This window comes from Notolabrus celidotus, chromosome 12 (assembly GCF_009762535.1).
Source record: "Notolabrus celidotus isolate fNotCel1 chromosome 12, fNotCel1.pri, whole genome shotgun sequence".
NCBI classification, from domain to species: Eukaryota; Metazoa; Chordata; class Actinopteri; order Labriformes; family Labridae; genus Notolabrus; species Notolabrus celidotus.
Genome location: NC_048283.1, coordinates 35,430,579 through 35,541,061, shown reverse-complemented (window position 1 = coordinate 35,541,061; position 110,483 = coordinate 35,430,579). Strand labels below are relative to the sequence as shown.

The 110,483-nt window shown below is 40.9% G+C and overlaps 10 protein-coding genes and 1 non-coding gene across 14 annotated transcripts in view; 6 read left to right on the top strand and 5 right to left on the bottom strand.

The window, feature by feature from the left end:
- Positions 1 to 3,401: 3,401 nt before the first annotated feature.
- sdha (succinate dehydrogenase complex, subunit A, flavoprotein (Fp)) lies at positions 3,402 to 13,942 on the bottom strand. Its single transcript, XM_034698780.1, has 16 exons — positions 13,873 to 13,942; positions 12,843 to 12,962; positions 12,080 to 12,163; positions 11,735 to 11,896; positions 11,366 to 11,509; positions 9,278 to 9,442; positions 9,017 to 9,165; positions 8,729 to 8,853; positions 6,053 to 6,221; positions 5,754 to 5,949; positions 5,501 to 5,672; positions 5,131 to 5,249; positions 4,796 to 4,907; positions 4,574 to 4,704; positions 4,178 to 4,291; positions 3,402 to 4,086 (listed from the first exon to the last, which is right to left on the bottom strand). The coding sequence occupies exons 2-16, from the start codon at positions 12,903 to 12,905 to the stop codon at positions 4,000 to 4,002; spliced, it is 1,992 nt and encodes a 663-aa protein (XP_034554671.1). The 5' UTR covers positions 12,906 to 12,962; positions 13,873 to 13,942; the 3' UTR covers positions 3,402 to 3,999.
- On the top strand, positions 13,134 to 17,875 carry ccdc127a (coiled-coil domain containing 127a). Of its 2 annotated transcripts, none has more exons than XM_034698781.1 (4): positions 13,134 to 13,252; positions 13,922 to 14,059; positions 15,611 to 15,855; positions 15,946 to 17,875. In XM_034698781.1, the coding sequence occupies exons 2-4, from the start codon at positions 13,930 to 13,932 to the stop codon at positions 16,390 to 16,392; spliced, it is 822 nt and encodes a 273-aa protein (XP_034554672.1). In that variant the 5' UTR covers positions 13,134 to 13,252; positions 13,922 to 13,929; the 3' UTR covers positions 16,393 to 17,875. The 2 variants fall into 2 exon arrangements, with proteins under 2 accessions (XP_034554672.1, XP_034554673.1); XM_034698782.1 differs by having other exon boundaries at positions 13,167 to 13,252; positions 13,925 to 14,059.
- Positions 17,876 to 19,551: 1,676 nt separating this feature from the next.
- Positions 19,552 to 21,725, bottom strand: zmp:0000000930 (telethonin). Its single transcript, XM_034698596.1, has 2 exons — positions 21,583 to 21,725; positions 19,552 to 20,044 (listed from the first exon to the last, which is right to left on the bottom strand). The coding sequence occupies exons 1-2, from the start codon at positions 21,714 to 21,716 to the stop codon at positions 19,717 to 19,719; spliced, it is 462 nt and encodes a 153-aa protein (XP_034554487.1). The 5' UTR covers positions 21,717 to 21,725; the 3' UTR covers positions 19,552 to 19,716.
- Positions 21,726 to 25,621: 3,896 nt separating this feature from the next.
- mrpl32 (mitochondrial ribosomal protein L32) lies at positions 25,622 to 27,501 on the bottom strand. The gene is made up of 3 exons (XM_034697411.1): positions 27,290 to 27,501; positions 26,911 to 27,107; positions 25,622 to 26,120 (listed from the first exon to the last, which is right to left on the bottom strand). The coding sequence occupies exons 1-3, from the start codon at positions 27,384 to 27,386 to the stop codon at positions 25,869 to 25,871; spliced, it is 546 nt and encodes a 181-aa protein (XP_034553302.1). The 5' UTR covers positions 27,387 to 27,501; the 3' UTR covers positions 25,622 to 25,868.
- Positions 27,502 to 28,853: 1,352 nt separating this feature from the next.
- On the top strand, positions 28,854 to 35,876 carry psma2 (proteasome 20S subunit alpha 2). The gene is made up of 8 exons (XM_034697410.1): positions 28,854 to 28,954; positions 29,457 to 29,533; positions 32,444 to 32,576; positions 32,746 to 32,868; positions 32,946 to 33,027; positions 33,353 to 33,426; positions 34,765 to 34,822; positions 34,904 to 35,876. The coding sequence occupies exons 1-8, from the start codon at positions 28,914 to 28,916 to the stop codon at positions 35,018 to 35,020; spliced, it is 705 nt and encodes a 234-aa protein (XP_034553301.1). The 5' UTR covers positions 28,854 to 28,913; the 3' UTR covers positions 35,021 to 35,876.
- A 594-nt stretch (positions 35,877 to 36,470) lies between these two features.
- LOC117822287 (ATPase family AAA domain-containing protein 2-like) lies at positions 36,471 to 64,337 on the top strand. 2 transcript variants are annotated; one of them, XM_034696938.1, is made up of 30 exons: positions 36,680 to 37,174; positions 38,038 to 38,192; positions 38,315 to 38,370; positions 39,459 to 39,642; positions 39,787 to 39,868; positions 40,025 to 40,106; positions 42,875 to 43,060; positions 43,995 to 44,115; positions 44,324 to 44,338; positions 48,588 to 48,689; positions 51,343 to 51,451; positions 51,650 to 51,765; positions 52,341 to 52,515; positions 52,753 to 52,841; positions 55,868 to 56,027; positions 56,178 to 56,268; positions 56,450 to 56,627; positions 56,743 to 56,879; positions 57,071 to 57,203; positions 57,396 to 57,582; positions 57,907 to 58,092; positions 58,217 to 58,352; positions 59,006 to 59,202; positions 59,374 to 59,533; positions 59,658 to 59,780; positions 60,866 to 61,039; positions 61,121 to 61,909; positions 62,056 to 62,189; positions 62,407 to 62,535; positions 64,137 to 64,337. In XM_034696938.1, the coding sequence occupies exons 1-30, from the start codon at positions 36,971 to 36,973 to the stop codon at positions 64,188 to 64,190; spliced, it is 4,644 nt and encodes a 1,547-aa protein (XP_034552829.1). In that variant the 5' UTR covers positions 36,680 to 36,970; the 3' UTR covers positions 64,191 to 64,337. The 2 variants fall into 2 exon arrangements, with proteins under 2 accessions (XP_034552830.1, XP_034552829.1); XM_034696939.1 differs by lacking the exon at positions 44,324 to 44,338 and having other exon boundaries at positions 36,471 to 37,174.
- LOC117823581 lies at positions 57,682 to 57,817 on the top strand. Its single transcript, XR_004633432.1, has one exon. It is a non-coding gene; the product is annotated as a small nucleolar RNA SNORA5 (small nucleolar RNA).
- A 997-nt stretch (positions 64,338 to 65,334) lies between the features above and the next one.
- On the top strand, positions 65,335 to 84,775 carry LOC117822288 (zinc fingers and homeoboxes protein 1-like). Its single transcript, XM_034696940.1, has 8 exons — positions 65,335 to 66,107; positions 68,662 to 68,988; positions 69,095 to 69,558; positions 69,774 to 69,980; positions 72,153 to 72,368; positions 73,569 to 73,733; positions 73,937 to 75,160; positions 79,022 to 84,775. The coding sequence occupies exons 2-8, from the start codon at positions 68,781 to 68,783 to the stop codon at positions 79,289 to 79,291; spliced, it is 2,754 nt and encodes a 917-aa protein (XP_034552831.1). The 5' UTR covers positions 65,335 to 66,107; positions 68,662 to 68,780; the 3' UTR covers positions 79,292 to 84,775.
- A 3,144-nt stretch (positions 84,776 to 87,919) lies between these two features.
- On the top strand, positions 87,920 to 96,471 carry zgc:101716 (uncharacterized protein LOC492784 homolog). 2 transcript variants are annotated; one of them, XM_034698687.1, is made up of 9 exons: positions 87,920 to 88,190; positions 92,501 to 92,602; positions 93,084 to 93,227; positions 94,184 to 94,234; positions 94,353 to 94,497; positions 94,661 to 94,796; positions 95,591 to 95,723; positions 95,833 to 96,001; positions 96,032 to 96,471. In XM_034698687.1, exons 1-9 carry the CDS (start codon positions 88,080 to 88,082, stop codon positions 96,040 to 96,042), a joined length of 1,002 nt encoding a protein of 333 aa, XP_034554578.1. In that variant the 5' UTR covers positions 87,920 to 88,079; the 3' UTR covers positions 96,043 to 96,471. The 2 variants fall into 2 exon arrangements, with proteins under 2 accessions (XP_034554578.1, XP_034554579.1); XM_034698688.1 differs by having other exon boundaries at positions 87,921 to 88,190; positions 95,833 to 96,471.
- Positions 96,472 to 97,689: 1,218 nt separating this feature from the next.
- LOC117822905 (protein FAM83A-like) lies at positions 97,690 to 103,797 on the bottom strand. The gene is made up of 6 exons (XM_034697857.1): positions 102,909 to 103,797; positions 102,678 to 102,797; positions 102,378 to 102,490; positions 101,949 to 102,116; positions 99,518 to 99,642; positions 97,690 to 99,258 (listed from the first exon to the last, which is right to left on the bottom strand). Exons 1-6 carry the CDS (start codon positions 103,219 to 103,221, stop codon positions 98,268 to 98,270), a joined length of 1,830 nt encoding a protein of 609 aa, XP_034553748.1. The 5' UTR covers positions 103,222 to 103,797; the 3' UTR covers positions 97,690 to 98,267.
- A 322-nt stretch (positions 103,798 to 104,119) lies between these two features.
- Positions 104,120 to 110,483, bottom strand: part of tbc1d31 (TBC1 domain family, member 31) — an 11,844-nt gene continuing 5,480 nt past the window's right edge. Inside the window, exons 12-23 of the mRNA XM_034697856.1 lie at positions 109,905 to 110,038; positions 109,627 to 109,806; positions 109,310 to 109,542; positions 109,146 to 109,218; positions 108,933 to 109,012; positions 108,698 to 108,833; positions 106,831 to 106,923; positions 106,493 to 106,621; positions 106,105 to 106,299; positions 105,828 to 105,897; positions 105,581 to 105,751; positions 104,120 to 105,051 (exon numbers count right to left, since the gene is read on the bottom strand). Coding sequence (XP_034553747.1) covers positions 104,894 to 105,051; positions 105,581 to 105,751; positions 105,828 to 105,897; positions 106,105 to 106,299; positions 106,493 to 106,621; positions 106,831 to 106,923; positions 108,698 to 108,833; positions 108,933 to 109,012; positions 109,146 to 109,218; positions 109,310 to 109,542; positions 109,627 to 109,806; positions 109,905 to 110,038 — 1,652 coding nt within the window. The 3' untranslated portion in view covers positions 104,120 to 104,893. The remainder of the gene's footprint in view (positions 105,052 to 105,580; positions 105,752 to 105,827; positions 105,898 to 106,104; positions 106,300 to 106,492; positions 106,622 to 106,830; positions 106,924 to 108,697; positions 108,834 to 108,932; positions 109,013 to 109,145; positions 109,219 to 109,309; positions 109,543 to 109,626; positions 109,807 to 109,904; positions 110,039 to 110,483) is intronic.

The following is a 110,483-nucleotide window of genomic DNA, read 5'->3' as shown; positions in this document are numbered from 1 at the left end:
TCCTTCCCACAACTTTCCCAGCCCCACCCTCCCTTCCTCCTTTGACATGCAATCTTTCGTCACACTTTTCTCCTCTTTCTTTCTTTCCTCATTTCTCCTCCACATATCTTTATTCTCTCTGTTGTTTCTTCAGATTTCAACATTCTTGGTTCAGACGTTACAGCCTTTCTTCCCCACCCATCCTGTCTCTGCCTTCTCATCCTGCTTCTCTCACATTTTTCTCTCTGCCTTTATTACATCAAACTTATTCCTGCTGTTATTTTTTGTTGCTTGAAATTTTGAATTACAGACCTGCCTTTACAAAGTCTGGCAATCATCCCACTTTCATTGTTTTCTTGGGAAGAAAAGATGTTTAGTTTTTATTTCCTTGTCTTCACCATCTGCCCAGTCTGCCACAGGACTTCCTCTTTATCCTCTCTGTGTTTCTCTGCAGTCATACGATCCATCACCATTGTAGCTGCTGTTAAACTGACACTTCGAGCTCCAAACTGATGCCGCTTTTCTGTCACTGTCCCACTTTAGTTTGAATGTTTTCCTATGGTTCCTTTACTACATCACCATCCACTGCTGTATATTTCATAATCAGTGTTTTTTCATGTAGGATGCTGATTGTGTTTGATGAAATGCAGCCTGTTATGCACAAGCTCTGCTGACTTTGGCTATCAGTGCTATAATATGTGGTGAAGTACTCCAGGGAAAATGCATTTTGTGATCAATAAAAGCTCTTCAGGCGTGGCTCATCTGTCTTGGAAGAACATCAGTATTATCCAGTATTTGCTATTGGAGCTTTAACAACAACAACAGCAACACACAGGCTACCTGAACATACAGGAGGCTTCAGATGATGCAAACCGCTTTGCCAAGAGAAGCTGAGTGCACTGGTTGCACTGGTGTCACACATTCACAGCTGGTAAAGGAAGCCTGGACCTTCTTATAAGAACTTCCTTCCTTTTATCCTTTACATTTTCTGTGACACAAGGGAAGACCTGTTTAGTTTTACTCTTATAAAATCATTCTAGCTTCACACACTTTGAAAGCCTTGAACAAGTGTGTGCAGTCTTTTCTAACCCGCGTGCAGGATGCCAAAAAGCTGCTGAAAGGATGTATCTCAGAGCTCTGTTTGTGGTGTTGTGGTGAACCTCAAAGTCACTTTGCATTTGCTTTTGTTCATGATGCAAACTCGTACTATAAAGCCCTATATTTGATGTTCTGATCAGGCTTCAGACAGCAGCAAACAGCTGATTAAACACAAAGTAAAGGTAATCCCAGTTTCTTTGTCTGTAACAATCATTTCATTTGTGTTAGTATGAAAGATGGTGAAAACCTCCATCCCTCTCAGCTCCATCCTCTCTGGGTGCGGCTTTCAGCTGGTCAGGATGTAAAACTAGCTCAGGTTACTCTTGTTTGTACAGCGATTGTTGATTTTCCAGGTTAAATTTCCAGGAAGGTTAAGATTCATTTTGATTCCAGGATGTAGAAAAGAAGGGCATAGCCTTCTTACATACAATGTTATCACTGTGGGGTGATGACTTGTAACTGAAAAAAAATTATGGAGTACTGCTGCCCCTAGGAGTCATACATAGGTACTGCACACAATACACATAAACTCTATAAGTCTCATTATTTTACTGAAATGATTCTACCGAATTATGGTAATAAAACAAACAGAAGAAGATCCATGAGGCCTGTCTTAGATACCCAAACAGAAAGAGAACAGCTTTATTTTCATGGACATTTAGCCTTTAAATCCAAGCAATGAGAAAAGGTGATCATTTATTTAAACCATTTTAAATGTGGATCAGACATTTGTTCACTTAATTGTGAGTTCAAAAAAATGCAAGCATCCCTTTGAGTATTTTGATGTCCTTAGTTTTTCTTTTTTTTGTGTACTAGAAATAAAACATAAAAAAGTCAAATTAAACATGATCCAGAATGTGGTTAATTTCTGAGACGCATACTGCCAGGTAGCACGGTCTATGCAAGAAAGAAAACTTTTTTTTTAATTTTACAGTCCCAGAAAGTAATGTATAATGTGCTCACAAGAAAATAACTTGTGCACACCATATCATTATTTTGGAAGAATAACTTAAAATATTAATATCTCGTTTCAGAAATGAATGTTTTTTTATGTTGATGATTTTTTCCCTCTTTGTAACCTTGGAGGTTCAGTAGGATATTGCTTTTGATGAACTGGGGGTCGTGAGATAGTAGTCACAACGTCATTTGCTGTGCTGTCAGCTAGTAGCTAACAGTGTGTGCTACTTTGAAGGAGGGTACATGCACAGTCTGCATAGTCACAGTTCACCATGGTTCTATTTGAAAATGAGCAGTCAAATTTGAGCTGCACTTAAAAATAAGCAGAAAAACAAAAAATTGTAGTTAGCAGGTGTCCTGGAATTATCCTTACTTCAATATAAAGCCACTTATTCTGTTGCCATCCTACACGTCAGAAGAAAGGCAATTCTGAACGTATCCTGAAGAATCACATCCCTATTCCTCTGATGGAGGAAACGCCAGTCAAGACTAAATCAGAAAGCTCTTCTCAGGACCTGAGGACAGGCAATGGAACCTAAGACTTAATCTGATAATACTTTTGGAAATGTGTTTAACTTTAAGGAATAATGTATATGTATTGTATCCAACCTAAGCCACCAGGTGAAACGCTTTCATTGTTTAGGAAACTTGTAAATGGTTTGACGGATCAATCCAGCAACCTTTCCCTTTGCCTGTCAGACAAAAACCAAGACAGAGTTTTTGTTTCTATGCACAGTCTGCACTTTATTGAACATAAGAAAATAATTACAAATGGCAAACCCTGAAGAAAATCTAACTTATTTTAAAACAGGCAAATAAATTAAGTCACCCAACAATTCATTACAAGAAGCATGGCATGTGTTCAGAACTTCAAGTGACAACAATGCGTACATCCCTCTCTTGTGGAGTTGGCCAGTTCAAGTTTGTGGGACTTTCCCAATCATTCTACCGTCACACAAAGGTTTGATTCACTGGAACTCCATGCAAAAAGCACTCAGCGCTGGCACTGATAGCAGCTCTCATAACAGTTTGATATTTACGTCCTTTTTTCCACCAAATATTCTGAGTTCTCTGCTGAGCATTGTGGGAACTTTTCGTCTGTGATCAGTATTTGGAAGAAAGATAGATACAACAGATAATAGATACACGCATCAAGCTGCTTCATTTCATTAACTATTATATTGAAGACTTAAAAGGAATCTTAAGCTCATTACATCTATCAGCTGGTTGTCTACAGAGTATCCAGTGAATGATGGTGCATGGAATATTTAGGACTGCACGCATGAAGCATCACAAAGAGTCTATACCATCAAAGACTGAAGGCCATAGTGAGTGGGAAAACACTTGCTCACACTTCAAGCGGTACATACAGTATAACTGGATTTTTTATTTAACATTTCTTTAATATTTACAAACTTATACCCTCTCCATACCTCACTGACAACATGTGCATTTTATGTTTCAGTCCCTACCTCCCACAAACTCTGTACTTCATAGATCCAAAGCAGAGAAGCTGTAATCAGTCACGTTTAATGCCATGCAAGACAAGGACAAGAGACTACATCGTCATCATGTGATATCCAGTGTGGTTGTACAAGTGAACTGCACTACATTTTGATCTTCAGCTGGAATCTCTCACTTGTCTTGAATGCATTGTGATATATACAAAACCGTCTCACAGAGTGAGGGGTTGAAAACCGTGTTGAAATACATCTGCTGCAAACAGATTGAAAGAAGGCAAAACACACATGAAAGAGAGGAGCAAAGCAGTGAGGACAGGACTCTTATGTATTCATCTACTCTAAATGGATACAAATGTGCAACCATGAGCAGAATATGTCTCAAGATGTCATCTCTAATTAAGGAAGAGTAGCTCCATAAATAGTAAATAAATGAGACAATTGGACATGGGAGGACAGCGGAGGACAAGGAGACAAAAGGAGGACGAGTGGACAAGAGGAGATCTTAGTAGGAGCGGATGGCAGGTGGAACGTGGGCACAGTCCTGCTCGTCAAGAGAGACGTCTATGACTGGGCGGTACTCCAGGGTCACCTGTGGTTATACAAAAACAAAGATAGTCATGAGTTATCCCTCTGGTGCCAGAGATGCCCAAGATCACAACAAACCCAGAAGGGGATTGTACCTTTCCAGTCTTTGGGTCGACGTAGGACATGGTGTGCTTCCTCCAGTGCTGTTCGAAGGGCTTCTTCTCCTGACCCTGCAAGGACTTTGAGTAGTCGTACTCATCAATACGGTCCTAGAAAATATTGAAGAAACACAGTCAGGAGAAAATAGCTGCAGTACAGAGTGAGGTGTTTGCAACTTTTTCTTTATTATGTGTATTTCTTTAAGTGTTTGAAAAGCAAAGAGAGAGGAGGGAAAAAAGTCAGAAGCAAACTGCAGGAATTGGACCTTAGGTAAACAAAGTATGACAGGAAGAAAGTGAGAACACTGCTGAAAGGACCTCGAGAAGCAGAGTATAAACACACTTCAAGAACCATCACAAGACATTCCTGTCCACAGAGAAAGTAACACTGACCTTGAAGTCCTCTCTGGCATGGGCTCCCCTGCTCTCCTTCCTCTGCTCGGCTGAGTGGATGGTCTGGACCGCGTTCAGCATCAGATTCTGAAGCTCCAGTGTTTCCACCAGGTCTGTGTTCCACACAATGCCTAATGAGGAGAAAAAGGGGAGTATGGTAATGAGTTGTATGGTTCTCACTATATCACACACATAAATAAAGATAAGAAAGAGGTGCAGTACCTCTGTCAAAGGTCTTCAGATCCTCCATGGTTTCGTAAATGGCGTCCATCTTGTCGCATCCCTCTTTCAGAACAGAGCCGGTTCTGAACACTGCAGCATGAGCCTGCATGGTCTGTGAGGAAGTGATTCATGATTCATGTTAGTCTATGGAGGTTTCTGTACATGAATCAAGGGCTGGATCCCATCAGGACAGAGGGGCCTCATAAATACAACTACTTCTTCTACAAAACATCTAATGTCATGTAGCTAAATGTGTGTTTCTGGAGTCAAAGACATGTCCAGATATGATTTCAGATGTACAACATGAAGAATCTAAGAGATTTTTGTGTGCATACCTTCTGCATGTTGAGCCTGATCTCTGAGGTTCTCAGGCTTCCGTTAGCAAACCTCAGCTTGTCCAGGTTGGCCACTGACTCCTCTCCTGCACTGGGCTTCAGAGGGGAAAGAGTCTCGCCTGAGGAGAAAACAGAACACCAGAATCAGCTGTGAAGCAAGCAGGCAGTGAGTAGCAGCACTGATGTTGGATATTACACTGCATGTAGGGGCTAGAACAGTTTTGTGGACACCCTGACAAGTGTTGTGTTCTCACTTGATACCTAAACAGAAGAACTGTTTTTTCTCAGATGATGCCACCAAACTTCTCCTCATTAGAGGAGATAACTTGATAAAAAGCCATGTGCATGATTCTGCTCTGTTAAATCTCACCTGGTTTGTGTTCCTCTGCAATGGTGAGGGCGCAGGCTCTGCCAAACACCACCAGATCCAGCAGAGAGTTAGCACCCAGCCTGTTAGCACCATGCACGCTGGCACAGGCTGCCTCACCACAGGCGTACAGTCCAGGAACAACCTTGTCTGCTCCATCAGTATGTGTGATCACCTGATGGAGAAAGTATGCAACTTTAAGGAGGATTTCTTACAGAGAGTCTCACAGTGGACTCAGAGGTGACCGTGTACACACCTGGCCCTTGTAGTTGGTGGGTACTCCGCCCATGTTGTAATGAACAGTGGGCAGGACGGGGATGGGCTCTTTAGTGACATCAACACCAGCAAAGATCATAGCTGTCTCTGAGATACCTGGCAGCCTCGTGGCGAGCTGTTGGGGGGGCAGGTGGTGGAGCTGCAGGTGCACGTGATCCTTATCTGGGCCTACACCTCTGTGGGAACAAAGACAGACAGGGAGGAAGGTTAGAAACGTAACCTAAGCATCAGTTTACATTTGAACCACACAGGTTCATTACACATATTCTCTTTTCATACCTGCCCTCTCTGATCTCAATGGTCATGGAGCGGGACACCACGTCTCTGGAGGCCAGGTCTTTAGCGTTGGGTGCGTAGCGCTCCATGAAACGCTCTCCCTCACTGTTGATCAGGATGCCTCCCTCACCACGGCAACCCTCTGTGATCAGGCAGCCGGCTCCGTAGATACCTGTGAAAAAGATCGATGTAATGATGGGTATGGTGAACTTGCACAGCTATCTGATTAATGAGTAAGTCATCTGTTATTATTCTGGTGATGAAACAGACAATCATTAGGGGTGGGCGATATGGACAAATAAATATATCTCCATTATTTTTATTTTTTTCCGATAACGATAATCTGACGATTACTACAACAAATACTGTAAAACTCTATTTGCTTACAGGACACCTATGGATAGACACGGCATTTCAGAACAACAGCTCTTGTTTATTTTTAAAGTGCTTCATACATCTTCTGCAAAACATTGCCCAACAACATTCTATTGCAATATTTAACAATGACCAATTCCAAGTTATGTCCAAGCTAGGGATGTACATTTTAAGTATTTTTGGTGATCGATTTTTGGAAATGTTAACGATCAATTATCGATTTATCAATGAAAAATAACATTATTATTCTTATGTCAAAAACAATGCCAAACACCTTTTCTCCCCCTAAATTATATTTTCTACAGTCACACAATGCATATAACTGACGGTATTGAATACGGGTACATTTAACACGCTGAATATGAACAATCAGGCTCATACAAATATTATAAAGTGAAGGCTCCTAATACTAACAGAAAAGTACTTCAGACTCACAGAGTCCAGTTTTCTGTCTACTTGTTCTTATTGAGAAAAGGTTAACATTCGGTCGGATGTCAGCCGGGAATGCAACCGGGTCAGAATCAACCAGCTGCAGAAAAGCCCAGACGGCTCTGATGTTCTGCAAACATAGTGTATTAGAAATCCCCATCAGTCTGTTGGCTTTGTATTTAAAAGGTGGAAATGTCCTGTTTAAAGTTGTCAACCTTCATGTCGTTGTTGGCAGCAGTTGCGTATTGATCTTCTTTAAAAAGCGCTCATGGAGACCTGACGCACAGCCGCCAGCTGAGCGTTTCCGCTGTGCACAACACCGTAACAGCTGATTCACATCGAAACATGCTTTAAACTTAAACCAAATAGAATGACAATACCAAGTATTGTCACTTTTTCAGCATTTGTTACACAACGTGTTTTTGACCGACGTCAGTCTGTAAAAACCGAACCATTTCCATGCTAAGGACATGAACCCACATCTTGCTATTAAATCATCCGCTGAGACCAGAGACTCCTGCATATTTCCTCCATGTGAGACAATGCTGTGTTTTGGTTGCCACTGAGTCACGTGACTGAATCTTGTCTGCTGATTGGCTTCTGAGGCACGCATTCGGCGAATGAGGACTTTCAGAGAGGGGGAGAGGGGTGTCTCGGTGACTTTCATGCAGCTCTAATTTGCCGACTATGCACCGTCTGTTTGTTTTCTTTCAAGACAGTAATACTCGATAATGTAAAATTACACATCGTTAAAGCAACATGTACGATAGTACCACCACTAACGATCATGGCAGCCTAACATGTTGAATGTATGTATCCAAAACCATAGACTGTAAATAAAAATGGACAGCGTTGCTCCGCCTCTGCCCGTTGTACGGTTCTGAAGCCAAAAAAAACCCTCTCCTGGGCGCAGCCATTGTGCAGCCAGAGCCTGTGAAGCCACTGTAACGAGCTGCACCCTACAGCGTAACGTCACAAGACGCTGTGTGTCCTTTGAAGTTTCCCTCTACGGCGGCTGTGAATTAAAGGAAACCCGGAAGTAAAACCCCGTTTTTAAACTCTAATAACTAACGAAAAAGACACTTTTCAGGAAAAAGAGGCCTTGGACACAAAACAGTCAAATACTAACTACATATCACCACAGCATACGGATGGGAGAAACATTCGTACCACGTGTATTTATTTTTTAAATTTGCTCCCCCTTTCAAATGAATGGGAGAGATGGATTTTTTTTACCTATACTGCAGCCAGCCACCAGGGGGCAGACACACTGCTGAAAGCTTCACCACCAGGGCCGTGCCCGGCTCGCTTGATCCAAACACTCAAACAACAAGCCGTGTTGCTCTATTATGCAAAAGGGAGCTAGAAAATGTTTAACTCTGACGCTGTGAGCTCAGCTTCTGGTGACCTCCCGTCGGCCACATGACTCGACTACCTCAAACATAACTACAGAGTCCGGTGTCGAATGTCAAGCAGGAACAAAAATAGAGATGACCACTTGGTCTTTATGCAAGTGAGGTCTATTATTGGAGCTTACGGTAAAAAACAAAGCCTTAAAAATTCTCTCAACAGCCCAGTTTTAATGACATGGACCAATGGACGTGAAGACAAATAGACTGAGTGTGAAACTAAGAAAAAACACTTTCTGCTGCATCCTATCTTATCTTCAGGCTAATAAAATAAAAGACTTTGAACTGGCATTGATGGTTCACCAGTTCTAATTAAAGTCAGTGGACACAATCTAACCATGTTTTCAAATTTGGATGTTGCTGCTTTGGAGCTTTTTGAGAGACTGACTCTCAAAATTAGAGTATGCATTAACTCTGCTGTCCTACTTGGATTTAATGAGTTAACCAGTATGTTTCTTTTCCTTACCAGTGGGATGGAACTGCACAAACTCCAAATCCTGGCAGGGCAGGCCAGCTCTGGTCACCATAGCATTCCCATCTCCTGTGCTGGTGTGGGCAGATGTGCAGCTGAAGTATGTTCTTCCATAACCCCTGGAAGGAAATATTTAACTCTTATTATTTATACAGTTTCATTAAATATGCAGAGCAGAAAAAAGTAACCTCCTCCTCCTGTCAGATTTCACACTTCGTATGTTAGCGAATATGTTAAAGTGTTATATGCTCTGACTTCGCAGGCAGTGGAGATGCAGCCTACCCGGTAGCGATGACAGTGTTCTGGGATCTGAATCGGTGAATAGATCCGTCCTCCATGCAGAGAGCAATCACTCCTTTACACTCTCCGTTCTCCATTAGCAGGTCCAGAGCAAAGTACTCCACAAAGTAGCTGGTGTCGTAACGTAGTGACTGGACAGAGAACAGAAGGGCAGAGGGATATATTTTAATATTGTGTTACGCTGAAGTGTTCTTTTTGGATTCTTTATTTATGGACTTATCTATTGACAGCATGTCAACTTACCCTTCCATAAAGTGTGTGCAGCAGCGAGTGTCCAGTTCTGTCTGCAACACAGCAGCAGCGGTGAGCCTGGCCTCCTTTCCCATACTTCAGACTCTGACCTCCAAAGGCTCTCTGGTAGATCTTCCCTTCTTCAGTGCGGCTGAAAGGCATGCCAAAGTTCTCCAGCTGGAAACAAAAAAAAGGTACAGAGAGGTGAGGTTGAGAATTCCAGAAGTGTCAAACATGCGTGTGGAAAGAGTCCTTTTCAGACCTTGTTAGACTAGCAACCACACTGTGGAAGCTAATGGGGATCCCAATATAGAATACAGAATAAAGAGCGCCACTCAGGAGGGAAAACTTGTCTGTGTATAAATTAAAAGAATTCCCATAAAACCAAAATAATATTACTACTAATTTTTATTTTATTACCAACATGTAATCCGCATCAAAATGTTGAGCACTCTTTTGGTCTTTGGGATATTTCAATTTAATTGACATTTAAACCAAAAACCTTTCTATATCTCCGTTAGAACGACCAGTTAGACTACCAATCAATTCATTAATTAGTTAGTTAAGCATAAAACTAATTATTGGGTGATGATTTGAGCAAATGTTCCTTTAAGCTACATTGTTTTGAAAAAACCTCTCTATAAAAGCTGTGTTGTGTATTAGAGATGTTTTTTTAGATACAGATGTACTAAGTCAATTCTTGCCTATGAAGCCAGCTGTTTGATTTTGTTGTGCCGGTGCTTGTGTGGAAAGTAAACAATCTTATATCAGAAGCTTCACTTCAGTACTTCAGTACTGTTACCAATCCAACAGTAAATACAGTTTTGAAACTAGAAAAATAAAAGAATAACTCAGAAATATGATCGTGTACTTCAAAATTCTATTAATTTAAATTTTAGAATAAAAGTAGTCTGATAATCACATAAATATTCAAAGTGCAAAGTTCAAGGTCTTCGTCAATGTCAAATAAACCGCAGTATGCACCAGACATACTGAGGATTTGACATTACGTTTCTCTCTCAGACCCTAGCAAAGACAACAACAGATCAACAGGACAGCTAGAAAAAGATAAGAAGTAAGCTAAAAAAGATAATAAATACAGTTTAAAACAGTGCAAAAACTTTGCTACAGTGCAATTTAAAATCAAAGTGAGTGTGTGCGTTTCAGTCCTGAGGATGACAGACCGCAGCGTTGATTTGGGGGGTCAGTAACCGGGTTAAGGCTGTGAAGGGGGCACTATGGAAAGAGGGGGCAAAACAGGGAGAGAGTCCAGCATCCTTACTGCCTGGTCGATAAAACTGTCCCTCAGTCTGCAGGTTCTGGCCTGGAGACTGCGTATTCTCCTTCCTGATGGCAACAGGCTGAGGAGGCTGTGAGACGGGTGGGAGGGGTCGCCTGCTATGCGCAGGGCTTTTCGGGGGAGGCGGGAAGGGTAAATGTCATGGAGGAAGGGGAGAGAGGCCCAATAATCTTCTCAGCTGTTCTCCTCTGTAGAAGGTGCGCATGATGAGGGCAGGGGCCTCATCTTGCAGAGAAAGTAGAGGCGCTGACGTGCCTTCTTGGTCAGTGATGCGGTGACTCAGTCTCTAATAGTGTGACTTTGTGACATTCAATAATCAGGTGCACTTTTAAAACAGGACTCAGATAACTTGTAGGTTCATGTCTGCAAAACTGTTTTGTAGTCTTTTTGAACAATGCTGTATGATTTGACTTCAAAAAACTCAAACAATAATATTCTCATTCTCATAATAAATGCTGAACTTCTGAATAAAAGTATTCAGGTCTGATAACAACACACAGAATATTGTTCTTGTACTGCTCCTATGACACAAACTATTGATGTCAGAGAAGAGGCACTGCTTCAGTCCTGTCATGCTCTGACTTTCACAAGCCACTAGGTGACACTGTGTTGGTTGATTTAAAGTCTATCCAGGCACTTAAAAGAAATCCTCAAAGCTTTATGAGGCTTCATCACTCAGTATTATTGTTATTTATAAATGAAAACATAGCAGCTGCCAATATACAGTGATTGTCTGCTAACATATCCCCTGATGTGCACATGTTATTGTCTGCCTGTCTTTTTGAGTGAGGAGACCTTACCTCTACAACGGCTGCAGGTGCCTGCTCTGTCATGTAGTGGATGGCGTCTTGGTCTCCCAGCCAATCAGATCCCTTCACTGTGTCATAGAAATGCCACCTCCAGTCATCCTCCTCCATGTTCCCCAAAGCTGCATTGATCCCACCCTGTGAACCAAGTCAACATTCAAAAACTCTATTTAATTCACAAGACAGCGCTACTGCACAGTTAATGCATGCAAATTAAAGTTTGGATTCCTTTTACAAACTGGTAACATGAGCTTGTTGGGTTTGTTGAATTGTATTCTTACGAAGGCAGACAGATTTTAGGGAGAAGGAAAAAGGACATTACCATGAAAATACCTTAAGAACATATAACATGTGTTGTTATACCTGAGCAGCAACTGTGTGAGACCTGGTTGGGAAGAGCTTGGTAATGCAGGCAGTGTTGAATCCAGCCTCCGACAAGCCGAACGCTGCCCTTAGTCCTGCACCTCCTGCTCCGACCACCACAGCATCAAACTCATGATCTACAACCGGGTACTGGGTTGAAATCTGAACCAAACAAATGTGAAAAGTTAAGACGGTTACAAACAAATGTTTTAAATTCTACTTTATAATTGATCATGCACAGAACTCACATGTCACCTGTATAAATGTTTCTGTATCCTATCATACATGTGCTTGAGTAATAAACAAACTGAATGGTGATCTCCACATTAAAGAAATGTAACTCACATCATTTGATACACTTGCACTTTTCTTCTTGCCATAGATGGAGAAGTGAAAGTTCCTGGAGCCCTGGACTGCTGCTGCAGGGACCTGATGAGAGAATGAATCATAAAAGCAGAGAAATAAATGCATGCATTGATCCAGTAGAAAACAGCAAATCCAAAGGTGTTTTTCGCCTGCTGTAAACAGACAGCTGATAAGAGTACAGTGCTATTGTCATAAATACATTCAGTTCAGCTCTGTTGTTTCCCATAACACCCATTATTATCTATAAGTATGTAACACTGTTCCTGTATTATAGCTTGCTTTAAGCTTAAAGGTCGTTATAAATGACTTGTTGTACAGTAACAGCATTTATTCTAACAGCTCCCTCTAAACATGTCAGCTTTGTCCTGGAACGTTGAGCCAGCTAACACATGTTCACTGTTTCCACAAGGACGACGGAGGAAACTGTCTGAAACACTCAGAATATCTCAGCTTTGTTCACTTTCTTCTAAAAACATACATCTCTTCGTGTAATATGCAACAGACAGTGATTGTACATCTGTTCAAAACATATAGTTAGAGTGTGAAAATGTCTTTTCTTCACGGAGTCACATTGAAACACCCTGAGCTACATAACACAGGTTACGCAAGTCAGAATCAGCCAGTTACGAAAGCTGAAAAAGCTTCAAGTGTTCCCCTTCGAGCTGGTACAGGAGCTTCTAATGAGCCAAACAGCTCACAGTGAAGCAGATTGATAAGTAATATATATCATGTTGTAACTCACAGCTGTGGTTTTGGAGAGGACCCTCTTGGAGAGGAGACGGGACGCTGCTCGGACGCTCGCCATGTTGTCGGATGATCGTTTCTGAGGGACGGCGGATGGACGGTCCCGTATTCTGATGCACTGGACCAAACCAATATCCAAACATAGGGGTGTCATTTAACTTACCTGTAATGATTGTCCTCTATATATCTCTATCACTGTCTATTTTTACAGTTGATGATGCTTTAGTACAATATTTACCCACATGAATATTCAGAGTTCTACTTATATCATATATTTTGGGACTTTTATGCAATAATAATTCCAAGAATTACCCTTGGTCTGAATGGATGAACTCTCAGAACGTAATAAATTGTGTAAGCTGGGTGTCCAGGAACAAATGTATAAGTGACCTAGACTTTCCATTCAAGGTGAGAGACAGCACCATATATTTACAGACAGACCCCGACCTGTAGTCGGACCTGAAGAGATGTTTATCCCGCTGATTGTCTGTGTGAAAAGACTCTGGCTGTATACGCCATCAAGCTAAAACCTAAGCTAGCATGTTAGCTCTTTGCTAGCTTTGTTTGTGGTTAGCTTTGCTGTCAGACTCCAAAGACATGACCATAGACTGTATAAAATGAAACTGCTGTTTCTGTTCACATGATGACACTCTGTCTGTGTCACTGTTCACATGAGGACACTCTGTCTGTGTCTCTGTTCCTGCTTGACATGACCATAGACTGTATAAAATGACTGTCTGTGTCTCTGTTCACATGATGACACTCTCTGTTTCTGTTCCTGCTGGTTGCAGTGTTTGGTAAATGCTAACAAGCTGATTGCTGAAACACTTTCACCTCTGGTATGCATAGTATCAAATCATAGTTTTAATGTAACTTGACTTCTAAGTTAACCTACATTATGCAAAACCCTTCTTGGACATTACAAAATGAACTCGGCTGTGTTTTAAGACAGGCCGTGCTAAACACTTTCTGTAGCTGTGTCTGAGGACAGTTTAACTGCTGCCAGTATTCAGTTAGTGTTTACCGACTTTGTCTTTACAGACACTGATGTTTTGATGTGCTCCGTGTGTTTGACAGCAGCCCCCATGAACAACCTGAATGACCCCCCTAGATGGAACATACAACCAGACCCCAGAGGAAGGGGGGCGGGGGCAGGTGATGGGAACCAATGGAATTACGCCCTGCTCGTCCCCATGCTGGGACTGGCTGCTTTTCGTGAGTTACACAAGGAGATGTGTTTGTGTTGGGAGTAACGTGCTGCCTGTGTAGCTAAGAACATCTCATGTTTGTAACATGCATGTTTGAAGGATTTATTGTTGTGTTTTGTCGTATATTTTGTGTATTGGAAAAACCAACAACAATATAGTTAAGAATATGTATCATTTCAAGTTCCTAAGACTGTTTGCAGGAATGTCAAATGTGATTGACAGAAAAGTATTTGATATTCTGCCCTGTACCTGAAATAACATCAGACCAAGAGCTAGAGGCCCTTTACTGTGCTCTAAATGCTTCAACTTGAAGATTTTTATTATGCCAAAAAAGAAAATAGGTTCAGCTTTTAAAGGTGACATATCATGCAAAATTGTCTTTTTAATGGTTCTTTACCTGTAATATGTTTCCCTGGCATGTCTACAAACCCCCCGAGAATGAAAAAAATCCATTCTGCCCCTGTTCTGATTTCTACACCTTTCTGTAAATGTGTGTGAAACGAGCCGTTTCAGACTTCCGTGTTTTTGTTACGTAACAACAATATCCGGTCTGTCACGGAGTCAGAGCTCAGAGCTTGTTCAGCCCATAGACTGTATAAAATAATACTGAATCCCTCCTCCGTTTTTCATTACCTGCACAAATGTGTGCTAACAAGGAGCTTAGGAGGGAGGCATGCTAGTTGTAGGCTGTCTTAATAAACACAAAGGTCGGTTTTACTCCCCACGTCTGCAGATTTGAAGATATAGTGGATGATTTTTATATGTCATGGTTAAGTGCTAGCGCTAATTAGCATAGCCACATAGCTATATGTTCGTAGCTGTAGCTGTAGCTGTAGCTGTAGCTGTAGCTGTAGCTGTAGCTGTAGCTGTAGCTGTAGCTGTAGCTGTAGCTGTAGCTGTAGCTGTAGCTGTGTACCAAGACACACGTCGACATACTGACAAATAAAACAACAAGAAACACTAAATCTGTGACCAATCCTTCATAAAAGGTCCTGCTCCCTTTCTGGTAGAGGTCGGTTTTACTCCCCACGTCTGCAGATTTGAAGATCTAGTGGATGATTTTTATTTATCATGGATAAGTGCTAGCGCTAGTTAGCATAGCCACATAGCTACATGTTCGTAGCTGTGTACCAAGACACACGTCTACATATTGATAAATAAAACAACAAGAAACACTAAATCTATGACCAATCGTTCAGAAAGGTCCTGCTACAGGCGCCTCTCCATCAGCATCAGATTCAGAGGGTTGAAGTAACGCGATCTCTGAGCGGCCGTGTATATTCAGCCAACATGTAAACATTAGATCAACGTGCTGGAGAGCCGAGGCACATACACTTCCTGAGGGGGCGTGGTCGGGGGGAAAACAGAGTGTTCTGATGAGGAATGCAGAAGTGGACTTTTCAGGCAGACCAAAATCTGATTTCAAAGTGTTTTTTTGAGCATAAACTTTAAAGACATGTTTTGGGGACCTCTTAGACCAATATATATTGATGAAAAAAGCGTGATATGTCACCTTTAACATCTTTATCCTGTGATATATCTCTCACCCGGACACCAGGTTGGATCTGGAGCAAGGAGTCTCAGAGGGAGATCCAGAAGTTCAAAGCCCAGTATGACGAAGATGTGTCTACAATAAAAAATGAGATGGAGACACGGTACCGGGACACGCTGACAGAGAGGCGTAAGGCAGCAGCTTTACTTGAGCTAGAGTTGGAGAAGGAGAGGCAAAGAGTCAAAGGCTACAAGTTGGCCCTGGTCTCACAGAGCCAGAGCCTGATGGAAGAACGCAAACAGTTGCACCAGGTAAAATCTTCATTTGCTCACACCGTTATTGTGCGTTTATTAATCTGTCTTTCCTGCTTCACTGAAATACACCGTTTTGTCTCTTCCAAGGAGCGTGAGGCGTTAGAGGAAGAGAAGCAAAAGCTGGTAAAGTCTGGGGCTGCAGGCGCCGTGCTCCACCAAGCTCTGGAGCGAGAGACCAACTGGTACTATCGAGCCACCGCTACTCTGAAGGAGCTGGAGGGTCTGCTTGTGGAGCGGCAGAATGTCTACTGCTCCCTGATCCAACCTAGAGATCAGCGTCTGGAGATGGAGAAGAACATTCTGCTAAAGGCTGTTAAAGAACCCATCTGTGCAGAAGTGGACTTAGAGTCAGACCTGAAGGATATTTTTAAGCGAGATAAGCACTGTGCGGACCTGATGAACATGGACAAGAGGAAGAATGGAAGCCTCATGTGGGTTTACCTCAAGTACTGGCAGCTGCAGGTCACTGTCCAGAAACATAAGCGTGCTGAAGAAGCCATACTAGGAGGGAAAATACAGCCTCACACAAAGTGACAAAAGACAAACACAACCTGTAGGATTTTTTTTATTTGACTTTATAGAATGTTTCAAGAAAGTGGGTCAGGAACATATATGCATGTGTTTTTCACCTTAAGTATCTTTATTTGACAGGGAAGCTTTGGAAACACAAAAGGTAACCTATAATGCTCAACATCTGAAATCTCCTCAGTTGATCCCAGAATTTTCAAGAAAGCTGTAATTCACTATAGTCCTAACTTCAGAGCTCCTGTTTCTGTCAAACACACAAGCTTCAACTTAAAGCTGCTGTTGGTAGTCACAGAGTTAACATCTGTTCAGAGAGAGAAGCTTCAAATGTCAACACTATCCCTCCCAACCAGGTTTCCTCTTGGCCCCCAACACAGATCGGCGGTGCGGTCATGGTAGTGCCGGACTCATAACCAATCGGAGGACATAGTAGGGGCCGCCCCTTAACCAATCAGGACAAAGGATTGGAGATTAGCTACGATTGGTCCGTCATATCGGGAACAAGGGGAATAATAACATTGGTTTATACATAGGCATTGGAAAACGCAGAGATTTCGCAACAGTCTCAAGTTACTTCACTTACTGAGTACCGATGGGCATTATGACCTTTACTCCAAACCCAGCAGAGAAAAAGTAACGTCTTTTACACCATTCCCTCCAACAGCAGCGTTAAGTTTGTGAACACTTATAATGAAAAGAATGCATCAGGATCATTCAGGGGATATCCGAACAGCTGCTGTCACATACGTAAAGTTTTTATTTTTCCATGAAGCCCCTTGGGAAGTTTGTGATGATTTAACTCACCCTCCAAGTGCACTGAATGAATGACTAGCTGCATTTATTGTATGCCTACACCTTAGGTATGAATCGAGGGCTCCACTAACCGTTCCCTTTGCGATATGGTGAAGCACACACCTTCAGGAAGAAACCCTTATCATAGTAACAGCTACAGCCAGGAATTGTAAAAGCAAATTCAATAATCAATTTTCCAACAACATGTTGATGGGAAACTTGTTGATTTTCTGTCTGTGACTTTTTTTGAATCATGACATCTGTGGAGCATAACTTTTATTTTTTTACCAGCACTTCTGTCCTTCGCTCCCTCTCTACACCATCTCTCTGTACTCTCTCGTGTGTTTCCATTAATGAATTTCAGGATGCTGATTCTGTTTATGATCACTGGTTTAACATGTCATGTCTCTATTGGGAGTTTTTTACACTTGCAGGGAAACAGGACTCTGCAGATGCATGTGAATATAAATACAGCAAAGTACTACAACACTGCAACAAACAACAGTCAGACATCTCTGTATTCACTCCTGTAGTTAGAGAACCAGCTAAAGCTGTAGCATCTTCACAAAGGTGCCAAGCTGTCATGCTTTTGTTTGGACCTACAAGTTAAATGCTGGACACCATTTTCCTAAAGTGAAATGTACTGACGCTTATCACTCTGGAAAATTCCTCTGAATAAATTCTTCCTGGAAAGATTGAATTCTCAGACTGTTAGTTTGCCTATGTGGAATCAATGAAGCTCCTGTGAAGCTCCTGTGAGGATGGCTTGATGATTGATGTTGTTTTGGTGTACTCTGTGAACAAAGTGGTAACTCCTATCTCATTGCTGATTTCCTTTTAGTGTTTCAGGCAAAAAAAACTCACCCTGCTGTCTTTCAGCATTCAAATCTATCATTCACTTTCGATATCGGCTGTGGAAGAAACCAAAGAGGCTTCCATGCTAGCATGTGGTCAATCATCTGGTTGGACACCTAACCTGACAATCTAAACATTTTCAATCTTGTTTTGATGGTTTCATTATTTTTTGTAGGTCATAACCAAGTGGTAATGGTAAATGGACTTGTACTTATATAGCGCTTTTCTGTCTGTCTGACTACTCAAAGCGCTTTTACACACTACTCGTCGCATTCACCCATTCATACCCATTCACTCACTGATGGTAGAGGCTGCTAATGTAAGGGACCATCAGTATTAGCTAATCTCATTCGTACACATTCACACACCTTTGAACAACAGAGGGAGCAATTTGGGGTTCAGTGCCTTGCTCAAGGACACTTCGGCATGTGACTGCTAGAGCTGGGATCGAACCGCCAACCTTCCGATTGATAGACGACCGACTCTACCCACTGAGCCACAGTCGCCCAAATACAAGTGGCAACCTCCGGCCGTGAGAATTGTAGTCAATGCTGAAGTGTTAAAAACTGCAGTTCATCGAGTGTCCGCTTGAGGCTGGCTCTGGTTTACAGCCTGGTACAAAAGACAAGTGTAGTCTGGACAGCTCATTTCTCGATCGGCACACACAGTGCGGGGGGTGAATTTTTTTTCTAATGTGGCAATTTCAAAGATATTCAGATTACGAGTTTTCCAATGAGAGGCACAGCTGACTTGATTGACAGGCGGGAACACTGTAGCTGTTGGCTAGGAGGCTCAAAGCCCGCCTCTTTACCTCACAATCGCTCGACAGCAATTATGTTGAGTTTAACATTTCCAATATGGCTGCCGCCGATGATTGGCTTCAAAACAGCTCTTCAGAAACAGATGGCTGACATCACGGATACTACGTCCATTATTTATACCGTCTATGGTCATAACGAGGTATCACTTTAGATTTTAGTCTTTTTCACAGCCAGATAAAAACTCCTTACAGGAGCTTTAACTAACTGAGAGCTCCTTTATGATGTTTACTGCAAGGGGAAGCAGCCATTTGGTTTCTGTGCATCAGTTGTGAAGTCATTCAAAATGCACACACAAAGTACAGAAACACAATGAAACAGGTGATGCTTTTCATGGTAACATTTATGACAGAATATGCATGTCTAGTTTGTAAATTCTCCATCGTGTAGAAAATGTCACAACATGCGTTTCTGAGCACAGTTTAATGGAGCATTGTTAGGAAAAATGTACAAGTATTAAAACTAGAAGTATGATTTCCTCTTGAATAAGGACTTTGTTTCAGAATGTGTTCATTTACAGCTCATGTTGTTATTTCTTATCATTCTGAACATTTAACATGATTCCACACTTTAAAGGTAACAGTTTGGTAAACTGAATAAGAGGACATCAATCCAGTGAAGTTCTCCCAAAATAAGTGGAAATGTCTCACAAGATGATACAATTTTTTTCACTTGAGTCTTTACTTTATTTGATGCTGACAATCTGAAGTTACTGAGCAGAGTTTTGTGATACTTTAAAATATTACCCTTAATGCATATCAGCCGGAGGCCTTGTAGTATGCTTAAATGTAATAATACCAGCTTGTAATCAAACAAACAAAGCACCAGTTCTGTCTTAAACAGCATTACATACTCTCCACCTCCTCACTCACTCCCTCCTCTGCACCCGCTCAGAGATTTCCTTCGGTGAAGACATCAGGCCGGAGGCTCTGAAGTTCACCCTTGATGGTTTGCTGAGATCCTGAGCTGTGGCAGAGACTCCCTGTTCGTCCCTCGTCTCTTGTGTGACTGCCTGTTGTTCCTTGGTGGTTGAGCCTCTGCTGGTGTCGAAGAGCGGGAGCTGGTGCTCCGTCATGGCTCTGCCGTCACTGCCCAGCTTCAGAGTCTGGCTTGGATACCTCTGGACCATGAAGTGGACCACCTGCTGCTGCTTGTAACTCTCTCTGTGAATGTTGTCCTTCTCTGACAGTGTTAGCCTGGAACACATCAACAGCACCAGATAAATCATGACTGATCCACTCTGTAGTAGAGTGGAGCTCTGATGATCATATCCTCTTTCACTATGATTTTAAAAGGACTGGGGGTAAGGGAACTGCTGCCTTACTGCCCTTGGTGTACAGGTATCATATGCTTATGTTTATTTATTTGCACAATTAAGATAAAATACACATAAAAAAAGAGCAAAGATAAATAATATAGAGTGCAGGAAGAGGCAGAACACTCAGAGAGCTTATTTGAAAGCCTCCAACCAAATAGTGTTCTAATATCACAAATTATAATTAAAAAAGACTAAATTGACACATAAAGACAAAAGTTGATACTAAAAATAAAATAACATAAGATTATACAAAATTATCAATTCATATAAATAAATGTATTAAATCAACAGAATTCAAAAAAAGTACAAAATATGCATATGATGTGTATGGACACCTGTCTGTGAGTATGTGGTTGAGCATAATGAGTATAATTAAATAACAGTGGTTAAAGTTTTTTCAAGCATCCTTTATAACATTTTAAAGATAAACAATTTTTTGCCACATTGGAATAAATATTCCAGAGTTTGCTGCTCCTGAAACGTATTGAGAATTGACTTCTACAAGTAAAACATTCAGCAGGATGTAAGACTTGAAGTGAGCAGGGATATTCCCTTCATGTTGTATTTTATACAGACACATATTTGAGAGATATTGATGTTATAGATATTAAGGAACTGGAGTTTCTGAAACAAAGGAGTAGATGAGACGTGTGGCTTCCATCGAGTTTCCATCCTAACCAAACATTTCTGAAGCAGCAGAATGTTCTGGAGAGCCGTAGGAAAAGCCCAAACTATATTACAATATGAAAGATACGGATAAATGAGGCTGTAATAAAGAATAGGAAGACAGTTTGTGGTAAAGAGATGACTAATCCTTCTTATAATACCAAGAGACTTGGTATTACTTGGTTTTTCTGCTAACCCAATCCATTTGTTCTTTCCAACTCAGATTCTCATCAACAAAAACTCCAAGGAATCTAGTCGCTGATACCTGAGGCATCTCAACAGAGTCATTTTAGACAAATCCTTAGAGTATTATTTTTTACCACTAAAAATGATCAAATTAGATTTTTTAAAATTCAAAGATATTCTATTTAACCTGAACCAGTTTACATAGGCAGATAAACCAATATTAGCATCCCTCAACAACAAATTAAAATGTGCAGTGACATCACAGATCAAGATGAAGTCATGATATGCATTCAGTCAGAAAATGGTCCTGCAGCAGCAGTTTTCAGCCCTAAAGTATGCCACTGCCTGGATTTACCCTCCTGAATACATCGTGTTATTGTCACATGTTTACTGTAAATATGGAACAAGCCCATGTTGTACTTTTTCAATAATCCTGCTGCTTGTCACTGCACCATCCTGACACCATGGAAGTATTTACAAATGTAACACTGATACACAAATTTAACACGATACATTATTCGACTAATGTTTGAGGATAGATAGAAGAAGTTGAGAGAGTCCTACTTGTACTGCGGTCTTGTCTCAAGGACAAGGCTGATCCAGTATGCTTCATAGCTCTCCTTCTTCCACTGGTTGTCCTCCTGAAGATCACAGGAAGAGTTCACCAGGTAGCAGCCTCCTCTGCTCACGCAGTTCATGGTGTGACTGTGCAGGGAAGAATCTTAACGTGTAAAACTTTAAAAACGGTTAAATCTCACAGCCAACGGAGACAAATAAAGTTCAAATCATGTGGAGCAAAAAGTCTGAGATGCGAGTCCTAAATTGTGAGCCTTAAATAGCCGGTCTTGTTTCTATTTATACGCCCTGGATCACTTTGTTGTGAATGTTGTGAATGTCCTCACTTCAGGCATCCTGAAGGTTGGTTTTCATTTGAAAATGAGAGTTGGCTTTTTTTCCCCATGACATGAATCAAACACATGATCACAGATTAAAGTTAAATATGGCCCCATACTTACTGAATGTATCTTATTCATTTGATGCTTATCATGTATACCTCTAGATAAAACTATATCATATCAAGATTCACTCCTGTAAGCTGGCATGTGTCCCATATATGTACGAGTAAAGTTTTTGAAATATGGTTACAGTCTGATTAGATGGAACATAGTTCAAGTTTTGGATATCTGTTTCCATCCATATGATAGTTGCGTGTTTGTGTATTTGTGTGTGTTGACAGAGATATAAAATGACTAATCTGTCTGAATGACGTTGATCCAGAGTTCATCAAAAAAAACAACCCTCCTCACTCCTCAGATATCTCTCACACAGGCCACATGTCACAAGAAGGAACAGCTGAAAGAAATCAGATCACTGACTTGACTTCACAATCCAACTCATTTATCCTAAACTGCATCAGTATCACTTCAGAGACTGCAAATGTTGTGGATTATTAATGAGAGAAAAAAAAAAAAAGATAATCCAGGATGGATCAAACTTAGAGGCTGAAACTGGGTCAGAGGCCTCTCTTTTCGGGGAGTTGCAGGAGTTAGTTTTCCATCATGAGAAGGAGATTCTATGGCCAACAGTGTGTTTAAATGTAATATGAGGGAATGATGTGAGCACATTTTATATCTAGTAGACTACTTTTTTAACTTGGTACTTTTACTTGAGTATTCATTATGCAAAATATTGTACTTGACAACATTCTATGATAGCTGCGTGTTTGTGTATATTATATTGTACTTGACAGCATTTTACATTGCATCAGTTACTGTGTAACAAAAGTAAAAAGCAAAAAAGATACAAGCTTTCCTCAACAGCAGGACTGCCAGCTGACGCATACTGTGTAATGATCAGGGAAACAAAGAAGGAGACGAACATGCATGATAAAATCACAAGAGATACTTTTGTGAAGTTGTTCATACACAGATTCGTCCTTCCAGATCAATAACTCCTCAGCAAAACATTGATTTGACAAAACCGACACCTTTGTCTGAGCTTAGTGAGGTCAGCTAAGAGATTCAATGTGAGAGTCATCAGTATAAGCCGCCCTGCAAGCTAGATGGTGCTTTGTGAAGTCTTTGCACATAGGCTCTGACTTGATGCATTTGTCTATGTGTCTGACAATAAAAATTGAAATGGTACTGAATAACTTAAACCTGAACAGGTGTAATGTCAACTAAATCCCTTCTCACTCCTGTGTTATACTCCAACAGTTAGCTAAGATATGCTTTGACGTCATTTGGGAGTTACAGTGGATATCAGAAGTCTACACACCCCTGTTAAAATGCAGGTTTTGTGATTTAAAAAAATTAGACAAAGATAAATCATGTCAGAGCTGTTTCCACCTTTAATGTGACCTGTAACATGAACAATTCAACTGAAAAAATAATTGAACTCTTTTAGGGGGAAGAATACAAAATAAGAAACTAAAATAATGTGGTTGCATAAGTGTACACACCCTCGTATAACTGGGGATGTGGTTGTGTTCAGAATTAACCAGTCACATTCAAACTCATGACAAATAGTAGTCAGTATACACCTGTCATAATTTAAAGTGACTTTGATTAATCCCAATAAAGATCAGCTGTTCTAGGAGGATTTTCATGACATGTCCTCAGTTCATCTTACAGCAAAAGCCATGGTCCACAGAGAGCTTCCAAAGCAGCAGAGGGATCTCATTGTTGAAAGGTATCAGTCAGGAGGTACAAACATGTTCCAAGGCATTAGATATACCATGGACCACAGTGAAGACCGTCATCATCAAGTGGAGAAAATATGGAACAACACTGACATTACCAAGAACTGGACATCCCTCCAAAACTGATGAAAAGACCAGAAGAAAACTGTTCAGGGAGGCTTCCAAGAGGTCTACAGCAACATTAAAGGAGCTGTAGGGATTTCTGACTAGTACTGTCTATGTACTACATGTGACAACATCTCTCCTATTCTTCATATGTTTACTACATGTGACAGCATCTCTCCTATTCTTCATATGTTTACTACATGTGACAACATCTCTCCTATTCTTCATATGTTTACTACATGTGACAACATCTCTCCTATTCTTCATATGTGTACTACATGTGACAACATCTCTCCTATTCTTCATATGTGTACTACATGTGACAACATCTCTCCTATTCTTCATATGTGTACTACATGTGACAACATCTCTCCTATTCTTCATATGTGTACTACATGTGACAACATCTCTCCTATTCTTCATATGTGTACTACATGTGACAACATCTCTCCTATTCTTCATATGTGTACTACATGTGATAACATCTCTCCTATTCTTCAAATGTTTCTGCTATGGGTAGGGTGGCAAGACGGAAGCCTTTTCTTATGAAGAAAAACATCCAAGCCCGGCAACATGTTTCAAAAACATACATGAAGTCTCCCAAAAGCATCAAATGTTTTGTGGTCTGATGAAACCAAGGTTGAACTTTTGGGCCATAACTCCAAAAGGTATGTTTGTCATAAAAACAACACTGCACATCACATAAAGAACACCAGACCCACAGAGAAGCATGGTGGGGGCAGCATCATGCTTTGGGCCTGTTTTTCTTCAGCTGGAACCAGGGCCTTAGTCAAGGTGGAGGGAAGTATGAACAGTTACAAACACCAGTCAGTTTAACACAAAACCTCCAGGCCTCCGTTAGAAAGATGAAGATGAAGAGGAACTTCACCTTTCAACACGACAACAAACCAAAGCATACTTCCAAATCAACAACAGCATGGCTTCACCAGAAGAAGATTCAAGTTTTGGAATGGTCCAGCCAGAGTCCAGACCTGAATCCAGTTGAATATCTGTGGGGTGGTCTGAAGAGGGCTGTGCACAGGAGATGCCCTCACTATCTGATGGATTTGGAGCTTTTTTGTAAAGAAGAATGGGCAAATATCACCATGTCAAGATGTGCCATGCTAACAGACTCCTACATACAAATGGGGTGCTGTAATAAAAACAAAAGGTGCTTCAAACAATTATTAGTTAAAGGGTGTGTACACTTATGCAACCACATTACTTTATGTGTTTTGTTCATGTTATAGGTCACATTAAAGGTAGAAAAAGTTCTGACATGAATTATCTTGGTCTCATTTTTTACATCACAAAACCTGGCATTTTAACAGGGGGGTGTAGACTTTTGCTATCCACTGTACATCTTACGCTTCCCCTCCCACCCCTGTCCCCTGGTTAAAAGTAAGTACTCAGTACTTTAAGTACATTTTAAATAAAGTACTTTTAACTGGTAGTTTTATTTCTATTCCAGTAAAATGTCATTAAAGTAACTGTACTTATTCTTGAGGAGAATATTCCAGTACTTTTTCCTCCCCTGCCTGTATCAACTGTCTAATAGTTTGTAAGTTTTCAACTCAGGTTTCAAACATTTTCAGGAATTAAGACACCAAAAGTCAGGTTCAACTGGATGGTAACACAAGTTGTAATATTTTCTATGTAATAAAAGCAAAAGTCATTAAACTATGCTGCTGTTTTGAACTGTATTCCAGAAGTAGTTTACTAGTCTCATAATTTATCCTCAACCAATGGAATGGCTTTAAGAGCTGTGCAGAAGTTTTAACAAACAGAGCTCCAAGATTTTATGTCAATTAAGGATTTTATTTCACATTTAAATACAAGGTACATTTCTCTCAGTCATTAATGTGACAGACTTAACTTCTTCACTGACAAACAGTTAAAAAAAAGGGCAAAAAAAGGTCTGATTTCTACAACTTCAATGACTTTTGGTTGTATGAACTACATATCTTAATGATGATATAGAAAACTATATTCACAAAGAAAGGTGACAAAATGAAGTTCCACACGCAGCCCCGACGTGTCAGCATCAGTTGCTGAACCATGCAGGTCTCTTCCTGGCCCTCTCCACGATCCTTTTGTCTTTGTCCGGCTGGCCCGGCATCTCACCCTCATACAGGACAACGGTCTCCACAGTCGGGGCTCTCAGCGGGCCGCCTTCCATCGCATTTATCTGCTGGCGAATCACAGCGGTCTCCCTGCACACCTTAGCGTAGCAGAAGCCGCACATGATATGTTTCTGCTTCAGGTGGCCACACTCTGGACACGGCTCAATGTTGTTCTGAGAGAGGAGACGGTGGAGTTAGAAAAGCAACATTGTGTCTTTTGTAAGGATGCATGATGTTCGATTTCTGACATATCTTACATGAACATCAAGTCTCTCCTATCCTGGAATAACCTGTTCCTCTTTTAGTGACAGGCTGTTTGTTTTAGAAATACACATAAAAACAGACAAACTACTTTTCTACCATGAATTCTTTTTCAAATATAGACATTCATTAACGTGTTTGCTGTCTGTCACCGAGACTTCACTAAACTTCTGTACAGCTGACATGTTCATGGTTTGTTTTCATCACATGCATCACCTGGTCAGCCTTACATATGGGCAGAAATGTTCATTTCTGAAGAGACGGATAATTCACTTTGAAGCTTTTTGTGCATCCTCACTCTATAGCACTTGAGGCACATCCTCTGAGGTATCACTAACACAAAATTTGAAATGAGCATTCCCATCAGTCTTTCAACCCATTTGCTCCCCTTGTTAGCAACTTCAGAAGAGTGTGTTCACCAATATTGTAACTGATACTGGCAAACTATCACACTTTATCTGCTCATTAAATCAAGCATTTGATACTCTGCACACATGAGCAACAATAAACAAAATGGCATTTCAAAAAACAGCAGTTATCAAATTCCCAATCTGTGATCTCATCTTTGCAGGCAGAGAGGAGTCTGAACACGAGTCTATAAACCTTGGCTGATTACTCCCAACCAAGCAGCACAGACAGCTCGTAATAAAAAGCAGTTGTTATGGTTAGGTTTAGGTGAAGGTAGAGTTTTGATCAGCATACCTTGACCTGTATGAGTTTTCTCTCATCTCTCCTTCTGGTGCGGTTGATCTCTATCGTGCGTCTCTTCTTGGGTGCTGCCATCCACAGGATGCCGTCAAAGAGACCAGGAGGCTGCTCTGGGCTCTGCCGTTCCTCCAGCTCATCTTCCCTTTCTGGCTGAGGAAGGAGGCTGGAGCCATTCACTGCTAACGCTGGGGCTGCACACAGGAGGAAATCAATGTTAAGTATCTATATGACCTTAATAAACAGGTCAAACATTCATGTTGAGAGGGGAAGTGACGAGGTTACATTCATATACATCATAGGACACAGGCAGTGCATGGAGTGTCTGTCAGGCAGAGTAGGTTACAGTGATTAGCAGTAACGTTATTTAACTCACCCAGCTGTCTCTCTAATCCCGCCGCCTGCAGCAGTCTGCTTTCAATATGTAGCAAAGACACTCTGAGGTTCTGTACTAAAGCGGCTAAATTCATCATGATTGTTGTCAGCACGTTTCTTTTCCTTCTACCATGCCAAACACTTCTCAGCCTCCCACAGCTAGGTCACACAGCAATGGCGCGTCATCAAACTGCGACGGAAATTCTTCTTCTTCCGATAAATAGCCAAAGGACAGACCACAGACCGCTGCCCTCTAGTGGTCAAGTTTGCAAACTGCACTCTGGAGCCTGGAGTCCAATCCGAATCCGAATCCGTATCAGCTTTATTGGCCAGGCATGCTTGGACACACAAGGAATTTGACTTTGGTAAACTGTGCTCTCTTTGTACAAGGCATAAGAATAAGACATGCAAATAAAAATAAAAATATAATAACAATAACATCAGGTATAAATACAAAAGAACAACAAGTAGGCATGACTAATATGTACAAGCTAAAATACTATGATAGTGATGCAGTGGTGAGTAGTGCAGAGGTAGTTTTTACGAGTCGAGTGTTACCTTTCTGAGCCCTCGCACCTGTTCATGATAGTTTTTTGCCCTTGATTGTAATCTTGTTTTCTTGGACATCAAAAGTTTTGTATTTTATTTAGAAATCTAACCAAAGAATTCACTGATATTAAAGGTTGCATATAATAACATTTTTAACTTTTTACTACATGTCCTAGTTCATTTTTAAGCAAGATTTTGGATTCAGTCGCAAAAAAATCATCACAAAGTCAGCCTCTATAGAGGATCTGCAGCCTGTGAGTTCCAGACCTCATTCCATACCTGATTGGTTGCCTGAACGTTGTCTGAGGGGGGAGGGTGCAGACAGCAGAGGCAGAAAAACACCAAAACATAGCAAGCGCTCCAAAAGGAATCATGCCAGTACACTACAGATGGGATCCAGAATCAGACCCAAATTAAAGGAGACAACGGATGATGCATTGAAGCTGCTGTGACAAATGCAAGTCATTCCTGTTCCAATTCAAATCGCCTCGAAGAAGCTATGCTGTCCAAGCTGGGTTAACAATGCAGAGGTTTTTCAGGGGTTCTAGGCTGGAGGATGTCAAAAGTATTGATGGATAGGCAAGGAAAAATGTGTTTGTCATTATGTGGGATCTTTAATTTGATCTTATTCGACTTTAATTGAGTACTTATAATGTGAAAGTGGTGCAGTAAGTGTGTTTATTTATTTTAAATTGAACAGCTCCCTCTTTTCTTACAAGCTGAATAATATATTGTTAATACAATTACAAGTACACTCTTTTAAGATTCTCCCTCTCAGTTTTCAAAGTCTGTGAATGTCTCTAGGAAGATGTATTATTTTCTTAAACATCTATTACAAGTATTGGCTTCACAGTCTATCACTCAAAATACTTTATCTTCAGTATTTTGTAATATGTTTGAGATATGACCTGTGGTATGTGGTTGCTTTTTGTTCATCATCCTCCAGTAGCAGGCTGAATAAATAAACCTTGTGTGAGTTTCCGGTGTTGTTCATAGGGGGGCCTGTAGGGGGCGGTATACTCCTACAGCGTGTTTGTACTTGTGCAGCCACCACAGCGTAGAAGAAGAAGAACAAGATGGCGGAACGAGGCTACAGTTTCTCACTCACCACATTCAGGTAAACTTTGATCAAATTGTCGTAAAATTGAATAAAGGTGTCTGAACTTTAGTGGAAGAGACAGTGTTTTATGAACTGATTCCACGCAGTGTATGCACACGTCTCATATTGTAGTGGATAGCAGGTTTCCGGAGCGGTTCATGCTGATGCACTGTCATCGCCTGTTCTATCGCTAGCTGTTAGCATGTCGGCTAACGTGGTTTTCAATGAGAGTAAATGAACTAAATGCTTCTGAAATTGGGAAACAGAAGACTTATCCAAATTGTTTAAATTTCCAGCCTTCATTGTTAAAGTTAGAAACAGGTCCTTTACCTGCTTAACATTTACCTACATGTTAGCTTAGCCTCGGCTCCGATGATTCAGTTGTTTTAGCTTTTGCTTTCAGTTTCGCCGGAGTCAATACATACTCAAACCTCGCACTCAGAATCACAGAGATAGTTAAACAAGTGTAAAGTTCTGATATTTCCCCAGTTAAAGCATCTCCTTGTGTTTCGTCTTGCAGCCCCTCGGGTAAGCTGGTCCAGATTGAGTACGCGCTGGCAGCTGTAGCAGCCGGAGCTCCTTCAGTCGGCATCAAAGGTAAGAGTCCTGGAAGTGTGTCTAATAAACAGGTCTAATACATCTAAACAACGGGCATTGGTTAAACTGAACTGTGTACAAAGAACATTGCTTCCTTGTTATCTGTGTTTGTAATAAACAATATTTTTACTCCAGTACTGCGTTAATAGTTTGAGGGTAAATAAACGTAAAGCATGGTCTGTGTTGATCAGCCCTTTGTGTTTATTCTCTCTGTTCTCATTCATTAGTGACAGGTGCAGAGGGAAGTGTGACCTCAGGTTACATTTGTTAGTGCTGCAAAATTAAAGGTTTTTAAACTTAAATAAAAAAACATGATATTTCTACTGATGACCTAAGCCAGGGGTTCCCAAACTTTCAGCCCACGACCCCCAAAATATAGGTGCCAAAGACTCATGACCCCCACTGTCCCTCAAAGTGATTTAATGTGGCTTCATTTAGCTGGTCTGCAGAAAATGACCCTACCTATATGAGCATGTGTCTGTGTTTCCTGTGCTGTTATGAATGAACCTGCTGATACTGATGCTTTGATAATTAACTGTTCACTAACTCTAAACTTAGGAGTCATCTGGAAACAAAGAAAGGCAGAAAACTCATTACATTTTCTATTTTCAAGGTTTAGTTACAATTTTTGGGTTATTTCTTTACTATAAATTAGTAAAATTTACTATTTTTAGAGATTTTTTTTCATTCAACTTTTTTTATTGAATGTTTTCAGTATTTCTCTATTCACCACAAGTTAACAAATTATATATAATAATAAAGAAATAATAAGAATTAACATTACAAACAAAAAGGAAGATACACATAAGGAAACAAGATTAAATATATATATATTTATATATATAGATAACTTGAAAAAAAAAACATTCTGGAAGACATCTCACAACCCCCCCATTTGTGTCTCACGAACCCCCAGGGGTCCCGACTCACACATTGGGAACCCCTTCCCCAAGCGGACACCCATCCATCCATTTGATCTATTCTATTGTTTCTTTGATAATGAAGTGATCTCAGTTTTTTTGTTACGATCTCGTCTTGTTTTTCTTGTCATCTCGGGACAACAAAGTTAATGTCCTAACTGTAAGTGATTGTCTCACCTCAAAACAACTAAAGTTATTGTTTCGTGATCACTGGATCATTTTCTGGTAATCTAGAAAACATAATAATCTGCTGCTCACTGTGATAGGTCAGACCACAACCTGCCGCTCAGTCATTGAGGAAATGTTTTTGATGTTTTGTGCTTTTGTAACCATGGTGAAGCAAGGCATGATTGTCTGATGTTAGACCCACAGACAGGGAGTGACAGGTAGATCTGTGACACCGGTAGCTGATGTGTTCATTAGACGAGTTGTTCTGAGTTAAACAAACTTCTGCTCTGTTTAAAGATTTGATCCATCCCTCATTAAAGTGGGTCAGTCCTGTTCTTAGAGCTAACTTAAGGTGTGACGTGCAATAACGCAGCATCCTCTTTAAAGTTCATGAGGAGAGTTTAGAGCGGTGTGAATCTGATGACAGAGTGCTGACAGTGTCACTATCACAGGTGAAGTTATGAAAACCTCAGGTGGAGATGCAGAGGAAATCTCTTCCTTCTTTAAATAAAGAGCAGAAAGCAGCAGAGGCTGAGGGTGCAGAGGTTACTGTAGGTCAGATCACATTTAGCTGAAGGTAATAAATAGGATTTAAAGGACCCAGATAAATGACTTTAAAAAGCACATAGAGATGTAGAATGTTATTTCATTGAAATAATATTCTAATGGTGTTAACATCAAAACATGGTGTCAACACAAACCTCTACCTGGAATATGTGTGTGTTACTCCTCACTGCAGTGGCTCACTCTACTCTCACTCTTCAACATGTTGATGAATTTTGTCATATTTATAAGACATGGATTTTGAAATTAAGAGACATTTAAAGTATTTGATTTACATATCTGTTTATTAAATGGTGATTTGTTAAAATAAGATATAACAAAGTTACATTTATTTGGTGACTTTAATTAATGGATACTGACAAATATAAATTTATTCATACAAGTATGAAGTAGCCACAAAGTGAGGAAAAAAATAAATCCTGAATGGGGGAAAAAAGATGCATCGATAATCGTGATAATCGTTAGTGATGGCGAGATGAGGCTTCTTGAAGCATTGAGGCTTTCCATCCAATTGGTTCACTCATGGGCCGAAGCTTCATGGTGCTCCATTTGCTCCACTGCGCCATCTAGTGGACAAAAATGTGAAATAAGAGCAGTGATTATAATGACACCATCACTTTGGTGTGTGAAGCTTTGAATTGAATAAGTTAAAGATGTTTGTGATGCCAACACATAAATAATGAACTTCTTAATATGGTGTCTGTCTTTATGATACAATGGCCGGGTCAAAAGGGAAAGTGGAAACAAATTGGGGATAAGGTTGTGACTGTGCGCTGCCCCATATATTTCAAATCGCACACCAAACCCGCAAAACTGCTTCCTGAATCAGTCACGTGGTACAGGCGGCTCGCAAGGCTTCGAACGTCATTGTTTTCGGCCCCTCCCCTCAATGAAGCAAGCCTCGATACGCGCTTCGCGGAAACGCCCCCTCAAATACTCGACACACGCTTCGAAGCTTCGGCACATCTCTAACATCCCTAATAATCGTTAATATCGTGATAACCGCTGAATCGAATCGTAGCACCCTGAATGGTAATCGAATGGTGAGGTGCCTTAGATTGCACACCCCTAGATATAATGTGACAAAGGATCTGTGTCCAGCTGCAGTATTTTCCATCGTATTGAGAAATGTTCTTTCCCAATGGGCAAAATGACAGACATTGTTCTAAAAATATTTCTTGCAAGACAACACAAAGTTGAGGCCGATGATCAGTTCTGATTGTTGAAGACTAATTCTGATATTCTCTGTGATTTTAAGCTTCCAATGGAGTCGTCCTCGCAACAGAGAAGAAACAAAAGTCCATTCTGTATGATGAGCAGAGCGTCCATAAAGTGGAGCCTATCACAAAACACATAGGCATGGTCTACAGCGGCATGGGGCCTGACTACAGGTGAGGCTACATTCTGTCACTCAGAAATCTGCAATGCTGGCAAATCAGATTTCTGTGTCAACTCTAAAGAAGATGCATCTATCTGAGTGATCGCCACCAGCTTTAAAACTCAAGAGTTTGTCTGACCGCTGAACCTCACAGCCGAGTACATTTTTTGTTTTCCTTGCAGGGTTTTGGTTCGAAGAGCCCGTAAATTAGCACAGCAGTACTTCCTTGTTTACCAGGAGCCAATCCCTACAGGTCAGCTTGTCCAGAGAGTGGCCTCTGTCATGCAGGAGTACACACAGTCTGGGTATGTATAAAGACACACGGCGCTTACAGACACAACAGTTGTGATGTGTGTTGAATTTTGTTCTTGTTTTTCTTCAGTGGAGTGCGCCCGTTTGGTGTTTCATTGCTGATTGCTGGATGGGATGAAGATCACCCCTACCTGTTCCAGTCAGACCCCTCTGTATGTTATTTAAAAACGTCAATATTTATGGAATTATTTAGCTCTTTCTGCATGTTTTAAACCTCTAACAGCAAATTAATTCTAACTGGCTGAAAGAATCGAATTGTTTGGTAATTGTCTTACACAAACTGTTTAATATTTCTCAGACACTCACGTGGTTACCTTCTTTTTCTCTATATACTCTTTTTGTATACTCTGTCTTTTAGTTTGGTCGACATTATGCCAGTCCCTCTCAGTCTGAAGTTATTCTAATCTGCAAAGTAATTCTATTTTTCTGTCAGATTATTTCTCACTGGATCTTTATTCTTTTGTCTCCGACTCTCAGGGCGCTTATTTCGCATGGAAAGCCACAGCGATGGGGAAGAACTACGTCAATGGCAAAACATTCCTTGAAAAAAGGTACGATTGTTCAATTAGATATCATTGTTGAATAATGAATACTAGGGATGTAAGGAAACACTCAACCCTAGATTCGATTTGATTCCTGATTTTTGGTTCACAATACGATTCACTCAGGATTCTCCAACGATTTTCAAGAAAACTGAATTGCACTTAAATTTTAAAGAACTATTTTATTTTATTTCTCAGATATGGACAGTTGCGATATATATTTGTTCTCTTGTTTCTTTGTAAACAAAGTCATCCTCTTTCTTTTTGAAGGTGTGTTGTAACTCAAATTAAACCACTGCACACTTTTTTCAGCAACTTGCAAAAAAACTAAAATGACCGTCCAAAAATACCTTGTTGGAAAATTTCAGAACAGTTATGGAGAAATGGAAAGTGAACAATTCCCAAATGAAAGTATCAAATATTAAAACAAATAAGGTCAATCTCTTTAAATTAGGGATGTAAATTTCAAGTATTCTCCATGATCGATCTCTGGAAATGTTAAAGATCGATTATCATTAATCATTGAACAAGCGGAGTATAATACAGATAATGTCTTCTACTGTTGAAAAATAATATCCAGATCCAAATGTTGTTGAATGGATTTTAATCCACCCTTATTTGTATCCATTTCTTACCATCTTGCGATATATCCTTACATCCCTAATGAATACATAAAAAAGTTAATGTTGACAGAAAATAAATTCTGTACTTAGTCCTTCTGTGAAAAGGCTCTGTATGATTCTGATGGCTACCTGAATGAGCACAAAATCACAGATGCTAAAAATGATTATCTGATTCAGTTTATGTTTAAGATAAACTTTCTGAAGTACTGTCCCGTCGGCCAAGCTAAATTGAGGGAAACTGCTGTAACCTTTTCTCATTATACTAAAATGTATCACTTTAAGGCTGTATGTAGTGAATTCAGAGGCAATTTTTAACAACAAGCCACAGAACACATTTTTGAGTTTGAATAAGCTCAGTTTCTAACAAACTTTATATTAGTGAGCCTTAGATATCCATCGTCTGTCAATATCTAATAAAAAAATCTGTTTATGTTTTTCTTTGTGATCCAGTATATTGTGTTTTTTTTTAAAATCTGCGTTCTCACATGAAAACACAGAAATGACAGAAAACAGACTCCAAAACGATCAGTTTATAGGCTGCTGTAGAAACACATTGACTTTTACCTCAACAATTGGTATCAAAACATACATATCATTCATGCTCTACTTACTGTACCATGATAGAACAGTATATTTGTACATCAGGCTGAGTAAACATTGCTCTTACTGTTCCTGATGTACTCTACAATGGTTTCTAAATGAGCTACTTGTTTTTGTTCTGCAGGTATAACAATGACCTGGAATTGGAAGATGCCATCCACACAGCCATCCTGACATTGAAGGTAAATAGTTTGATTCAAATACGAGCTTTATGTCTACCTTGATCCTCATTGATTGACATGATTCTATTTTCTGTGTTTCAGGAGAGTTTCGAGGGTCAGATGACAGAGGAGAACATTGAGGTTGGGATCTGTAACGAGGCCGGCTTCAAAAGACTCACTCCTGCAGAGGTGAAAGACTACCTGGCAGCCATCGCGTGAACACACTCTCCCTGGTGACGGGGCTTTCAGGCCACATTCAAGACAAAGAGATCATGGCACAGTAGTCAACTGTCTCATGGTCTATATTTGTAAACTGTAGTAACTCAGAAAATTTGGATAAATTGTGTTATGGCCAAAATATCTGTCTGCCATGAAAACATGAGAGGATAACTGCAATCAAATCAGCCTATTTCAGATTACTAAAAGAAGATAAATAAAACGCATGTTTGGGATATCAAGACCTTTTTACTTAAAGTGACAGTGCAACTTAAAGAGCTGTCTCACACCTGCATTATCACTAACATGGATTGTGTGATCTCAAAACAGATCACCTTAGAATAATTTGGCTTTTCTATGAAAAATAAAAGAATGTGGCGGTTGACTACTGTGCTTATGAAGAGGAATGTGTGCTCTGATGAGTAAAATCTCATTTTTTCTGATTGAATCCTGTTATTGCTGCCTGTGTTTACTCAAAATGACTTGAATGAGACGGTTATGACAGAAAGCCTCTGGTCTTACAGAAGTTAAAACATGTTAAAATGTTAGGATGATTCCTTGTTAGGGACCAAAAGAGCTCCGGTCTCTGGGTTGATTTATTCATTCTGATCTTGTCCATTTCTCTCCTGACTGCACTTCATTAATATCCCTAAAACACAAGTAAGGAGGACCAGAAAAGGGAGCTAGCAGAGAGGATCCAATGAAAAGATTAAATGAGATTTTACAGTCAGCTTCTTTTTGCTTGTACAGCAGTTTTACACAATGTACTCTGATTTCTTTTTCAAGCTAGAATCAATTCTAGAGTTTGTATTTTCTCTTCTGGTATCAGTCATTCATTCAATAAAAGATGGAAAGTTGATGCTGAGTCTCTGCTTTTTAAATTTATGTGCTATTGTCTGTGGAAGCATATATGTACCAAAACTAAAATGAAAAAGCAAATTTGAAAATGTAATTGCATTAACAGAAATGTGTTACAAAATTGTTACAAAATGTGCAAGCTTGATAATGAAAGTTAAAATGAATGAGGAAGGATTACTTTTTCATTTGATTTTTGAATAAAAAAATGCACATTCTTTCTGAAAATTAAAAAGCATTTCTGTGAATGCAATTTTTTATTTTTGAATTTTCTTTTAATTTGAACTTTGATAATAATTTAGAGGGGCGTTTTTTTTTAATTAAAAAGCAAATGTCATTTGCTTTTTCATTTTAAATGTTTAACATAATTAGCATTGTTGAAGATGAAAATTAAAATGCAAATAGGATTAGTGGATATTAATTTTATTTATGAGTCAAATAATGCGCACATATTTAGAAAATTATAAAGCCTTTTTGTTAATGTAATTTAATTTTCAAATGTGCTTTTTCTTTTTAATTTTGGTACATATATGCTTCCATAATTGTCTAGGAATGTGTGAATAACTTTATAAAGTAAGTCGAATGTGTTCCTCTATGCATGTTTTGTTCACATTGTGCGCGCGCAAGTACATGTAGTTCTCATTTTGGAGCAGAGCGCGCGCTAACAGGAACCGGAACACCCTTTCAAATATCTAAGTATCCCTCCGCCGATGTTCTGTTTCAATAAATATAACCCGTGACAGAGAAATAACAAAACAAATAATCATTGAAATTGGCTGCACGACACGGTGAGATGAAAATCAAACTAGTTAAGGCATTTATTCTGTACCAAAACATGGCAAAGAGGTCTATTTTTCACGGCGGTAGCTCTTTTCCTCCCTACCTCTTAACCTCTGATGACGTTTATGGCGCCAGAAATCAAGGGTTTAGTGTTTGAGCTGGTGTGTGTGTGAGAGCGTTTGTGTGTGTGTCTGTGTCAGCTGCTGGAGTTTAACCGTTCTGTGTGTTATGTCAGCGGGACCGTGAACACAGATAACAGGCAGGACTGTAACAGGTAATCCGTGGTTGGTGAAAGTGTGAGGTCGGTTTAGAGTCAACATGGTGATCCTACGCAGCAGCAGCGGTGGTGCTGTTGGAGCAGAGTCGGGGGCATCCACTCCTAAAAGGAGGATCCTGGATCTGGATAGCAGCGCCGAGTTCCTGTCGCTGCTTCCCGCGTCGCAGAGAAAGTCCGCCCGGGTGACTCGGTCCTCCCGGGCCCTGGATGACAGCTTCAGCAGCCCGGACCACAGCTCGGCCAATGTAAGCATGCACACTCAGATTATCTGTGGCGATGAAATAACTGTCTATCTGAAGGGAAGGATCTGTGGATACAACTTTGTTGTGTTAGCCACACTAGCGTGCTAAGCTAACTAGCTGCTCTCCTTTCAGCTTGTCATTCATTAAAACAGACACACATGTTCTGAGTCTAGAGTTTCTCCTCATACCTAACTGATGCTGTCTGTCGGAATAAACCAATATGCAGACACTGTTTATAACTCTATTGTCAAATGTATGGAGAAATCAGACAGTTGTACAATTTTAGTTTTGAGACATGTGTTATAAAATTCTACAAGGAAAGCAGTTAAGTCATCAGCATGTAAAGCATTTATTCTCCAGCATGGTGGTGTGTTGTGGTCTGGTTGTGGTACAGTCTGGGGTTCACTGAAGGAAGGGGGTGTGGTATCTTTGGAATCGTGCTGATTTTTCAATATCTCACTTAGAATATCAAAAGTTTGATCTGATTCCTAAAGAGGGACATGGAAAGCTTGTAACCTGTAACCTGAAATCTGCACAGAGCAACTAAATAAACAACATGCTCTCTAGCTTATGAGCACACTCCACAGTGATAATAAGTTCTACTGAACAGTTAATATTATTCTTAGAGTATTTACTTTCAGGATTTCCCTTCACACTCATGTAAACTCAATGCTTCCAGAGATTGTGGTCAGTAAAGCTCACACAGTTTGAATCTTGCGAAGTAGAAAGTCATGTAGGTTACTTTTACTGATGTGAATTTGATTATTAAATTGTCTCAATTTGTTCACATGATTAAAATGAGATTTGAATTCAATAAAGCAGACACCAGTTGTTTGAACTCTTAATGCTTATCTTGGTTGTGATAGGGACACGCAGATATGAAGCCAGATGAAGGAAATGGTCTCCAGCACTCTCTGCGGACCCGGGGACAGAGAGTCAAACTCGAGGTCTCTTTTACTGAGATGGATCAAAAGACCAGCTCTCCTGTGAATGAGGAAAAGACTGGAGGAAGCTGCACCAGGTAACAGATCAGTGTACTTTGATATGCTAGTGGTAAATGCTACTTTGGGGTTATTTTATGTTTGTTTACATAACCTCTGTATTTAATCAACCAATGATAAAACGTGTCATTCTTCTTTTCAGGAAATCTTCCAGGCTGCAGAGGGAGGGGAAAGCATCCAGTGGCAAACAACAAGCAGGTAACCACTGCTCCAGTTGAATTTCTTTACCATGAACTCTGAAGCTTTTAAAACTAGAAAGTATAAAAGTCAGCACACTGAATACTAGGGATGTAAGGATACACTCAACCCACGATTTGATTCAAATCCTGATTTTTGGTTCACGATACGATTCACTCACGATTCTCTAACATCTTTCAAGAAAACTGGATTGAACTCAAAATTTAAATAACTATTATTTTATTTCAATTCTCAGATATGGACAGTTAATATAAATTTGTTCTCTTATATTTCTTTGTAAACAAAGTCATAATTTTTCATTTTTAAGGTGTGTTGTAACTCAAATTAAACCACTGCACACTTTTTTTCCAGCAAATTGCAAAAAAACTGAAATGACCGTCCAAAAATACCTTGTTGGAAAATTTCAGAACAATTATAGAGAAATGGAAAGTGAACAATTCCTAAATGAAAGTATTAAATATTAAAACAAATAAGGTCTATCTCTTTAAATTAGGGATGTCAATTTAAAGTATTTTCCGTGATCGATCTTTGGAAATGTTAACGATCAATTATCATTTAATCATTAAAAAAACGTGAATGTTTTTCATGTCGAAAATAATGACAAATGTGTTTTTTTCCCCTAAATCAAATGTTCCTTCATGACACAGTGTATATAAGAAAAAAAAGCGCTCATGGAGACCTGTCACTCAGCTGCAGCCCCCAGCTGAGCGTCTCCGCTGTGATCAACACCTTCAGTCAGCTGATTCTGAAACATGCTTTAAAGTTAAAACACCTCCACTCAGCGAGTGATGAGAGAGCAGCACAAGAGACTTCATGATGTTGAACAAGCAGAGTATAATGAAGATAGCGCCCTCTACTGTTTAAAAATAATATCCAGATACAAATGTTGTTGAATTGATTTTAATCCACCCTTATTTGTATCGATGTTTTACCGTCTTGTGATATATCCTTCCATCCCTACTGAATGTACTTGTACAAGTTTGAGTTCAGTGTTCGAGTGTGCTTCTAGGAAGCCCTCAAATGTTGGGCGACATGTAGTATTTAAGAGACTAATCCTTCAACAAGTACTATTTACGTTCATGCCTCAGATGTTCCAGATGAAGTGGAGGGCTCGTCCACCCCTAAGAGGAGCCGCTTCAACCTACAGAGCCATGATGAAGAAGAAGAGGAGGAGGAAGAGGAGGACCAATCTGTGCGACGAAGTTCAAGAATCACTAGATACAAACGGCGCTCACGCAACCAGTCGGTGCTTTACGACCGCCTCATCACCAAGTGGGTTCAGAACCATTCGCTCCATGTCCTTTTAACCCCTCGATCACTGCCTGTAGTCAAATATGGATCTGACCCTTGTGCTTAAAAGTGATGAAGACACACTGTGATTACATCTTACAAGCTCTCCCCTGGTTGTTCCCTCAGTACTGCAGAAGCTGTTCTCCAGAAGATGGATGACATGCAGAAGATGAGACGCAGACTGAGGAGCAGAGACACTGGAGAAGAGGTGAAAACAGTAATCGTCACTGGTTTATTTGTAGCTATGCATTTTAAAGTGTAATTCTTGTGTTTATGTTGATAGTACGCCGTATGTTACACTGATAAAGTGTAAGTAACTTTAAAACAGTAAACTAAACAGCATCAATCTGTTTTCTCTGAGCAGCTGGGCATGTACACCAGAGGCAGGATGAGGAGGTCTCTGAGGACGGATGTGGAGAGCAAAGACACAGAGAAGGAGAACCAAGGTGAGCCTGAGTGGGTTTAAGAACAATCAATCAATCAATCTTTATTTGTATAACGCCAAATCACAACAAACGTTATCGCAAGACTCTTTTACAAACAGAGCAGGTCTAGAACACTCTATGTCAAATTATGAACAGAGACCCAACACCAAGACAGGATAAGACTCAGTCTGACCCCACCTTAATCCACCATGAGCATTGCACCTCACAGTATTTAGCTAGTTACAGTGGAGAGGACAAACTTCCTTTAACAGGCAGAAACCTCGAGCAGAACCAGACTCATGTTAGACAGACATCTGCCTCAACCAAGTTGGGTCTGGAAAGAGGGATAGAGGAGAATAAGAGAGAGAGGAGCGGTGATAGTGATGAGACGAGTAGTAGAAGCTGTTGCCGCTGGAGTCCAGCACGTCCGTATCAGATTGAGTCTGGAACTTCCACAGCAGGAGGACGTCTACGGCAGCTCAGAGGAACCTACGAGACAAGGGAGCTCAGGGACTCCAGAAAGGTCTATGGTTAGTAACTTTAATGGGACAGGCAGAGATATCTGGGTGATACCTTTTATAAATCAAGCTGTTTGGGTCCATCTGGTACCACATCTGAAATTCAGACTTTCATGGCCGCGATGGTTTAAGTTCCACAAGAAATATTAACGGCAGGAAATACACAAATCTATTTTCTTTCTCTTATTCTTTTTAAGCCATTTTTGTATCGCTTTATTGAAACAAAATGTGTTGATTTTGGTTAAACTAGTGCTAACAAGTGATAAAAACTTCTAATTAGTTACACAGTGATTAGTTGATTGAGACAGCACCTCAGCTGATGGGTATTAGAGAATGTCTTTCTCAGTATCTGTTTGTTTAAGAGGTGATTGTCCACTCATTACTCAAAGCAGATTTGCCTCCTCTTGGATGAATAAAGGAGATCAAAATGAAATGTTCAAGCAGTTTCTTGTCATCAGCTTCAGACATGTTTGTGTACCACCTGTGCTCAGTTGTGTGCTCACTTACGTAAGAGGTCAGGGGACAAACCCCGGACATGATTAAGCTGTGCTGATTTTTCTGTGATCATTTAATCAAGATAAACATGTTACCTTCACAGCTCCAGAGCCAGCCTCAAGCGGATCCTGGATGAACTGCAGTTTTTAGCACTTCCACACTGGCCTCATATTTTTAGACAGGAGATTGCTGCTTGGTTTAAACACATCATAATTCACCTCTGTTGCGCCCAGCAAGGTTATTATAGTTTTGCATTTTTCATTAGTTTTTATTTTTATTTCGTTTTGACTTTTTGTTTTCAATTTCAGTTTAGTTTTAATTAGTTTTTGAAGCGGGTTTGCTAGTTTAGTTTAGTTTCTATTTTTTGAAAATGCTTAGTTTTAGTTTAGTTTTTATTAGTTTCAGTATTAGTTTTAGTCTTTTTTGCCTGTGTGCCTGGCCGGGGGTTAGCTTCTGTTTCAGGGTAAGGGGCCTGGCCGCTCTCTCTTGCCTTGACAAGGTATGCTAGGTTAGCCGTCTTGTGTGAGCTTTTCAAATGGACTTTAAGATTAGTGGGATTTTCCCCCTTGAGAAATGGTCCACATATTTTATCACCTTCCATTGCAAGGCACTTACTCCTATCAGAGACAGTCATGCTTGTGAGAATGAGCCAACTGAAGTGAAACTGGCAGAAAACAAACAAAAAATTCATATCCTAAAAAATAGGGAATACTGGTGGATACTCTGAAGGATAGTACTCTCCCTGGGGTGTCGGTCAGAACACACTGGACAGGAGACAGGAGGGAGCTTTAACCGTTTAGTGAATATTCTCCTTGTACAGCACAACAGTACAGCAGACCCAATGAGGCCACAGAGGAATAGGTATGAGTGTGGTCGGAAACACATCAAATAAATACACAAACATAAGGGTGATGGTCACAATATGGACACTTAGGCTAGCATTACTGACCCTCTATAGTGTTAAATAATATGGTGACTCACTGATACATCTTTAACAATAAAATAAGCAATGAACAATAATCATTGATACAGAGATAATGATTCAGATGCTACCACTACAAGTATACTAATAATCATATCACTCTAATACCACTGCCACCAATTAACCATTAACACTTATAATGATAAATGAACAGAACAGGATCATATGGGTGATTAATAATATGAGATGACGCATGCGCTCATGGCGTCTATTTTCTCTCTCGGGAGTTTTAACACACGTGAATGCTTATGGACAGGAAAAGTCAGTTCTCCGTCTCATTATACTTACTTGTTGGGCATTCACACAGGAACGGTTATAAACAGGGCAGGTAGTCGGAGCGAGAGAGTTCGTCTCGATTTAATCCCCCTGCAGTTCTGCCTCGCTGTGAGTGCGCGCGCCCGTCAGCTGCAGGCTCCGTTCGGCGCGCTCCCGCGCAGATGCAGAGAGCAGAGAGCAGAGACGTCCATCCGATCAGTCTCTGACTTTATTACATATCCACTCAAAATACTGAGTTTAAGACGAAAACTAAAGACATGTTCTCTATCATTTTAGTTTATTTTAGTTAGTTTTGTAAACTCACAATACAGTTTCAGTTAGTTTTCGTTTTTTTTGTGAAGCCTCGTTTTTATTTTTATTTCAGTTAACGAAAATGTTTTTTCACCTCTCGTTTTCGTTATTTCGTTAGTTTTCGTTAACTATAATAACCTTGGCGCCCAGCTGCTTTTGAACTGTTACAGAAACATGAGGTTGGTCACCAGTTGTATTTCATGTTTTTAATTATTTTCCTGTAACAGGAGAGGATGGGGATGACCATCATGATGATGATGATGAAGAGGAGGAGGATAGAGAAGATGAAGAGGAGGAAGAAGAAGAAGATGAGGATGAAGATCGCGAGGATGAGGATGAGGAAGAAGAGAATCAGAGGCGTTATGACTTCAGACAGCGGAAGACGGTGGTTCGCTACCAGGCTCCACAGGACGGTACTGCTTCGGTTTAACTGGATCAAATTGTTGAAATGAAAGATATGACGGCACAAGAGCATATAGAATATTATATTAACAGTCCTTCATGCACACTTACTGAATTCCCCCAGAGCCTTTCAAGGGAAGCACCATAAAGGCTGTAGTTTGGGTAGTCTCTGTGTTGTCATTGCCTTATCCTCATTGAAGGAAACATATCTGTAGATGTAGACAGGGATGAGGAAGAGTGCAGGGTTAAAGCACCTTCACTATCATTTTGTATATGTCTGAAATTACTGATCACAGATTTTGTCATACAGTTTGATTTAGTTGGCTTTATAAATCACATAGTTTTAAGATATGTGTGGAAAGTATTATTGTTACCACTGCACTGATATCATTGTTAACTCAAATGTAGATGAAGCGGCTCATGTTTTATTGATCCGGTAAACTTTCAGTTCACAAACAGAGCAGGTCTAGACCGTACTCTATGTTCCATTATTAACAAAGACCCAACATCAAGACAGGATCAGATCCAGTCCCATGTTACAGACAGGACTCAGTCTGATCTCATCTTAATCTACCATGAGCAGAGCACTTTACAGTGGCAAGGACAAACTCTCCAGCAGGACCAGACTCATGTTAGACACACATCTTCCTCCACAGATGAACATTGAACATCTAGGAGTTTATAGACTATCAACTAATAGAATATAGACACTAGTATAGATGGTCCATGTAACAATTTTCCCACAATGCAGCACATTGACTGTTAGCTACATGTCCTCAAGTCCTAAGCTAGTTTTACTTAGCCCTGTATCTGGTCTGAAGGTATGCTACTCGGTGAAGTATGTTTATAGTCATAACATAATTCATATTTAGGGAATGCTGTTGACTTTTGTTAGAAGCTTATATTAAATACTGCCCTTCTGATGAGTCCTGTCGTGTCTTTTAGAGCCCAGAGAACCCAGAAAACGCAGCATGTACTTCAAAGATCACTCGTCTCCGACCAGACGCAGGTTTCGATTCAGCTCCACGGCCCCCAGGAGCCCCTACAACAGGAGAAGACCCAGCAGGTGAGTGTCGCACAATGAACTGAACATTTGCCTTTAAGTAATGTGATTCTCATAAACATTTGATTGGTTGATTGACCACTATTACGTAGAATTAAAAGTCACAGTCAGCGAAACTAGTCTGACTCTCACAGAATCCAGAATAGGACCACACACCCATGAAGACTCCTAAATTTGTACATATCTTTTTTTCTCTTCATCCAAACCTCAGGAGTAGTTCTGAGAGGTAAGATGAACTACTTGTCTTTGTGGGTGTTCATTGTTAGTTTGTAGTTTGACTTTGGGTTGATGTCTGTCTCTGCTGGCACGGTGGACGTTGATAGTTTGAGTTGTGACCGTAAACAAAACTTCACTTCAAGAAGGAACCATTGTTTTGAAAGGCGCTTTATTATTATCACACTTTGAAAACAACAGTAGCAAACTCAGGTCATGACTGTGGCAGCATACATTAATAAACTGACATTAATAAAGCCACAACTTGATGATATGCAGCCTAGGGATGGGCAATGATCTTCAAATATTCGAATATTCGTTCACTTTGTAAAAATCTAAGAGTTACTTTGAACATTTTCACATTTTAAAAGTACAAGTTCACCGGTACTTGATTGTAATACGGTATTCCCGCCAGACGGTGTCTATAGAGCGTCTTAGAGCTGTTTGCTAAAGTCATTTAAGCTAGGGTTGGTAGTAGGGATGTACATTTTAAGTATTTTCCATGATCGATTTTTGGAAATGTTAACGATCAATTATCGATTAATTGATTAAAAAAATATATATATATTATTCTTACGTCAAAAACGATGCCAAATAGGTTGTTTTCCCCCTAAATTGTATTTTCTACAGCAACAAAAATGCATCTAACTGACTGTATTGAATACGGGCACACGTTTGACACGCAGAATATCAACGATCAGGCTCATTAAAATATTCTCAGCGGACATAGTCTTATAAAGTGAAGGCTCATAATACTAACAGAAAAGTACTTCAGACTCAAAGTGTCCAGTTTTCTGCCTACTTGTTCTTATTGAGAAAAATAAACATGTGTATTCGGTCAGGTGTCAGCCGGGAGCGCAACCGGGTCAGAATCAGTCCCGCTGGAGAAAAGCCCAGACGGCTCTGATGTTGCTGCTCTGTAAACGTAGCGTACCAGAATTTCTCACCTGTCTGTTGCCTTCGTATCCAAAGGTGGGAAATATCCTGTTTAAAGTTGTCAACCTTTGTGTCCGTTTTGTTGTTGGCAGCAGTTTTGTATTGATCCTCTTTTAAAAAGCGCACGTGGAGACCTGACGCACAGCCGCAGCCGCCAGCTGAGCGTCTCCGCTGTGTGCAACACCTTTAACAGCTGATTCACATCGAAACATGCTTTAAACTTAAAACACCTCCCTGATAGATGAGTGTAACATGAGAACACATGATGTTTGTTCCACGTGACGGAAAATTGATAACAAAAATGTGTGTTTCGAGTAATTTCTTAATCAATTAATCGATTGCGGTCATCCCTAGTTGGTAGTCACGGAAAACTAGCATGAATTTGAATGTAGCATTTCCTCAGGACTCCGTCTAATCCCTACCCCCCTTCCCATGGAGCTCCTACAAAACGACGCCCCCGCCCACATGCACGAGCGCCGCTGATTCAGGACCATATGATGGTGACTGATTCAAAACCAAGCGGCAACCTCCGGTCTCAAACTATGAAGCCCATGCAGAAGTGTTATAAACTGCAATTCATTGAGGATCCGCTTGAGGCTGGCTGCAGAAACACCAGAAACCACACACACACCCATTCAAAGAAGACGATCTTTGCAGCAGAAATAAACATGTTTACAGCCTGGTTCAAAACACTGTACGAGGGGTCAAATTTGTTTTTAATGCAACGGTTCAGAAGATTGACAGAGGGGAACACATAGCTGTTGGCTAAGAGGCTCAAACTCTTCCTCTTTACCTCACACTATGCCTGGTTGAGTTAAGCATAACCAATACGGCTCCACCGACGATTGGCTTCAAAACAGCGCTCAGGAACAGATGGGTGATGTCACGGATACTACGTCCATTATTTATACAGCCTATTGTCAAAACCGGTCCTCAACACATGGTTTGTGTTTTGCACTACGTCAACTCATGTCTCACTCAGCGGTAAGAAAACACCAAAACATTCTCATAGTGAAAGTTAAAAACACAAACAAACATGAAATGTACGCTCTGCAGGAGGCGGGCAGAATGGCAGGACGGGATTTGATTGGTTTCATCATTTGGCTCCTGATAGCAGGGATTGGTTGGTGTTTTCCCAGGTTTACTCCGGCTGTAGATAGCAGCTTTTTTTACCTCTTTTTTAAGAACACATTATGTATTGATTGTCATCAGGACACAAAGATCATTTTAACCAGTAGAACAAAGAGTGGATCTAAATCTGACTACCAACCCCAGCTTTAAGTAACAGAAGAAGAAGAATGCTAACTGCATTTAATAACAAAAGAAGAAGAAAACATTAGCGACAGTCACACAGTCTCCATTTCTGAATCTCACACTACTATACATGTATTTCCAGACTGAGCATGGCTGTAACATGTAAACACACACGCCACGCTGCGTCACAGAAACACCGACATAAAGATGGAGACGCTGTCAGTGCCCGCTACTAGCAGCACCTTGTCAAGTCAAGTCATGTGAAGTCAACTTTATTTATATAGCACATTTAAAAACAACCAGTGTTGGCCAAAGTGCTTTACAAGGTAAAAAGTAAAAATTACATGAAGACAACAATAAACAACAACATAACAGGATATTAATGTCCTCTTCATGAGGAGAAGGCCAAAGAGAAGAGATGGGTCTTCAACAAAGATTTAAAACATTCAACAGTTGGGGCCGATCTTAATTGGAGTGGCAAGCCATTCCAGAGCTTGGGGGCTGCTGCTGCCAAGGCTCGGTCTCCCTGGGTTTTAAGGCGACTTTTAGGCACATCCTCAGTGGAGCAACAGAGTCCAAAGTGCTTGTGCAGGTTGTGTTAAAAAGATTCACAATCTCATCAGTACAGAGAGCATCAGAACTGTCCATATTATAAAACGCAGAGCCTTCAAAAACAGCTGAGAACTGTGACATAACATGGCGGTTAATTACTCGGCTGTAGCGCGCAGGAGGACAGGACTTGGCCAATGAACAGGGCACAATAGTGCTGAACAAGACAGGTAGATGGTCTGAAATACATGTATCACAGATTTCATTGATATGCAAACCTAAGCCAGAAGACAAGACGAGGTCATTGTCCTGCAGCTGGTTCATGAGACTGCCACAAAAACAGGCTGTTAATGGTGTGTGTGTGCGTGTGTGCGTGGTGGTGGGTGTGTGTGGGTGGGTGATGGTTAGAGCTGTAGTTGGGCCTTTTAAGTTAGACCCGAGCCCGACAGAATTCTGCCCGAACCCAAATGACCTACATTTTTTTAAAGCCTGAACCCGTTTACAGCCCGACTGCCCCGACATTTTTCATTACTGGTCTGGCTAATATTGCGAGTTTTGGGTAGGATGGTCTGTTGATCTTCCACCAGCTAAAAAACATCAGTTTCATCTTCCATGACAGTCGTTTTAATGTAGAGAGATACCTCGTCATCTTCCCAGTCAGCTCGCTGTACATTTTCCCACTCCTCAAAACTCGTTTTTTTGCTGGAGGATGAGCGCGCTCGACTCTGGAGAGCTTTGGGTCTCAAGTCTCCACATCTCGTCCTGCACCTGCAGCACCGTGCAAGGCTCGCAGAAGAGAGCAGTCATGAGCATGTACGGCCTCCCTGTCTGAGTGTGACAACATTCTCAGCTGGTTAAATTTTGGCCAGAGGAGAGGAATGATGCGATTTTATAGATGTCCTGTATTATCCTTTTATGTACGAGCCAGTGCTCATGCCGGCAACGCACGACTGCTTGCTGAGGGGAGTCCAGATTCACCTGACCGCTCATTTACCGCGCAAGCCCAAATTCCAATGATCACCCACCCACCCATATTTGGCCGAACCCGAACGGTCGGGTAAGGTCGGGTCGGGTTCGGGTTCAGACAAATATCTTCAGCTCTAGTGCTGGTGGGTGATTATGGGAATAATGGTGGAATAGATGCCAATGATTATCAAATAGTATTTTGGCTTGAAATGCCCATCCCTAATGTAACCACAGAGTTTAGTAAAAGAAGTTTCTCTCATGGTGTGTTAGGTGTCATTCATGGTGATAGTCATTTCACACTGTGGGATGAGTCATTTTGCACATGATACCTCCAGAAATACTAGTTGTTGTTTTGAAATGCTCTGATTTGATTTACATTTAAACAAGTAGAGTCCTCTTTGTTCAAAAACACACAGAAGCCTTTTCAGAGCTTAAAGAGAAGAAGAATCTAAACTTGAACAGTGCTTAGACTCTGACTCTCTGTTGTAAATCACCTGAAAGTCGCTAAGATGGAGATTCAGAGAGTGATGATTTTACTGCATGTTCTGCGTCTGCAGGAGGAGACATGCCTTTCACAGCAGCGACTCCACTTCCTCATCTTCAGATGAAGAGCAGTTCCAGAGACGGAGGAGTAAGAACAGGAGCAGGTCGGTCAACAGGTGAGAGCTGCAGCTGTCATACGAGACAGGTTCAGGTAGAGGAAGAGGACAGCAGAAGGCAAAGAGAACAGAGTAACAGAGGGAATAAATAGACAGAAATAACAACAGGTCTATAGATTCAAATCAGAGAAGTAAACTGTCACTGTTTTATTCATGTGGCTCTGCATTAATGTTAGCTATTAACTAGGGATGTAAATGTCAAGTATTTTTCATGATCGATCTTTGGAAATGTTAAGGATCAATTATCGATTAATCATTTAAAAAAACGTAAATGTCAAAAACAATGCCAAATGTGTTTTTTCCCCTGAATCAAAATTTCTTTCATGACACAGTGTATATACTGCGTGCACAATTATTATGCACGTGAGTTTTTTTGTGAATATGTTAAAAACTACGTTAACAGTCGTTTTCAAATTTGTCAAGAAGTCAGATAGTGAATATATTTCTTCAACTGTGTGGTTAAAATGATGCTTTTCAAATTACGTTGGCTGTGTTTTTAAATTAATGCAGAATCTTCAGAAATATTATTATTATTATGCAAGTTGGTGATAAGAGCATATAACTTGTAAAAATTAAAAACACCATTTTAAATGTTCTGTTGATTGAAAATAGTAATATTTACTACAACTGTATTCAAACTTCAACAAAAACAACAGTTTTCTTTACATTTGTTACAAAATAAAACTGTTAATGTCTTTGAAACATTTCAAATCTAAAGTGTTTTTCAAATGTCCAATATAACCTCCTTTTCTTTCAGTGAGGGTCAGAGGTCACTGTAAACTGATTTAGTTTCTGATGACTTCTCTGCTGACTCTGTGAGCTGTACCTTGTATGGCTTTCCAAAGAGGCTCTTTGAGCTGTATTTCTGCCATCACTGTAAATTATCTCCTTTATTATTGACCACAAGTTCTCAGTCGGGTTGGGATCAGGTGAGCAGGCAGGCCAGTTCATGAGGCGATCCTCTTTAAAGCCCTGAGATGCCGTCCTGTCCTGGGAATAACGTGAGACATGTGACGGTGCATTGTGCTCATGCATGAACACGAGCATCTTTTTCACTTTAGCTGAATGTCTTTTCCTCCATGCAGGAAAATACAAAAGAGGATCGCCTCATGAACTGTCCTGCCTGCTCACCTGATCCCAACCCGACTGAGAACTTGTGGTCAATAATAAAGAAGATAATTTACAGTGATGGCAGAAATACAGCTCAAAGAGCCTCTTTGGAAAGCCATACAAGGTACAGCTCACAGAGTCAGCAGAGAAGTCATCAGAAACTAAATCAGTCTACAGTGACCTCTGACCCTCACTGAAAGAAAAGGAGGTTATATTGGACATTAGAGAAACACTTTAGATTTGAAATGTTTCAAAGACATTAACAGTTTTATTTTGTATACAAATGTAAAGAAAACTGTTGTTTTTGTTGAAGTTTGAATACAGTTGTAGTAAATATTATTATTTTCAATCAATAGAATGTTTAAAATGGTGCCTAGTTCTTAATTTTCACAAGTTATATGCTCTTATCACCAACTTGCATAATAATTTGACACGCTCATTTCTGCAGATTCTGCATTTATTTAAAAATACAGCCAATATAATTTGAAAAGCATCATTTTAACCACACCGTTGAAGAAATACATTCACTATCTGACTTCTTGACCAATTTGAAAACGACTGTTAACATAGTTTTTAACATATTCACAAAAATACTCTAGTGCATAATAATTGTGCACGCAGTGTAAAAGTGATGATATTGAATATCTTCAGATCATATTGAGGTGTTCAAAACGTTAAACACACTGAATATCATCATGTGGAGCAGGCTCATAATCTCTGCAGACACACAATCATAAAAGTGAAGGCTCAGACTTCAACAAGGGAACTGAAGACTCAGTGTCCAGTTTTCAGTCTACTCGTTCTTATTGAGAAAAATAAGCATTTAAAAGGGTCAGGTGTCAGCCGGTAGCACAACCGGGTCAGAATCAGCCCAGCAGTGGAGAAAAAAAGCGCTCGTGGAGACCTGTCACTCAGCTGCAGCCCCCAGCTGAGCGTCTCCACTGTGAGCAACACCTTCAGTCAGCTGATTCACATCCAAACATGCTTTAAACTTCAAACACCTCCCTGATAGCTGAACCAAATATGAGACCACATGATGTTCGTTCCACGTGATAGAACATCCAAACAAAAAAAAGTGTTCGAGTAAGTTCTTAACAATCAGTTAATGGATACTTGATTAATTGGTGACATCCCTACTAGTAATCAAAGAAAAGATGAGATCTCCTGTCATACAGAATATTTTCTACAAACTCTGCAAGAAATGAAGGCTGGCCCATGTGAGTGCAGCAGGTGACAGTCAGGAAAATTCAACATGATGCGACATGAACAGGAGTGGGCAAGGTGACAGCATTAATATCACGACAGGTGCACAGCCTGTGCAATCTTTATGCACATACCAAAGCTCCTCTCCACTCTTTCTGCACAGCAGCGTGTTCTTGTTCAATCATTAGTTGATAGTGTAAAACATCTTACACGTAGAAATCCCCTGACCCGTGGGATTCCCCAAAAAATGTCAGCTTCTACTCTATATCAGTGCATGTGTCAACACATTGGGCTGAATGCATGTGTGAAAAGGACTTGTGTTTTCATGTGTGTCCTGCAGATGTCTGCCCTTTAACTTTGTGAAAGAAGACCTGCTGGGAATCCACAAGGACAGGATGAAGATTGGGGCGAGCCTTGCTGATGTGGACCCCATGCAAATAGACAAAACGGTAAGCTGTAGAGAGGGTTCAGTTGAGCTCTTATAGTTCAATAAAGAATAAAAGAACTTGAAAATAACCGATAAATCAGCTGGAAAATCTCAACTTCCAGCTCAAACAGGACTAAGGGATGGATGATTTGTCATTTTGGATGTCATCAGCAGATCTATATAATCAAACAGTCAAAACAAAGCTCCTCTCTTCGTCCAGGTGCGGTTTGAAAGTATTGGAGGTTTGAGTCGACACATCTCAGCGCTGAAGGAGATGGTGGTCTTCCCTCTTCTCTACCCAGAAGTCTTTGAACGGTTCAAGATCCAGCCTCCAAGGTAAACAACGTGTGTCTGTTGAGAATGTAAAAACATGTTCAAGCCGTCATTCTTCAGACTGTGACTGGATAACTCAGCTACTCTGTGTCGTCTCTGTTGCATTCAAACTTTGTGTAAAAGATGGATTATCAGTTCAGCAAGGAGGCTTTCATGTGGCATAAGACCTAACTAAAATATCACATTTAATTCACAGGAACAACTCAAGTTATTTCAGTTTGCTTATTAATGTCAGTTTTTAGATTTCATCTGACACTTACTTTTGGGACAGTGCCAGAGTTTATGAGTTTTTGAAGATAACATGACCTCCAAAAATAACAAACTACACTTGTTCTTAGGAAACTTGTGAGCATCTGTCTGGCCTGGATTAAAAAAACGTGCTCTAGACCGGAGGTGTATATCTAGGTCCAAACTTCTGAACCTGTTTCTTGTGTTGGTTCCTGTAACTCTTCACTGTTGCCGCCTCAGGTTTTGGCTTTACTCGACGGTTTGATTATTCTGTGAAAGTCTTTAAATCCTGGTTACACAAACCATTAATGCCTATTTGTGGTCTCTGTCTTCTTCTCCCTTGCTTCTAGGGGTTGTCTCTTTTACGGTCCTCCGGGCACGGGGAAAACCCTCGTAGCCAGAGCGCTGGCCAATGAGTGCAGTCAGGGGGAACGAAAGGTGTCGTTCTTTATGAGGAAAGGAGCGGACTGTCTCAGTAAGTGGGTGGGAGAGTCTGAGAGACAACTACGACTGCTTTTTGATCAGGTAAACAAAAACTCTCCATCAACTTACAACATAGAAACACTTAGGAACTACGGATGAGTCAGCTTTTTGGTTTCAAGCATGATTTAATCCTCTCAAAAACTGAGTGTCTAACACATTAACAGCAGTAGATGACTCAGCATATTCTGACGTTCTGACAGCACCTAACAGTGGAAATGTTTTGCATTAATTAATTTAAGCTCTAAAGTTAATGTATCTTATAACTTCTTGAATCCCTAGGCATACCAAATGCGTCCGTCCATCATATTCTTCGATGAGATTGATGGTTTGGCTCCAGTTAGATCCAGCCGCCAGGACCAGATCCACAGGTAAGCTGCACTCCTGAGCTTACTCAAGACAGTTACATGGGACTTCCACCAGATCCATGTCTGGTCCGGCTCCGTGCTCTCTCGTCCGTCAACACCCACCGGTTGCGTTTTTGGAACGCAGCACGGAGCAGGACCGCCAGACAGCTGGAGTCATGTGACCAATGTTTTCCCACTGTAATCACTGAATCAAGGATTCTCCTCCTCCTCTACTCATCCATGTTGTCTTTCTGGTCCTCTGAAAACCTCTGACCTGTTGACTCCAGGCCTGGCTCCGCTCATCATGACGGTTTGTTGTTGTACTTAAGTGTAGGGATGTAAGGATACACTCAACCCACGACTCGATTCAAATCTCGATTTCTGGTTTCATGATACGACTCACTCACATTCTCTAACCATTTTCAAGAAAACTGGATTGAACTCAAAATTGAAATAACTATTATTTTATTTCAATTCTCAGATATGGACAGTTGCAATATATATTTGTTTTCTTATATTTCTTTGTAAACAAAGTCATCCTTTTTCATTTTAAGGTGTGTAGTAACTCAAATTAAACCACTGCACACTTTTTTTCAGCAACTTGCAAAAAAACTAAAATCAGCGTACAAAAATACCTTGTTGGAAAACCTCAGAACAATTATAGAGAAACGGAAAGTGAACAATTCCAAATGAAAGTATTAAATATTAAAACAAATAAGGTCAATCTCTTTAAATTAGGGATGTAAATTTCAAGTATGTTCCGTGATCGATCTTTGGAAATGTTAACGATCAATTATCATTTAATCATTAAAAAAACATGAAAGTTTTCAATGTCAAAAATAATGACAAATGTGTTTTTTCCCCTGAATCAAATGTTCCTTCACGACACAGTGTATATTACTGACGGTATTAAACAGCTACAGATCATATTGAGGTGATCCACTGAATATCAACGTGAGGAGCAGCTTATAAATAATCTCTGTGGACTCATGGTCATAGAGTGAAGACTCAGACTACAACATGTGGATTTACTGCAACAGGACAACTGAACAGGATCAGATTTTGGACTCAGTGTCCAGTTTTCTCCTTCTTATTGAGAAAAATAAGCATTTAAACGTGGTCAGGTGTCAGCCGGGAGTGTAACCGGGTCAGAAAAAAAGGCGCTCCTGGAGACCCCCAGCTGAGCGTCTCTGCTGTGAGCAACACCTTCAGTCAGCTGATCCTGAAACATGCTTTAAACTTAAAACACCTCCACTCAGCGAGTGACGAGGGAGCAGCAAGAGACTTCATGATGTTGAACAAGTGGAGTATAATGTAGATAGCGCCTCCTACTGTTTAAAAATAATATCCAGATACAAATGTTGTTGAATTGATTTTCATCCACCCTTATTTGTATCGATGTTTTACCGTCTTGCGATATATCCTTACATCCTTAGTTAAGTGAAATACGATCTGGTGATAACTCAGTGTTTTTTGTTTTTTTTTTCATTTTGTTTTGGTGCCTGACTTCCTGTCTTGCTCCATGTGCTCTGCGATGAATTGATGCGTCGTGCTCCGGCATCCAGCAAGAATAGAAGTGTTGTGTATCTGATCCGTTGTGTTCCGACCTGCCGGGTCAGAGACGCAGCAGGAACGCAACGGAGTGGATCCAGTGGAAGTTAACACATTGACTAGAATAGAAACCGATCAGATCCGGTGCTGTGACGGATCGGAGACGGACCGGACATGGATCTGGTGGAATTTTGCCGTAACTGTGACAGATGTATAAGATGCACTTTCAACCTTTTATGTCCTCTAAAAAGTGAGCTGCGTCCTTTAAACCAGTGCAGCTAATGTGCCAGTGTAATATAATAATATATATATAATATAATGCAGAGAGATGTATTCCATTGTTTTACCCAGAAGATGCAAGCTTTAATGTGCAAAGCATGCTTGATACTTATCCAGGCGGAGCACTCTTGCAGTGCTACATTTTGTCCATTTTCTCCCTCATTAAGTTACAATCGTACATAAAAAGAAAACTGTAGTTTACTATGAAGTAAATAAACCATGCAGAGCTCTAGTTTGATTAAAAAGACTCTTCAATATGTGACACCAAGTGACCAGCAGAGGGGGAGTTCATCCATACCTCATGACAATACCACCGGAGGGTGTGCTCAACTGCTGTACCGGTAACTGTCAGGGTGGCGATGACAGATGGGACTCAGAAGAGCTCCTCATCTGCATAGAGACTGCATGTTGTTAAACACAATGGAGATCTTCATGCAAGAAGTTTGAACCTTTTTTTTCACACCCAAGGTAGAAGAGTGAAAACATCATGTCACTGTGTGGTGGGTTGCCTGATTCCCTGATTTCCTACAAGACATCCACTTTTTATTTTATTTTAATCAGCATTAAGCATTAATACTCAAACAGTTTATACAAGAAACATCTTATCTAATAGCAAACCAAATTGTCATTGCTGAATGACTGAAACAATCTGTTGAAAGTCATGCTTTATGAATTGCACCATGTTGACAAATTAAAGTCATTAATGTGTCTCATGGTAGTTGCATCCTCAAATCAAAAGTGCTTCACAAAACAATGAGACAGAAAACAACAGTAATGGTAAAGTTATAAAAGGCATGATTATAAATAAAATACTTCAAAATAAAATAAATCAACACAGTAAACTTAATTAAATACGTAAGCGTGGAAAGAAAAGTGAAAAATCAGGTAGCATTAAAAAGATCAGATGAATACAATAAAGAAATAAATCATTAAATAAGATAAATAAATGTTAAAGCAATGATTCCAATAATAATGGAGTCCAGGGCTAAGAATAAATGACTCCAAACTAAAAGTTAGATTAAAAAGGTAAGTCTTAAGTTTACTTTTAAAAACATCCAGAGAGCTCGTTGTTCTGATGTCCAGGGGCAGAGAGTTCCACACCTTAGTGGCATCAAAACAGAACGCTCTCCCTCTGTGTGTGAGACACACGAGGAACATCCTCTTTGTTCTGAAGAAACTGTTATTATAGATTAAAATACTGACCCTTCTATCTTTTACAGCTCCATTGTGTCGACACTGTTGGCTCTCATGGACGGGTTAGATGCAAGAGGAGAGGTTGTTGTGATCGGAGCTACAAACAGACTGGACTCCATCGACCCAGCTCTGAGAAGACCGGGGCGCTTTGACAGAGAGTTCCTCTTCGGCCTGCCTGACAGAGAGGTGAGGAGATGTAGATACATTTAAAGGAGAACCAGAGAAAAGCGAAATCCAAGTTGTTGTGGGGTTTGAGTCACTTGGCACAGTGGAGACTGTCATCCTGTAAATACTGGAGCAGAACTTAAGCTGCTGTGATCATATTTTGTATGGCAGGCAAGGAGGGACATTCTGAAGATCCACACCAGACAGTGGACTCCAGCACCCTCAGAGAGCTTTCTGGAAGAGCTGGCTGATAAATGTGTTGGTATGTATGCAAAATGAGCTCATCCTGTATAATCTCATGCCTGCATGTCTGAACCTAAACTGTGATTTATCTGCATACCAAGAACTGACACACGAAACCCAGACCCAGGTTTCACACCTCACACTAAAAGTGATTGTGTCATTGAGCTTTACAACAATGTGCTCCTCTGTCTGTCTGCCAGGTTACTGTGGAGCAGACATCAAGGCTGTGTGTTCAGAGGCCGCTCTGTGTGCACTGCGGCGGCGCTACCCACAAATCTACGCCTCATCACAGAAACTTGTGCTCGATGTCAACTCCATCACTATCACAAACAAAGACTTCATGTGTGCCATGTCCAAGATGGTGCCTGCTGCTCAGAGGTAGAAATGAAATCCTTCTTATCAGGTGCTATGTGTCATTTTGCAGTGTAGCTTTTCTTGTAATGTTCACGGTTGCTGATTCTGATGTAAACATGATGCTGATTTTGATCTTTAGGGCAGTAGTGTCACCCGCCAAGGCCCTGATACCGGCCATTCGTCCTCTGCTGAGCGCCGCCCTGCAGCACATCCTGCACAACGTCAGCAGAGTGTTTCCACACGCTGAGCAGGGGTTGAAGAGGAAGAGGGAACAAGGTGCAACCTCTTTGCCTTTACATCTGTTTTCTTCACAGTCATGCACTTTCATTTAATTTAACCCACTAATTCTCTCTTCTACAGAAAGTTTTAACAGATAAAAAACAAAACGACTGTTCATTTGCCTTCCTAGAGTCAGGTATCGGGAGTAGCAGCTGTACTGAGTGTTTGTGCTCCTGTGTTTATTCCAGATGCGACCTGTGGTGTGTCTGAGGACGAGCTGGTGTTCAGTGAGGATGAGGACTCAGAGGTCCTCTCCGGTGGACAGACCAATCTCTCCCAACTCAGAACACCTGCAGCAAAGGGACTTCTCAGCCTCGGCAGGTTGGTCAGACGTTGTTCAGGCAGAAATGTAATGCAGAGATTTATCAAACTTCTTTAAATGGATGACCGGTCCTGCTCCTTTAATCTTAGATATGAGAGGAGGAAAACAAATGGTCTCTAAAAAGATTGATCAGTCCGAGCATCTCTCTGACTTTATCCATCTCACTGTCTCTGTCATTTCTCTGTGTATAGGAGCGTGCTGAGCCATCCCACCTCATACCGCCCCAGACTGCTGTTAGAGGGCAGGCCGGGCTCAGGTCAGAGCTCCCACCTGGCTCCTGCTGCCCTTCATGCTCTGGAGAAATTCACTGTGTACACGCTGGACATGGCTGTGCTGTTTGGAGCCAGCGCCACTGCACCAGAAGAGACGTGTGCTCAGGTAACTCATATATCCAAAGTCAAACTGAGGTACATTATTAGTGAAAGTTAAAGACATCATCATACAGAACTAAAGTAGACTCCAGGAAGTCTCTGCTCATGCAGCCTTGTCAAATTCAGTGTGTTCTTCTCAGTGGACTTCACTGGCCAAAATGGCTGCCACAGAAACTGTAGCTCATGGGCCCCGCCTCCTTACACAGGGGGGCAGTGGGGATAATTATGTTCTACAGACAAATACTCATATCAAAGAGTCATTATGATGACAGAATTGAAAAGTATTACTTATTAGATTTACATCCATCTTTGCCGGTCTTTTGTTTTGCAGATCTTTGTGGAAGCGAAGCGGACCTCACCCAGTGTCCTGTACATCCCTCACATCGGACAGTGGTGGGAGACTGTAGGTCCAGCTTTGAAAGCCACCTTCCTCAGTCTACTCAGCTCAATCCCGGCCTTTGCCCCTATCCTGCTTCTGGCTACATGCAGCCTGCGATACGATCAACTCAGCGTGGAGGTAGAGAGACACAGTTTGCTTTGAGTGGTGACACAAAGTGCAATAAGACGCCACGTGTCTACTTTTCTTGAGTATAAAAGGATTATTAAAAGAGAAACTCTTCTCTTTTTTTTTCTCATCACAGCTGCAGGAGTTGTTCCGATTGGAGTACGGAGAGGTTTTCCACGTCCAGGTCCCCACCAACAGAGAGAGAAGAAACTTCTTTGAGGATTTGATCCTCAATCAGGCAGCAAGGGCCCCTGCGTCTAGAAAGAAAGCTGGTAAGACTTAGCTGAGGGTGAGAATGAAATGCAGATCTAAGCGAGCTCTGTGTGATGTAGCAGTGAGCAGTAACGTTTTTGAAACTGTGTATCACTTAAGGACTCACACATAGACTGTATAAAATATGGACGTAGTATCTGTGACGTCACACATCTGTTTCTGAAGCGCTGCTTTGAATCTAATCGTCGGCGGCAGCCATATTGGAAATGTTAAACTCAACATAACTGCTGTCGAGTGAGTGTGATGTAAAGAGGCTGGGTTTGAGCCTCCTCGCCAACAGCTACAGTGTTCCCGCCTGTCAATCAAGTCAGCTGTGCCTGTCATGATGGAAAACTTGGAATCCTAATATCTTCAAAATTGCCGCGTTAGAAAAAAATTCACCCCCCCGTACAGTGTGTGAGAAAGAGCTATCCAGACTACACTTGTCTTTTGAACCAGGCTGTAAACATGTTTATTTCCTCTGTAAAGATCATCTTTTCTGAATGGGTGTGTATGTGGTTTCCGGTCCTTCCAGAGCCAGCCTCAAGTGAACACTAGATGAACTGCAGTTTTTAACACTTCTGCATTGGCTTCAAATCTCGTTGCCGCTTGGGTTCACACTCAGTCTTTTAATTCATCTCTTTACTGTGTCCGTCTATCCTCCTTGATTCAGTGCTCCGTGCTTTGGAGGTTCTTCCTGTTGCCGCTCCACCTCCTCAACGGCAGCTAACAGAAGAGGAGACCCAACGATTGGAGGAGCAGGAGGAAGGTACCCTCAGGGAGCTTCGCCTCTTCCTGCGTGACGTCACCAACCGCCTATCTCAAGATAAACGCTTCAAAGCTTTCACAAAGCCTGTGGATTTAGAAGAGGTAAGTGTTCCATAATATTGTGTTGTCCTGTTTCCTGTTGGCTGATAAAGCCTTTTTGTATTTCACTTGGCTCAGCAGAGATTGATGAAGTTCTACTGGTTTGTTGTTGATAAGTTTGAACCCTTCACCTCACAGCTGTGCTCACAGTAGCCTCTTTGTCATCTGTTTCAGGTTCCAGATTACGCAGAGGTGATCGAGAAGCCAATGGACCTCTCCACGGTTCTTTCAAATGTCGACCGTCATAAGTACGGGACTGTCAAAGAGTTCCTTCAGGAAGTGGATCTCATCTGGCAGAATGCCCTGGAGTACAACCCAGACAGGGACCCCTCAGGTCTGCACAGAGATACCATGCTCACAGACAACATACATAATACTAATACCTACATATGATAAAGATTAGAATAACTGTTTCATGTATTTTATTGTGAAATTCTGTTTCTGTGCATTTCCCTCAGACCGCCAGATCCGGCACAGAGCGTGTGCATTGAAAGACACAGTCCATGCCATCATCAGAGATGAACTGGATGAAGATTTTGAGAAGATTTGTGAGGAGATCAAAGTGTCACGAAGCACAAGAGGTGAATACTGTGTGTACGTGCATGTAGTTGGAAGGCTTGTTTGTCTAATCCTGTCCTCAGAGATCACACTGAGATCCTGTATGAACCCAGCAGTTGAGATCATTTTAATGACCAGAGACTTCATATTTAGTGGATAATCATTAATTTAATCCCACAGTTTCTTTTTTTTTTTTTTTTTTTTTGCTGTTCAGGTCACTCCAGCTCTAACAGATAGAACTCCACCTTTTTTGCTGTTAGAATGCTGACAAAGACCAGACAGAGAGCCCACATTACACCCATTTTAAAGTCTCTGCAGTGGCTTCCAGTATCTTTTAGATTTTAAGATTATTTTATTGGTTTTTAAATCTCTTAATGGTCTTGGCCCTTCTTATTTATCAGATTTGCTTTTATCATATGAGCCAGTGAGAGCCCTCAGGTAGTGGACTTTTAATTGTACCAAAAGTAAGAACAAAGACTCACGGTGAGGCAGCTTTAATCATCACAGCCCTCAGGTCTGTGGAACACCCTAGCTGAGGATCTGAGGGCTGCACAGAGCATCAACATTTTTAAAAGCAAACTCAAGACTGACCTTTTTAGTCTCGCTTTTAACTGAGTTTCACTCTTATAACAATTTAATTCACCTTACTTTATTTATTTATTTATTTATTATGTAGTTCAAAGTTTAGTCACTTTTATTCTGTTTTGTTTATTGTAAGTACAGCATCTTATTTTCTTTTAATGGTTTAATATTTTAGTGTTTTATATTCTTAGAAATGTATTTTATTTTGGTGAGTTTAATTTCCTGTGTTGAGTTTTAACATCTTATGTTTCCTCCAGTGTTTCCTCATTAAGATAACATGAGAGCGTTTCCTCACTTCGTTCAGCAACTTCTTTTTGATTTGATTTTATTGGGGGGTCAATTTTATATCTTTTTCTTAATGTTTTCTATTTGAAGTTGTCTTATGTACAGCACTTTGTGTTACAATGTCATTGTATGAAAAGCGCTTTATAAATAAAGTCTGATTGATTGATTATTTCTTATATCCTACCTCCAGTTCCTCCGGTGGTTTAGACTGAGAATAAGTTTCATTTTTTGTCTTTCACAGATTGCTCTTCCGTCAGGTTCGCTCCGTCCTTCTACCACGTCCTTCCTAAACAGTCCAGACTTCCTGCTGAGGTCAAGATCACTGAAATGCCTCTACAAAGAGAGCCAGCTAGACCAACAGCTGCCATCACTCCAACTTCTAGTGCCTCTGCTGGTGCAGCATTTAAAAACACAGGTAAAGACCGCTGAAGGTGACAGGAATGTAATTATTAACATAAAATAAGTCTCACAAGAAATCTCTCTTTTTATTCATCAGTCCAAAAGAAGAAAAGGAGGAGAAGTCGCTGGTCTGCAGGTGTCTACGCAAAGAAGAAGTCTTCCTCCTCTCCTCACACCTCCAGAGATGATGCACACATGGGGTCTGATGATGAAGAGGAAGATGGGGATGATGAGGAGGAGGTTGAGAGGGGAGAAGCAGCAGAGTGTAATGAGGGGACCGGGGAAGAGGATGATCAGATGGTGGTGGATGAAGAGTCAGGGCCTGCAGCAGTTCAGGAGGGAAGCTCTTCAAAGGAGGACAGTGAGGAGGGGACTGAGGGAAAGAGTGAAGCTGTTGAAGACGAGGTCAGCGTGTGTGAAACAGAGAAACCTGAAAGTGAAGAGAAGACAAAGGAGGAAAAAGAAACCGGGGATGAAGCTTCCCCAGATCATCCAGGACAGTCAGGAGAAAACAGTGAGGTGTTAAAAGAGGGCAGAATGGAGTGCAGTGAAACTATTACAGAGAACACTAACAAGGACAGAAACACTGAGAAAGAAGAAGATACTATAGTTCAATCCAACAAAGAGGAGAGGAAGGAAATCAACAGCCAGGAGCCCACACAAACTGGGACTGACAAATGTCAAACTGCAATCGAGGCGGATGATGGGAGCAACTACATAGAAGCTACAGAGGAGGCAGAGCAGCACATCCCCCCTCAACCACTAATGACTGCAGAGGAGGCAGAGCAGTGCATCCCAGCTGAACCAATGGAGTTAGAAGCAGCAGAAACTTCAGTTGGAAATGTGGCCTCTGCAGCTTCCAGAGGAGAAGAGGACACTGGAGCAGGTTTGATATTTACATTGTTAACCTTTTATCCACTAACTCCAGGAGAACAGGCATCTAGTAAGGTGAAGCCTCAGTGTTTGAGAGGGAACATGTCAGACTGTGATCTGTCACAGTGGTCTAAACACTTGTTTGTACGTCTGTGTCAGAGCGGAGTATGAGGCGCATAACCCGAGCTCTGAAGAACACGGTGCAGCAGCAGCAGATGATCAATGTGGACAAAGCTCTGCAGATCCTGGACCAGGAAACTCCTGCTCTGGTGGTGGATAAAGTCAAACTGAAGGTGAGTAGTGTACCATGGTCGTCTCATAGACTGTATAAAATATGGACGTAGTATCCGTGACGTATTGTCTTTCCTTTGCTTCTCACAGCAATCAGAAGTCAAGTCTACAATTCTCTTTTCTTGCACCCAGACGTTTTCTAACAGGAGAGTTACATTTGACAAACTTGAAATATGGTTTTCATTCTTTTCTTTTACCTTAAACTCCAAATCTCTGCAGGAGCTTTTGGAGAGAGTCGTGTCCAAGACTGACGGTTACGAGGTCTACAAGCTGGAAAAACTCTACGCTTTACTCTGCCAGAGCATCTATAGACACAGACGAGACTACAACAAAACTGCACTCACACAGGTGAGCGTGGGTCTGCTGAGAGGATGTGGAATGTTCTTTTTTACTTCAGACGTTCAGACCTTTCACTGCAAGGAAAGCACTGGAGTAATAAATGATCTTAAAGGCACTGTCAGGAGTTTTTAATGGATGTTGACATGGCCTCACTCTAATGCTGAAGCTGCTTTATGACTGACACAGTAAAAGGATATCATCAGTGATAAGATCAGTTTGGTCTTTACACTGAGTTTTCGTGCCTGTGTTTAGGAAGAATTTCAGAGTTGATATTCAACACTCACCTGGAAGTAACAATGTTTAGAGCTCTGTCTGTAAAGTTTGGCAGTGAGGACTTAGTTGGCAAGCAGGAGTAGGTTTAGTTTTCGTCAGTTAATTTACTTTCATTCTCTTCCTAAAAAAATGGTCAAAAGCAACACCTTTAAGACAGCAAGTGACGGCTGTCATGGGAAATGTAGTCTTCATTCTGGAGCAGTTTATACTTCATCCAAAGAGGTCACTAGAATCAACACTACATGACACTTCCTCACATTGCCTTTAACAAAAAGCTACCCTTGACAAGCTTCTTCATTAACATTGTGCTTTTCCATCACTGATGGGACAAACATCTCAAGTTAAGAGGCCTGTAATATTCCAGTTATCACATTTTAATATCAGATTTATTTACAAGGAGTGACGGGATTATTGACTTCACTGTATTTCTTCATTTCAGACAAACATTAAAAAGAAACATGATTATTGGTAGCCTCAACATTGAGAATTGCCATTATTATTATATATATTGTGCACTGATATCAGTGGCTACTAGGGATGTAAATTTCAAGTATTTTCAGTGATCGATCTTTGGAAATGTTAACGATCAATTATCGATTTATCATTAAAAAAACAAAAACATTTTCCATGTCAAAAATAATGCCAAATGTGTTTTTTCCTCTGAATCAAATTTTCCTTCACGACAGTGTATATAACTGACTGTATTGAATATCTTCAGATCATATTGAGGTGTTCAAAACATTAAAGATGCTGAATATCATCATGTGGAGCAGGCTCATAATCTCTGCAGACATCCAGTCATAAAAGTGAAGACTCAGACTTCAACAAGGGAACTGAACAGAATCATATTTCAGACTCAGTGTCCAGTTTTCTGTCTACTTGTTCTTATTGAGAAAATAATCATGTGAACGTGGTCAGGTGTCAGCCGGGAGCACAACCGGGTCTGAATCAGTCCGGCGGTGTAGAAAAAAAGCGCTCGTGGAGACCTGTCACTCAACTGCAGCCCCCAGCTGAGCGTCTCCACTGTGAGCAACACCTTCAGTCAGCTGATTCACATGAAACATGCTTTAAACTTCAAACACCTCCCTGATAGCTGAACCAAATATGAGACCACATGATGTTTGTTCCACGTGATAGAACATCCAAACAAAAAAGTGTGTTGGAGTAAGTTCTTAACAATCAATTAATGGATACTGGATTCATTGTTGACATCCCTAGTTGCTCCTTCTAATGAGTAACGTTGTGAAGTTGCATTAACATGCCGTGGATGTTGTCTTTTTTCCGAGCTGCTTGAATGTTTCTAATCTGTTTCTCTTTTTGTCTTCTCGTTGAACTAGGAGTTGGAACAAGAGATCGAGGACTTCTGCAGAAACGGTGTGACCGTTTTTTAATAACAATGGTCACCATATTCTTAGCTTTGTAAATACACAAACACTTGTTCTATTTTCTTAGACGTTTACTTAACCCTCTATTTGTGCAGTAGCTAAATCTTCCTATCACATTTTTGTTTATATTTAATTAAATGTTTTTTGTCTTAATATCATTGTGTCCTTGGTGTACTTTGGATATAGACAGGAAAAATGAATGTCCCATCACAAAGTGAGCTTTGAAAACCCTGATGTGATCTGTACAGTGTGCTGGACGTTTATATCAGAAATTATTGTTATATCTTTATGTTTTTCCAGCTAAAAAAAAATCCCCAGTATTATTTTTTATGCTTCATATTGAGCTTCCCTTTAGAAAAAAGTCACCTGTGTTTTGAGTAGATGGTTTGAAGCCGGGACTAGCTGTATAAACCCAGGTGATGGAAGAAAAGGGATCTTATTAGAACAAAATCTGTTTCTGACTGAGGAGGACTTGACACTAGGTGTGGAAAGAGTCGTACAGTGTGGAAAATCATGGCCAAAAACTGGATCTCAATTGTGATTTCCAATCTTTTTAAATTACAAACTGGGCATCTGGGCTACAGAGGACACTGCCTTTTACACGGTAAGTGGAGGATTACAGAGATTATGTCAGGTTACATTTGGGGAGATGTAAGATCTCAGGTTTTCTTAAGTCTTCCATTTTAGACACTCAGTAAATATTTGTAAACGCTGCAGAAGTTTAGCATTTTTATTTATCTCTGCACTCAAACTGAAAAGGTAACAGAAGCCACACACTATGCCATTGTCTGGTTTAGTTTCATCTGCAGCCTGTAGCTACAATGGCATGTACTTCTGAAGTCCTAAGTGGGTGTGAATCCATGCATTTCTGGCCTTGATAAGTCCATTTCAGTTGATCATTCAACAACGTAATGTAATATGTTCCCTACTCATATAAAGCTGACTCTTTATGACTTGAAAATGAATTAATACAAGAGTACATTACATACTTGCAATGACAAGTTATTTCCTTGCCTTTGTGAATCTCATGGACATGTTTTTCCCCCAATGAGGGCTGGATGATATACTTTACTGACAATCAGTAAAGTATGACATCACCCTGTCATCAAAACACAAGTATCAGGTAATGTGGAAGCAGTTAAGCTGAGACTCGATAGCAACACATGACAAGGAGAGGAGCGCTGAACAGAAACTCTGCAGAGTCAGTGTTGTCCTCAAGTAGCTTCTGCTGCTGCTCGGAGAGGTCATGTAAGGACATGTTGGCATGCGGCCGGGCTGGGAAGGATCCGAGTCTACAGCCCAGATCACAGTCCGACATGAATCCAGACTGTTCCTCTACTGGACATGGCTTCACTGTGTTGATAGAATGGATCATGTGTTGTTAAAAAATGTAAAGCCTCGCTATTTTCCGAAATGTAAGCGCACTGACAGTCGCCGAGGAATGACGTCATGACGTCTCACATTGAATGATGACGCTGTTTGATCATCAAACAATCTGCCGTTAAAGAATATCAGAGAATCAGGTCAGCAGCCTCACACAGCAGGCCGGGCTGTGAGGGTCAGGACGGGGGGTCTGCTTATTAAACTTCTTCAACGAGTCGAACTGGCTGTAGAGGAACCGGCTCCAGAGAGGAGGGGGGTGTTCGGGGAGTCCAGCATCTGCAGACTGGGGCCGTAGCCGTCAGACCGGTCCGCCTGTCTGTCTCTGGTCTGTCTGCCTCCCTCCGCCGGCTCTGGGAGACCCGCCAGCCTGAATCACGTCCACCCTGCAGTAGTCCGGTCCAGACTCGGGCTGAAGGGTTAGCCGGGGACGGACAGAGAACACAACTGACCCACAGAACCGGACCTGAAGGCAGATCTACAGGAAACCTCTCCTCGCCTCGTCTCGACTGGTAGCAACACAGTGCAGGTTTCAGTAGTTCAGTAAGTTTACCTCCAGATCCATAAGAATGACTTCCTCAGCTAACAGCAGCTATAAGGGCCACCTCATGAACAGGCTAAATGCTAGATAACCTTTTATTACAGCTTCTTCCTTCAAACTCAACTCAAAGGGTCCTGAACAAGCTAGCTCACACCCCCAGAAGATTCTATGGATGCTAACTGGTAATGAAATGAGCTCATGATGGCAGACTGGCTGCACAGCATGCTGCATGAAGTAACCTTACTGTTATCACAGGTTACAGCTGACAGCAGGAGCACATGGAAACATGAACTGTTAGGGATCAAAACTACACCTTTACAATCATAATGTTGATTTTAATATTAGATTAAACTAAAGCACTTTGCAATCCACACAACAGACTTAAACAGCAGTGACTTGTGTCACAGCTGGACCCAGGTGTTTGCAGTAGTGCCTTAGAAATAGACTTAACATCTGTATTACAGGGAATGACCTTCATAAATAAGGCTTTAACTATCAAGTCAAACAATGCCTTACTCTATGGGAGCAGCATAAACACACAAAAACTCAAATGAGACGGTATCAAATCATAAATAATCAAACATGTGCTGTAACTAGGAAAAGCGTGCCTCATGTAGTGTAATCTAAGTTCTATTCTTGTTTGTTGCACCAGTTAAGACCAACACACTGAGTTACTGTGGGTTGGTCTTTGTTACACTTCACTTCTAAGAGATGAGTGGATGTAGGGCGTGAGACAGTAATGTATCACAGTTTGCTGTGGAGTTATATCGTGTCAGGATTCAAGAAGTACTGATGATTATTAACATCATGTGTTTGTGTTTATGTGTATTTATTTGCACAATTAAATAAAATACACACAAAAAAGAGCAAAGATAAATAATATAGAGTGCAGGAAGAGGCAGAACACTCAGAGAACTTATTTGAAGCCTCCAATCAAATATTGTTCTAATATCACAAATTATAATTAAAAAAGACTAAATTGACACATAAAGACAAAAGTTGATACTAAAAATAGAATAACTTAAGAATATCCAAAATTAACAATGAATATAAATACAGTTATTACATATAGAATTCAAAAGTACAAAATATGCATATGATGTGTATGGACACCTGTCTGTGAGTATGTGGTTGAGCATAATGAGTATAATTAAATAACAGTGGTTAAAGTCTGTTCAAGCATCCTTTATAACATTTTAAAGATAAACAATTTTTCGCCACATTGGAATAAATATTCCAGAGTTTGGTTCCCCTGAAACGTATTGAGAATTGACTTCTACAAGTAAAACATTCAGGAGGATGAAGAAATAAAGTTTGACAAGTTGAGTAAGAGTGGACCTGTGAATTTAATTTAAAGTAAGACTTGAAGCAATCAGGGGATATTCCCCTCATGTTGTATTTTATACAAAGAAACATATTTGAGAGATATTGATGTTATAGATATTAAGAAGCTGGAGTTTCTGAAACAAAGGAGCAGATGAGACGTGTGGCTTCCAACAAGTTCCTGACCCAAACGTTTCTGAAGCAGCAGAATGTTCTGGAGAGTCGTAGGAAAAGCCCAAACTATATTACAATATGAAAGATACGGATAAATGAGGCTGTAATGAAGAGTAAAAAGACAGTTTGTGGTAACGAGATGACTAATCCTTCTTATAATACAGAGAGATTTATTCGTTTTTCTACTAACCCAATCCATTTGTTCTTTCCAACTCAGATTCTCATCAACAAATATACTGCATATCTTCTGAAATCTGTGTAAACACTTGCATTACATTTCCACCACGCCAATGGGAATGTCTAATGAGCTTGACGTATCAGAGACTAGACAGCAGTACAAAGACAGATACTTGTATTTAGATATAATAATTTAATAGAACACTTTTGAGGTATGTACAAGAGCAAGTTTACTGTTTTTAATTATATTTAAATATGTTTTATTCTAGGAAAATTAAGACTTTTTTCTACAATTTTTCACAATTGGATTTCATAACATTGAAGAAAATATTTTTTGCAAAGGCCATTAATACGAATATATAAAGTCTTCTCTTTGTGTTGATACTGATAAACGTTGATACTTTTTAAATCAGCTCCACAGACTCATTCTGTTTGCTATTACGCTTCATGAAATGCGACTTTGCATTTCCTCCTCATGTGGCACAACGCTTTGAGCAGTGTTTGGTGTCACGGACAGCAGGCTTGTTTCTGCATTTTAACTGTAAAAAATGATGTGTTCATGAAACATTAGATTGGGTTTGTTTGTTTTTTCCTTATGAATTTAGAATGTGCATCAGTTATTGAACTACTAATAAAGCTGTGTTTAGTAACTAAGCAGTGTTATACAATTCTTTCCTTGTGTAAGTAAGCTACTAATCCTAAAGGTGTTGTGTTTCTGCTGAAGAGAAGCAGAAAGAGTCAAACCACTTCCCATAGACCGAAAGCTACTTTGGATATTCTTTTTATTCTAAAGCCAGTCTTTGAGAAAAGTATTTACAAATCCAATATCTTGACCAATTTTACAAACTACTTTTATGATAATTCTTATGTTTCTTCCCCCAGAGGAACAAACATCAAGGACTCTAGCCTATGACCTCAACCATCTAAGACATGTGAGCCCTGACCCTGCTGTCCCAGATCGTCTTTACCAGAAGCAGAAGTAAGCAGAGTTTAGGTTGGCAATGTCAAGCCGCAGGAAATCGACCACACCTTGCATGGTGCTGCCTTCTGATGTGGTGGAGCAGGAGGTAGAGGAGAAAACAGAGGAGACAAAAGAGGAAGGGGCAGAGGAGGAGGAGGACGGAAAGGTGGAGGATGGAACTGAAGAGGCGCCATCTGCAGAGGATCTGGATCAGGCAGTAGTGGTTGTGCCTACACCTCCAGATACAGGTCAGATTCTTCTCTTAGTCCGGTACATATATGTGTCAAAGAAAATGTTTTGTAAATCTGAACTAATGGGAAAGTCTGACTAACTGGCTAAAATATCATGTCATAGATGAGCCCAGTGTCTCCACTGTAGAAGACAGCGAAGCCCTCGCCCCCTCAGTGAAGCGCGGCGCTACAAACCCACCTGATGACCCGAGCAATGATCAGCAGTCCCAGGAACCGCAGAGTGATACGCAAGAGGAGGCGGCCGCTGACTCTGCCTCAGTTGCTGCCATCTCTCTCAGCAAGACCCCCATCATGAGAATGAAGACTAAATCTGAACCCAAGAGGATCGCGGTGTCCCTGAAGTCAGCAGACGAGGGGGTTGAGAGCTTCGGAGCAGGCGGCGAAGGGGAGGTGGGAGGAGAACAGGAGCCCATTGAAGCACCTCTAGGGCCAATGACGCCTGTGGAAATGCTGCTACACGACTCTATGAAGCTCGGGGGAGGTGGCCTGCTGGTCAGCCCGCCCTCAGAGCAGCAGAGGAAATCATCTGCTTTAAACCCCACAGTGCTGCCTGCAGGCTTGGCACAGGTAGACAGTCCCAATTATATACAGGGTACAAGTAAGGGGGTAATAGTAATCCATCTCACCTTATCTGTGAAATAATGTGTTTTTTAAGACTTAACATTAGCCTTTAAAAATTAGAACGGGCTGTATATGTAAAGAACAGAGTTCAACCTTTGCCTCTATAGAGAATTATCAGTCCAGACTTTTCTTATCTTTCCTCACTCTTTCTTTTTGTTCAGGTCCTCTCTGCTTTCCAGGCCCAGCAGAGTGCAGCAGCAGCAGCTCAGCCTCAGCTACTGATTCCCCTCAGCAGCATCCCCTCCTACAGCGCAGCCATGGACACCAACCCCCTGCTGGGCAGCACATACAAGAAGTTTCCCTACCCCTCCATGGCCGAGATCAGCGGCCTGGCAGCTCAGACGCAGTTCACAGAGGAGCAGATCAAGGTAGAGAAAGAAGAAAGTTGGTTGCTGGGACGGGCGTCCTTACAGTCTTAAGCTGTACTGAACAAATGATGAGGATTCTTATCTGTTATCTGTTATAAGATACCTTCAAATGTAGAGACTTATTGTTCTGTGTATTTATTTTTCAGTCTTAACCATAAACTGTATAAATAATGGACGTAGTATCTGTGACATCACCCACCTGTTCCTCAGCACTGTTTTGAAGCCAATCGTCGGTGGCAGCCGTTTTGGAACTCAATCAAACTTAGTGTGAGGTAAAGAGGCGGGGTTTGAGCCTCCTAGCCAACAGCTAAGTGTTCCGCCTGTCAGTCAAGTCAGTTATGTCCTTGTTTGGGCAAAATCTTGTAATCTTAATATTGCGTTAGAAAAAAATTCACCCGTACAGTGTGTGCAGATAGAGAAATGAGCTACATATACTGCATGCACAATTATTAGGCACGTGAGTATTTTTGTGAATATGTTAAAAACTATGTTAACAGCCGTTTTCAAATTTGTCAAGAAGTCAGATAGTGAATATATTTCTTCAACTGTGTGGTTAAAATGATGCTTTTCAAATTACATCGGCTGTATTTTTAAATAAATGCAGAATCTTCAGAAATGAGCGTGACAAATTATTATGCAAGTTGGTGATAAGAGCATATAACTTGTGAAAATTAAGAACTATGCACCATTTTAAATGTTCTGTTGATTGAAAATAATAATATTTATTACAACTGTTTTCAAACTCCAACAAAAACAACAGTTTTCTTTACATTTGTTACAAAATAAAACTGTTAATGTCTTCGAAACGTTTCAAATCTATAGTGTTTATAAAATGTCCAATATAACCTCCTTTTCTTTCAGTGAGGGTCAGAGGTCACTGTAAACTGATTTAGTTTCTGATGACTTCTCTGCTGACTCTGTGAGCTGTACCTTGTATGTCTTTCCAAAGAGGCTCTTTGAGCTGTATTTCTGCCATTACTGTAAATTATATCCTTTATTATTGACCACAAGTTCTCAGTCGGGTTGGGATCAGGTGAGCAGGCAGGACAGTTCATGAGGCGATCCTCTTTAAAGCCCTGAGATGCCGTCCTGTCCTGGGAATAACGTGAGGCATGTGACGGTGCATTGTGCTCATGCATGAACACGAGCATCTTTTTCACTTTAGCTGATTATCTTTTCCTCCATGGAGGAAAATACAAAAGTTATATGCTCTTATCACCAACTTGCATAATAATTTGGCACGCTCATTTCTGCAGATTCTGCATTTTTTTTTAAATACAGCCAACGTACTTTGAAAAGCATCATTTTAACCACACAGTTGAAGAAATATATTCACTATCTGACTTCTTGACAAATTTGAAAACGACTGTTAACATAGTTTTTAACATATTCACAAAAATACTCACGTGCCTAATAATTGTGCATGCAGTGTAGAGCCAAGCCGTTTCCTGAACCAGGCTGTAAACATGTTTATTTCTGCTGTAAAGATTGTCTTCTTTGAATTGGTGTGTATGTGGTATCCTATGTTTCTGCAGCCAGCCCAAGCGGCAACCTCCGGTCTAAAAATATGAGTCCAATGTGGAAGTGCTAAAAACTGCAGTTCATCAAGGATCCACTTGAGGCTGGCTCCGGAAGTACCGGAAACCACATACACACCAATTCAAAGAAGCCGATCTTTACAGCAGAAATAAACATGTTTACAGTCTGGTTCAAAAGACAAGTGTAGTCTGGATAGCTCATTTCTCGATCAGCACACACTGTACTGGGGTACAGTGGGGGTGATTTTTTTTTCTAACGCGGCAATTTTGAAGATCTTGAGATCACAAGTCTTCCAATGAGAGTCACAGCTGACTTGATTGACAGGCGGGAACACTGTAGCTGTTGGCAAGGTGGCTCAAAGCCCGCCTCTTTACAGGTTGGCTTCTGCCGCCGACTGGCCTCAAAACAACGCTTCAGGAATACATGGGTGACGTCACGGATACTACGTCCATATTTTATACAGTCTGTGAGCCAGCCTCAAGCGGACACTCGATGAGCTGCAGTTTATAACACTTACGCGTGGGCTTCATATTTTGAGACCTGGGGTTGCCGCTTGGTCTTAATCTAGAATTTAAGTCTGAAATGTGCCTATCTATAAAAACTGGATATATTTGTACTTTGATCTACACCCAGGTGTGGTTCTCCGCCCAGCGACTGAAGCATGGTGTAAGCTGGACTCCTGAAGAGGTGGAGGAGGCCAGAAGGAAACAGTTTAATGGCACAGTGCACACGGTGCCTCAGACCATCACAGTCATACCTGCTCACCAACTGTCAGCTGCTGCCAACGGCCTGCAGTCCATCCTACAGACCTGCCAGATAGTGGGCCAGCCCGGCCTGGTGTTCACACAGGTAGGTAAGGAAAGCGAACATGCCATTTTTGGCAAGACTAAGCTCTTCCTTTTGTCTGAAACAAGTCAACCTGTACACTGAGGACTTTGTGGATTGTCTGCTTTGTTTCAGGGGTTCTCATTTGAGAGGACTGAATAATCTTATTTTAATTGAAGTGGCTTTTATCATTTAAATGAACTTGATTTGACTTTGATTGTAAACCAACTTAACTTGACCTCTCCTTCTTACTCATATCTGTGCTTCAGATATTTTTAACCAATTGAAAAAGTATTATTTAAAGTGAAGCTATAATGGATCACTTATCAAGGAGGCTACTGTCTCAAGAAGTCACTGATAACAAAGCAGAAGTGTTCCATCAACCATGTGAGTGAACATTCTTTAGTTCCCTTTTCTTTGATTTGATAACTTTCTGAATAAGGTGTGAGTATTCGCCATAATCAATCAATCAATCAATCAATCAATCAATCAATCAATCAATCAGACTTTATTTACCAAGAACTTTTCATACAATGACATTGTAACACAAAGTGCTGTACATAAAAACAACTTCAAATAGAATAAATTAAGAAAAATATATTTAAAAAAAAAGACCCCCCCCCCATGCTAACGCCAACCCCAGCCCGACCCCAAACCCACCCCAGAATCCTAAGGTTAAGAACACAATAAATGCAACTACAATTTTAAAAACAATACAAATTTAAATGAATAAATATATGAAATATAAAAAAGAAGTTGCTGAATGAAGTGAGGAAATGCTCTCATGATATCTTAATGAGGAAACACTGGAGGAAACATAAGATGTTAAAACTCAACACAGGAAATTAAACTCACCAAAATGAAATACATTTCTAAGATAATAAAACACTAAAATATTAAACCCAAATCACCTTTAAAACCAAATTGTTTTGAGATTTGTTTTTCTTCACCACATCATACTTACAAGATAATCAGAGATCCTTCACAGAGCTTGTGTTGGAACTGGTCTCAGTTCTGTTCAACTTTGAGAAAAGAATAAAAATCTTTCTAGAAAACATCAATGTAATGCATGAACACGTCACAGCAGGGCAGTAACTCACCTGAACACGACGATTCATCATGTGCTCATACAGTTAAGTTTTGTAATAAAGAAAAACAAACAAACACACGCCTGTCTTATCCTCACACATCCTCTTGTTTCTCACTATGTGGGTCGCTGTGTAGGTCGGGCCAGGAGGGAACCTTCCAGTGACCAGCCCCATCACTCTGGCAGTGGCAGGGCTGCCCAGTCAGTCCCAGAGCATCAGCAGAGGTTCCTGCCAGCCCACCTTGACAAACAGTGAGCTGAAGCGGGCCACCACAGTCCAGCCCCCCTCTCTTTCCCCACAGGTGAGGATAGCGGAGGTGGTTTCTGCCTTTTGGATGTTTGCTCATGTGCTTTAATTGCTGACAACAAGCATGTCTCTATCAGATTTATGTCTACTCTACGTGACACTGAGCAGTTCAGTCTTTTACAGAGAGGGTTTTTGGATTGTGGGCGATGAGCTTGGAAACCTTTGTTTAATGTTTAACTGTCTCTTTCTGTTTTCAAGGAGAACTCGGCCCTCAGTGCTGACAATTTCAGTTTGCGGCCGAAGAAGTCCAAAGAGCAGCTGGCAGAGTTGAAAGCCAGCTACCTGAAAAATCACTTTGTTACTGATGCTGAAATTGCCCGGCTGATGAAGCTTACCAACCTGACTAAGGGAGAAATAAAGAAGTGGTTCAGTGACACAAGGTACAACCAACGCAACTCCAAGAACAGCCATGTTATTGTTTTCCATGACGGAGGGGGTAGAGGAAGTGGCGGCTGCAGCAGCAGTGCTACCACCACTATTGTAATAGACTCCAGTGATGAGACACCCACGTCTCCACATCCTCCTCGCACTCCCCCCGTAAAAGAGAAAGAGTCACGTCCCAAAACTTGGAACCCCTTCCCAGATTTTACCCTGCAGAAGTTTAAAGAGAAGACTCCGGAGCAGCTGGTGGTGCTGGAGGAAAGTTTTGAGAAGAGCAGCACTCCGTCTGATGAAGAACTGAGCCGCCTGAGGACGGAGACTAAACTGACGCGGAGGGAGATCGATGCCTGGTTCACTGAGAGACGAAAAATGACATCCATCAGTACGTCCCCAGATTCTTCAGAGGGAGGGAAAATGGAAACAGATGGAGCGAAAGCAGGGGAAGAAGCCAGCTCGTCTTCTCCTTCTGCCTCCTCATCTCGCAAAGGAAGTCAAACTCCTCCAGGCAGTCGCAGCAAGCAGCTGCCGTCCACCAGCAGCAGCAGCAGCAGCAGCAAAGACATAAAAGATAAGACTAAAAAGACTCCAGAGCAGCTTCACATACTGAAAAGTGCCTTTGTGCGGAACCAATGGCCCACAACTGAGGAGTACGACCAGCTGGCGGAGGAGAGTGGCCTCCCTCGGTCCTACATTGTCAGCTGGTTCGGGGACTCTCGGTACTCCTGGAAGAACAGTAACCTGAAATGGTTCTACCAGTACCAAAGCGGAAATGTTGAAGGGCCAAACGGCGGAGGAGGCAATAAAATGGGAGGGAATAGCGGTCGGAAAAGACGCAGCCGAAATCGTGGTTGGGGGCGCTCCCGAACCAGAAAGCAGCCAAGGAGGTCTGCCTCCTACAGTGCAGACGTTGACCGGTCTCCCCCTGCCAAGAAGCTGAAGAGTGGGAGGGAGATCCTGAAGGAGTACTACCTGAAGTATCGTTTTCTCAATGAGCAAGACCTGGATGAGCTCGTCACCAAGACCAACATGAGCTATGAACAGGTATGAAATCTGTCTATGTTGTAGTTACAGGACTGGAGGTCCAGGTTCTCCTAAAGTTAAGGTTTACCTCGGGATAAAACTTCACAGAATTTCAATCTGCAAAAGGAAGTTTCTTCAAACATGTCTTAAGACGCTCATACCCACATGTAGAGGGAGACCAGTAAGTAAATGTGCAGGAATGACCTCAAACTACATGATTTCTTAAAGCTAAGGTTGGTAGGCGCAGATAACTAGCATGAATTTGAATGTAGCATTTCCTCAGGACTCCGTCTAACCCCCCCCCCCCAATACGTCACAACAATATCCGGTCTGTAACGGAAGTCAGAGCTCGGAGCTTCTTCAGCCTATAGACTGTATAAAATACAACTCAACCCCTCCTCCGTTTTTCATTCCCTGCACTAGGGATGACCACAATTAATCGATTATCGATTCATTGATTGTTAAGAAATTACTCGAAACACACATTTTTGTTATCAATGTTCCGTCACGTGGAACAAACATCATGTGGTCTCATATTACACTCATCTATCAGGGAGGTGTTTTAACTTTAAAGCATGTTTGGATGTGAATCAGCTGTTAAAGGTGTTGCGCACAGCGGAGACGCTCAGCTGGCGGCTGCGGCTGTGCGTCAGGTCTCCACGTGCGCTTTTTAAAAGAGGATCAATACAAAACTGCTGCCAACAACAACACGGACACAAAGGTTGACAGCTTTAAACAGGATATTTTAACCTTTGGATACGAAGGCAACAGACAGGTGAGAAATTCTGGTACGCTACGTTTACAGAGCAGCAACATCAGAGCCGTCTGAGCTTTTCTCCAGCGGGACTGATTCTGACCCGGTTGCGCTCCTGGCTGACACCTGACCGAATACACGTTTATTTTTCTCAATAAGAACAAGTAGACAGAAAACTGGACACTGTGAGTCTGAAGTACTTTTCTGTTAGTATTATGAGCCTTCACTTTATAAGATTATGTCCGCTGAGAATATTTTAATGAGCCTGATCGTTGATATTCTGCGTGTCAAACGTGTACCCGTATTCAATCCTGTCAGTTAGATGCATTTTTTTGCTGTAGAAAATACAATTTAGGGGGAAAACAACATATTTGGCATTGTTATTGACGTAAGAATAATAATGTTTTTTTTTTATCAATTAATCGATAATTGATCGTTAACATTTCCAAAAATCGATCACGGAAAATACTTAAAATGTACATCCCTACCCTGCACACACGTGTGCTAACAAGGAGCTTAGGAGGGAGGCATGCTAGTTGTAGGCTGTCTTAATAAACACAAAGGTCGGTTTTACTCCCCACGTCTGCAGATTTGAAGATCTAGTGGATGATTTTTATTTTTCATGGAAAAGTGCTAGCGCTAGTTAGCATAGCCACATAGCTACATGTTCGTAGCTGTGTACCAAAACACATATCGACATACTGACAAATAAAACAACAAGAAACACTAAATCTGTGACCAATGGTTCAGAAAGGTCCTGCTACAGGCGCCTCTCTGTCAAGATCAGATTCTGGATCAGATTCAGAGGGTTGAAGTAATGCGGGTCTGTGAGCAGCCGTGTATATTCAGCCAACATGTAAACATTAGATCAACGTGCTGGAGAGTTGAGGACACATCCACTTCCTTAGGGGGCGTGGTCAGAGAGCTCATTCTCATTTAAAGGCACAGACACAGAAAACAGCCTGTTCTGAGCAGGGCTGAAAAAAGAGGGGTTTACAGGCAGACCAGGATCTGATTTCAAAGTGTTTTTATGAGCAATAAACTTTAAAGACATGTTTTGGGGACCTCTTAGACCAATATATGTTGATACAAAAGAGCATAATATGTCACCTTTAAAGTTTCATTGTAAACACTAAAATGTGTCCATGAACACACTTTCCTCTGTTCTGGTCAGAAATCAGTGATGAGGTCAAAAAAGAATATGAATTCAAATCCATACAGGAACAACATTTCTGCACGATTTGGACAAGTTTTTTGCTGCTTTATGTCTCTACTCTTCTCTCCTTCTTTGTACTTTTTTTCTTTTGGTTTGTGGTAAAATTAGTTTAATAATAATTCAGAATACTTCAAATCAAATCAAGTACCTTTTTTAAACAACCCGCAACCACAGGAGACTACACACCAACATGCCTTCAAACCAAACAGTAGCTCATACAAAGAAATAATACAAACACATATTTGTGAAAACTTTAATGCTTCACTTGTCAGTGTTTTTTTATTTGTTAAAGTCAGAGTTTCGTCTCTTTGCTGACTTCCACCCAATGAATGAAGCAGAGCTAAGACCGCTGGATATGTTCCTTTACATTTTCAGCAGAAAGCATCAGTAATATAAAACACAGGTGAGTGCAGTCACATTGAGTGCTGACCACAGACTGTATAAATAAAGGACTTAGTCTCCGTGACGTCACCCAGACGATTTGAGGCCTATTGTCGGCGGCAGCAATATTGGAAATGTTAAACTCAACATAACTGCTGTCGAGTTAGTGTGACGTAAAGAGGCGGGCCTTTAGCCTCCTTGCTAACAGCTACAGTGTTCCCGTCTGTCAATCAAGTCAGCTGTGCCTCTCATTGGAAGACTCATGTTCTTAATCTCTTTGAAATTGCCGCGTTAGAAGAAAATTCACCCTGTACAGTGTGTGCTGATTGAGAAATGAGCTATCCAGACTACACTTGTTTTTGTACCAGGGTGTAAACATGTTTATTAATGCTGTAAAGATCGTCTTCTTTGAATGGGTGTGTATGTGGTTTCTGGTGTTTCTGCAGACAGCCTCAAGCGGATCCTTGATGAACTGCAGTTTTTAGCACTTCTGCATTGGCTTCAATTCTTGCGTCCGGAGTTTGCCACTTGGTGCTGACACTTTGAATGTATAAAATCTGTTGTTAGTGGAACATGGACTTATATCAGGATTTTAAAAAGAACGAGCTCAGAGTGAAAGTTATTTTAAAAAGTTATCCCATGAAGTACCAAATATTTGCAGATTTAGAAATTGATTTTAAATGATTTATTCAAGAATTCAGCTATGATCCTGTAGATGTAATCTCTGCGCTGTGATTTGATCCCACACTCTGTACTTCTGCTGTCAAATACTTATTCTCTTCATTTCTTTTGTTTATTTTCTGTCACAAACAAACATTTTATACATTTTCACAATCGCTCTTTAAAATGTATAAAAAGCAACATCTGTGTAAAAGTTTAGAAAATATTTCTACTGGTGATGCAAATTTCAAGTATTTTCCGTGATCGATCTTTGGAAATGTTAACAATCAATAATCGATTATTCAAGTTTTAAAAAAGGGTAAAAGGGGAACTGAACGGAAACATATTTCAGACTCACAGTGTCCACTTTTCTGTCTACTCGTTCTTATTGAGAAAAATAAGCATTTAAACGTGGTCAGGTGTCAGCCGGGATCACAACCGGGTCAGAATCAGTCCGGCGGTGGAGACCTGTCACTCAACTGCAGCCCCCAGCTGAGCGTCTCCACTGTGAGCAACACCTTCAGTCAGCTGATTCTGAAACATGCTTTAAACTTCAAACACCTCCCTGATAGCTGAACCAAATATGAGACCACATGATGTTTGTTCACCTGATAGAACATCCAAACAAAAAAATGTGTTCAAGTAAGTTCTTAACAATCAATGAATCCATACTCCATTCATTGTTGACATCCCTAATTTCTAGCATTTTACAATGGCTGTAAAACTCTGGTATCACAGATGGTCTAAATCTCAGTAGTCCAGCATACTGTTGATCACTTGCAGTCACTTTATTGAAAACATGAAGGTAGAAATTCACAGAAATATCACAAACAATAAAACCATGTCACAACATTTCTCTGCCCGTCACAAGGTGAGGGAGTGGTTTGCCGAGGTCCAGCGTCGCCTGGAGGTGGGGTCGGATCCTTTCGAGGAGCCAGTTGCAGGCACAGCCACAGGAGGAGAGGAAGCGGAGACGCAGGGAGAGGCGTCCACGGCTACTGAGGAGCAGACCGGCACTGCAGTGGGAGACGAGGATGAAGAGGAAGGAGACGAGGAGGAGGATGGTGAAGATACTGACGACAGTGAGGTTTGGGAGCCTTCACGTAGCGTGAGGAAGTCCTTGTCGGTGTCTGAGGATTAACGATTGTGAAACCTTTGAAACGTTACAGAATGTTACCCGAGATGTACTGATACGATACATGCTGGAAGACCGTTCGCTAAGCCAAGTCTTTTTGCCACTGATTTGCATGTTTACCAATCAGCAGCATTAATTCATTGTTTTTTCCAAACTGTTCCTGATTCACGTCAACATGAGTCTCACTGATTGACTATTAGCTTTAGCCCATTTGCTGTAACTTACTGTAATGTGTGACAGTTTGGACAAACATCATGGTTTTAGACAAACCCTGCAAATCCCAAGTGGAATACCATGAAGTGCAATCTTCAAGCTGAACTGTGCGTTTCCCGAAAAAGACATGTCTGAAAATCTTTCTTTTGAAACAACGGATGAACTCTGACTGTTGACAAAGAAAGATTTTAGGAGGAATATTAATGTGATCATGCCCTTGTTAAATTTGCACTCCTGGCTTAAGTGAAGCCACTACAGGAGATGTATTAACACTTTGATGCTGCATTTGCTTGAGAAATAGTGTTTGTTATACTGCTGTGAGCACAGGCCTAATTTCAAACCTTTATCTCCAGTGTTATGAATGTTCACCCATCGTTTCCCCCTCAAAAGGACCCTGTTGTGTTTACAAAGATGTTCTGAAAGGTTTCACAGCAGGGTGAGTAATGTCACCAATGAAACATGCACACATCTACTTTTAAAGCTGGTTCAAGTTTCAGCTTTTCCCCCCAGCACCTGAAAAGATCGTCACAAGGAGGACCTGATCCAGCTTATTTGAGCTGACAGAGGCCTGCAATGATGTGAGACAAAGTACCTTAATGCTGAATGAATGCCAATGCTGTGATGCTTTTAAAGCTCACAGGATGTCCACTCAAGTCTTCCCTTTATAGTGGCTTGTTATTTCATTAGGATTATAAGTATTGTAGCTTTTGAACCTACAGATCTGATGGAGAATTGCCACGCTGTGTTAAATATGCACTGCTTTTAATGTTTGAACTAATTTCTCACCTTTTGATAAAACACATGTTGTGCTGTTATCTTTTGAGATATGAGGCTGTTGTCCCAAAGTTGAATGTGTTGTCTCCAGTGTGAGACAGAGGCAGCATTTCTGAACTTCATCACTGCCGCTCTGAGGCAGACATTTGTCCACCAAAACACCAATAGAAAGAAAAACGGTTGAACAGATGGACTCATTTTAAGATGGGGATGCAGACTTGGAAGGATTTCCTAAACTAGCTGCATCTCTAGTGAAAGCTTTGAGAAAGTCAATCCACAAGTAACGTCGCCACCTAATCATCGACATATTGCCTTTAGGTTTGGACTCACCTGCATACGTCAAAAACTATGCCTATCAATCTTGGTGGGTCCTGACCCTTTCTTTAAGAAAGACTGTTAAACAGTGTTTCAAGTGAAAATCCTTAAGCACCTAAAGTAATCTCTTAACAAGATGCACTTTGTCCACTTGTTATCACAGTGGACTCAATCCTGATTAGGCACCTTAATCTCTTATTATACCATGAAATGGCTCTGAGAGACCAAATCTGTTTTGTATGAACACAAACTAAACCAGTATTTTGCCTTTTTTATCCTCTGTTGAGGAAGAATCAATTGATCCACTTTTCTAATGATGTGTTGTTTCATAGTGGGATGTTTGTGAGGCTCAGAGAAATGGTAGAACAATCATGCACCGCTTTCCTTTGCAAAATTGCACAATTTGAGCCCCATTTGTTGATATGTTCTCCTTTGAAATGTACATGTGTTGTATTTGTTGTGTTTTGTATTGTTGCTTTAAATCATGGGAGTATTGTGCCCTCCCTCCTTTTCTTCTCCCCCCAAATGACTCTTGACCGCAGTCCATGTTTGAGACATGAATGCCTACATTCTCAATGTGCACTTCTGAGACATGCTTCTGTAAAAGTGTCCTGTTGGTCATCAGACAGTCAGAGCCATGGAGGTTTCTTCAAAACACTGACTTTGTCCAGAAAATGGATTCCAACATTCTTGGAGAATCCCTCGTGGAAAGAGTTGTGATGCCTGACGTAACAAAGACGCTTTCCCTCTGTGGTGGGAAATCTACCAAATACCGCTCCTCTTTCTAACTCTTTCCTTCCCCCTCCACTGCAGCGAACTGAACGGACATTCAACTGGAAGCTCTCAGTGACGGTTCCACACACACCGGGGAGAGACTCTGATGAAGCTTTGCAGATAAACCTTTGTGCCTACACGGCTCGTACGCTAGTTTGAACAGATTCTCTCAGAGGATGATGAGTTTGGGAATCACACACTGTTGGGGTTTCTTTTTGGAGGCTTGTTCAAACCAAGTTGTGATGCATGAGCGAGCTCTGCTTTCTGCTGACGCTTAAAGATGCCTAGATACTCTGAAGTGATCAACTTCTGTTGTAAGCCCTTAAATGGAAACCTTGGTGTTACCAGTTTTATTGTAGTCTTTCACCAGGCACTTGTCACATGTAACGCCGGCACCTTCAGCTGTGCAGGGAGCGTTTCAGTGAGTCTCTTTGAAGCGAATGATGTCTGCTAGCTGTTAGCTAACTGAGCTAGCTAGCTAGCAAGTGAAGGAGAGCTGAAACTTTGATACATGTTGTCGTGATGTGACGAGTGCTTTGGCAAGAGAACTAAGGAAATGGAAATGTAAAGGTTTACCTTTGTCCAATACTGCATGGAATAACCAAGTTGAACGACTGCTCCTTTTGTACATAGAATATTTTGGGTTGGTATACTTGGCAGAGAAGAAGCCTAATCTGGGATGAATCTTTGCGTAGCTTTAATAAGACCAGTTACTTTGACTGCAGCATGGACCTGTTTTCTTTTTTATACATGGTTTTCCAGGAAACATTTATATGAACCTTGTCACTCTTAGCTTTTAAATGCTAAGCTAGCTTTCCTTTCTTTAGTATTTTGTAGCCACTACACTTTTGGACATTTTATGGCAGCCATGTTGTGCCCTTTGCAACCGGTTCAATCTTGATACTTCATGTGTCATTTCTGCACATGCTCCAAACTGGCTGTTCATAATTAGCTTCTTCTGTTTTTAGCTCCTGGGTTAGGCTGAACGCTTCCCCTCCAAGTATCCAGCCCACGCTCTTTTACAGTGTGCTCTTTCTTTACTATAGTCACTCTGTTTTTAATGGTTTTATATGTTTCTATCTTTGAAAACTGTGTCATTATGACTCTTGCCAGATATTAATGGATTGTTTGTTATGAAGACAGACTCATTGAATATGTACAATAGAGTAGTGTTTTTGAAATAGAGTCAGTTTAGAGTTCAGCTAGTGTTGCCCTAGTGGCTTTTTGGTACATATATGAAATCAGAACTCAGAGGAGAAGACACACACTGTGGTTGTCTAATGCCTCTGAAGCACTGGGGAAGTTATTTTTGTTTGCTTAAAAAAAGTGTCCTCACTTGACGCTCCACAAACAGCTGTGTGACAAGAAGGTCCATGAGAACGACATTTGTTTGGAAAGATTGAGAAACAAAGCTGACTTTTCTCAGATTTGAAGAATGACTCTTTGAATATTTTAGTGTCATCTCTGACAATCTCATACGCCTTGAAATTTCCAGTTTCATAAATGACCTTGTGATAAATTGAATGCAAAACGAGTATTCAGATGGTAATGAGAGTAGGGTTGCAAAGGGGTGGAAAATTTGGAAATATTCCAAACTGGAAAACTTTCCATGGGAATTATGGGAATTAACTTTGAATTGAGGGTAATTCAATGGAAAGGTGTCATATCCAAGAATAAATATTTGTTTTGTTATAAGCAGACATCCATCCAAAATAGAAGTCATCTGTGCATGTGATGGAGGAATGCACAGTGCATGTAGGGGGCGTGGTCTCAATAGCCCTGCAGTAAGCATTGTGCTATGTGCATGTGGTTTAGGAATAGCAGAGATATTCAATTGTACTTGATGAAATCTGGTTGTTTTAGTCAGGATTATGCTAAAATATATATTACCCCAACTATATTTAAGTTCCCTATTAAGAGCCAACCTTCAATTTAATCAATTCCTGCTTTATTTCCGTTTATTCACATAAATTCACGTTAATTCCCATGGAAAGTTTCCAACTTTGAAAATTCCCATAATTTTGCAACCCTAAATCAGAGATGAAGAAAAGACACACACCTCATTCATTAAAGGAATGTCATGTCTGTGATTTTGGAGCTTAAAGTAAAATTTTCTTCAAATCTTTTCCTCCTCCGTTCCTGTAATCAATGAAAAGGTCATTTTAAATAATGTCCTGATTTTATTGGAAAGTGGACCAATAATTTCCCCAGCTTGCTAGCGTGTGTGTGTGTGTGTGTGTGTGTGTGTGTGTGTGTGTGTGTGTGTGTGTGTGTGTGTGTGTGTGTGTGTGTGTGTGTGTGTGTGTGTCCTCTCCGAGTTGTGATTTTCTATGGAAGGTTCCCGTGTATCCCAGTTAACCTTGTGCAGTAGAGCTAAGAGCTAACGTGGTGTAGTATTTAACCTGCTGTCCTGTTGTGCACATGTGTCATATCTGTATCCTGCGCTAGACTTCTGCTTCAGTCCTCACTCCTATTCTGTATTTAGACAGGTAGTCAGTAAATGTTTCTTACAGCAGTCATTGAGTACAATCTTTTCACAGTTCAGAAGCCTTTTTAAATGGTCCTATACAGTACTGTACAGTGTATAACTTTTCTTTCTCTCATTTAAAGTAGAGTTTTCACCGTCTGGTATCTCTGATATGATTTCCACCTTTTTGAAATCTTCACCACAAGTTTTTCTTCAAGACTTGACTTTGTTTTCAAGTGTAAAATTAACAGCTTTCCCTTGTTACTGCTTCATTAGAACTCATATTCTGAGACCTGTGTTACTGAACGATGACGGTGATCTCTCAGCTCTTGTTTAAGGTTTAGGTTAGTCTGTAGACACACACACACACACACACAAACACACACACACACACACACACACACACACACACACACACACACACACACACACACACACACACACACTATAATAATAAAACTATATAGACCTCCTAAATAGATAGAAAGACAAATATGTACTGCACTAACTGAATTCAAAACTGTGATCTCAGTCCTCTAAACATCCACATAAACTGCAGCAGCTCTCTGAGCACATCTCACTGAGGGGGGAGGATGCAGGACAACATTCATGAACAGTTGAAATAAGTATTATGTTGTGTCTACAGAGCTAACACTTCCAACCACACTAAGTTATTTCTTCACTCAGACTGTACATCTGACCTGTGTTCAAACTGAGAGTGTCTGTCATTAACTTTGATTAAACACAGTATGTGTGTTAATGTATGTGTGTGTTTGCCTCTGTACACTTTTAGAGAGCTCCTTCATCAGCTCGTAGCTTCCTGCTGTGAGGCAGACACTGTGTGCAATGTTAATTTAAAATCCCAGCTGTTACTGCTTGGCTTGATTTAGAAAAGAGTTATATTTTATACTTGTTTGAGGATGAAACGCAATAAATTTTGATCAACATGTGGCGTGTGTTGTTTGGAAAACCAGTGCAGACTTTCTGAAGTAAAGTAAGGAGAGACAATCTATAGTAGAATTTAAAATCCTTCTTCTGAGCTACAAAGCTCTTAATGATCAGACACCTTCATATCTTAAAGAGCTCATAGTGCCCTATTACCCCTCTAGAACACTACGCTCCCAACATGCAGGCCTGCTGGTCCTACCTACAGTCTCTACAAGTAGTATAGGAGGTAGAACCTATGGTTATCAGGCCCCTCTCCTTTGGAATCATCTACCAGTCAGGGTCCGGGAGGCAGACACCCTCTTTACTTTTAGGAGTATGCTTCAAACTTTCCTTTTTGATAAAGCTTATAGTTAGAGCTGGATCAGGCTTGGACCAGCTCTTAGTTATGCTGCTATAGGCTTAGACTGACACACTGGGATCCTGTCTTTCCCCCTTCCCCCCAACCCCCTCATCACTTACTTTAACTCTGCCTGTCCCATTAAAGTTACGAACCATAGACCTTTCTGGAGTCCCTGAGCTCCCTTGTCTCGTAGGTTCCTCTGAGCTGCCGTAGACGTCCTCCTGCTGTGGACGTTCCAGACTCCAGCTGATACGGACGTGCTGGACTCCAGTGGCAACAGCTTCTACTACTTGTCTCATCACTATCACCGCTCCCTCTCTCTCTTATTCTCCTCTATCCCTCTTTCCAGACCCAACCCGGTTGAGGCAGATGGCTGTCTAACATGAGTCTGGTTCTGCTCGAGGTTTTCGAACGGTCTAGACCTGCTCTGTTTGTAAAAGAGTCTTAATGTTTGTTGTGATTTGGCGCTATATAAATAAAGATTGATTGATTGATTGATTGATTGATTGATTGATTGATTGATCTCTTTTATCCCATTCCCAACCGTACCAGTCACCCACCATTTGCTATTCTTGAGGTTAAACCTTTTTTCAGTGATGCTTCTAACTTTTTATTAGTGAATTAATATTTTGTTTAACCTTTCCTTGTATACTTATTTTTCTTTTCTCCTCCAAAGAAAGCATGGCATGCAGTTTTTTAAATTCTCAGATAGGTGTGTTACTCTACGACACACACATCAGCAATCTTCAAAATGATTGATACCCAGGCACACAAAAATACATCAGACTCAAATTTTTGAGACAAATTTTTGTTTTGCTGGAAAGTGCAGCTCACTCTTAAATGAAACACAACTCATTTTAATACTGATAATGAGGGGCTGGCTTCTGAATTTACCATACAGGTTAAGTGCACATATGGCCTGAAATATCTTCTCTCATTCATGGCCAGTACACAGTTAAACGAGAAGAGCCCAGGTAAGACCAAATGTGTATGTTCATTTCCCTTTCCTCCTTTTTTCCTGTTTTCTTCTACCAAACAAACATTTATACTTTGAGGGGGGGAAGCCTCTCAGTCATCAGAAAACACTGATAAAGGGTTGGACGCTGGAGATGAGATAAGCTGTGCTCACACTTTGGAACAGAAGAACGGCTGGTTGAGAATTGACCTGCAGTGTCCACATCGTAAATACAATCAGGGTTTACAACAAGAATCAGAGAAACATTAGAATCATCCTCAGGAATACATGGAGAACTCTCGCGAGGACACTGGTGGCACTGTGGACAGCATGTGAGTCATTGAAGTAGCTGTTATCTGTGTTATCTGACACTTAAAGGCCGGTATGAAATGTTACTATGACTGACCTAAAGGATGAGACTTGACAGGAACATTTAAAAGAGGATTTTGTAATAATGGACTTAACATTAATGTTCATGCTTTCAGTGACATTTCTCCAATGGCTACCACAATGCTGAGGGAAAGTGAAAGATAAATATCATGGCATCATCCCAAAATGATGCCGAACAGGGTTCAAATCCTAACAAATAAGAGTTAGCAGATTTGACGCCATGTTTGAACCATATTTATCTTTTTTTAACAGCCTGTATGGTTTTCCATTCAGTTTGAAATAAGTTATGAGTTTTATTTACTGTGTGTTGATACTATTTCTTATACTTTCTATACTATTTTTTATCATATATCAACCATCCACTCATTTTCCTGCTTAGTGAGGAGTGGATGTGGTCCAGCAGCTCCCCCTCACTGCCGCTCACAGTCCTGCATCCTGCGTCTCATGGAAGAAGCAGAAAAATCTTCCATGTAGCATTTTCACTTGTGTTATTTTCCCCCTTTTTTAACCAAATAACTTTTCTAAAATGTAAAACTGACTTTTTCAATTTGAACCATGATGATGCTTCTTTATAATAGCTATCATGACTGCTGTTTTTATGTCTTCTCAGATATTATATGTTTATTATATCTCACTACCTAACTTATTATACTGCAATATCTGATAAACGATGATCAAGAACATATTTAAAACCAACAAGCCTTTGGGAAATGTGGTTTAAGACCTGTCCCATGCACAATATCTCTTTGTTCAGCTCCTGTGCTGCATACTTTACAGAAATGAGTCAGTGTGATTTATCTCAGTCTTTTAGATTTTTATTGACCTCAGATACAAATTCTTACAGATACAGATAGAGCTACAGAGAAGCCAAACTCTGAAAAGGAAACAATTAATATATAAATGTAAGAATAAATATTGTCAGATTTATGATGAACTCTCCTGGCACAACAAGTTTTAACAATGCAAAACAAAATGCAATGCAAGAGGTTAAAAGGAATACACGTCAATTAAACAGTATGGAGTGGTGTGACAATAGACCAGTAAATCATTGTTGAGCGGTTCTTCAGGGTAAACAGATAAAAACAAATAAATAAATCAATAAAAATGGAGAAGTAAATAAAAGCATTTAAAAGGCAACAAAAAAGGTTTTCAGAGTAAAAGGACGACATCACATCGGGAAAGGTGCAAAGGATGAATTAGGAACATTAAAATAATTAAAAAAAAATATAAACAATAATAATAAATTAAAACAATAAATAATCAAATAGAATAATCAAATCAAATGTAAGACAATGAATGAAGTAAGTAGTCTAGTGGGATATAACTTAATAACTCCGCCTTAAATACATTCAAACCCTTCCTTTCTTGTTTTGTATTTACAGTTTCTGTTCACTGATATAAAGTCTGGATGTTAAGATATTTTGAGATGTTGTCTTTGGTCGGAACCTTTCTCGTCGGAACCTTGAAGCCTTCACTGTGTTTCAGTCGTGCACTCTTTGCTAACGGACCGTGTAACCACGTTGGTGTAAACAGTCTGTGGTGTAAACAAACATTGAATGAGCTTTCAGTTTGCTGGTTTTGGATTTATTAGGAGGTAGATCGCATTGTTCTGGTCCGGATGGAGATCTTCGGAAGCACGTTTGATGAGTCCATGTTTTCGACGGCCAGGGACCGGGTCCGGGTCTCTGTTCCTCTGTCCTCCTATAACGCCAAACTGTGTGAGCCGGAGGTGAGAGTCTCTCTGTCATATCAAAAACACTGATTTACATCACACTGCGGTGGATATAGATGAAGAAGACTGTCCTTAGAGCTTTACAGAGAAACCTCTTAACATAAAGACACTGCTCACCACCAGCGTGGTGTTCTTGTCTGTCACACTCCATCATCCCGAACTGACTCTCTTCACTGCTGCTGGCAGTATAATGCACAATATACTGTATTATAATTATCTTTGCAATATTATATTATGTTATATTACATTATTATTCTAACTACAACTCACGGTCATATTACATACCCATATTTATTTTTATTTATTGCTTAATCTGTCATTACCAACCATAATCACTCCATGTCAACCTGTCACTACTGAACCATTTTTAATACTGCCTGTAATTACTGCTATTTAATCTAAATTCCATTGTAACATTGTATATATCTAAATTGTATTCAGGCTTAATTTATCTATTTTTATTTTTACTTATTTTATTTTATTTTATTTTATTTTATTTTATTTTATTTTACTTATTGAAACTTCTTCTTGATTGTACTTATGTCTGGGTTGCTGTAACAACTGAATTTCCCCCCCGGGGGATCAATAAAGTAATATCTTATCTTATCTTATCTTATCTTATCTTATCTTATCTTATCTTAACACAGGGAGGGGACTTACCTCAGTTCACGTGAAACCTGAAACTGGGAAAAAAACTAGTTCCGTATTGGATAGAATCCCTGAAATCACATGGACTGGGTGAAGTTGGAGGAGAGGTTGTTTTGGGACTTGTCTTGTTGAAGTATTGGCGTCATGTAACGTAAAAACAAAGCGGACCAGAGTAAATGTTTCCTGGATGATAAAGGACCTAACAGTAATGAACTCTCTGTGAGTACGTTTCTGACCTGATGGTTTGTTTTAGTTTTGCCAAAGCTTGTGACATTGATTTATTTCTGCTTCCCTGTTAGTTCAGATAAAAGCATACAGGGATGCAGCCATGTGTTAGTTGAACATCACTCTAGATTTGCACATTTGACAGACATCAGCAGTGACTGTGTCATGGGGAGCGTCCTCTGTTCCCAAAGCTGAAACCCTTTTCCATCAGCCTGTTTTATTTTTTCTTGTAATGATTGTGATTGTGACGATTTCTGCTGCTGCTGATCCAAATCAATTACTCATTCATTCATTTACTATAAAGTGCTTCCAAAAGATCTTGTGGGATGATAGGGCTGCTGAGGGGACATGTAGGAACACACGACCTCATTTTGAAAATGTTCTAGAAATGTGGGAACATAGGGATGACCCCGTGCGTTGCACCAATGTCAGCAACCAGTGTTTGTCTGTTGTGTTGCAAACAGTCTGATGTTGGCAAGCTTGAATTCCAAACTGCTGATTCACGAAAGAGGCTTTGATTTGGCAGAAGGAGTCATCTGTGGGACAAACTCTGCTTTGTTTTCAAGGTGAAGCATGACAGGACATGTCAGCAGTGTGGGATTAAGTGGGATTATGACACGCTTCTTCAAGAGAAAGATCAGCTACATGCAGTTCACCAGGCAGCATTTTAAGAGAGACTTGGCAGCATTTGATTAAACACTTGAAATCTCATGGCTCATCTAAAAGATTATAAGGATTACAGAGAAGTAAAGCAACAGCATGGTATCTAGGGATGTAAGGATGCACTCAACCTACGATTCGATGGGAATCCCGATTCTTGGTTCACGATACGATTCACTCACGATCCTCTAACGATTTCCAAGAAAACTGGATTGAACTCAAAATTTAAATAACTAATATTTTATTTCAGTCCTCAGATATGGACAGTTGGAATATATACAGGACTGTCTCAGAAAATTAGAATATTGTGATAAACTTCTTTATTTTCTGTAATGCAATTAAAAAAACAAAAATGTCATACATTCTGGATTCATTACAAATCAACTGAAATATTGCAAGCCTTTTATTATTTTAATATTGCTGATTATGGCATACAGCTTAAGAAAACTCAAATATTCCTATCTCAAAATATTAGAATATCATGAAAAAGTATACTAGTAGGCTATTCAACTAATCACTTGAATCGTCTAATTAACTCGAAACACCTGCAAGGGTTTCCTGAGCCTTGAAAAACACTCAGCTTGGTTCAGTAAACTAAATCACAAGTATGGGGAAGACTACTGATCTGACTGCTGTCCAGAGGACCATCATTGTCACCCTCCATTAGGAGGGTAAGACACAAAAGAAATTTCTCAAAGAGCAGGCTGTTCACAGAGTGCAGTTTCAAAGCACATTCACAAAAAGTCTGTTGGAAGGGGAAAATGTGGCAGGAAACGCTGCACAACCAAGAGAGATGACCGCAGCCTTAACAGCATTGTGAAGAAGAGCCGCTTCCAGAATTTGGGGGATCTTCAAAGACAGTGGACTGAAGCTGGAGTCCAGGTATCAAAAGCCACTGTTCACAGACGTGTCCGGGAAATGGGCTACAATAGCCGTATTCCCATGGTCAAGCCACTTCTGAACTCAAGACAACGGAAGAAGCGTCTGACTTGGGCTATGGAAAAGAAGCACTGGACAGTTGCAGAGTGGTCCAAAGTCCTCTTTTCAGATGAAAGCAAGTTTTGTATTTCATTTGGAAGTCAAGGCGCCAGAGTCTGGAGAAAGGCTGGAGAGGAGCAAAATCCAAGTTGCTTGAAATCCAGTGTGAAGTTCCCACAGTCAGCGATGGTTTGGGGAGCCATGTCAGCTGCTGGTGTTGGTCCACTGTGTTTCATCAAGTCCAGAGTAAATGCAGCTGTGTACCAAGAGATTTTAGAGCACTACATGCTTCCGTCTGCAGAAAAGCTCTATGGAGATGATGAATTCATTTTCCAGCATGATCTGGCACCTGCCCACAGTGCCAAAACCACCAGTAACTGGTGTACTGACCATGGCATTACTGTCCTCGATTGGCCTGCCAATTCCCCTGACCTGAACCCCATTGAGAATTTGTGGGGTATTTTGAAGAAGAAGCTCAAAGACACCAGACCCAACAATGCAAATGAGCTAAAGGCCGCTATTGAAGCATCCTGGGCATCCATAACACCTCAGCAATGCCACAGGCTGATTGCCTCCATGCCACGCCGCATTGATGCATTAATCCGTGCAAAAGGATTCCCAACCAAGTACTGAGTGCATTAATGGACATTTTCAAATGTTTGATTTTGTTTTGCTGTTATACTTTTTTTTTTACTTGGTCTGAGGAAATATTCTAATATTTTGAGATAGGAATATTTGAGTTTTCTTAAGCTGTATGCCATAATCAGCAATATTAAAATAATAAAAGGCTTGCAATATTTCAGTTGATTTGTAATGAATCCAGAATGTATGACATTTTTGTTTTTTTAATTGCATTACAGAAAATAAAGAAGTTTATCACAATATTCTAATTTTCTTAGACAGTCCTGTATATGTTTTCTCTTATATTTCTTTGTAAACAAAGTCATCATTGTTCATTTTAAGGTGTGTTGTTACTCAAATTAAACCACTGCACACTTTTTTTCAGCAACTTGCAAAAAAAATCAGCGTACAAAAATACCTTGTTGGAAAATTTCAGAACAATTCTAGAGAAATGGAAAGTGAACAATTCCCAAATGAAAGTATTAAATATTAAAACAAATAAGGTCAATCTCTTGAAATTAGGGATGTAAATTTCAAGTATTTTCTGTGATTGATCTTTGGAAATGTTAACGATCAATTATTGTTTAATCATTAAACAAATGTTTTCCATGTTAAAAATAATGACAAATGTGTTTTCCCCCTAAATCAAATGTTCCTTCATGACACAGTGTGTCACAGATCCTATTGAGGTGTTCAACATGGTATCAGCCCTGATTTTCACAAGCAATGCATCTCTGAATGGGACAAAATGCCTTTTCTTTTTTGTGTCTATGATGTTTTCATATTCAAAAACAAAGCTTTTAATTAAACCAAGTTGGAGAAAAAAAGTTACCACCACAGAAGCTCTGAGCATGAGAGGAGCTCATGAATGCAGCACTTGACAGTTGACACCAGAAAAAAATAAGCTGAAAACCAAAACAACAATCAGACATTCAAGTAAACATGCAATATGCAACAGTCAAATATACTGACATGAAATCCATCATACTTTGATACACGGTGTTACACTAATCAGATTAGAAATCCAGTTAAAGCAGAGAATAAGTATCACACACATCTAAAGCTCAGTATCTTTGACTTTGTCTCACATGTAGACTCACAGAAACATCTAGTTAGAAGAATGATGAAGATAATCCTGTTAAATGGTCCCTCTTCCTCCTTGTTTCTCTCTGCAGTGGTTCTGTGACGGTTCTGCTCTGGACACAGACGACCCTCTGGAGAAGCAGAAAGTCTTCAAGTTCCGTGGAGACTTGGCTGTACGACAGGGGAAATATCAGGTAAAACGAGGGGCTGTCATGTTAAATATCACACACTTACATACGAACATTGTGACTTTTTGAATCAGAGACTCAATCTTCTGCTTGTGATGTACAGTTTTACATTTTCTATCTAAGAACAATGATTGTAGAATATCACGTTATGTGCTTGTTGTATTTGAAACTCAAACAAATTCTGAATGATTTTCTTTTTGAAAAGAAGTGTGTGCTAACAACCAACAGGAACTTTTCCAGACTACTGGAGGAAGACTGCTGAAAACACATTTAGCTGTAGCTCAATAAGATCCTTCATGGGAAGCAGATTGAGTTGTTCAAGCTGTAACATGCTGTATTGCAATAACACACCTTTACAGTAAAACTGCTGGTTTCAGATGGTTGCGTGTCTTTTGTTTCTGTATTATTTTTCAACTTATCACTGTCCACTCTGGGTGTAAACATTCAGCATGGTTGTGTTCTTGTACCCTTGGTGTGGCGTGTGTAGAAAGCTTTGGAAGCATACAGCACCTGCCTGGAGTGGATCGCTGACAACAACCTGACCATTAAGAGAGACGTGCTGGAGGGAATGTCTCGATGCTGCACCAAACTGGGACAGAGGGAGCGGGCGCTGGACTTGGCTGACTTGCTGGTGAATCTTCTTTGAGTTTGTCTTGAAGGTTTTTTTGTGCAGGAGAGTTTTCTCTTCTGCATCTTGTTTTTAAAAGAGTTTTGAAAAGAATAAAATGCAAGGCAAATTTATTTATAAAGCAGCATTCATACAAAGAGCAATTCAAAGTGCTTTTCAGAGTTAAAAACAAAAAACAGAACAGGAACAATCAACAGAAACACACAGCAAACACTTCAAACATTTACATTTTATATGCGGCCAGTTATGTTTAATCTACTCTCTCTCTCTCTGTGTACTTATGTAACTTAACCTACATAGTTAACAGTGTTGGGTCTTGTTATTTATTTAAATGAGGAGGGATTATTAGAAATAATCAGCCCCCTTTACTGCTCTGAAGTCCGTAACTCTCAGAGTCTTACTGTCCCGCAGGACACAGAATCACAACTGATCTTATCTTAACCGAAATGAACCTTTAATCATTCAATTCATCTCAGAACTTCTTCCCAAGGATTAAGACTCACACATTGAATCTTTACTGTGTCGAGTCGCAACCCGAAGCTCGGTCAGACCTCTTGACACCCCCGCAGGGTGCCCGTATGCCCAACATTTAATTGTAGATCCAATATCAGGTTCATTCCATAACACCACACCTTGTCAGAAAATACCCAATTTAAAATATGACATTAAACAAACATAAGCATGAAAACATGAAATATTTTAAAATCTAAGATCAAGAAAGAAAGAAAGTAAATTTAGTTAAAACATTTCATTAAAACTCAGTTTCTTAAGAGAAATTAAAAGTTTGTAGTTACAGAAATAAAAACTAAGGTTGGAAGATGAGTTTTCGTCCATTTGAGGGGTGGAGTAAGCAGCTAAAAAGAGGAATGTTTTTGAGTGTGTTACAGTTAAATCTAATCCAATAAATCACAGTTGATTGATTAGATTTGATCAGTCTTGTGTTCATGATCTTTCTCTAGGGCAAAGAAGCCTCCAACACCTGTCACCTGATCAGCCTCCTCCTGCTGAAGGTCAGCTTCATCACAAACCCAAACAAGCACACTTTTTATTGCTGTTTTTATGCTTCAGAATCATGTCAGAGAGACGTAGTAACATTATCGTTTCACTGAAATCCGACCTCCACTACAGGTCAGCATCTACCAGCATTTTGGGTACCTGGGATCAAAGATGTTGTGTTTGCAGCAGCTGTGCAGCCTGCTGGCCTTTAACCCCTGGCACTGGAACAGCCTGGGTCAGACGTGTCTGCAGCTGCTGGAGAGGAACACAACTACAGGTTGAATGAGCTTCATGCTGCTGTTTTTGAAAAGTCAATGATGCATGTTTGCTGATGATTTGTTTTCATTGTTAAAGAAAACTAAAGCTCATGCCCTTATTAAGTTTGATGAAGAGTGAGTGATCTGCCCTCATGGACTGATGTGCTGTTTTGTCATCACCAGGGTTGTGTTGTCCTCAGAGGTGCAAATCATCAGAGGAGCAGAAGCCAACAGAGACTGAGGAACAAGTGGAGGAGGCAACAGAGCTTGAAGAGGATAAAGTCTGGCTGAAAGCCTGCATGTGTTTCATCAGAACGAGGTACAGCAGAGTGACCTTAAAGCTGGGATTGGTAGTCAGATTTAGATCCACTTTTTGTTCTACTGGTTAAAATAATCTTTCTGTCCCGATGGTAATCAATACATAATGTGTTCTTAAAAAAGAGGTAAAAAAAGCTGCTATCTACAGCCGGAGTAAACCTGGGAAAACACCAACCAATCCCTGCCATCAGGAACCAAATGATGAAACCAATCAAATCCTGTCCTGCCGTTCTGCCCGCCTCCTGCAGAGCGTACATTTCCTGTTTGTTTGTGTTTTTAACTTTCACTATGAGAATGTTTTGGTGTTTTCTTACCGCTGAGTGAGACATGAGTTGATGTAGTGCAAAACACAAACCATGTGTTGAGGACCGGTTTTGAATCAGTCACCATCATATGGTCGCAAATCAGGGTCGCTCGTGCATGTGAGGGGGGGTTAGATGGAGTCCTGAGGAAATGCTACTTTCAAATTCATGCTAGTTTTCCGTGGCTACCAACCCTAGCTTTAATGACATCCAACACACAAAGTATTAGACATATTTTTTGTTGTAGGTTCAAAAAACACTGGCCCAGATTTGAACAAACTTTTTGAGTCACAGCAGCCTGACATCTTAATATCTTATCCTATCTTCAGAAATGTACAATCTTTTAATAAAGTGGGTCCAATCATTTGATGCTCAGACGGAAAAGGTTCATATTTTCTAATATAAAGTAAATCAAACTTTAATTTGGAGTATTCATTTGTATCATTTTTGGAGTATATCATACCATCCAAATGTTCTCTGCTTTCACCTTCAGACTCCTGTTGAGGATCCTTCGGCAGCAGCAGTCCTCGTTCGTCCTGCAGCGAAGTGAAAGCACTTTACAGACGACGGATGAGGCGTTACAGCAGCTCAGTCCCAAAGAAACAACCCTGCAAGCTCTCACTGAGGTAAACGCATTCTCCTGGTTCATGCCTACATATCAGTTAGTTGTAGAGTTTAATAAATCGATCCATTTATGAAGCAGCACAATGTTAGCTTCTATGTTTGATCTCTCAGGTGATGTCAGAGGACCTGATCCCTGAGAAGATGAGGGAGGACTACCAGGATGGGGAGAGTCTGCTGGATGTGTGTGTGCAGAACTTCAGGGAGCGCTGGTGGAACAAGATCTTACTGACTGGAGTGTTGGAGACTGATGGCTGTAAACGTCAGACGCAGACAAACTCAAAGTCCTGAGGCTCCAGTGATGCCTGTTTACAGACTGTATGACCTGAAAGACAGGTCCAACACAGGTCCAACTCTTAAAACAGAGGTGGACATTCGGTCCACTCGGCCTTATTGCCATGATTAATCCCTGCACATGTGGATTAAACATGTCAGGTTAATCCTGATCATCTCACACAAAAGCATAAATGACTCTTAAAAAATGCAACAGACTCTTTAATATTCACACGGGGGGAGCTGTGCAGTGAATGTGGATGATCCTTTATCACCTCAGGCACAGACTCATCCATGTTGTATTCAGCTTTCTATGAGTTCAATCATTTACAGTGAACAGTGATCGTGCTCTGCTTCCAGACAAAGTCAGATGTTTTCTAATCTTTGAATGTTTTGCTTCAAATGTAACTAATGCCTTAATGTTCAGTAGTTTTAATAAAATGAAGACTTTTTTTAATAAACTCAAGTTCTAAAATAAAAGATACTTTTTATAAGGTCTGTCCCACCAACCTCTTATCCACTCAGGGTTGCAAGGAGGGCTGAAGACTATTCCAGCTCTCACTTGGCAATAGGCAGGGTACACCATGGACGGGTTGCCAGCACATAAATCAATCTGTATTTACATAGCGCCAAATCTCAACAAACGTTTCTCAAGACTCTTTCCAAACAGAGCAGGTCTAGACCGTGCTCTATGTTCTATTATTAACAAAGACCCAACATCAAGACAGGATAAGATCCAGTCCCATCTTACAGACAGGACTCAGTCTGATCTCATCTGAGTAGAGCAGTGAAGAGGGATAGAGGGAGATGAAGAGAAGGAGAGATGATAGTGGTGAGACAAATAGTAGTAGTTGTAGCCGCTCGAGTCTGGCACGTCCACAGCAGCAGAGATCCAGAGAAACCTACGGGACAAGGGAGCTCAGGGACTCCAGAAAGTCTATAATTATCTCATATCTCAGGGCGAACGTATTCACAGACAACCCAAAACACACCTACGGACTATTTAGTCATAAATCACTTTAACAAGCATGTCTTTGAACTGTGGGAGGCAGCAGTACTAACCACAGCACCTCCGTGCAGCCCTCAGACCTTTCCAGTGCTTAGCTGTTTTGCACACATGCAAAAGTTCTATTTAACAGAGCTGTTGTTGATGTTTGCTCCACCTGTGCTCCTGCTCTGACTTCAAAATGTCTCCTGTTGTAGATATTATGATTGATGATTAATGCATTTATCTCTACTGTTCAGGAGCTTTCTGCGTCCTCGACAATCAGCCTGCACGTTTTGTTTCCCTCTTAGTGGTTTGACGTTTTTTCTCATAAATAAACTTCAGAGTCAGAAAGATCAGTATAAAAAGTGATAGAGTGTGAGGTTCAAAAGTGCATCTTACATGAACCCACACCTGCAGAGAGCTGATAGAGAGGTCTTTGTTAAGGTTGTTATTTGGTCGTGAGGTCGGATGTTTTTCTAACTTAGTAACCTTCCTGCACAGTGCATGTTTTGACAACAGCACTTGAGCTAGATTGACATCTCTGTAATCTGTTTCATCTCCAATGGCAGAACACAATCGCCTCATTCATTCTGGTCTGACATTACACAATGTTGCGCCTCTAGGTTCAACCCGAGTGTCACCCTATTACACACTATCTGGAAACATCTGTGTGGGTGTGATAACATGACATCATGACATCTCTCGACACCTCAGGCTGTTGCATTACTTTATTTGTTGTTGTGGTTTTTTGTTAGAATTCTCTACATGCAACAATCGATGAAACAAAAGTTACAGATACAGAAAAACAAAGAAAAAAAAAAGGTGGAGGCCTTTAAGACGTCAGTCCAGCCTTTTCAAAGGTTTTATGGCTTACCTGCCTGTCAACCTGCAAAATCTACAACAAAAGCAAAATCTGGCAATCCAGTCATACAAGAAAGGTAGTGAAGGTAGTTTTATAAGCCTTCCAATAAAAGTACAATGCTGTTCCTTCTTGTAGCTCACCTTACAACAGTAGTGAAGAAGCTAACTTTTATGAGTTCAGGGAGTGGCTTTGTCATATTTACGATTCCATACCTTCAAAATCAAGCTCAGCAAAATTGTTCTCACCTTTTTGTCTTTATAGAGATTATAACACAGTAGGTTGAAATCGCCTCAGAAGCATTACACAGCAGAGAAAAACAAACCTCACATGTACGGCTGACATGTTATTGAGCTGGATCATTTTGAGCGTCATGCACATAAGGATGAAGAATTCTGTTAGACCCCGATCTGATTATTTCTGTCAGATTTAGCTCATACTGAGGTGACGACCTGCTCTGCTGAAGCCTGCCGAGTGTCTGTCGTTCATGCTTTTGCTCCTTTGTAATCCTGTATACACACTGCTTTGAAATGGCCTCCAGCCGGCCTGTGCGCTTGTGTTCAGTCCCGTCCTGTAGTTAGAATCGTAGGAGTTTTGGCGACTCTGGGGCATCCAGTTCGGTCTGGCTGTAGGGCTCACCTGCTGACGCCAGCTGGCACCTGGGGACAACGGGCTGGGGAGATCAGGTACGAAGTCATTATTTGGTTTGAAGTCTAGGGAGCAGTTCCAGTGTCGTCTTTGTGATCCATCTCTATTCCTCTGAAGAGTCGGTTGGTACCAGGTCTGCTGTCTGTCTGCAGTTTGCTGTGGGTTTGACTCTTCGACCTTCACTTTGCTTTCAGCTTCTGGGATGACGGTAAGACTTTCAGACGGGGACTGGGGGTTTGCGTCCTGAGTCTGGATCTTGTTGTCTTCTTTCTCCAGAGGTTCCACTTTTGTTTGTGCATCATGTGGCGTGCAAATTGCGCCCACTGTGTTCTTTGGCTTCTCCACAGGTGCACTTTGCAGTAGAGGTTTTGGCTTCATCTCTGCAGGTTTTTCAGTAACTTCTGTAGCAGTTTCTGTTTTCTGTGGAGGCTTGGTATCACCTTCGCTGCTCTCCAATTCAGGGCTTTGGCTTTCAGGTAAATCTGGCATTTTTGGTTTCATCTCTGTGTCACGGGCATCCTCAACCAAATCCTTCAGACACATTGTTTTAGTCTGATGTTCTTCTGACTCAGTGACAGCACTTTTCTTGTCCTGAGTGGATTCTAATGTGGTGTCGGGGGGGTCAGCACAAGGCAGGGAGATGTCGATAAACCCGGGGACTGGTTTGGAGCTGGAGTACAGCCTGTAGAACTCATGCTGGAAACCTTCAGCCATGCTGCCCCTCAAAAGAACAACCAGACTGCGATACACATGCCACGACAGCCAGGAGAAACTGAGGAGACAAACAACACTTAACTGAATCTGAGCGGTTTGGAGACATGAACCAAAAGAAGAGAACACTGACACTGATCAGACATGCAGGAGGCATTAGATGCACACTACGAAGAACAGAGATCTTTATCAATCAATCAATCTTTATTTGTATAGTGCCAAATCACAACAAACGTTATCTCAAGATGCTTTGTGTGTGTGTGTGTGTGTGTGTGTGTGTGTGTGTTGTGTTGTGTTGTGTTGTGTGTGTATCTGTATACCTGAATGAGCCAGTCAGCACCTCTGACCAATCAGCGATGACAAAACTCTCGGCAATCTGACCCGTCAGTTTCCGGCCTGTCTTGGCACAGTAGGTCTGTCCACCGACGCTGCGCACTGATAATGTCTACACAGACATGAGACAGAAGTTATTCATTCAAAGGATGAAAAAAAAACTACCTATGCCTGGAGTGGTACTATACAAATCTTCAGTAGGGGAGAACGGGGTTGGTTGTCACACGGGTTGGTTGGCACACTCATTATATCTCGCCACCAGAGGGCACTGTCTCTCAAATTGGGGTATGGACATTTCCAGAATTAGGATCAGAGCTCACCCACATAGTCTTCTCTGGAGTAAGACAGCTGAACTTGAGGTGATAGGACTTTTTGTGTTTTTCATGTCAAATAGTAAATATTCAGCTCCTAAGTATTTTTCTTCTAGGCTTTTAAACGATGGGTTTATAACAAAACAAGTGTTACCCTTACAAAGTGTGAGGGGAAAGCTGTAGTTTAGATTCTTATTAGCTAGCTAAGTAGTTGTTAGATGGTTGTTAGCCTTGATGCTAGCAAACAATTCCACTTGTGGTTGGTCGTCACATTCTCTTTGGGGTTGGTTGTCACATGTAACAACCAACCCCTATGTTTGCAAAATCCTGCATGGTGAAATGAGTTGGAGTGTGCAGATCCTACATTTACCATCACTGTAACTCAGACAGTGACTGCATGTAGCCTAGTTGAGTAGGCCAGTATTGTTCGGCCTATTTGTTTTGTTCCTTATGTTGTTATATAGGCTGGCCTAAAGATGTGTTTCCTCTTCATGGTCCTTCCTCATTTTATGTTAAAATACATTAAGTTATGTAGGCCCATCACTTGTCAGTGCAATTCAACTTTCAAATTTAGTTCTGCCTTCTTGCCTTTTTAAAAGATGTTTCCCATTGAAATACCATTGTGACAACCAACCCCATAGTGTGTGACAACCAACCCCATAGTGTGTGACAACCAACCCCATAGTGTGTGACAATCATCCCTGTGATGGGGTTAGTTGTCACAATGTGTCAGTGTCTTTGATAGTTAATTGCCTCTTTGTTACAATGAGTTGGAAAATGAGAGGGATACACATTCCAAGCCAACATGAGCAATTGATGAGCAATCATCAAAACAGTAAAAAGTGTGACAACCAACCCTGTTCTCCCCTACTTCTTAATTCTTTAAGAGCTGAAAAAGTAACAAATGAATGTATAAAAAAAATCACAAGTAAACTCCTGCACACTATTCAACAAACTGTCAAGAGTACATCCATTAGAGAGGTTTGAGTGCAGAAACTTTGCCTACAAATGTATTTTTGACCGGTATTCTGCATGAGTTTGATGCAATTTTTTATAAACTGCGTCCTCTCCTGCACACCTGTATTATGAAATCCATGAGTGAAGTATTTTTTCATATGATTTAATGTACCAACAAGAAAAAAGAGTGCAACATTTAATACAATCACACCACAGCCCAAATAGTCTTGCCTCCGACGTAGCCAGCAGCTGATCGCAGTTCAGATTTTTTTTATGTTACCATTAACCATTAGGCTAAGTCTGCGTTCTAGCTCAAAATTTTGCCCCTGGGGTGGCCAATCGGATTTTAAAGGTGCCCATGCAGCTCCTGTAGACACGCCCCTGCCTGCATATAAGAAAGTCCAGCTCAAAACTCTCCCTCAGGTCGACCAATCAGTACTACCAGTTTTTTAAATGTGCTTCATTATGGTTGTACTGGACTGAAACTGGAGCATCCACTGCAGAAAGAGTAAAATACAAATACTGAAAATGGACCTGGAAATTTCCAACATACACAGCAAATAAAGCTGCACAGTGTCAGGCTGCACGTACAGATCTCTCCCTTTGATGACTAAGCATGCCATGTGAAGCTCTGATTCATGCAGCCCTGAGCTACTTTGACTCTGCTGCTTATTTATTCACTTTTAGTCTGACATATTTGAACTGATTTGAAAACAGCACGTGTACGTTGTCTACTCTGTTTTTACTTTGTGTGGATATTAGTTGTATTTTTCCACAAATGAAGTCTTTAACAGGTAAAGTTTCTGAGTGTTTAGTGAGACAAACGAGACAGCACAGTGCTCTCTATGTACGGTATGAGTCTGGTGTTTGCAGAGAACCTGGAGCTGTTTCTGTAGTAGAAGAAGAGGAGAAATAAACGGCGTCATTGACCTTGTACAAATGGAGGACTTTGGTGGAGCAGTCACACCCTTTTCTATTCTTTTAGGGAGTTTCAGTGGTTAAACCTAACATTAATCTTCAAAGTATTAAACTGAGGTATCCACCTTTTTCAGGACGTACAGTTCTTTCATTTATTCTGTTTTTCATGAGAACAAAAACAGCGAGGCTCAGACTGTCAGGTGGACATAAAGAGCAAGATGAACAGACTCACAGGGAACTTCTTGCTGTCCAGTTTGAGGTTCTTCCACATGCTGACGAAATGGTCAAGGTTGAGATGATCCAGCAGCAGGTAAACAGACACCTTCCTCTTTTTACATGCCTCCAGAAGGTCAAATAGCAGCTCCATGTCACTGAAGCTGTCAATCACGATGGCCAGGACCTACAAACACAAATCCCCATGATCAAAACGATGGGCCCTGTTAGGCGTCCTCTGTGGGCCCCTACCTGCAGTGATGGCCTTTCATCATCTATCTTTATAGCCGACTACACTTAATACCACGTCTCTGCTTGGCTCGACTCCCTTGCATATCACATATCAGAGTGTCTTATCACACAAGAGAACTATTCCCTTCACATGTACAGGCTTGTCAGGTTTTATATGCACGTGCAGATGCATGAGACAGCACACAGTCACTCCTACCGTTTCAGCCTTTCTGATGAGCTCTATGACCGAGTCCTTCATCCCACACGCTCTGTGGTCACACTGGAAGTAAATCTTGAAACCACCCAGAGCTGGACCATTCTTTGTCACACCTAATACAGACACAAGCATGATCAGAGGTGGAAGCAAAGGGAAACAATGAACTTATGATCTGTTTTCCAAGAAAGAACATTATGTCTGCTTATCAGAGTCTGCAGGATTTCAGCACGCCAACAAGTCAAGAGTTCAAACACTGACAGGATTACACTTCAGCACAAGTATCAGACAAGTCCAAGTTACCTTTCTGCCTGCTGCGGTCCAAGCCTGACACAGTGAGATCACTGTGTGAGGACAGTGTGGGACGGTGTGAGGTGGACTTGGTGTCAGCATCTGACTCTTTGTCGGATGCCTCAGGATCCGCTGCGTAAAGCACAGAAGACGTTGAGGCTCTGACGAAGTGAAGTTATGTCACAAACAATCATTTTATTTCCCCTCCAATATCTCTGCAAAGACTTCAGGGGAAACACTCACCACCTGTGCTGCTGTCCTTCGCATGCTCCAGGATGTAAGTCTTCTCCATCTCCGACAGAAAGTCCACCTCTCCCTCCGCGTTCAGCACCTCGTTGTATCCCTCCAAACCTCGGCTCAGCAGGGAGTCCATTGCAAGCCGGGCAGCCTCGTTGTGGCTCAGGTCCTGCCTGGGATCGCTGACATAGTGTCCATTGGAAGAAGAGCAAGATGTGCGGAGGTCCTGCACCCTTCTCTTTACCTTCCCCAAAGGCTTGGACTTCTTGTACCAAAGCATGGACACGCTGCCGCCGCCGTCCGTGGGGGATAGATACATGTCTGCACGGTCCTTACTGTAGACCAGATGGATGCCTGGCTGTCTGTAGACCAGATGGATACCTGGTCGTCTGTAGACCAGATGGATACCTGGCTGTCTCTAGCGGTTATGGAAGTACAAATTGTTCAAACACTCTGAAATAAAGAAGTTAAGACCCGCCCCCTGCCTTCTTGGCAAGGTGGTTTCACAGGTAATGATGGATGACATGTGAGCATTGTGAACAAAGAACACGCAGTTATTTCTGATGTGCCCCTCTATAAACTGAAACACTGTGTAAATACACGACACACACACTAGGTGTGTGTTTACTGAGCTGATACATGTGAATGCACGGCTACCTGCTCTGCTCCTGAGAGTGCATTAATAACACTTCAGGACCTGATCCTTTACTCAGTAAAAAACACTTTACTGCCATGTGGATCATGTGAGTGTTTGTTTGTTGTTTATGCATCCGGACGACAATAACAGAATTGAAGTGGTTCGGTTGTTTTTCCCTGTGAGTGACTCAGAGCAGGTAAACTCGGATTAAAAGTGGGTGGAGGGAATTAAGACGATGAGTGACAGGAATGAGGATGGCTGTCATTTCGGCTCGCGTCAAAACACATCTGAACGCTTACAGAAGCCAAGAGAAAGTGTGAATGAGTGATCTGCTGACACACCCTGACTGAACACTGAGGGGAAACACAGGCCCAGTGGTTTGCAGCTCTTCAGCTTTGTCTTCCTCACTGTAATGAAGTCCAACTTGTTTTTTTTCCTTATTGTCCTGACATAATCAACACAGATACCGAAAAGTCAACAAGTAATCATGATCAATAAGAATATCTTGATTATGAAGGCTGTAAAGAAACTAGATCCTCTTATTTCTACTCCTGCAACTTGTGAACACAGAAAGGAGTCATTTCAGTTTGTCATTATTTCTGGAATATATTTGAATGTGAACTAAAAGAGTTGAAAGAGCAGCTTTAAAATGATATAACTTTACCAACCATCAGGTTTACAAAACTAAAAGAAGTAACTCAAGTGCATCAACAAGCACACATAAAGAAAGAGAGGGCTGAACCAGGGTTTCAAAAACTAAAACACATTTATAGAAGACACATCAGGTCAATTCATTCAGACAATAAAAAGCAAAGTTGATCTTTATGCAAAAAAAAAAGAATAAATAACAGAATTTAACATTATATAAAAGGTGATATGATAATCAGAGGTGTAATAATACATCACACAATACTATACCTAATCATTACAAACAGCAGTTAGACACAGGGTCTACTTTGATATCTGTATGTGTGTGTGTGGCTACAGACTAAGCTGGGTTTAAATAAATAAAGCTGTCGTTGTGAGTGGGAGCATTTGAATCCTTACATTTTAACACACTACAACAAGTTGTACAGTCATGTGCTCATCATATAGAGCCTCCACCAAAAGGAAGAGTCTAATTCTTCCCTTAGAGTGATCCAGTCACAGTGAAAGATGTGTTTTCATGAGGTGTGGGTTTCCAGGAAGTTGAACTCTTTGTCTTTGGTTGCGTTAATAACATGTCATTATAGACGGAGGAACAGACGCTGCATGTAAGCACTTAGAAACAGTCTGATTCAATGTTTCTTGTTGTGGCTTGCTCGAGATGAGAAGATGTTCTGGTGACACTGTGGGGACACGGAGCAGTGTGTGGTCACTGGACAGAGACCGAGGACAGACTCTGGACAGACTGTGAGGAGGCTGAGTTGCTCTCTCTGGCTCTTGCTGCAAGTTTCTGTCTCAGCTCTCGGATTTCCTTCAGCAGTTCCCGCTCGCTGCTGTCCAGCTGGGCGCGGCCTCGGTCCAGAGAGACTGATGGGACAGAAAAAATGGATAGGAATATCATAATGGTCTTATTAAATAAAGATGAAACAAGGGAATTTATTAGTTGATTGATTGATCTCTTTTGTCAATTGTTGCAACGAAACATACCAAACATGTAATCCTTCTGGCTTCTACAATAAGATGACTTGATGTTTTTCTCTTCAATTTTACAACATAGCAAACTGAGCAAAGCTGAGCTTCACACTGTTGAACCTTAGAAATAAAATGTTCATTTTTATTGCATTTTATTGATCAAAAATGATTCACTATTTGATCAAATGTTCAGCAGAGTACTTCCTAAAAGTCTGTAATGGTCACTTCTATGAACTCACTTTGTTCTCATAACCACTGACCCCTTTCTTACCTCCCTGTAACAGACAACACAGCAGAGGGCCGTGCTGGTGTGATGATTCACATTTGTTCTATGAACTACAAATTTACAACATCAAGTCCTTTCAATCTCAAATCAACTCAGATCTTCTCTTTTGAAAACACGATGACATGTAGGATCACTCACAGACAGTGGACGTGCTCTCTGAAGATGATGGGCTGTTCAGACACGTCATGTTGGTTCCTGTCTGCTTCATGGAGGTGGAGTTGGGTTTGACTGGTGGACCTGAAGTGTTGGTTCCAACACAGACAGCAGCACTGGTACTGGGTCTCTGAGGCCCTGCTGGTCTCTGCCCATCTGGTGCAGAACAAAGTAATACATAACTACATGTGAAATATCAGATGCAGTTTTGGATAATGGAATTAAAGAGTACCTGTGTGCGCTGAGGACAGGGGCTGATGCTGCTCCTGCAACTGTGCTCTGCTTCTCATCACGTCCTCCCACTGAAAATTAAAAAGTACTTAGTGTTCAATTGAGTTCATTATTTTTCTAAATTCCACAATCTGTCTTCAGTAGTATATCACTTTAAGTATTTTCGGCATTATGATTTAAATTAGGAAAACACAAATGCTTGTATGTAAGACATATTTCATGAATCAGTTCAATTATGTAAACAAATGTGTTTACAAAAACACTCTTGCTGCTCTCACCTTCCTTCCTGCCACATCCCTCATGGTGTCAGCCAGTCTCTCCTCCTCTGCCAGGGTTTGTCTGTGAAGCTCTGCCAGTCTCTCTCTCTTCCTCTCCTGCTCAGCCTCCACCTGCTGCAGCCGCTCCGCTACCTCGCTCTGCCAGTCCGAGTCTAAGCCCAGCTGGCATGCCTCCGCCAGGGACTCCTCCAGGGCCTGTTTGTGTGTACAGAGAGAAGGCTCATGAACACTAGAGGAGACGTCTCGGAGCCCAAATCAGAGCCGGGATGACTGTGTGGCTTTGATAGAGTCTGGGTACACTGATGCATGAGTGTGAGGAGATCCATGACAACATATGTCAATATTTAATGACTTCCACAAACAGTTCCTTCACTGTGTTCCTGTTGACCTGTATGTTTGTCTCTGTACTGTGCAGCAGCTCTGTGAAGCTCTCTTCCTCTCTTTCTGCCCGCCTCATCCTTATCTCCACCTCCTCCTCCACCCTCCGTCCCATGCGCTCCTGCTCCTTCAACAGGTGCTGAGGGAAGTGAGAAAAACAAACAAACATCAGACACAAAAATCACGACAATCAGGAACTTGCTAGTGACATTAAACAAATCCTTCTTGTTTGACTAAAGTCTATATCTGACTGTAATAATCCTAATCAGATTATAACTTTGGTTATAATGGAGAAACAAAAAAGAGAAACCCAACAGCAGAGGAGGAAGACGGTTGAATGTTTGTCACCTGTTCAAGTTGCCTCCTCTGAGCTTCAAGCTCCATCTGTCTGACCTCCAGATCCTGAACTGCTGCAGATGTTTCTCGCTCCCGCAGGTCCGTCTGTCGTCCAACATAGAGGTTATTGTTTGTGCTCATGAAGACCATGAAAGTTAGTCATTTAGTGTAAAAAGTGGGTCAACATTTTAAGAAGTAGAGACAAGAAAATGATCACACTCAGGATCTACAATCTGATATGACTCTGCTGGGATTACCAGAGGTGTCAAGTAACAGAGTACAAATACTTTGTTACCTTACTTAAGTAGAAATTTGGGCTATCTGTACTTTACTGGAGTAATTCTTTTTCAGACGACTTTTTACTTCTACTCCTTACATTTTCACACAATTATCTGTACTTTCTACTCCTTACATTTTAAAAATAGTCTTGTTACTCTTATTTCATTTTGTCTTGTTTTCATTCAGGCTTGAGCAATTATTTGGACCTGTAACGGTCTGTCCAGCTTAGTATTTGTTCCTGCATCTCTTGTTTCACCCCTGAATGCAGCATGCTAACAGCGCATCCCCTGAGTAACGTCAGGGAGAGAGACATGCCCAGAAAAGTCTGAAGGAAGCTAAGCGGACTACTGTATTTTCTGATGGTTGTTATGGACTTTTTATTATTGTGTGTGAGTCCGTCAGACACAACCACACAAACAGGTCTTCAATGGTGAGTGTGCTCATCTGTGTGTGTGCAAGTGTCTGTCTAAGAACCAGCTGCCTCTGCTGCTGAACAAAGCCTTTTGGTAACTCTCTGTTACATGTTCTGTGCTTAACTGATGTAGATTATGTGTGTGTGTGTGTGTGTGTGTGTGTGTGTGTGTGTGTGTGTGTGTGTGTGTGTGTGTGTGTGTGTGTGTGTGTGTGTGCTTTTTCAGGAAAAGTTGAATCCCTAACAGAAGTTCAGTTGGCACCATCAGCTGGGCACTGGTGATCTGTTATGGATTTGTTATAGTGCATTGCTGCCTGCCAAGTTTCTTATTTGTTACCTCTATCTGCGTGTTGTGATAGTGTCTGAATAAAGTAATCAAACGTTTTGGCAAGCCTAGATTAGTCTGAAGCGATCTAGCCTTCATGTTGAGTCAGACCCTTTTGGTCAACACCAGCTGTTCCGGGTCTTGAATGTGTGTGGGTGCTTGATGCTTGGATGTACATTGACATTCCAATAAAGGCTGTTGATAACATGCCTGTGAAGTTTGACTTTTGCACCATTACAATACTTATAGGCAACTAGTCATCATATCTTCCGCTCAATGAAACATGTTAATGCTCAGTAGTACACATATATGGTCCTGTAATGTGTCTGCATTGTATGAAAATGCCTTCATTTTCAATGGGCATGAACGTGGCTGAAACAGGTGCAACCCAAATATTTGAACATTAACACATTAATATAACATTATTGTCATTATGGCCTTTAGAAACATGTTTTTTTTGGGAGGTGGGGTAGTGCACTATAGGCCCCTGTGGCCCAGCCTAAACTTTTGTCCTTAATGGCATTTTGTTCCCCTTACATTACTTTTCTACCTGAAGTAGTTTTGAAACCAGTACTTTTACACTTTTACTTGAGTTAAAATCTTGAGTTGATACTTCAACTTCTACAGAAGTCTTTTTAAACCCTAGTATCTATACTTCTACCTGAGTAATGAATGTGAATATTTGTGACACCTCTGGGGATTACCCAAGAGAAGTCAGCCAATCAGTTAAGTGTCTGTAATAAAAAAAACACTAAATCCAGCACAGCACAGAAAAACACAACTTTAAAAAGATATGGTCCTCTGCCTGATGTGTACCCTTTCCAAAGACAGGTCTTAAATCTGAATGACGACGTCATGTTTACCTTCCTGCTGATCTCCTGCTCTAATCCCTGGACCTGTGAGGCTCTCAGGTCCTGCTGGTGTTTGAGGAAACGTCTTCTGGTTGCATCAAGCAGTTGTAACTCCTTCACCTTCAGCTCTCTCTTCATGGCTGCCAACCTGCAGTGGATGGAGTCGTGTCAGCTCACAGTGCTGCTACACAAACGTCATTCTATCTGTCTGATAACTGCAGAGGTTTAAAGTGTCTCCTTCTTTTACTTTGCCCTCTGCTGTGTCAGTTTTTCTTCCTCTTGTGCGAGGAGGATTCTACGCTGTTCCTCTGCTTTCTGCAGCAGCTCCTGAGATCAAATCAGGAAAAACACAATTCAGCATATGTAAACTTTAATAATGTAGATAAAGGTGCACAATAAACATAAGCCAAAGCTGTTCATTATAAAGAGTCTATGCTGAGAAAGAGTTTTGAAAAACCACCTGTTGTGCATAATAGGCCTCCTCTTCTGCATGTCGACGCACAAAATCTGAACGTAAGGCTGACACCTCCTGCCTGATGAGATCAGAACACACAGGGTTCATCACATAAGACTCGATGATATTATAAAACATGTACTTAGCTCAATGAATGTCAGGACATTCACCTCTCACGTAGATACTCCAGCTCCTGCAGTCGAATCTTCTCCCGCTCCCGGCTCTGGTACTCCACAATGAATTCTGGGTAATGGTTGAACACAGGGTACTGGCCTTTGCTCAGGGGTGTAAAGTCAGAGAACAAAGTCTTAGGATGGATGTCAGCCGGAGTGCTGCCCATGAGCCGGTACGCCTCCTTTATCATGGCTCCCACATCCAGGTTGTTCCGGTGATGAAAGAAGTACTAAAAGAAAAAACACAGAGGACATGAGGGAGGATTTTATGACCCACTGACTCACGTTTTCAGAGGAGAGGAGATGGTATGTACCTCAAAGTCCTGTTTCTGTGAGCAGAGCAGCAGAGGCTCACGACAGCAGGTGATGTAAGCCGCACAGGCCATGAGCAGGAATGACGGCTGGTTGGAGAAGATGTTGTCGAAGAGTTTGAGCCACTCGTCACGAGTCAAAACCTCGGAGAACAAAGTCTCCAGCAGGGGCCAGGCATACAGCTGAGACAGATACAGAAATACAGAGTCAAATATGTTAACAAGAATCCATAAAACTGTGGTTCCTCTCCACCAGCTGTGTGTCTGTGTGCTGCTGCTACCTGGGAGGTGATGCCACAGTCCACCAGGTGCTGCAGCAGCTCCTTGTCGTGATGAGCCAGAACGTTCTCCACCGCGCTCAGAATGTTGAGAGGAGGGTTGGGGAAGTATTCGAACCAATGCTGACACCAATTTACTGTAGAACCACAGAAACAAAGTGAGGATAGCTTCACTGAAATTTAAGACATTCAGAAAAAAGAGACATTTTTTACAACTTACTGAAAAACAGCGTCATTGTATGCTTATGAATGTGGCAGTTCCCTCACTGCACAGAACGAATCAACAATCAACCAATCAATCAACCAATCAATCAATCAATCAATCAATCAATCAGGCTTGATTTATAGAGCACCTTTCAAATGCAACTCAAAGTGCTTTGCAGTAATTGAAAACAAGAAAGAAGCAGAAATAAATTAATGGCAAAACATAGTACACACCAAAAAAAGATTTTGAAGAATAGACTAAAAACAACAAAACATATGTAATTCAAAATAATTGAAAGCATCAAAATAATAAGAATGTAAATAGTTCAAATAAATTAATAAATCAATAAATCAATAAATATATAAGGGTAAGGATAC

Coding starts and splice junctions, on each gene's coding strand:
- sdha (XM_034698780.1), bottom strand. CDS start 12,905: ATGGCGAGCGTCCGAGCAGCGTCCCGTCTCCTCTCCAAGAGGGTCCTC. Junction 9,166..9,277: donor TGCACACACTTTATGGAAGG/GTAAGTTGACAT, acceptor TTCTCTGTCCAG/TCACTACGTTACGACACCAG. Junction 5,250..5,500: donor TGCAGAGGAACACAAACCAG/GTGAGATTTAAC, acceptor TTTTCTCCTCAG/GCGAGACTCTTTCCCCTCTG.
- ccdc127a (XM_034698781.1), top strand. CDS start 13,930: ATGAACAACCTGAATGACCCCCCTAGATGGAACATACAACCAGACCCC. Junction 14,060..15,610: donor GCTGGGACTGGCTGCTTTTC/GTGAGTTACACA, acceptor CCCGGACACCAG/GTTGGATCTGGAGCAAGGAG. Junction 15,856..15,945: donor AACGCAAACAGTTGCACCAG/GTAAAATCTTCA, acceptor GTCTCTTCCAAG/GAGCGTGAGGCGTTAGAGGA.
- zmp:0000000930 (XM_034698596.1), bottom strand. CDS start 21,716: ATGAACTGCGTGAGCAGAGGAGGCTGCTACCTGGTGAACTCTTCCTGT. Junction 20,045..21,582: donor GAGACAAGACCGCAGTACAA/GTAGGACTCTCT, acceptor GATGTGTTCCAG/GCTAACACTGTCAGAGAAGG.
- mrpl32 (XM_034697411.1), bottom strand. CDS start 27,386: ATGATGAATTTAGCCGCTTTAGTACAGAACCTCAGAGTGTCTTTGCTA. Junction 27,108..27,289: donor GGGATTAGAGAGACAGCTGG/GTGAGTTAAATA, acceptor TCCTGTGTGCAG/CCCCAGCGTTAGCAGTGAAT. Junction 26,121..26,910: donor GAAAACTCATACAGGTCAAG/GTATGCTGATCA, acceptor CTCCTCTCTCAG/AACAACATTGAGCCGTGTCC.
- psma2 (XM_034697410.1), top strand. CDS start 28,914: ATGGCGGAACGAGGCTACAGTTTCTCACTCACCACATTCAG. Junction 29,534..32,443: donor TCCTTCAGTCGGCATCAAAG/GTAAGAGTCCTG, acceptor TGTGATTTTAAG/CTTCCAATGGAGTCGTCCTC. Junction 33,028..33,352: donor TGTTCCAGTCAGACCCCTCT/GTATGTTATTTA, acceptor TCCGACTCTCAG/GGCGCTTATTTCGCATGGAA.
- LOC117822287 (XM_034696938.1), top strand. CDS start 36,971: ATGGTGATCCTACGCAGCAGCAGCGGTGGTGCTGTTGGAGCAGAGTCG. Junction 39,643..39,786: donor TACGACCGCCTCATCACCAA/GTGGGTTCAGAA, acceptor TTGTTCCCTCAG/TACTGCAGAAGCTGTTCTCC. Junction 40,107..42,874: donor CACAGAGAAGGAGAACCAAG/GTGAGCCTGAGT, acceptor TTCCTGTAACAG/GAGAGGATGGGGATGACCAT.
- LOC117822288 (XM_034696940.1), top strand. CDS start 68,781: ATGTCAAGCCGCAGGAAATCGACCACACCTTGCATGGTGCTGCCTTCT. Junction 69,559..69,773: donor TGCCTGCAGGCTTGGCACAG/GTAGACAGTCCC, acceptor CTTTTTGTTCAG/GTCCTCTCTGCTTTCCAGGC. Junction 75,161..79,021: donor CCAACATGAGCTATGAACAG/GTATGAAATCTG, acceptor GCCCGTCACAAG/GTGAGGGAGTGGTTTGCCGA.
- zgc:101716 (XM_034698687.1), top strand. CDS start 88,080: ATGGAGATCTTCGGAAGCACGTTTGATGAGTCCATGTTTTCGACGGCC. Junction 93,228..94,183: donor TGGACTTGGCTGACTTGCTG/GTGAATCTTCTT, acceptor ATCTTTCTCTAG/GGCAAAGAAGCCTCCAACAC. Junction 94,235..94,352: donor TCAGCCTCCTCCTGCTGAAG/GTCAGCTTCATC, acceptor CCTCCACTACAG/GTCAGCATCTACCAGCATTT.
- LOC117822905 (XM_034697857.1), bottom strand. CDS start 103,221: ATGTATCTATCCCCCACGGACGGCGGCGGCAGCGTGTCCATGCTTTGG. Junction 102,798..102,908: donor GAAGGACAGCAGCACAGGTG/GTGAGTGTTTCC, acceptor TGCTTTACGCAG/CGGATCCTGAGGCATCCGAC. Junction 99,643..101,948: donor TGGACAGCAAGAAGTTCCCT/GTGAGTCTGTTC, acceptor ATGTCTGTGTAG/ACATTATCAGTGCGCAGCGT.